At 41.8% G+C, this 144,179-nt stretch overlaps 1 protein-coding gene and 1 long non-coding RNA gene across 2 annotated transcripts; one reads left to right on the plus strand and one right to left on the minus strand.

The window, feature by feature from the left end:
* Nucleotides 1-2,217: 2,217 nt before the first annotated feature.
* On the minus strand, nt 2,218-25,309 carry LOC109698920 (uncharacterized). The gene is made up of 3 exons (XR_002213583.2): nt 24,698-25,309; nt 22,905-23,049; nt 2,218-2,381 (listed from the first exon to the last, which is right to left on the minus strand). It is a non-coding gene; the product is annotated as an uncharacterized lncRNA (long non-coding RNA).
* A 27-nt stretch (nt 25,310-25,336) lies between these two features.
* Nucleotides 25,337-105,892, plus strand: Cacul1 (CDK2 associated cullin domain 1). The gene is made up of 9 exons (XM_020183364.2): nt 25,337-25,921; nt 60,827-60,953; nt 61,848-61,950; nt 80,426-80,521; nt 85,181-85,283; nt 90,320-90,409; nt 93,860-93,998; nt 100,695-100,738; nt 101,165-105,892. The coding sequence occupies exons 1-9, from the start codon at nt 25,564-25,566 to the stop codon at nt 101,203-101,205; spliced, it is 1,101 nt and encodes a 366-aa protein (XP_020038953.1). The 5' UTR covers nt 25,337-25,563; the 3' UTR covers nt 101,206-105,892.
* Nucleotides 105,893-144,179: the final 38,287 nt, after the last annotated feature.

A 144,179-nucleotide genomic window follows, 5' to 3' on the forward strand; every position in this document is an offset into this window, starting at 1 on the left:
CCTGTTAGTGCTGCCTCAGTGGTACAGGCAGACTTGAAGAGGAATTGGCACTTGAACTTTGTACTGGTGGATGATGAGTTTGCTGGGCCATTAATGGGAGAGAGAGGCTCCAGAGGTAAAAAGAGTTGGCCCCGAGGCAGGAGTAAGTTGGATGAGTCCGGAGTGGCTTGAGGTCTAGGTGTCTTAACATACTTGAATGTCATTTATTGCACTATTGAAGGCACACTCTAGTGACATGAAAGCAAGCATGGAATGAGCTTGTTTCTGTTGAGCACAGGATGGGGGGCGGTGGATAACCAAGTTACTAACTGATTATCAAGTTTAGGTGAAATCTAATGACATTTTAATATGCAGGAGAAAGAGCCTTCTTGTGGATTGAGTTTCCTTTTTGTAAGGCAGGCCAGCCTTATCTAGGATACTTACTCCAGGGTAACAGACTTGGAGTCTCTTTTTGGAAGGATGGACTGTTACAAAGGGATCTTCTAGTTGTTGAAATGTTTCTGCATTTGTGGATCGATCCAAGGTTCTAAAGTCGTCCTCAAGGGGTCCCCACATCACTGGGCAGTACATTACAGAGTGAAATGGTGTCATTTTATTTTATAGTCAAGGCAGAACCCTCAAAATCAAATCTCAGAGGCATTTATTGGAGTGAACAGGTTTTAAGGCCATCATTAAAGATTTTTGTTAGGGTTCCTGTCCCAGTGATGAGTCACCTGTGTAAAAACATGGATTTCCTCGTCTGAAGAGGTAACTGAATCAGCTAGGAAGATTGAACTGCAAGGAACAGAAAGGAGTGTAAACAGTGAGGACACAGACCCAGTGGCCCTGAGTTAGGGCAACTCCAAGGCTGGCTAATTGGGCGGTCCTAAAATGGTGGCAGCAGTTCTAATAACCAATTGGCATTTTAAAAAGGAAGCTTTGGGCTGGCAGAGTGGCTCAGGTGGTACAGCACCTGTCTAGCAATCGTGAAGTTCTGAGTTCAAACCCGAGTGCCACCAAAAAAAAAAAAAAATGTTAAGAAGGAGGAAGTTTGGTCTCCTGGAGTTATTTTAAAGAGAAGAAAAACCTTTCCAGAAAGCCCCTCAGCAGACTTCTCATGTCTCATTGGCTGTAATTGCTCTCTCTTCAGCCAGCAAACTGCACTTGTTTTGCATTCACTCTGATTTTTCCCCTCTGGTGGAAGAGGGCACCTTCCCTGAGACCTTGTCCAGGATGGGCAGAGGGTGAACTGCCAGCAGGAAGGAATGCATTTAGGTGTGCAACCAATAAGATCTGTTATTAGTCGCTTATTCATAATAATGAAACATTTCTTGAAATTCTGAAATCAAGGCTATGGAATGGGTCATTCCATTTCATAGCCATGGAGGAGCCATCAAAATCAAATCTCAGAGGCATCCATTTGAGTGAACAGGTTTTAAGGCCATCTTTAAAGATATTTGTTAGAATTCCTGTCCCAATGACGAGTCAACTGTGGGTACAGAAATGCTACATAACAACCACCCATAAAGATTTCAGACAAGTAGCTCATTGGTCCGTAGGCCACCAGCAGGTTATCTAATGGAGACTGTGCTTAGCTGGAGGGGCTCAGTGCCACCTGGCTCCTGTTCTTCCCCTATGATCAGCAGACCAGCTTAGGTGTGTTCTTCTCACAGACATGCTGGAGGAACAAGAGGCCAAGCCCAGTGTGTCACCTGCCTTACCCTCTGGTGCATTGTGTCTTCCAACAGCCCGTTGGCCAGAGCAGGGTTGTGGTCAACATCAGCATCATGGGGCCCATCTTGTGGGAAGCACTGCAGAGCCAATGACTGAGGCGATGGATTACAGGCAAGGATAACAAATTGGGGTCAACAGTGGACTGTACCATAAGGGATGACAAAATATTGAATCAAAAATAAAATGAAGGGTATATTTAACAATATGTCTTAAATTTTTCCCTTTGAATGTTACAAGTCTTTCTTTAGTATATAAAAGATTTGGGGTGTGTTCTGGTGTACACAGACTTTTGTTAAGTGTGCATGCATGTGTGCAGAGTGCAAAGGGTCTCAAAAACAGATTTTTTTCTATCTCTGAATGTCACCACATTTGCTGTTGTATTAAAACCATATTGAGGTGGCAGTTTCCACAGAGTTAACTACTCCCATTGCCCCTTGTCCCCTTCTTAAAAAGCAGTCGGCACTGAGGAAGTGAAAGAAAACCACTCAATGAGAACAAATGCACTGTTTATTTAAAGTAGAACTCAAAGGTGGGCAAGGGTGGGGAGCTTGACAGTGGAAAGAGGAAAGAGGAAGAGAAAGGCATCAGGCGAGCTCTGGCTGGAGGCTGTGAGACCCTGGGAGCTGGAGGTGGGCTCACTGGAAATGGACCATGTCACTTGCTGGGTCCTGAATTGGAAGAAAGGACAAAAATTAGGGCCACTGGCAGTCACTGGCCACAGGCTGACCTCCCTGACAGGTTGCTGTGGTGGATTTCGGTGAGAGATTCGCCATCCCCTTGGGTCTGGCTGGAGTCTGCTTTCCTATTCAGTCTTTTTGTAAGAGCCAGAGAACCATCAAGTCACTCTGGAGTAAAGAACCATTCACACTTGATTCCAACACTGCTTCTGACCCCTCCTCCTGCACCACCATGCAGGACACAGGTAGCTCCTGCCTTACCAGCCCAGCCATGAATGCTAGGCCTAACACTGTTCATTTACAGCTGTCCCCCAAGGGCTTCTGCACCTCAGCTCAAGTTCTTTTCCTCCACCATGACCTGTTCTGTCTGGTACAGAATTAATGGTTCCTTTCTCTGTAAGCTCTGAGGCCATTTATATGGACATTGAAGGGAGTGGGGGGTGTCACATTGTGCTAAAGGCCTGGATTACCAGCTCTCACCTGAGCTGAGTGCCCTGAAGGAAAACATTGCATTTCATTGCACTTAGTGTGGGACTTCCCTGATGGCAGTCTCACAAGAAGGATTTGGGAAGGAAGGGAGGGAAGGAAGGAAGGAAGAAAAGAAAGAAGGAAAGGGGAAAGAACAAAGGAAAGAGGGAAAGGGGAAGGTCATGGGTAGGGTTGACTGATAAAATGCAGGATACCTCATTAAATTTGAATCCCAGATGAGCAAAGTTTTTAGAATAAGTGTGTTCTAAATATTGCATTGTAGATTTAAAAATATTGCATGGGACATAGTTACACTAAAATATCACTGATGGTCTAGCCAAAACGAATTCTTATTAGCTAAACCCAGCAGCTCTAGTCATGGGGAAGACTCCTGACTAAATTGGGAAGTAGTCTGACTCTGATGTCAACAAGAAATCTCCCTGGCCCTGGGCTGGCCTCTGAGCTGCCAGGCTTTGCTGCCATTGTGGTGATGTGACAATACCCCAAATGGCTGTCCCTGTCCCCAAGGTAGAAACCAGGCTGGTCACAGCCTAGAGGATGCTGTGAGAAGTTAGGAGGAAAACATGGAGATGGGGAGGCAGGGAGAAGGAGCACAATGGCCCTTAGTGTGCCCTTTCAGTCACAAGCATTCCCTTTTCCCCCAGGAACATGAGCCACTGAAATACAAGGAGGGGGCGTTTCTCTGTATCAGGAAGTGTTTTGAGGGGAACAGGTGTGCAGAGAAGCCTGCACAGTCAGGAGAGAGACCAGGCTGGTCCCACTCCATGCATGAAAAACTGTGGGGAGAGCACATGCAGTGGGTGGAGAGGTGACCCTCAGTGCCCACAAAGGTGACCGTGGGTGGAAATGGGGCCTTTGCAGACAATATTGAGGATTTTGAGATGAGATCATCATGGTCACCTAGATGAGTCTGAAGTCCAATGACACTTGTCCTGATAAAGGACACACAGAGGAAATTATGGATGCATGGAGGAACAGGCAACATGATGACAGAGAAGAGCATCATAAGCAAGGCACGTGGGCAGTGCTAGAGGCCCGAGAGGCCAAACCCCTGAGGGAGCGCCATCCTGCTGACTGACACTGGACTTCAGACTTCCGGAAGAGAAGAGACTTTTTTCAAGCTGCCCAGTATGTGCAGTTTAACAGCTGAGGAAACTAATGGGTCATAGGAGCGAAGTCCTAAACACCAGTCCGTGGTCTGGGGATGAGGGGTGGAGAGGGAGTGAGAAAGTTCTCCCGAAGGGCCAGCTGATGGAAATAAGAAGCATCTCCTGGTTTCTTGTGAGCAAATAGTCATAATCCCAAGACTTCCAATTTTACAAAAGCCCAAGCTCCACAGAACACACCCTTATAAACAAACCATTTAGTTCTTCCTAACATGGGGCATAGAAGGGATTGGTTTACATTTTAATATGAGCAAAACTGTGTGCTTTTCCTTAACAAAGCAAACCCACAGTCTCCAAGTGGGGTGCTCAACACAACTCACTGGCTAGTGGGGAAAATGTTGGAACTTTAGGGTTAAAAAATCAGAAAGCAATTATGTTCTCCTAATCCTTTAAGATTCTGATTGGCATCAGTAGCTTCTTTCAAGGGGTAGGAGAGAGGGTCCTGTGTCACCCGAAGCACAGGTTTAACTAAGCTAATCCTTACAAAATGGAAAAATGGTTTTAACAGATTCTTACAGAGAAACGGAGGCTTAAAGACAATATCGACAAGACAAGTCTCAGAAAACAACAAGAAATGAGCAGAGCTGAGGGCTTCAGTAGGAACTCTACATCAGCACATACTGAGATAAAAATGAGAACCAACAAGAAGGCAGCTTTCTTGCCCCTCCCCCAAATTAAAATGATCAAGAAGTCCCTTGAGGCTGGGCGAGGTGGTTTATGCCTATAATCCCAAGTACAGTGTTTACAGATGTTATTGAGGATTTTGAGATGCGATTATCCTAGTCACCCAGATGAGTCTGAAGTCCAGTGACCCTTGCCCTGGTAAAGGACACACAGAGGAAATGACAGAATGTGGAGGAACAGGCAGCGTGCAGACAGAGCAGAGCATCATAAGACAAGGTATGTGGGAGGCAGAGATAGGCAGATCCAGGTTCAAAGCCAGCCTGAGTAAAAATTTAGTGAGATTCTTTCTTGTTTAAGAACAAGCCAGGCCTGGTATTTCAGGTCTATAATCCTAGCTACGCTGGAGGCATAAGTAAAAGGATCTTAGTTCTAGGCTGGCCTGGGCAAAAATTGCAAGAGCCTATCTGAAAAGTAATTAAAAACAAAAAGGTCTAAGAGTGTGGCTCAAGTGGTAGAGTGCCAGCCTAGCAAGAGCAAGGTCCTGAGTTCAAACCCCCACACTACCAGAAAAAAAGGTTCCTTGAAAGATGGATTTACACCCATTGTCATTAATGATGAAGCCCCCCCCCAGGTGTATATTGTGCCTTGGGATGTGTTGTTAATAGTAAAAACACATAAATAATACTAAAAGTATATTTTTCTCTAATTCTATTTATATAAACATGTATATACATAAATATATCTGTTTAAGATTTCTATTTAATGCAATGTGTAGGTAAAACATAAATATGCATGTATTAAAGACACGGAATTTTAGAAATTAGGGATTTCTATGGACTGAATTGTGCCCCCCTCAAATTCATATGCCGAGGCCTTAATCCCCAATCTGACGTTTTTGGTGATAGGGCTTTGAGGAGATAATGAAGGTTGAATAAGGACATAAGGGTGGGGCCGTAATCTGATTGGATTGGTGGCTTTATGAAAAGGGAAAGAGATCTTTCTCCATGCACACACACTGGCTGTGTGAGGACACAGTGAGAAGGTGGCCATCTACAAGTCAGGCAGAGGGGCCTCAACAGCCCCCAGTCACACTGGTATCTTGATATTGTTCTTTCAGCCTTAAGAACTGTGAGCAAATAAATTTCCTTTGTTTAAGCCACCTGGGCTGGGTTATTTTGTTATGGCAGCTGGAGCTCACGAATACAGGGCTATATGACCCAATGCTTGGGGACTACTTAGGAATGGGCCAGGGTACAATTTCCTCCCAGAGGACTCTTGCCTTGGTCTTATGACTTGCTTTGGCCAGTGGAACAAAGCTAATGTGACACACAGGTTGAGGCTTGGACAGTGCTTGTGAGTTGGAGCTTGCCTTCTTCCCTTGGGTCTGGTGAACAAGCCCACCACAGCCCTCTGGAGGTAGACATACCATGGAAAAGGTGGCTGCAGATAACCCCACCAGAGCCTAGGACCTGTGTATGAGGTCATCTTCCATCATCTAGTTCTGGCCAGCCTGACCCAGGCACACTGACTACCCAGACCACCCACAGTCATGAGAAAGAAGTAACACCTGTTACTTGAAGCAGTAAGTTTTGGGGTGCTTGCTGCATAAAAAAAGGTATGTAAAACATCAAGGTAGGTACAGCCTAAGATCTGCCCAGTTTAAATGCATTGCAACTACACAGTGGACCGTGATTAGCTGAGAGAACTTTCTCGTGTTTCCAACTTTGTTATTTGTATCTCCAGAGCCTAGAACACCGTCTAGCAGGTAGTAGATAGTTAAAAACATTTGTTGAGTGAGTGAAGAAGATGAGTCATAGCAAACAACATTGACCACTCCCTGAATGCATTTGCATGGATTATTTTACTTAATCTTTTGCACAAAATACGAGCTAAGTACTGTGATTACCAAGCCCATTTTAAGATGGGGCAACCATGGCTTAGGGAAGATAAATCACTTGCTCAAGATCAGACCACCAGAAACAGCTGCGTATGGTTTGACCTCTCCCATACTGTCTGCCTTCAAAGCAGCCACTTGGGTAGGTAGGACATGACATCACCAATTCTAGCCTGTCTATTGTTCCATATGGGACGAAATTCTAGGAATGGAAATAAGACACAGGAAATGGAGTCTCTGCTGCTGAAGTTGTCCTCACCGCTCACAGTGGTGGTTGGGCTTTGCTCTCATAGCCTTGCATCCAGGTTTGTCATGAGGGTGGCAGCTGTGGGCCCTGTTTGATCAAGAAGAGGTCGCCAATGGAGGTTGCTAGAAGTAAAAGACGCCCAGCTAGGAGCTGGCTACTTCCAATGCCAGTAGCCGGGAGGGGAGCCAGGGTGCTGCACCAGCTTGGGCTCAATGAGAACTAACTGATGCCAGTTGCAGTCCCTGGGACCCAGGTGGCACCCATTATACCAGGGAACAAAGCCAACTCAGTACAGACCCTGTGCCAGGCAGGGCCTCTGCATCCAATTGCTTTGCTGGTAGCTATGTGTGTGAGACCTTCTGTCTGTCCATCCTGCTCTCTGCCCATGATCAGATGGACAGAAGCAGCACAGACTGGAGGAGCAGGGTGAGGTTTGTGTACAAGCTGCCTGCTGGACCATGGGGCTTTGGTAATGGCAGGCTCTTATCCAAGGACTCTCCTTGCACCAGTGGGTATGCCCAGGGCTTTACGTGAGGTCATCAAAGGGGTGACATCCCAGTTCCCAGTGACCCCCGCTGTCCTCCATTTCACTATGCTGTTTGCTGTGATGATTTTGCCTGCCTGCCTTCTTCCCTCCCTTCCTTCCTTTCCCTTTTCTGTGCTGGGGACTGAACCCAGGCCCTCACACATGCTAGGCAAATACTCTACCACTAAGCTACAGCCGCAGCACCTCTTGATTTTATTTTTTCTTTTTTGGCAATACTGGGGCTTGAACTCAAGACCTCACACTTGCTAGGCAGGTACTGTATCAGCCCACACAATCCCTCTTTATTCACTTTCTTGACTTTGAGCTCCATGAAGGCTGAAGCCTTCTTCTTTTTTTTTTTCTTTTTCATTGTATCTTCAGCATAATGCCACACAGATAGTAGGTAAATAAAAGTTTGTACAATAATCTGGGTGCCTGTGGCTCACGACTACAGTCCTAGCTACTTGGGAGACTGAGATCAGGAAGATCTCAGTTCAAAGCCAGCAAATAGTACACGAGACTCCATCTTGAAAATTACCAGAGCAAAATGGGCTGGAGGCGTGGCTCAAGAGATAGAGCACCTGCTTTGCAAGTGTGAAGCCCTAAGTTCAAACCCCAATCCAACCAAAAAAAAGTTGTACAATAGAAATCTGTTAGGTGGTCCAGGCCTGTAAACCCAGCACCTGGGAGGCTGAGGCAGAAGGATTGTGAGTTGATGCCATTTTGGACTGCATAGCAAGACCCTGTCTCAAAACAAATATTTTTAGGAGAATTCTTAAAGACAGACATTATCATCATTATGTATTAAAGCGAGAAAATAAAGGTCAGAAATGCTGGCAAACTTGCTCAAGTTTACACTCCCAGTAAATCTTAGAAACCAAATTCTAACCTGGGGTCAGCTGACTTTGAAACCTGTGAGTTACTCCAACGCATGAGTCAGGCACCGTTTGTGGCGGAAGAGAGAACTTAAGCAGTACACAGGCGTAGCTAGAGAATCTTGAATAATAATGCAAGTGTGTTTCTTTTCCATCCTGATTATCTCAAGAAACTAATTTTTCCAAGAAAGAGCAGGTCTCAGGCTCAGAGCCAGACTATCAAGATGAAGTTTGGCTGTGAGAGGCAGAAAGCTCTGAAAGTGGTATATCAAGATAAGATCTGCTTCTCTCATGTAAATGAACCAGAGAGAGGCCGCCCAAGGTTGCACAAGAACCCAGCCTCATACTCTGTTGTTCTGACACCCCTGTCAGGCAGAGTCTACATTATAGCCCAAGATAGTTGCTGCAGTTCCAGCCATCATGCTTACCTTCTCACCACCAGAAAAAGGAAGTTCTTTTCTCTTTCTTTAAGAACCACTTCCTGGAAGTCATATGCAATAATTCAGTTTATATTCCTGTAGCTATTAGAAGACTTGAAGAAGGAAGGAAGGGAAGGAGGAAGTAATAATCTGGTTCCTATCACTGTGTTAGGAGCCTGGCTTTCTTGCAGGCTCATTGCACATGGCGAAGGCTTCAAGATGACAGCTTTGATGATGACAGCTTGATTGTTGGACAGGCTGTCAAGGGGTCTTGCCCTATGACTTGGGTCCCAGGCTGGTGAGGACAGAAATTGTACTGGACTTCATTGGAGAGAGACAATTTTTTTTCCTCCCCAGGGTTTGTATGGGGGAAGGGCTGCTTCCCTCATTGTGTCACCAAGGCCAATGAAAGGGGAAGGTTATAAAAAGATCCCTGGCAGGGATGGGGGATACTTGCAGGAAAGGCCTGGCACTCTGTTCTGATCAGCTGATGCTTGGGCACTGGCCACATTGATCTCAGGGTGAGTCTCACTGAGCTGGGGAGAAGAGGGCAGGCTGGGGCAGGCCACTGGCCATCCACAATCCCAGGCATCTAGGGCACATGGTGGGGGATAGCTGCTTCCAGGTAAAACGACCCTCCAGCACCAAGCGACTGTCGGTGTAACTGCCAGGGTGGGAAGGGAACGCTGGTTTGGGTGGGTGGTAAGTGTAACCAGACTGCTCACATCAAGGGACAAGGTGAGGGAGGCCCTTTGGGTCAGGTGACTTCATGCTGGTACCCCACAAGGCACCAGCGTCTAAAAGGGTCAGCCAGGCAAATAGGAGCTACCCACCCAGGAAGACTACAAAGGCACAGCCCCCACAAGAGACCTCTGACCTTTTCCCATCCCCACTGCTAAGAAGCTGGAGAAGTGGAGGATGGTCCCAGAGGCAGACCAGCCCTCTGTACTCCCTGGTCAGAGAAAAGCAAGGTGAGAGAGAAAGCAGACCACCTGACTCTGTGCAAGTTCCTGAAGCCCCAAGCCCAATTGTGGGGGGCTGGAGGTCCCCTTGGAATCAGATAGAGATGTATTAGTTAACACCAACTACTGTGACAGACAAAACCTGACCTCAGTATGTCCAGTCTGAGGAGAGGGGTCAATAGCTCTGATTTGCCCAAGGCCTGGGTCTTCTATTTATCAGATGTGCTCACTACTGCTATGTGTCAGGCACCAGCAGGTGCACAGGTCTGCATCTCCCTGGGGAGCGACACAAGATGCAAAGCAGACACAGCAGGGTGCAGTGAAAAGTGCTGTGGAGGATGAGGATGAGGAAGGGGGCCAAGGAGACTGTCATCTCTCCAGGGAGGGCACATTGAGCAAGCATTGCACTAGTGGGGAGGAAGTCCTGGAATGGCTTGGGGAGGATCATGTTAGGACAGGATCTGTGGTTTCTCCCTGCTTCCCACTGGAAGTTGCCTGCGCAGTCTGGTGGGGTCCGCTTGATCATCAAATCTCAGATTCTCAAACTCAGATGCCTGGGATTCTGATCCCTTGGGATGGCAGAGGGGCCAGGAACCTTTGCTAAAACATCTATGTGATTCTGACCACCTGAAGGCTTGAGAACCACTGGCTGATTACACCTACTATTCATTGGGCACCTGGCTTATTCAGAACTTCGGTTCTGACCAAGGAAGGGGTCAGAACCATCCTTATCAGAATGCTGAGTGGGTACTGTTGTTCTACCCACTTGAAAGATGAGGAAATGGAGGCTCAGAGATTAAATAACTGGCTTGATATCATGGCGCACCATGTGGTAGAGCCAGGTTCTGAGGAGGAGGTCTGAGCTGAGATAGACAAAAGAGAGCCAGCCAGACAGGACAATGGATTCCAGGTGAGGAATGAGGGTGGACTGTGCCCACCTTAGAATTTCAGAGGAGGGAGAAGTCAGCAAGATCTGGACATTGGGGCACAAGGGTTGGGTGGTGTGCAGTGGGGACGAGCCCAGCAGGAGAAGCCTGCAGAAGGTAACAGTCTAATGGAACAGACATGGAATGGCTGCCTAGAGAGAGAAGCAGAGACCACAGGGGCCTGGCTTTAGGGTGGAGAAAGCACTCTGTTGGCTCCTCATGGCAAGACCTCGGGGACCTCATTCCAGGCAGATTGGGAAACGGAGAGCAGGGACCAGAATTTGCCTGGAAACAAATACCATACATAACAAACTAGAGATGTCCAGTTCAGCATATCTAAAGATAGCAGCTTGATGTAAAGCCAAAATAGTAAAAGTTCTCTGCCTCTGTCTTGGTGGTGTCCCGACTGGCACATGGATGAGTGTCTCCTCTGCCCTCCATCCTTGCTAGGCTTCTGATAGCTTGCAGGAGGCTTGGATGCTCTCCGCTTTCTGTCTCCAAAGTTCAAGAGCTCTTGGTAGCCTTAAAATAAACCCTTCTTGGGCTTCACTTAGTGTGAGCATTTCTGCTTCCTGCAACCTAAAAATCCTGTCTAGAGTAGAACTGATGAACAAGGTTTCTGATACAGGCAAGTTGGGATGTGGGTGTAGACCATATACATTAAACTCTACCAGAAAGCTGGGGGTTGAGAGGGAATGTAAATGATATATTAGTTAACACCAACTACTGTGACAGACAAAACCTGACCTCAGTGACTTGTGTTAATGTCCAAGTTTATTTGATGTGTGGTTCTCTTGGTCAGACAGCCTTCATCCAGGACCTGGGTCCCTCCATCTCATGACTCCTCCCTCCTGTGCATCCTTGGAGTCTGCAGTCAACCATAAGCAGTATGCCCTTAGGAGGAGGCACTCCTGTTCAAATGTGATGAAGATCCTTGCCACTCATTTGTCATTGTGGAAAACCAATCATCAATCACCAAAATGGAAGCGGGCCAATCAGTGTTGTGAGAAACAGTGTGACTATTCCTCAAAAACGTTAAACAGGCCAGGCGGTGATGCATGCCTAAAAATTCCAGCAAGTTAGGAGGTCAAGACAGGAGGGGCTAGAGTTTGAGGCCAGGGTGAGCTACATAGCCAGACCCTGTTTCAAAAGAGGGTAGGAAGCTGGAGGTGTGGTTCAAGCAGCAGAGTGCTTGAAGTTCTGAGGTCAAACTCCAGTATTATAAAAAAAAAAAATCAAACGATTACCATTTGACCCAGCAATTTCACTCCTAGGTTTAAACCCTAAACACTGAAAACAAGTATTGAAGCAAATATTTGGATACAAATATTTATAACAGCACTATCCACAATAGCCCAACAAGTGGAAATGGCTGAAATGTCCATTCATGGATAAATGAATAAACAAATTGTAGTATGTCCATACAATGGAATGAAATATTCATACTATAACATGGATGAACATGGAAGATATGATGAGTAAAATGAAACAAAACAAAACCCAGATGCAAAAGTCACAGATTGAATGATTCCTTCTGTAAGAAATATTCAGAATAGAAACCCATAGGGATGGTCAGCAGGCTCATGGTTGCCAGGAAGGTTGGGGCGATGGAATGAGGAGTAGTTGTGAAACAGGTCTTCTCTTGGTGTGATGAAAGTGTTTGGAATTTGATGGAGGGAGGGAATTCAAACTTGTGAATGTACTCCGTGCCCACAACGGTCTACTTTAAAATGGTTAATTTTGTGTTATGTGTATTTCACCTTAATGTTCTCAAAATCCAAGGGGACTGGGAAAGGTAGTTGCTGGCTGGAGAGCTGCTGCTTGCTTCCTAGTGACAGCCCCACACTCTGGAAAGGGGACCTGTGCCTTTGGTGAGCAGCTCCGTATCCATGTGCATATTTCTATTACCTAACCCAAAAGCATATGTTCATTTCCCTTTCAAAGTGGATGCTCAGTCCAGTCTGAATGTGGCTTCTTGTTCTTTGGTGACAGAACCTACCTACTCATCAAATATATAGAGGTAGTGCAGAAATGGCATGACTACTACACAAATTCTATTCAGAGAGGGAAAGAATGTTCAGGCATGGTGGTACCTGTCTGTAATTCCAGCAGTCAGGAGACAGAGGCAGGAGAATTATGAGTTCCAGGATAGCCTGAGCTGCATAGCCAGATCTTGTCTCAAAAAAACAATAAAAGAAGAGGAAGAACAGCAGACAGAGCAGCCACTGCCCCTCCAATCTGAGATCCTGCTGGGTAGGCAAAGAGGAGGTGTGGCTGCACCCTCTTTTAGACTTCCCTGACTTCTGGGAGGAGCTCCCAGGTCCATTGGTCTTCATGGCTCTGGGTCCATGCTTTGGGAGGTTCCTCCTTGCTCATGACCTCCCAGGCCACATCTAAAGTGAATGTTGGGGAGTTTGCCACAATTAGAGGGTGCTTGCAAAATCCAACTTCCTTTCTGTAGTCTTGGGGCCCCAAGGTCATTTATGGTTCAATAGTCAAAATCTGTCCTAGTTAAGGCTCATCAAATTCTCTGGTCATAAAATGCCCTGAAAAATGTAGTAGGCATCTTATTATACAAAAACAGGCTTACTGCATGTTATATGATGTTCAAGATTGGGCAAAATGATCAGTGACTACACTTTGTATAATGCTATGTACTCTCCCAAAAAAGAATCTCTTTGATTCAGAATCTAACAGTTAGGAAGACTGAAAGAGATTCAGAGGGACTGAGTGACTCTGCCAGTGCCAGCAGAGGTAGGAGTAGAACCTGGGTCTCCAACTTTGCAGCCCAGGAAGCACTCACACTGGCTCCAGGAGGGAGCAAAGACACAGCATTTACCAAGCAGCAGCTTTTCCTTTTGGTGCTTTTAATTAGCATATATGAAATACACTGCCAATCTAATTTAATTATAATTAGGTAACCAGAAGGCTGATTATGTTGTAAATTTAGATTAAAGAGCTGTTGTTTTCAATTAGGCTTGATTGTAAAGTGCTTTGACACTTTTCTGGGCCTCCAGGAGAGTTCCTTGTAGTGACTTCTGGCTTACTCTCTCTCATTTTGCCCACAGGTATAGGGTGGCAGGAACTGGACTCAGATTCCCAGGGCACCTTCAGTCTGGTGGAGCGTATCCCCTTGGTGGCAAAGGCCACCAGCTGCCGCTGGGTTGTTGTATTGGGGTTTTCAACTGTCTGTACTAGAGGATCCAACTGAAATGGCTCACACTCCAAGGGGGCTGAAAGTCACACAACAGGAAGCTCAGAGGTAAGGCAGTTCCGGGGGTTCATTTGGTTTCAAAACATCCTTAAGGCCCAAGATTCACTCTGTCTTCCTGCTCTGCCCACTTAGTTTGCTGGCTCCAGACCTGAGTCAGTCTCAGAGCCCAAGCTTTCCCATCCCCTGATAAGAGAACATTCCTTCCTCATGTCTCTTGTCTTCCCCCAGACCTCTTATGACTCTTTGGCCAGGATCACAGCACAGACTGTTCTTAAGTCAGCTAGTACTCTTAGGGAATCCCCATGATTGACTTCATCCTGTAGGATACTCTTTGGAGACGATGGTTTCCTCATGTCTGCCAGCAAATGAGTATAGGCTATGGGGAAAGGGAGTGGCTGCTGGCTCAGCTACTGACAGTCCCCTCCTGGAAGCACTGTGGCCACAGCCTGGGCAGGTCTGGTTGTCCCCAGCCCTACTGCAATATGATGACCAAAGGAACCCACCTGCAAATGTTACTTACTGGCTCTCCCTTGGACATCTGCCATCTCTGAATTCTTGAGTGTATGACGGTGTCATTGGAAGTCTGAGGCACAGTTATGTATGGAAAAAGGATAGAAAAAGGGGAAAGAGAGAACCTTCTAGATGATGATGGAGATGAACTGACTGGAAGGAAAGTGCATATGCTGTAGGAGTGGCCAAGTCACTCATTGTCCTTGGGGAATATTGGAAGATCTGCCTCTTGGAAAGACTGTCAGAAGGGGACTGGACTTCAGTGACTTGGGTGACCCTCCTAGCGGCCTCTGAGGTCAGTAGTATCTGTCTGACCCAACTATCATTCCAATTGCACATGGCTGCCTTCAGCAATGACCATCTTCTGCTGGTCAGCCACCTGGTGCGCTTCCCCAGGACCTTGTGCCACCCCTGCTGCCAACTGTGGCCCATTACTGGAGTGGAGTATGGTGGACAGGTGAACAGTCCAGGGGGTCAGACTTCCTTGCTTCCATTCCAGCTCCTCTTACCAGAATTCTGGGATTTTCCTTACACTGTCTTAACCTCAGCTTCCTTGTCTGTGCAAACTCTACCCCCTTGGGGTTCTTGGGAAGGTAAGTTAGTCCACAGAACGCATATGCTTAGCACAGGGTCTGGCATGGAGTTAGCATGCACTGGATTATCACTGTTATTAGTAGTCTCGATATGGCTAATGTACTACCCATGGTATTCTGAGCATGGAGAAGGTGGCTAATGCTGTGACCATCATGACCCCATATGTCCTCTCAGCATTGGTTTTAAGGGTAGCTGAGTCCAGAGGAAGGGCAACCCATCCTGGATGGGAAAGGATCCTCGTAGGAGCCTGATGTGCAGCAGGTGCACAGCAACCATTAGTTGCGTTCCCTGATAGAGTGACACAGTCACCTCAATGACCTCTCCAGCTTCTTTCCTGTCAAGCCTCAAGAGTGATGCCTAGGTGTCATCTCAGAGGTACTGTGTCCCTAGGAAGGACACTTTCATTTGAAGCTCTGTGGACTGCATGGCAGGCAGTCCTCTGCTTCCTTGTAACATGGGTTCCTCAAAATGTTGGGACAGCAGAATGCATGGAAAATGAGCAATGAATCCATGTGGTCCTAAGAGGCTGGCCCATTCTCAGAAAACTACAACTATTATAAAATCCTCAATTACAATAGGCCTTTTACACAGTCTTTGGCTGCCTTTGAACTTAATTTTGTTCTTTACAATTAAATACGTGAGTGATCGCCTGAATTCCAGGAAATGACAGAGATTAAAATCCCTGCTGGCCTCACTCCTAATGATTTTGATCTATGTCTAAATGGGATCATCTTTATAGCTTTCAAAACATCACTGGTGTCAGCTCATCCAGCGTTCCATTTTCTATTCAGTTTTACAAAACAATGAGGGAAAACATGCAATCTTTATGAACATATACTAATGAGCAGGTAACAGTATGTAACAGGGTTGCTGTCAAAACCGATCTGTGGGTGGCAGGAGACAGCACTGCCAAAGCTGGAAATGTTGGGGTTAGAGTGCGGGAGGCATTTTAAGGTGCGATGTGTGAAAGTGATGATTATGTGTGTAACAAATAGAAGTTGAGATTCACTCGTATCTGTAGCTTCTTAAGTATGATAAGATATAATCCAACTCCTCAAAGATAACCAGTATGGCTGTGAAAGGCACCCTGGCCTCTACCCAGGGCTAATCCATTGATAGCATTGGTGCCAAGCTCTTGGTCCAACCACCTGTGATACAAATGATAACTGCCTGGAATGACTGGGCATGAAAACCCAGGTGTCTTGTGCTCACTACTGACAACCATGGATACCATGGCACCTGCTGGTGCTGGCTGATGGCGAAAGGTCAGTCCCGCAAGTCAACTCTAGCAGGCCACAGCTGAGCTGTGCTAGGCCCAGGTATCCTCTTTCTCTAAGGCTCCATGAGGACTGGATGCACTGGCTCACTCAATGGTGCTTTATCACTCAAAGTTCAGGGAATGCCTTTTAATAAAACTCTGAGTTCTTATTTCCAAACTTCTCGCGATCCTCACACACTTTCTTTTCTTTTCTCCTGCAGGATCCATGCCTGTTCATGGAGTCTTTTAGAACTCTTGCTCCATTATCAGCACATTTTTTTGGGTATTTTCCTTTAAATACTCCCCCAGGCCCTTGCCTTAACCCAACCTTATCTGTCTTCTGAGCACTATCTCCTCTCATACCCTGTGGGGTGATGGGGGACACTGTGTCCCCACAACTGCTTCCATTCTGTTCCTTCCCTTTGCTCTGGGGAGCACCACTGAGGTTTCCTACCTCACCTCCTTGGAGTGACTGTCTCCTGGCTATTGCCTCCCCTCTTACTTTCACATCTGGGTCACCATTATCTGCATACCATTCTCACATGGACTGCTTTCTGGTCCTCTGGCCTTGTACATCCCTGTTCTCCTCACTGGGTGCAATTCTAGTAATTGTGGCAGGAATCCCTGGGGAGGCTCACTTCTATGTCCAGATATTTAAATGTTACATATCCAGCTAACAAACAAATAGCACATGCCTTGTTCCCCTTCCTTGATAAAAATACTTTTAGATTATAACAAAATTTTAAAAATGTGATTTTTATGGTTAAAATATCAAAGATGACTGGATGTCACTATTATTATGTCTGTGTGCTCTTTTGATGGGCTGGATAAGTAATAAAAAGTCATACATAATTCATAAATTATATTTACTTCATGAAAGTTAATTTTCTTGCCTTCTCTTAAGTAAATTACTAATTATGTTGTTATAATCAAGACTTTCACATAATTTGTGTTCTATTGAGAGTAATGACAAATTAGACAACCTTTCTGGGGACATCATGGATCTTAGGGAGTTTTTTACTAAATTTGAAATGCAGAAACTATATTTTGCTAAGAGCAGAGCCAATGGAATTGTCAATTAAGTTATTAAAACAATACTTAGACTGGAAATGAACCATGATACCATGCTTGTTTTAGTCAATTTCCTGTTGCTATAATAAAATACTTGAGGCTGAGTACTTTATAAAAAAGGTATTTCTTTAACTCATAGTTTTAGAGATCCAAGCATATGACTAGCTGCTGCTCAGCTCTGGTGAAGTCCTGCAGACTACATCAGAACATAGTGGATGGCAACATGGCAGGAGTGAGAGAGAAAGAGAGAGATTATATGGTGAGACAGGAAGTCAGACACCAAGGAAGGGCTAGTCTTTCTCTTTTGATAACAACTCATTCTTGAGAGAACTGGGGTCCTGTGAAAACTACATTAATCCCTTCTGAGGGCTGTGCCCACTGACCTGACCACCTCCCACTATGCCCACTTATTAAAATTTCCAGCACATGAAGCTGTGGGGGGCACACTCAAACCATATCCGAACCATAGCAGTGTTCATACATTTTGATGAGATGAACTTGTACATGACTAATTATTGTCATAGAAAATAGTACAAAGTATTTTGATTTCCTTACATAAATTGCTATCACCAATTTCATGAATTTCACTCTTTTTTGTAATTATCAATTCACATCGATTCTACAGATGGGTTTCTCTGTGACATTCCCATGCATGCATCACTGTCTCTTATGGCAACAGCACGATCCATACAGTGTTTTAAAATATTTCCCTTTTGTATCTTTAATGCTAGGTTCCAACAGGAAATGTGATAGCAATGTGTTATTAAATTTATATCTCTCTGCAGGTTACATCTTGATCTATAGTGGCCAAAATGTCTCTATAGAAATTCAAAAACATTTTGGGAAAATTGTATATGCATCTTCTTCATAATCCTGCAAACCTATTTGTTTCCTTTAAAAATTAATCCTTTAAAAGATGAAAACAGGCAAACTTTTAAACTGCTTGGTTTTCTTTTTATAAGAAACAGTTCACACCAAGTAACTGCAGATAATGCAAATACTAAAGTAATTTCATTTTCCACTGAAGACCACAATTCACTCACATTTGAGGAGCTTCTATTGTTTTCACTTAACTCTTCCAGGGCATCTCATCTCTCTTGTCTAAATTAAATCAAATTGCTTTAACACAGTGAGTAGCTCCAGGACCACGAATGAGACACAAAATTGGACACTTGGCACAACTGGGAAATGATATTTCGTTATGCAAGAATCTATCACATTATTGCCAAGTGGAAAGGATTTGAGAAGTTAATTAATTTGTTTTCTCTCTCAGTTAAGTGCTTCTGTTGCTCAGCTCCTTCCTGCACTCCAAAGAAGTCTCTGTCTCCTGTGTCGGTGGTGGACACCACCCAGAAACCTTCTTGGCATGCAGATGTGCTTGATTTTTGTTTTGAATGTGCAGAGTGAAGAGAAGCACTGACTGGGAGCCAAGTGCTGGCTATGAAGGTGATGTGTAGGGTTGTGATTATGATGTTCCAACTTGGTATTAAATTCCAAGTGGCAAAGGTGCCCATAAGGCTTTTGATGTATTATAGTGCACACGCATGTGATACGCAGCTCTCTAAACTCTGGGGCCCAGGCCAGTGGCCTCACCTTTAGGGACTTTTGCTTCCTTTCCATGCTGGCCAACCCCTCCCATAGTTCTGCTGTATTGGTCTTACTTTTGGTTAAATAGTTAAACACAAACTGTTTAAAGTAGGAGAGGAATTGATTACAAGGGTGTTGAGTAGCTCAGGGAATCAACAAGAAGGCTAGGGAACCTGGCCCGGACACGGGAAGAAACCAAGTAAACCAAGCAGCTAAGCATATCTCTGAGGTCACACCCTGGGCAGTGGGGTGAGTATATGGCCTATAGTGCCCTTGCTCTGTGCCTAGGGCAATCATGTCCAGTGATACTTTCAACTTCGTGTCACTATCTCCAGACTTGAGTCCCCTGGCAAAAGTTTCTGACTGGCCAATCATAGGTTGTGTGCCTTTGCTCTGGTTGATAGTGTATGCTGAGGCAATGTCTGGCATCCTCTGGCTTCCTGCACAGCAGAAGGGGGGAGGGACTTGCCTTTGAAATCATTAATTCAAACATTCTACCTTTGGTTATGACCTATTCTGCTAGCTTCTTGCTTTCTTGCTTAAGGACAGACATCCCTTGTAAGAGCTCTTCACTTTCATGGAGACCTGTCACCCACAACTCTACCTTCTCTCTAGCCATCTGTCCCACCTGTCTTTACTTTCTGGTCCATCTTGGAGTCCATGGCCAACTCATTATTTCTACCACTCTCTGAACTCTTTCTCCACTGCATGCACCTGATGAAATTCCTACCTTGGGAAGAAGATGATCATCTACCTGGGTCCACATCAGAGTGAGTCATCCTTGAATCCTTTCTCTCACCCTCAGTACTTAATACATCAGCAAGACCTGTTCATTCTAATGTCAGAATAAATCTACAGTCTACCACCTCTATGTCCACAATCATCCCCCTAGTCCAAGCAATCATCATCTGTTACCTTTACTATTACCATAGCTCCCTGACTGGCCCCTTTTCACTCTCTCCTTTCCTACAGGCCACTCCATTCAGGACAGTTAGGTGCTCTTATATAGTGTCAGTCACATTATACGCCACTTCTCTACCTTTTTTTCTATTCAGATGGAAACAGGATTCTCAATGAGACTTAAAAGAACATGCATAACCCAGCCACATCCTACCTTTATGCACTATGCCATGCTCACTTCCCTCCCTTCACTCTACTTGGTTCTCCATTGCTTTTCTTCAATGCCTAGACAGTACCAGATGTCTTCTGTCATCTTGTTTCTTCTGCCTTGAATGTTTCCTCCCTAATTTGTTGTACAGCTAACTTCCCTAACACCCTTTAATCTTAACAGAAATAGTCTTTTTCAGAGAGGTTTTCTTGATCTTCTAAAGCAAAATAAATTTCTCTGTGATACCTTCTTGTCATAGCACCTAGCATTTCCCTCTCTAGTGCTTGTTGGTTCCTGTGGTTAATAGCTTAATACTTGACACAGGGCAGAAGTGCTTTTTGTCTTGTTTGCTCTTATAGCCCCAGCACCAAGTCTGAACACAGAAACATTTGTGAACGAATGAGTGAAAGGGATCAGCCTATAATAGGGTGCTGGTGGGAACCCTTTCATTCTCTACAGTCTTATTTAGCCTACAATCATTTCCTTCAGCTTCTAAATTCATCAGGCTTATAACAGAATGTGCATGATTGTCTCCATTTCCCTGGAGTTTAGGAGTCAGATGGTAAGATTTTTGTCAAAGGAAAGAAGAAATCCAACATGGAAAGAAATACAAACAGAGAATACTCCCCCGAGTGGCTACACATCTTCACTGTAAGTAGTAATCTGTGTGCAACTAGACCTGAGTTATTTGCACGTCTCTAATCCTTTTACCAATAGCTTTGCATCTAGACCTCCAACTGCATTGTACATCCACAAGTCATTTCTTTGTCAACACTGTATTGGAGCAATTATAATAAATTATAATTATACTTTAATTATAATAATTAAAGAAGTATTCATTTTTTATCCTAATACAGTTTGTCTCCACCAAACTTACATTTGAATTTTCCATGCTAATTCCTTCACATAATAGTAAACTTGAAATGGCAATGACAAGAAATTACCTAGATGTCTGTATATTGTCTACTGCAGTTCTGTCTGATTCAATTAGTTTTTGCTTCGTTAATTAGAACAGGCTTATGTTGTTTGTGGATTTTTTTCATAATTTTTTTCTTCTCTTCTTTCCTCTTATTGCTCACCTCTAAGCAATTTCATCCTTTACTAACAATGTAAGAATTAGGTTGATAAGACAGATAAAAATGTAAAATTTGCAATAAAAAGCTTTGCTTTCTCTTAGGAAAATATGTACTTCATGTATTAGCTACGTTATAAGAGTTAACTAAGGAAAAATAAAAAAGTCTGTTGATATGAAATAATATTTCAAGTAGATTTAAGTTAGTCATGTATTTACTCGTTGAGAAATACTGAACAACACAATGAAATATTCTGTGGGAAAGGTGGCATTAAAGTTTTTAAAAGCATAAAGACTAATTCTTACTGATAAAGTCTCTGCACCCCTCCCAGGTCTTAACTATTTCAGACAATTAGCTACAAATATATTTTTGTAATTGAACATGAATTATGCCTTTCTGCATGTAATCTTTTTTTTTTGGCAGTATTGGGGTTTAAACTCAGGACCTCACTCTTGCTAGGCAGGTGCTCTACCGCTTGAGCCACTTTGCCAGCCCTAAATAATGTCTTTCTTGTCTTTCTTAACTCTCATCAGTACATACACAATTTTGTATAAACATATTGATTATGGAGGTATTTACAAAGTGGAGGTGATAGAAAGGTTGGGATGAGATGAGGTGATGGATGATGCCAGGAAACTAAGTACTTGGGTTTGTAACGGGCATTGTTGACTACCTGGAATTCATTAAAACCTCCCAAATTGACCTCAGTATTTGCTATTATATCTATATAATAGATATTCTCTGTCAGTCAAAGTACTTAAGGAGAAACCAATCCTGCTCTCAGTTCCAGGGGCTGGCCATATTCTCCAGGAGTAAATCTGTATCTTTTCCTGTGAAAGGCTCTGGAATTCAGGTCTAAGGGCCAGATGGTTGCCTGGTTCAGGAATGAGACAATGAGACACTGAGATGAAGGTGGCTGAGGGTCTCTGGCAAAAATTTGCTCATAACAGAGAGCAAGGAGAAGTCATGGGCCCTCTACATGGTGACACTGTCATCCATGTATAGATGAGGCCTGGGCTGTGGCAGCCATTTTTCTAACACTGGAGAATGAAGCCTGTGAAAGAGGAGGGGAGGACTAAGAACAGCAGAGGGTGGAGCTGGAGGCTCAGCTGAACTCTGCCTCACCTCTGCCATTTCCAGATGTTATTAGCTTGTTAGTCAATGAATATTTTTAAAGCATTTTTTTTACTTGAGATTTCTGTTTCTGGAAGCCAAACTAGAAATTTTAGTTTATGATATCCCGATTTATACTTCCTTAATGTTTTAAAATTTTAAACTTTAAAGTTTGGCAAATTTTTCTGATTATAAACATAATACATGCTCATTGTAGAGACAAAGAAAATATTGAAGAATACAAAGAAGATTAAAACCATTCATTACCCTATTATCCCTAAGTAACTGCTGTGGATGTTTTGAATCAGTGTTCTCTTCCTATACACAAAGTTACAAGTACACTTTACATATTCATTTATCCTTTTTTAAATGCAACTCACAGCCTAGTGGGAAACAGAAACAAACAAAACACTAACAAATAGATGAATATTTGGGACTCTGGAAGGTGTGTATTAATTTTTTTATTCACTTATTCATATGTGCATACATTGTTTGGGCCATTTCTCCCCCCTACTCCTACGGGTATATTAATTAGTAACCTGAGTCCACTGTTGGGATGGTGTTGCCAATAATGTTATAACCCATCTCCAGAACAAAATATAAAAGATTTTTAAGGTAATAATTACTAAAGTGTAATGTAAAGTATAACAATGTATCATTCATTAAGTCAATCAGTTAACAATAGGTCTCCCTTCAATAGGTGGTATATATGTGTTATATATAATATGTTATATATATTATATTAATAGGTGTTATATGTAATAACAAGTTGTATCCTGTTGCTGACTGCTTTGGCCCAACTATTATATTTTTGCCATAATGTTATTTTACCAATGAAAGCAAAAACTGAAGTCTTACATTGATCATCTTGACAGCACATCCACGAAAGGGTTCAGGGTTCACCTCTTGCAGCAGGACCTTATTTGGGTGGAAGTTTTATTACCACGATTGTACCAATTCCTTCAGTTCCAAATGTTTTCTAATTTTCAGACCCATTAGTTGACTGGAAGAAGAGAGACATGGGGGCTTATTAGTTAGTGCTTAGCTACTGGTTTCTAAGTTACTTGCATAGTGGTCAGGGAGTCTAGATGCTGACACCAACCCTTAGATATACAGAAATTTGTTTAGGATCCAGTATGTTCAATTTTTATGTTTCACATATTCTTGGAAGAAAAGTGTATTCTGCAGTTTTTGAGGCAATGTTGTATACCATCAACTTAGATTAAGCTTGGCAATTCATGTCATTCAACCCTTTTAGTCCCTTAAAGATTTTTGTTCCCTTGATTTATGTATTAGTTTGTGCTGTAACAAATTACCACAAATGGATGGCTTAAAGCAACAGAAATATATTTAATTTTGGAAGCTAGAAGTCTGAAATAAGGTGTTTCAGGGTTCACTCTCTCTGGAGTCTCTAGAGAATTCATTCTTTGCTTCTTCTAGTGTTGCATGGATGTCAACATTCCTTAACTTGTTGCCACATCACTCCAATCTGTTTTTGTGGTCACATTATCTCCTTTGCTTCCCTATGTCTTCTCTTCTCTCAAATCTTCCTCTTTTATAAGTACAATTGTCATTGGGTTGATGGTCTACTTGGAAAATCTATGGTGATCTCTACATCTCAAGAGCTTTAACAACAAATGCGAATATTTATTCAAATAAGGTCACATTCACAGATTCCATGGATTAGGACATGGAAGTGCCTTGGAAGGGTGTGGCATATTCAACTCAACTGCAATCTGTTAAAAACAAAACCCACCTACTACTATGGTAGATTTTGTTTTGCACTTCTGTCAAGTTTTTGCTTCCTGTATTTTGTAGCCATGTTTATGATTTTTGTATCTTTTCTGAGTATTGGAACTTTTATGATATAGTGACCTGTCTTTACCTCTAGAAACATCCACACACCTTCTACCTAGAGTCTACTGATTACAAATCATCAATTGTCCGAAAAAGAATTTGTCTTCCTTTTCCCATCTTTTGGCTGGGACTAGAATTCTTAGGTTGTACGTTTTTCCCCTCATTATTTCATGTAGTTCTCTTATATGTAAACAAAGTTTTTGTGTTCCCACGTATCCCTAGGTCAGAGAATTAAAAAATATAACTTAAAAAATGCCATTGATTAATGTGAGACAATATTGTCTGAGTTAAATTATTCCAAGTGACTGGTAAAAACAGCCCATTAAATATAGTACAGGACAAGTATATGTAGAGAAGCTGAAACAAATGGCACTGACGTACATCAGAAGTAACAATGTCCCGGCGTCTGAAACCCTTCTTCCCTTCCGCTTTTACCTATCTTGTGGAAACAAAAATTCATTATCTACTAACTTAAATGTAATTAACGGTTTTTCTAGACAATCTCCTCATCGCCGTTAGCTAGGATGAGCTCCACAAAAAACAATTCTAAAATATATTCTCGTATTATATATTATCACTACTGCTATAACTTGCAAGTTTCGTTTTCAGAACGCTGAAATTAGTTAATTTTCATTTTTGGCCCTCAAGACGCCTATTTCCAATTTGTAGTCAGATTTGTGAGAGTGTAAGAAGCCAGGCGATAAAAAAATTCTGGTCTAAGTGCGTAGCGCAGTTAAAAGGACGTTGAAAACATCCACAGGAGGCTGGAGATGCAGAGCGGAAGAAGTGCTTACTTAGGACGAGCGAGGCCGACTTCAGTCCCCAGCAAGGCCAAAACCCCACCAATATCTCAAATGCATTGATTTTTTTCGCAAGCCGGTTACTCCGTTTTTATTCCCGGTTTTAGGTAAGAGCTGAGGAACCCGTCCACCAGCAGTCGGCTCCATTTATAATCTGCACTCCGGAGACTCTTGTGGCCCCAGCAAAGGTTGGCGCTGCGAGGCTCTCAGAAGTGCGAAGGGCCCGGGGACCGGGCGGACGTGACAAAATCACGACCGAAGGGGAGGCCAGTGCCACTGGGGCCGCCCACCGGCTTGGCGCGCCTCAGGCACCGCCCAACTCCCCGTCGTCCCGGCAACTAGACTGCGAACCCGCGTGCGCAGACCAAATTCCCTTATCACGTGAAGCCGGCCGGGGGCGGGGCCGAAGAGTGCCATCGCCCCGCCCTTCTCAGCGTTCTGCCTGCGCGGGCGGGGCAAACCTGCTTCGGGGTGACTGACAGTTCCCGCCCCCTTTTCACTTTGCTTTCTCTAGGCTCCTCCCCTCGTATCACGTGCCTTCCTGGCCGCTCCCCTGCCGCCCTGTCCAACCGCCTGTTGGAAACTGTTGTAAAATGTCGTGAAGTCCGTCTCGGCTTTACGGCTGCCGCTCCTAGAACGAGAGCCCCGGAGCGCCCACCACAGTCAGCTTTTCCTCCAAAAGAGTCGGCCCGGCGGAGAGCGAGAGGCCCTGCTGCCCTCACTGCCGCGCTCCGTTCCGGCCCCCGGCGATGTGAACTGCAAGAGGTTACCGTGCCGCCCCGCCCCCCCCACCCCCGGGCCCGGGGGTTGAGACGGGCGACAGGTGCCTGTGAGGCGGGCGGGTGCCGGGGGCCAGCAGGATGGAGGAAAGCATGGAGGAGGAGGAGGTGCTCACCTACGAGGCGATGATGGACGACCAGAACCACAACAACTGGGAGGCTGCTGTGGACAGCTTCCGGCAGCCGCCGCCCCCCTTGTCGATCCCAGCCCCTGTCCGAGAGCCTCCGGGGGGCCAGCTGCTGGCCGTGTCCGCAGTCTCGATAGACAGGAAGGGCCCTAAGGAGGGGCTCGCCATGGGGCCGCCACCGCCGCCGCCGGAGGCCAATGGGGTGATCATGATGTTGAAGAGCTGCGACGCGGCCGCCGCCGTGGCCAAGGCGGCCCCCGCCCCCACCCCCAGCTCCACCATCAACATCAACACCTCCACCTCCAAGTTCCGTGAGTCCAGCCTTTCCCTGGCACCCTTGGCTTCTCTCCTCCCCACCCGGACGCCGAACCCACCCCCTGTCGGAGCAGCCCCGCTTTCTTTGTCTCAGACCCGGGTCGCTCTCTCTTCCCCTCCCTCCTTTCCTCCCTCCGGGTCCCCTCCCCCTCGCTGGGTGTCTGCGGCCAGCGCCCGAGCCGCCCTGGCTTCTTGTGTTACCTGGCCTAGGAAGCAGCTTGGTCTGCACGCAGCCCCAGGTTCTGCAAACGCGATCCTTAACGCGACTGGCCATCTCTCAAAGTTAGGCAGCTCTTTTCTCATCTATCCACCCCTTAAAGTTTCACCCTCAAACGCGAATGGAAAGTAAGGCGGCCTGAATTTCTTCGGGGAAGAGGCCTTCTTTCTTTTCTTTTTTGCCTAGCCAGAGAGAAAAAAAAAATTGGTAGCTTGGGGCCTCGTGCTTGCGGTTAGGTCTTCGGGAAACAAGTCGGGAATCTGAAAGTTGACTTGTATCCACATACCTTCTTTTTCTTCTCTACACTTTTTTTGCATGCTGCTGGGATGTTGCTTCCTGGTGCAGTGGGAGCTGAGACAGTCTTTTTGAAACTAATGTGTAAAGTCATTTTTCAGAGAAGAAATTCAGCGTGTGCCCAAACCCAAGATTCTGTTGCACGTTGAACTTTTCTTAGGGATCTGCCTTACCACTCAGTCGCAGGCAAAAGTAATCCGGAATGCCCCCTACCAGGATGTATACTTCCATAGCTAGGAAAAGTGTACTTTTGCTTTGTTTTTTCTCTGTTGGTGGTGGTGTGGTGAAAGTGAATGTGATCATCACAGCCAGGTTTTTCTCCTGTTAGTAACTGCAAGTTTAAAATGGCATCTGGAGATTTCATTTCTAGTTACTAATTTTATCAAGCTGTACCAGTAATTGTCCACTTAGCGGTGGAGAAAGTATTTGCCCTGATGCACATATGTAGTTACAACCTTACACAGAAAGTTTTATGGGAACAGCACACAACTCTATTAACTTGCCTTCAAGATACTGCTTTAGTCAAAGACACAGGTGTGTAGGTGTGATTGGTAAGACTTGTGTATGATTTTCCCTATTGTACATATATGAGGTTAACATTTATATGGTGGTGTTTGTGTGTTAAAGGCTACATTGTGAAACCAGACCTTGTGCAGAGTGGCAGGGTGATTTACCTAGATGCTGAAAGAAGCTTGCATTAGTTCTTAAAGCTCCTCAAAGAGATTTAAAAACAAGCAGAAAGAAGTGAAGTTGAGAACAAGTTTGCCAAACTCAAAATGATTGTTCTTTGAAAAGATTAATAAGCTAGGAAGGCCTCTGATAAGACTGATCAAGGAAGAAAAGAGATGCAAATAAAATAAATGAATGGAAATGCAACTATTAGATTTTAGAAAACATTAATTACTGTGTGCCAATGAATTTTAAAACCTAGGTGAATTAAAACATAATTGTTAGAGCACTTAACTGGGTCGAAAGAAAGCTTGAGTTAGTATTTAATAAACTTAAGTAGTAACCTTAAAGGTCTCCCCTTTCAAAATCTCTGGATCCAGATGCTCTTATAAATGAACTTAAATAACACTTCTTTTTACAAGTCCTAGAAAATGGAAAAAGAATGCCAAGCCCATTTTTGAGGGGTTAGTGAAATCTTGATTCTATAACTAGTTAAAAAGTTTTGTTTCACTTATTAGCATAGAAATGAAAATTGTAGACAAAATTAGTTTCAAATTGAGCCCTGTATAAAAGAATCATGGTTGATAGATTTGTCCTAGGAATGTATGCATGCCCCAACATCTGTAATCTATTAGTGTAATTTCTCATTAGTCTATGAAAGAAAAAATCATGGTTTTCTCAATTGATGCCATAAAACCACTTGAGAAGAGCCAACACCTATTTATGATCAAACTTAGCAAGCTAGGAGTATAATTAGATAAAAGTCATTACCAAAAACCTACAGCAGATAATACTACTAAATGGAGACATTTAAGATACATACTCACTTTAAGATGATAACAAGTTAAGGATGGCCCCATCTCTGTTACTGTTTAACATATAAGACAGGTCCTGGTTAACACTATAAGGGTGGGGAGGAGGAGAGAGAGAAGGTGTTGAGACTGGAGGGGAAGCAGTAAAATTCAGAATTTGCAGAAGTATGATCACTTATCAAGAAGTACTGTTAAAACCAAGAAATAACCTTTTTTTTTTTTTTTTTTTTTTTGATGGTACTCAAGTTTGAACTAAGGGCATCATGCTTGCTAAACAGTCACTCTACAACTTGAGCCACTCCTCCAGCCTCCCTTTTTTTATGTTGAGTATTTTTGAGATAGGGTCTCAAACTATTTGCTCTGACTGGCTTTGAATGAGATCCTTCTGATCTCTGCCTCCTGAGTTGCTAGGATTATAGGTGTGAGCCACTGGCATCTGACTAAGAAAGAAATTTAAACTAGTAAGATTTTACAAGAATTGTTAGATTTAAGAACAACCTATAAAAAATAGTAATATTTACACAACTAGTAAAGGTAGTAAAAAGTAGATGTCATAAACAATAATAGCAACAAAACTATAATAACTCAAGAACACATAGGACCTTTAAAGAGAAACTTTAAAGCTTTAAAAAGGAACTGAGGATGATCTAGATAAGTAGCACATGTGTATATGCTCTTGAATCAAATTACTTAGTATTATAAGAATGTATCATGCTGACCTAGAAATTCAATTTAAATGGCATCCACAGTACATTTGGTTTGTTTGACAAATAATCTAAATCTAAAATTTGTATGGTGGGTGTAATAAAGTTTGTGAATGAGTAAATCACTTTTAAGCATTTGTTTTGGGGGTGACTTGCCTTATCAGAAGTTAAGATAATATTTCAAAGTGGTAATACTACTGGTATAAGTACAAGAACAGAAAGAAAAAAAAAAAGTCCAAGGGAACAAATTAGAGGGCAGAGAATTACCTATGTATATTTGGAGTCTAGGGATGGGCTCATGTGGAGAACAAACTTGACACAATAGCAGGATAACAATGACAGGATAGACAATGAATTCAAAACCTAAATGTATTTTAAAAAAAAAAACCAACTGTACAGTTGGTAGAAAAATGTTGAAGAAGCTCTTTCCCTTGGGATGGGGAAGGACTTATTAAAGATTCAAAAGCCTATACTGTGAAAAATTAGTAAACTTTTTTCTTTTAAACTTTTTTTTTTCACAATTACTTACATGTGTATACATTATTTGGCCACCTCCCCTTCTCCCCAATTAATAGAAAATTTGGTATATAAAAAATAAGAATTTCATTCGGCAAAAGATGAAAGAATAAGATACTTGTAGTGTCTAAAATTGACAGGGAATTTTTGACTAGATAAGAGGCAACATAACAATAAAAGGGCAGCTACTTTTTTTTTTTTTTTTTTTTTTTAGAATGATAGGCTATTAATGAGTAGTTTCCTCTAAAAAAGAACGCATAGGAATAGATGAAGGTATTATTAGAGACATACAGACTAAAACAGGTTGGAATGTCTTTTTGTCTTTAGGTTGACAATAATTAGAAAGCTGAATAGTGCCAGGTGTGGGTGGGAATATTTGGATGTAGGAAAACTTAACTAGCTTGTGGGAATTACAGTGTAGTGAACTTTTGTGCTGTTAGATGCCCAAGGTCTTTGTGGACCAGAAAATGAAAGATAGCTAGTGTGGATGTAGCCCTGAGCCAAGACAGTAAAGGTAGACTGTCAGGTGAAAATGGCGTTTGGTGGTTTCTACCATTGAAATACAGAAAACTTGATGGGTACATGCTAGGTCCCAGTAGTCAAGCCTTGTCTGGATCAGTACTACAGTTCATGCACCACTAGATGTGATTTACCGTAATCCTCATTGTCCAAGACCCATCTCCTCTGCTCTGGCCAATTAGGGTAGTGAAATGGGAATGTCATAACAATCACTGTCAGGTCTTTGAAGTTGGTATCATTCTTTATAATTCCGACTGGCATGTGCTGTTTATTGCTTTGGGTTATTTTGGTAGGTTGGGGCTCCTCTAAGGGGGTTCCATTTGGTCCTCCTACATTATAGCCTTGCCTCCACAGGTCAGGAAAGTATTTTCTGTGTGTTTAGGAACAGGGTAAATTATAGGGTGGGATCATGGATCCACTGGTCCCACTGTGAGATAGATTGAAGCCAAAACATCATTTATTATATGCCCTTCCTGATCTGACTGGTTTACCACAGTGACATTTTGGTCCCTTATGGGTAGTAGATACTATCATCAGCTTAGGAGCCGGTATTGAGTAATCCTTGAAAAAGCTGAGTGATTTCTGTTTTCCAAATATACTGTCTCTTTTTTAAATAGCTGTGTGTTCTGTTGGAAAAGGCTAGAAGGAAGTCTTTTTTTTTTTCCTGTGGTACTTGTTGGTGTTTGAACTCAGGACCTTGGCTTGTTAGGCAGGCACTCAATTGCTTGAGCCATGTCTTCAGCCTAAGGAAGAAGATTTTTAAGTATACTCTTTTTTGTTTTTTTTCAATGGCATTTCAAATTATTTTGCTATTCTACATCGGGTTCCAAAGATGCACTATTGTAGAGTTAACCCACAGTTTTTTGTCCCCAAAGTCTTGTCTTCAGAAGGAAAGATAAATGCATGGGCAATATGACAAATTCTTACCCAGACTTACTGGGACTCATGGGACGTCTACATCCTAGTGATTTAAAAGTATATTGTTATTCTATATCAGAAATAATGGTTCTTGAATAGGCATCTTATATATAAAACACAAACTCAGAGAGGGAAACAAAGCATAAGCATCATTAAGTATGTTCTGGAAGCAAATTTGGAAGCTTTCCTCTCCTGTGTTCTGGGGATCCTGTGTTTGAACAGACTCAGTCTGGGTATTAGCTGAGAACTCTTGGCTTTTCATTGTGGTGGCTCAGTTGTGACCTCTGATATACCTACAGGCTTTTCTTTCCTGCTCCCATTGTATAGATCAATACCTTAGTATTGTGCTTGTCTGTTTTTCCTCAGGACACCATGATTAGCCACCACTAGAGAGCCTAGACATTCCGATAACTGGCCACAGCTGGCCCTGCTTCATATTAAAATAATCATGCTCACTTTATATCTAGGAGTTGTTTCTACTTGTCCTTTGTCACTATGGAATTTTTCCCATTGAAATCATAGAGCCACTTTTAATGGGAATATTAACCATGTTTAACCCAGAAGTGCAAAGGACAACTACTACAGCGTTTTTTTCCCCCCCAAGTATATTAGTGCATCCCTCACTAGTGTACTTCTCAATTCTTTGGTGAAGGGCATTCTCAGCACAGCTTAGGAGTGTGTATAGGGGTTAGATATGCTAAATACACTATATTCCTGTCTGCATAAGTTGATTCATTCCTCCACATACTAAGGAATTTCTTGTGTCACAGCCTCCCTCCCTCCCTCCTCTTTTAATTTTTTCTCATTTTCTTCTCCTTTGTCTTTTTCCTTGCCTTCCTTCTATACCTCTTCTCCCTCTTCCATTTATATTCAATGATATGTACCCATTTTAGGTGTGCATGCAGTTTGATCAGTTTTTTTTACCATGTAACTGGTCTGGGATTTGATTTTATCCTACCTGCAAGCTAAAAGCTAACCTATTACTGTTATTACTGAATGCTGACATTCAGAGACAGAGACAAAGGAATGTATTATTTACAGCACAGCAAGCAGTTTAGGAATCACCATAGTTGCCTAAGTTCCTCTTCCCTTCAAGTTCCACAAGGATGACACACTGTGGCAAGATGGAAGCTTAGTAGGTTTGTGTTACAGCTGAGAACCCAGTGCTTTTACAGAAAACAGTAAGCCATCTTGCTTTGTTTCTGGGGAAGATGTTGCCTCATCTTTCAAGGTTCCTAGGTGCAGAAATAGCCCAGGTGTAAGATGGGTTGTCCAGGGCTTTGTGTTCTTGGCACACTTAGACCTGTAGGAATGTGTGAGGACCAACGAGGAAACATTTCCATCACTCCGGAGTACACCTGTGCTTCTTCACAGCCTGTGGTCCAGGATCTTATAGTGTAGTTCTGTCGCCTTGGATTTATACAACTTTTATTGGTGGAAGTCTTTATTCTACCTTCATTTCCTAAGGATATTTTTATTGGATATAGGATTCTGTATACACAACATTTTTGTTTTGTTTTTCCTATTAACATTCTGAAGATGTCTGTCCATTGTCCAGTGACCCCAGGATCCAGGGTCTGTTTTTTGTCACCAGAGGATTTCATATAGATGGAATCACAATCTATAGTAGTTTGGCTTCTTTCCCTTGCCCTATTTTTTAGGTTTTTCTGTGTTCTTACATGTATTGGATATTTATTTTTATTTTGGCTTTTTATGGCTTTTTTCTCTTTTTGATATACCGTACATTGTTTATCTCTTCCTCATTCAAGTTGTCTTTAGTTTTGGCTTTTATGAATAAAGCTGCCGTGAACAACCATGTATTAGGTTTTGTGTAGGCATAGATTTTCATATAAATACCTACAAGTGGAATTCTTGGGTCACCTATGAATTATATGTTTAACTTTCTGAGAAACTACCAAATTGTTTTCCACAGTGGCTGCCATTGGTAATATATAACAACACCCATTGCTCCAAATATTTTCTGAAACTTGGACTGGCTAGGTTCCTCGTTCTTAGTATTTTGAGTCTTTTTTTCTTTTTTGTGTATGTGTGGTACTGGGCATTGGACTGGACCTTGTGCTTGCTAGGCAAGCATTCTATTATTTGAGGCATGGCATGCCCCAGTCCTTTTTGCTTTTAGGGCATCTTGTGTATTTGGCTGACCACCATCCTATCTCTGCCTTCCAAGTAGCTGGGATTACAGGCATGCTTTGCTGACTATTGTCAGTCTTAACTACTTTTTTTTTTCTTCTTGGTGGGACTGGTGTTTTAATTCAGAGCTTTGACTTCACAAAGCAGGTGCTCACCACTTGAGCTAGACCTCCAGTCCATTGTCAGTCTTAAGTTTTAGCATTTGTAAGAGTGAGGAGTGATATTTCATTGTGCTTTTATTTTGCATTTCCCTTTTACATAGCCTTTGGCTTTTTCATATGATTTCTGATCTTATAATTTTGTGAGAATATGTTCAGATCTTTTGCTCATTTCTGGGGTTGTCTTACTGTGTTTAAAGAATTTATTGCAGCTGGGTGCCCATGGTTTATGCCTGTAATCCAAGCTACCCAGGTGGCAGAGATTAGGAGGATCTCAGTTCCAAGTTAGCTGGAGCAAATGGTTCTTGAGACCCTATCTCGAAATTATGCAACACCACTTGGCAGAGTGGCTCAAGTGGTAGAGTGCCTGTCTAGCAAGCATGAGGCTTTGAGTTCAAACCCCAGTACTGCCAAAAGAATAAAATAAAATGAAGTAAAAGAATTCGTTGCAAAATTTGGCTGTACATTTTGTCAGATAATATATATTTATGAATGTCTTCGCTTTGTAAGTTGTTTTTGCATTAAAAATATCTTCTGAATAGCAGATGTTTTAAATTTTGATGTCAACTAATTTATCAATTTTTTCTTTTATTCCTTGTGCTTTTTGTAATCCTAAGAAACACTTGCCTACCCCAAAGCCAGGAAGATTTTCTCCTGTATTGTGTTTAGATCTATGATCTGAATTATGAGTTGTGTACATGTGTATAGTGTGAGATAAAGATTGAAGGTCCTTTTTCATACAGATGTCTAATTGTGTCAGCACTGTTTGTTGAAAAGATTATTCTTACTGAGTCATTTTGGCAACTTTGTGAGAAAATAACTGACCATATATGTATGGATTTCAATTCTGTCCATAAATCCCTTATTTGGTATATCATGTTTAGGATTGTTGTGTCTTCTTAAAGAATTAGCTGTTTTATCATGATAGAGTGTCTATCCCTGGTAATATTCTTTACCCTGAAGACTGCCTTCCAGGATTTTTACGAATGTTTGTGTGATACATTTTTTTCCAGTTATTTTATTTTTAACCTATTTGTGTAAAGTGCATTTCTTATACACATCCTATGGTTAGATTGTTTTTAGAAAATCTAGTCTGGCAACCTCTGTCTTTTAATTGCAGTAATGAGACAGTTCACGTTTAAGATCAGGTTTAAATCTATTGTCTTGATACTTGTTTTCTCTTAACTCATCTGTTTTTCTCTTTTTAATTTTCCCTTTTCCTTTCTTCTTTTTGGTTATTTTTTATGATTTTGTTGTTTCTGAGTTAGCATGCTCTTTTGCTCTTTGGTGGTTATTCTAGGATTTACAATATGAAAATTTAACTTATAACAGTGTGCCTTCAAATAGTGCTAGACTACTTCACATATGATGTAAAAACCTAATAGCAGTACACTTCCATTTTTTTCTATGCTGTCCTTTGTGCTATTTTTGTCACACATTGCTGTCATATAGTCTGCTTCTATATATATCATAACCAAAGTATGCTTAATAATCTTGATGTGAACAGCCACTTATCTCTTTTTAAATGTGGAGTGGAATTCATATAACATAGAACTAGCCATTTTAGAGCAAGCAGTTCAGTGGCATTCAGTACATCCCAGTGTTGTGCAGCTACTCTCTAGTTCCCAGAACAATGTTCTCGTCCCACGGTGACTTTTCATACCCACTAGGCAGTTGCTCCCCTTTCCTCCCTCCCCTGGCTGCTGCAGCTCCCAATCTGCTTTCTGTCTCAATGGGTTTACCTGTCCTGGGTTTCTTATAGCAATAGAATCATAAGGTGTGGAATTTAATTTTTAAATAATCAAAAACTAGGGAAGAAATCTAAATAGTTACTATTTCTTTTATTGTTCTTTCCTTTGATCCAGGTTTCTGTCTCTTACTTTTCTTTCACTTTAAGACGTTATAGTGTAGTTCTTTTGGCCTTGGATTTATATAGCTTTTGTTTGTGGAAGTCTTTATTTTACCTTCATTTTCTAAGGATATTTTTATTGGATATAGGATTCCATATACATACCTTTTTTGTTTAGTTTTTCCTATTACACTTTCCATTGTCTTCCTGATCTGCATTGTTTCCTATTGACTGTCTGAATAGTCTTTATTCCTTTCTATAAATGTCCTCTTTTTCTGACTGCTTTAAAGATTTTCACTTTATGTTTTCAGCAATATGATTGTGATGCTCTTGGAGTGGCTATGTTTATCTTTTTTGGTGTTTTTGAGTTTCTTGAATTTGTGAGGTTTCAGAAATTTGGAAAATTAGCCCTTTTTTTCACTGCCCCTCCCTCCCATATGTTATAATATGTTAGGTTATTTATTATTATTGTACCATGGGTTACTAAGGCTTGGTTCATTTTCTTTTTGTTTCCTTTCTGTGAATCACTTTGGGTAGTTTTTATTACTGTGTCTTCATGCTCATTGATCCTTTCATTTTCAGTGTCTTATCTGCTCTTAAAGATTCAAGCAGGAAGGGCTGACAGAGTGGCCAAAGTGGTAAAGCACCTGTCTAGCAAGCGTGAGGCTCTGAGTTCAAACCTCAGTACCACCAAAGGAAAAAAAAAATTCAAGCAGGAGTTCCAACTGTTTTTAATGCAGGCTGACATTGAGTCCAGATTTCAGTCATTTCATAGGACAAACTGCTGGGAACCGGACCTAGCTTGTTGAGGTGGTTTGGTGAATAGAGAATCCTTAGCAAGTGCATTCCTTTTGGTAACAAGTGTTACCTAAAGTTGGTTCTTCCTTCCCTGTTTGGCATTCTCACATCAGTTCCCACGTGTATTCCCAGGTTTCTGTCAGTATCAAGTATTGAAGTCTTACAGTTCTTCTGGAATGTAAGCTGTCTGCTGTTCATTTAGGGTTGCTATTTTGTTCCCCGGGAAATCTAATTCTAGAGGACTGGAGGCAGTGAAAGCAGCTCAGAGGTAAGGCATGAGAGAAGCTCCCTTTTGAGGTTTCACATAGTATCATAGTAGGGTCTTCAGTCAAGTGAAGCTAGCTGTATACTGCACAGGAGAGGTGTTTCTTAGACAGAGAAGGCTCAGTGAGCTTTGTGAGGCCAGCTTCTCAGATTGATCAGGTTGTACCATACTGGCTCTATTTTGGGTCTCAGGGTCCTGCTTTTTCACAGTTATTGCCCTGTACTTTCTCGTAAGTTTGTATAGACTGTGCATTAAATTTACATGGTAATTCTACCCTCAGAGCCATTCTCGTCTTGTTTTTTGGTATGTCAGCCTGGTAACTGTAAGAATTAAAAGATCCTTGGATGGGAGCATGACCATCAATTGAGCTAATCTTTTCTTTAACTTTCTGCTGTATCAGACAGCCCACTCTGAAATCCTTGTATTTCTTATTTCCATTATGACTACCATACCAGGATGGCCTGAGTGTTTTTCTGAGAACTTTATTCAAGATGTCCAAGATTATTTAAGTAGATCTTTGCTGCTGCATTCTAAGCACTCCTAGACCATGTTTTCCAGTGGTGCCAGTGTCATCACTGCCTTTAAATCCAAAGAAATGAGAAAACTAAAACTAGCTTCCTAGTTTTTGAGAACCTGTTTCCTGTAAGTACTTTGTCAGTCACAGTTTCCGAGTACTTTGTCAGTCACAGTTCAGTGCAAGAAATCACTCTAGGTGTCCAAAAGCAAGAAGGGGTTTAATACCGGGAATTAGGTGCTTTTCAAATCTTTGGGAAGATTAGAAGGCTGCACGTCAGTGAGGCTGTTCTGCTGAAGCTGCATGCCAGAGAGCAGGCTGCTGCCCTTGTTGCCACTCTCACATCATCACCTGTCCTTCCCTCATCCCCAGAGTTAGTGACCAGACACTGGAACTGCCATGAACTCTCTCATGTCTGTGCTTAGCAGAACCACCAGGAACAATAATGAGTCCTTTGCTTTGATTTGACCCTCTAAATCTCACTCAGATGTGTCTCCCTGGTGGAACCTAATTTTTTACTTTAACTTTCCATTCATGTCAGCTTTCTAAATACCCCGAAATCGCAGGTGCTTACATAATAGCACAGGGTTATTTCTTGCGCTTGCTACATTAGGGGCTGAGAGTTGACTGTGGCTCTTCATGTCTTCTCATTGTGAAGAGCAGACAGCTCTTTTCTGAACTCTGCCATTCTTGGCAGAGATGAAGAGCAGACAGAAAACATTGGCTTTTAGAGCATCTGCTTGGATTAGCACATCTGATGTAGCACATCAGAAGGCCACATCTGCTCATATTCCAAATATATTAGAGTGGAATGGTTCCCTTACTGTGTTGGGGAGGAGAGTATGCAGGACTGGGGTTATGAGGATAAATAAGCATGGAAGGAAGGAAAAAAAGAATGAATGGAGGGATCGTGCATTGACTAATGGTAACGTGCCACAATCTAAGACTTGTTAACCCCGAGCACCACTAATCCCCTCCCACCTGAACACAAACTTCATTCAGAGTATTTTCAGTTGATCTGAAGGAAATTGTTCTGTTTCTAAAATCTTGATTCAAAAGTGTATTAAAAATGGTTTTTGAATTGACTGAAAGGATAACTGATTTTATTAAATCCTAAAGTTCTCCTTTAGTCAACTGGGACCTATTTGCTAGTTTGCAGATGGGTTGAGTCTTTTACAGGAGATCCATTTATGTGCTCAGGTCTTAAAATATGCACCTTTTGCAGCTTCTTTGGTGGTGTTTGGCATCTTGTCTACCAGCTTGCCTGGGGCTATGCTGCAGCACACATCATCCCAATCCTGATCTATTGGCTAAACTACAGGATCTTATTGGGACTTTTGCCTTTCCATTTTCTTACACACATAACTCATGTCATTGGTGAAGTTGTAGGAGAAAGCCATTTTAATGTTTATGTAGGGCTCAGTCCCAAATCCCTAAAGAAAATCAGTGCTGTTTACTTCCTCTGTAAACTGTAAGTGTGAGTTATAGACCATATATAGTCATACTGTAAACTGTTAAGCACTGTGTAAAAATTTATTGTTGTTATCCCATTGCAAGTGACCTACTTTTCTTCCTACTTTTGGCTGTAGATCTGTAATATGTAGTTGTAGGTGTGCTGATTTGGCATCTGAATATTTTATTCAACAAGTGTTTGTTTTGTATTATATGCAGAGGTGAATTTTAGCTTCTGATAATGAATGAGACAGTGTGGGAGATGGTGGAGAGACAGAATGATGGTATATTTTGCTTAAATGCTACCATAATGTTGTGTACATACTTGATAGAATAGAGAACAGAATTCTTATGAAAATGAAGAGAAGTTTGCCAGGAGGATGGAGAGGTAGATAAAAACTGGATTTAGACTTCCTTGCAGAAGGGCAGCCTGTATCAAAGGCCTAGAGTTGAAACTGTTTTTGGAATACAGGGTGTGAGGAGGAAGTGGCACAAATTAAGCCTGGATAGACAGCAATGGCTAGATAGTGAAGGACGCTCCATACTAGAGGAGGGGTTTTCTTTAGTAGAGAAATGGGAGCCAATGAAGGGGATTAGGGAGTCATCTTGGTGAGATTTGCCTTAATGTGAGTGTGGAGAGAATGGAGCTTAGAGGTTGTTTAGGGGTTACAGTGATTGCAGTGTAGGCAAGGCATAGAGGCCTGAGCAAGTAAAGCTTTGGAAGCAAGGAGGTTTCAGATTTTGGAGATACTTAGGAACTAGAGTCTACAAAATTGGAAGGGAGGGAGGGAGGATGAATAGTCAAGATTGATTGTTGGTTTGGATGACTTGGTAGCTGGCCCTGACTTTGACCCAGGTTTAGAGGAAATAAAGGTGTGGGTGTGCATGTCTCTTTTGAAGGGCATTCAGGTAGAAAGGTCCAGAAGCACTGGGTAACTCCTGGGCTTTCTCATTTCCTGTGCTTTAGAATATTAGAAATCTGAAATAAAAATTTAATTTCAATGTATTTCTTTTTCCATTTTTGAGAATTTGAGATTCACTAGACTTGTTGGCTTTAAAACAAACAAACAAACTTTGCTCTAAAATAATACAGGTTTATAATTTAAAAACCCAAATTGTATGAAAAGACAGAAAATCAGTGGCTCCCTGCCACACCCCTACCCATTCTCAAAGAAAGAGAATTTGAGAATTTGCCTTTGATTGATTTAGCTATTCTGGTATTTGTCCACACTCCTATGTGGTAATATGTTGTTGTTGCTTAGTTTATCACCTTTCTACTGTATATTGTTGGTTTCCTCTGGTTTAAGATGAGAATTTAATTCTCCTATACGTTTATTTACCTCAATCTCTCAAATTCTTGTGATACTACAAGTTTTGGTTTAGTCAAAAAGCCGTATTTATAACAATGTAAATATTCACTGAAGGGCCTAAAGCGTACTCAGTTACGTTTTCTCTCACTAGAACTTGCCTTTTAGTTTCCTTGTTTGTGCTTGCGTAAGTTTTGCTGGGCTTATTCTTAAAACTTTCCAACAACTTCATTAGATTCACCATCTAATGAATGGTGTATTTGAAATGCTCAAAACAAATTGGTTTTTGTCTACCTGTGAAGCTGTCATTCCTTTTGCTCTTGTTTATTTCTTACGGCCAATGCGTGGTTGCCAGTCTTCAACTTCCCAGGTAGATGGAACGATTGCTTTTTTTTCTTTTAAACAAACAAACAGGTCTCACTCTGTAGCCCAAGCTGCTGTGCAGTGCTCCTGCCTCAGCCTCCCGAGTGCTGGGATTATGGGTGTGTACTTAGTGGTGATAACACTCAGGATTTAGTACATGCTGAACAAGAGACAAATGCTCTACCACTGAGCTAAACCCCCCAGCCCCTATGATTGCTTATGTGTTCCTTTTTCCATTTGCACCTATGTGTGTAAAACATGTCTTACAGTAGCTTCCTAACACAGAGAATGTGGATGATAAAGTTTCAGGTGTTGCCTATCTGTAAATGCTCCTTTCGGCTCTTTTTTTTTTTTTTTTTTCCTTCAGTACTGGGGTTTGACTCAGGGCCTACAACTTGAGTCATTCCACCAACCCTTTTTTGTGAAGGGTTTTTAAGATAGGGTCTCAAGAACTGTTTGCCTGGGATTGGCCTTGAACCACTAACCTCCTGATCAGCTTGGATTACAGGTGTGAGCGACAGGCACCTGCTGCTTTCATACTTGATCATACTTGATTGATGGTTTGGGTTTAGAATTCTGATAGTTGGCTTGGATTTTTTTTTTCCCCCCTTGTTTTAAGGCTAGGCAAATACTCTTATCAATTGAGCCATACTCTCAGCTCTTTGGTTTGTATTTTGTTTTTGAGATAAGGTATTGTTAACTTTTGTATCCTCCTGCCTCACTGCCTTAAGACTCCCAAGGGATTACAGGTGTGCACCATCATGCCCAATTTGCCTTTTTATTTTTTTTTTTTGTGGTGGTACTGGAATTTGGTTTTGGCAAGTGCTCTACCACTTGAGCCACACCTCCAGTCCTTTTTGCTTTTAGTCATTTTTTAGATAGGGTCTCACAATTTTTGCTCAGGGCTAGCCTTGAACCAAGATCCATCTACTTTTGCCTCCTCAAACTGGGATTATAGGCATGAGTTGCCATACTTGGTGATGCCTGGGAATTTTAAAAATATGGCTTCATTGACTTTAAGCTTGCATGTTACAATGAGTGGAGAAGTCAAGTGCCTTTTCAATTCCTGTTCTTTTTGCATGTAGCACTTTTTCCCCCTTGAGATAGTTTCTGGGATCGTTTCTTACATTAACATTTCAATATTTCCAGTCATTTGTTGAACTTCTTGTTTTGACCATCTAAATCTGCTAACTATATTTTGGTATGTTCTATTTCTGTTAATGCTCTGGGAGAGTTCCTTGATGTTTATTCATCCTTCTGTTGGTTTTTAACACTGGCTGTATTCTCAATTTTAAAGCATCTGGATTGCTTCTTTTTCATGGCAGTGTTTTTATCTTTCTGGCATATATACAGTTTTTACCCATTCCCTCACCACTCTATCATGATTTATCCCTCCCAGTTTAAGTGCCCTTATCAGTTCCCCTCCCCCAACATCTACAAGCTGATACAAAAGCAAGCTGCTAGGGCTAAATGCCTTGCCTTGAAAATGGACCACTATTGACTTTATTTCTAATAGCAATTACAGTGGTTTTTTTTTTTTTTTAAGAATTTTTCTTCTGTTCTCTGACTTTTTTGTTGTTGTTTTGATCTTCCATTGTCTTTTTGCAAATTTCATTAATTCTGAGCTGTCTATTCATATGTAAAATTGAAAATGGTGACTTGGTGTTTCTCTGCTTATGGGGGGCCTTATTATGTCTGAAGTGTTGGGCTTTACATTAGCCCAGTTGGATGCAGAGCTCCTGTTTAGTGGAGGAACTGCCAAATGTTAGTCTGTGAATGTTTTCTGGGTGTTCAGTTTCTGTAGAGAGGCCTGTCCATTCTGAGACAAGGTGGGTGGGGAGGTGGAGCAGGAAATAAAGTGCATTTTCTTGGCTGATGGCCTCTAGAGTTAAAGAGGAGCAGGTAGACATTTGGGCACTTGTGATGTTGACTTTTGACTTTTACTTTATCCATCAGCCCTTGCCTTCACACTCCCCATCCCTTCCCTCCATGTTATCATGTCTCCAAGTCCTAAGACTTTGTCTTTCAGTTTTTCCACAGACCAACTCTTCTTCTCTAGCTTCTTTTTACTTTCTAAGTCTGCACGCTTTTCCAGCCAGTCTCCATCCACCCTCTACCCATTTGCACCTTTGCCGGTAACCACGTTCATTGTATCCTGTCCTCAAGTGCTGCCAGGCCAGATTAGCTGTCTGGTCATTGGAATCTGCCTCAGTACTTGCCTTTTGCTGCTACTTCAAACAAAGTCAAATGTTCTTGGTCTTGGCCAAGGAAAGAGACTGCCCTGTTTTAATTTTTGGAAGACACCAGAGAATTTTAAAACTGTGGCAAATCATAGCATAGTTTATAGAAAGCAAATACTTTCTATTTTTAATTTTGAATATTTTGAATTTTGTGAGATGTGTTTGTTGGAACTGGTATCATAATGTATATATGTTGCGGGAGGTTGCTAGCTGAGATACGGGACACTGAGGCAGTTTAGCAGGAAGCAGTGTTTTATTGTGCCAGCACAGACCCAGCGGACTTGTGTCCAAAGACTGTGCCCTGAGAACAAAAAGGGTCTCACCTTATGTACCCTTGCAAGCAGGTTAGAGAGACAATATAATAAAAAAACACGGTTTAACACACATATGGTTACATGCAATTCTATAGGCTACTTCACCCTAATGCTACATGACCTTCTTTGTTGGAAATGTAGGCCCCAAAATGACCACGTGGAGAGGAGTGATCTGGCCAAGAGATTCTTTATTGCTGGATGGGAGAGGGAGAGAGCCAAGGGGGGGGAGGCAGGGGCTTAAATACTCCTCAGTGAGACTCAGCATGATCTGATTGGTTAGGAGCTTATGGTTCATGCTGATTGGAGGTTGGGGCAGAAGGAGAATTCAAGCTAGACTTGAGGCAGGACCGTGACCCTGGAAAACAGAAGCTTAAGGTTGCAGTAAGAACTGAAACCTATCAGTGCTATTATTGCCAACATTCCTCCCTTTTTTGTTTGTTAAGGAAGGGGAGCTTTGTGTTCGCTCTGGCTTCTTTGAGCTGGCAAGGGGTGGCGTAGGGGAAGGGAGGGTTAGTTGGCAAACAGTGTTGGGGTGGTGAGTCTCATGATGGTATACACCCAGGCTCTGAAAATGAAGATTTCCTCTTCCCTGAAGTTGATGAAGTTCCCTTGTAGCCATAGGTCATAGAGAGTCTCGAGCCAATCCCCCAACCTCTGCATGGTGGGTATCAGCCAACTATCCTCGTGTAGGGAGAGGTTGGTATCCCTGGAGGAGAAGCTGGTTAAATTTTTGATCAGCAAGAGCAGACATGCAGTGTGATACAAGGGAGGAAGCTTAAGAATAGAACAGCAAGAACACAGGCATCAGGATAGGCATTGGCCAGGAGAACCACTGTGAAATGTTCTTCCCTAGACAATTTCAAGAGCCCTCCAACCACAGAGAGAGAAATGGGTGGCCATACATTATCTAAGACCCAAATAGGAATATTAGGAGGAGCATAAAAAGGTGTCTGTTCAGGGACTACAAACCTAGGGATCTAAATTCTGCAAAATCCTATAGCTGCCAGGAAAGCTGTAAGCTGTCTTATGGTATGGGGGTTGGGAGACGGAAGATTGGGTTGATGCATTTATGTCTCAGGGAGTGAGTCTGTCCCTTTAAGGCCACACCTAGGTAGGTGACCTGTGGGAGACAGGGGCTGTCAGGATTTAAATGTAACACTCTTGGATAAAAGAGAGCTCTAGCTCATTATTTTATATAAATTGACACGTTTAACCTTTTAAATGCTTGTACCATATTTAGATAACACTGTTAATTTCTTTGATAAAATCTTTCTCTGTAATGGTTTTTTTGTAGATGTTACTCATAGCAGAACAATATTAAGATAACCTTGTTATTTCATAGACATAGAGGATTTGATTTTAGTTTGATATGACCCTAAAAATCTTTTAGGCAACTCTTAGATTATATTCAACTTCAACTTTATCACACACTGAAGTTTTTTATTATGCACTTTTAAAACTTACTCAGACCTTCATACAACATACTAAACCCTTCGATGGTTTGTCCTTATGTTCCTATTTGAAACAATCTTTAGGATAAACCCTTCTTTACAAAATCCCTTCTCATCCAAAAAACCATTCCTTTTTCCTTTAACTTCTCAAAAAATACATTTATTACCTATCTATATCCTTTGCAGTTGTTTGTAACTTATATTTTAAAATTAACTTTTATAAGAATTTTAAATTTATTATAGGGGCTGGAGCAACTAATTAGTAGCCCTTATTGTTTTTAGGAACAGGCATAAGGCCTCATCGTCCCTCAGGCTTGAGGGGATATTGTTTTGGGTGTGGAAACTGTGAGGGATTTTTGAGTTTTATTTGAATAGGGAGGGCTGTCCTGGCTCACCCTACACTCATCTCATCAGTCCATACTGTGGAATCTCTCTGTTCCTGAAGGAGGGGGCAGCAGAGGTAGCTGCCTGGGGGGAGGAGAATTTGAGCTTTTAATTGAGATAGTAAATCCCGTCCCAGCGAGACACTGGAGTTTTAGGTACTATGAGGAAAGAGTGACAGAAGAGGAGGTCTCCCAAGAGCAGTCCAGAGGCCAGGTAAACTAGTGCTCTAGGGGCTAGTCAGATTTGCCCCGAATGATAACTTTTGTCATTGGACCGGGACCAGGAGAAAAAGGTAAAATAGAGAAACGGGCTCCACCGTCTAGGAGGAAAATGACCTTTTGTTTTCCTGCCATTATGACTCCTCAACATTGATGCCAAGAAGTGGAGTGTGGACAGGAGGCTGAGACCCATCAATCTATAGGAGGTGACACCTCGCCTTCCATCTGGAGGCGGGTGCACTTAGACCTCCAGTGGTTACCCTTGCAGAGGGCCACCCAGTTGGGGGTGGGGCTGTCTCCTGGGCTGTCCCCCCTTAAGCATTTTCTGCAGAAGTGCCCCTCCTGTCCACCACGGTAGCAAGTTCAACAGGCCCCAGTCGGGTGTGGCCCTCTCTGAGAGCAGCAGTGAGGCCATGGTGTCTCTTATCTTTTTCTCTCCTGTTAGTAAGGTCCTGGACATACAGACATAGCCGTAAATACAGACATGGCTAGCTGTATTACGTGGTTCAATGACTTTTCTCCTTCAGCCACAGACTTTGAGTTTTTTACGTATATCTGGGGCTGACTGTTAGAAATTTATCTTTGAGGAGAACCTCTCTCACCTGTGACTCTGAGTCCACTTTGTGATAGGTTGTTGCTGTAAAGTAAAGTTGTTGGAGAGCAAGTCTCTGAACTGTTCTGGGCCTCAGTTTCCTCACTTGAAGAATGAGGGATCTGGTCTAGGTTAAACTATGTTTTTCCACTATAAAATGGCTGAAGTGACATTAATGCCACTTATCTTCTTTACCATTTTTTATTTTTATTTTTATTTTTTAGCAATGCTGGGGAATTGAACCCAGGGCTTTGCACATGCTGGGCAGACATTCTCCTATTGAGCTACTTCCTCAGCCTCAAATATTATTATTATTATTATTATTATTATTATTATTTATTATTTTTTACTTTGGCTGTACTGGGCTTGAACTCAGGACTTTATGCTTGTAAGCGGCACTCTACTCTACTACTATAATCATTTTCAACCTGAGCGGCCTGGGCCAGAACCCATTGCTTTTCTAATGAGATAAGAGTCTGGTCTAGTAGAAGCATAATAATATCTTTTCATGTCAGTTGAAAGGTTTGGATCACAGAGATAAAGGCTTGAATGTATTTGTCTGGGCATCAGTACAGCTGTTTAGATGTTTTTAAATTTCCCTTAGATCTGATAACTGGAAGGGGACATACGATTTGCCCTCTTCCTACCATTGCCTGTTGGAGAGGGAAGCACTGATTAAGAGGTTCTGAGTACTGGGGTGGCTTAGAGGGTAGAAATTTGTATAGGGGACCTCAGTTTACTTTTTTACTTTTATAGAAAAGGTCTAATTGGAGTATGGTATTGTAATTTAAGGAACCCTGTGAAGGCCACTTCTCTTGGTCACCCAAGGCATACTGAGGCCAGGCCTCAGTACAAAGCTTCCAACATCCACCAGCCAGAGGACTGGAAGATGCAGGTCCCATCTAGAAAGAACAAAACGTTAGGATCCTGTCTTTTAGCTAAAAGCAGGCAGCCTCTTTAATAAAGGCTATCTTTTTAACACAGAAATCTTTGTAAAGTTAGAGAAGGGCATTCAGAGGGCATTTCAGGCCAATAACAGTGCCATATGGGACAACTAGGGTTAATATTTGGAGGGGAAAAGTTATGCTGAGGCCAAAGGTATAGAAAATTCTAAATGAGAAATTTAGAGACCACAGTAATGTCTATTTTGTTATTTCTGGTACTATAACTTTGAGCTAACAATTGACTTAGAAGGGTCTGATGCGGAAGGCAGAGCCTGGAGGCATGACACACACTTAAGGGATTAGCCATCACCTGAGTCTGTAGGTTGCTCCCATTGATTGGTACTGGCAGGCTTTCAGCAAAGTGAAACCTCCACTCTCCGGTCACCGAATAAATCCGAGGCTTGGTCTCAGCCCAGAGGAAGGGAGCATGAGCTCTTCCAGAGCTGGAACCGCCTTGAGGCCAGAATTGGCAAGGAGTGGCTTGCTTATCTCCATGACAGGGAAAGTTTTTCAGGAAGATAGGAGGAGATAGGTATGGTAAGCAGTGCACGAAGCCTGTTTACATAGGGAAGGAGGAGGTTTGAGAGAGGAATTGGCTGATTTAGAAACTGGTTTACAGGCTGATAGAATCTGCGCAGGGGAACAGAAAGTACAGAGGGAGGGTTTGAAGTCAGAGAGCCGGATTTAGATGGAGGTATGAAAAGGCTTGGACATAATGGAATCTCTCCCCATCATCCCGATCGCCCACAGTAGTTATATGTCCCGTAAAAGGTTGGGATCTAAAGACCCAAAAAGGGGCCAGTGATTTTGGTTGTCTAAAGGATAAGTGGGCCAGATTTGAGTGCAAAAGTGGATTAAATTTTTTTTTTTGGTTTTATGTCTGGGGTCAAACCCAAGGTATCTAAATTATTGAGGAGGCATCTCAATGGGGAGTCAGATGGCAAAGAGGATGTAGAGGCACCCATTGTGTGGGACCTGGTCCTGTAATGGGGGAAGAGAGTATTATGAATCGCGGGGCATCCCCGTGTGACTCAAATACCCAACAACAGCACAAGACACACGAGAATCAGTCGTCACTGAGTTCTAGTGGCGTGCTGGGCCGAATGGCCGAGGGCTATGGGTCACCTATGTCCAGGCTTTTTGATGAGGGGTCTCTGAGACCCACGACAAAATGGATCCAAGCCCGACAAGGAAGGGAATCCCTCTGCCTCCTGAGTTGTCCAGAGATAGCCAAACGGGAAATGTTTGAAAATCCCGGAGACACCAAAGGAAGAGACCGCAAAGGGAGCCCGAGAAGGGTATGTGGACTCACCAAAGAATGTCCGGTGTTGGATGCAAGCAGGGTGATCAGGAGGATGAGTCCTGGCCAGTCACGTCCTTAGGGTGGTCGTGGGGTAAATTGGAATGGGGGTCCCACCAGGATTGGTGGGGAGCCCCCATCCGAGTCATGGCACCAAAATGTTGAAAATGTGGGCCCCAAAGTAACCATGTGGAGAGGAGTGATCTTGCCAAGAGATTCTTTATTGCCGGGTGGGAGAGGGAGAGAGCCAAGAGGGGGGGTGGGGCAGGGGCTTAAATACCCCTCAGTGAGACTCGGCATGATCTGGTTGGTTAAGATCTTATGGTTCATGTTGATTGGAGGTTGGGGCAGAAGGAGAATTCAAGCTAGACTTGAGGCAGGAACGTGACCCTGGAAAACAGAAGCTTAAAGTTGCAGTAAGACCTGAAACCTATCAGTGCCATTATTGCCAACATTCTTCACCTTTGAATTCTTTAGGTTTTATCTGTCTGCTATGCTATCCCTTCCCCCCTGCTACTTTTTCAGAACTCAGGCCTGTCTATTTTCTTCTGATCCTTCTCCCTGCTACATTACATCTGGATAGCTCTTAACCATTTCATATATATACTATCAAATCATGTTCATGATAGGAATTGTGTCACAGATTCAGGTGTGATGTAACATAGAACAATGTGCATGCAGTAATAGTTCTAAAAGGAACAGAGATAGAGACCTCAGTCTTGCCAGTAGCCATTGCAGCTAGCTTTTTTTTTTTTTTTTTTTTTTGGCTTTACTGGGGCTTGAATTCAGGGCTTCTTACTTGCTAGGTAGGTGCTTTACCACTTTGCCAGCAACTAGGATTTGGTTTTTTAAAGATAGTACTAATGAAGTAAGCTTCCACTGTCCTATTGTATTTCCTCAAGTTATAAAACAAAACCAGAATGTATTTCTCATACAAGTTTCATGTTTTCTGGCCCTTGGTTTGAAACAAGACGGAAGGTAACAGTGTTGGATATTGGTATGTTACAGTTTTATCTGGCCCAAAATGTTTTATTTTTGGGCATTTGGGTAGCACAGAACCCTTAAAGAATATATCATTGAGGACTTAAAATAAGCTTCAGTGGTTATGTATTTATACCTTCATGTGTTCTTAGGAAGGATGACTTAATAGTATCCATAGCAAATTGTCCATAGTATTTAAATTGAAGTCTGCAGATCACAGTCCCTCCCCAGTTTAGAGTCTCCTGAAACACCTAATCTCAGAAGGATTTAGTCTACTTTAGAAACTTAGGACTTAACATTAGCTACCCTCTTCTACAGGCATATCAGAACACAAATGAAAACACACCTGAGTAGGTGGCACAGCTGTCCTTCTCCTCTTGAGGGAGGAAAAGGTCATTTAAAGTATTTGCTTACTTCTTTGACTTTTTTTTAAGCTTGCCAGTTCTCTTAGGAGCAACTAAGTGTCATTGTCTCCTTTGTATCGTTATTTTCCTTTTGGGAAAGCAGCTGGAATTTTCTTTTCAAAATGCTTTTACCCCTCCTGCCTTTTATTTATTAGAATATACTACCTTGTTCTGATGCTGGTTCTCCTGTTCCACTCTGACCATTCCTTACTTTATTCCCAAGGCCTTCCCTCCCATTCTGAAGGCTTTGGTTTTGGTGTTCTTTTCCTCTCTGTCCAGAACTTGAAAGTGGTCAGTCATTCCCTTTGCCGGAGGGAGCAGAACATTCTGCCCGATGGTAATGTTTTGGACAACACAGATTTACTAGATCGTTATTGGTGGATGGGAACAGTGTGCTAACAAGAAGTCATATTTTTTCCTTTAGACAATGTACACACTAGTGTTAGATAACCTGACCTCTTTTCTCCAAGTCTATTCTAATTACCTAGTTGTAATTAATTATAGTTAACCTAAAAAGTTGCATTTCATTTTCGCAGTAGTCATTTTTTAAGAATATGAGCATTATGCATTTGAAATTCAGATAGTTATTAACTTGACAGATTATTTACTTATTGGTAGTATTGGGGTTTGAACTCAAGGCCTTGCACTTGCTAGGCAGGTGCTCTACCACTTGAGCCAGACTTACACTCCTAAAAAAGTTATATTTCAGGCAAGATTTAGCCTGTTAAATTATTTATTTTATAATTGCTGTTACTGTACTCAAACTTTTTTTTTCTCTTTTTTTGTGGTAGTACTGTTTTTGAGTTGCACTTGCTAGGTAGACAGTCTATCACTTGAGCCACTTCAGCAACTCTGTTTGCATTGGTTTTTTTTTGAGATAGGGTCTCACCTTATGCCCAGGCAGGCCTGGATCCAGATCTTCTTACTTATGGTTCTCCCATATAGCTGCAATGATAGATGCATGCCACTGGGCCCAGCCATTGTTTGAAATGAGGTCTTGTGAACTTTTTGCTCAGGTTGTGATCCTCCTAATCTCCACCTCTGAGTAGCTAGGATGCCCAGCCTAAACTTTTTGTTAACATAAATTAATTGTGCAAAGTTTCATTGTGATATTTACATACATGCATATAATGTAGTTTAGTCAAATTCATCCCTTCTTTATTACTTTTTCTTAACACCCCTCCTACCTCCCATTCCTTTTTAAGTTTTTAATGGGTTTCTTTTATCTATTCTTGGTCATATTCAGCCATTATTAGTCTTAAGAGTCAATTCTAACTGAAGGTGGCTCTTTGTAGGGATGTAGAGTAGAACTTTAGTTTTTCTTTGATATGAGAACAGTTCCTGGCTGCTCTTTTACCGTTTTATTTGATATATTTATACTTCTGTTTGACTCTCCAATTTGAGTTGTTCACAACAAACAAACCCCTTGTTGGCAATCCGTAGAAGAATACCAGTGGGACCCCTGGCTGCCCTGAGCTCCTGACCCAGTAATATTAGGCAGTGTTTTTCAAACTCAGCAGCCTTGAGAATCACCTGAAGGAGAGTGTTAAGCTTATTGTAGGGGGTCTGGCTTAGGGCCTGACAGTTTGTCAGGCTAACCTGATTTTTTTTTTAGCCTGTGTGAAATCAAATGCATTTTAGGCTTTAATTCCAAATCAACTAATAAACAGCATGCCTTGGACCTATTAAGCATTTATTTGAACTCACTAAATCAATCCACTTTGCAGACTATTCAATACCAACCAACTGTTTAGAGTTGGAACTTTAGTCATGAATTCCTTCTTCATGATGCATAAATTATGTTTTGATAAGTTATTTGGTTGAACAGAGTGTGAATCTTCCTGCCCCGTATAAATTAAACATCACTAATAAATTCCTATATAGTAGCAACCTTGTAACACTTTCTAAAACTTAGATTCTAACTGCTCCATGTGTTTTAGACTTTGTTTTATTTTATTTCAGTAAAGGACAGTTAAACTACCTTTGTAGTAGGATTTAAGCTGTATGAGGTAAGCTTTGTGGCATGATGACTTACACAAGGATTTTTAAATTTTTTGAACTTGAATGTTTTCTAGATGGTACATGCATTCTACTGTTAGCCCTTTTTTTTTTAATTATTATACTAGACCTTGTTTATTCATTTATGCTACTGGCTTAGCTTTTGTAGGCATTTAAGTTTGAAGTTTGTTGTGTTTTTACCTCTTTTCAAAGATATTTAAAAGCAGGGCATTAAAAAACGAATGAATGAATGAATAAATAAATAAATAAATAAATGCTACTTGAGAAAGATGTATACCCCAAAGGCATATCTCAGCAATCACTGCTTCTAAATGGGTCTTCATTCTGTCCTTACATCTGTAGGATTTGGCATTGTGCTTTCTTTTTCCTCCTCCTTCATCTAATTGCCTTGGTGATCTGCTATGGGGTAAAGCCTTGCTTGAGAAGTGGGAGTACTCCCCAATTACAGCCACAGGGTGTGGTGTGTTGAGTTAAGTAGCCCAGGAGCCCATAGGACTGGTATGTTAATTCTTGGCCTTGTGGTCCTCCCAGTTTTCTTTTTGAGCATACCACTTACCTTCTTCAAGTCCTAGCATTTTGTGCACTGCTGGTGTTGTGATGTATTTGAGGTGGTACACGATAGGGGATTCACTACCAAAATTACATAGTGAAAATATAATTTCTTTTTCAGTTTTTTCCTTTTTTTACTCCTTCTGATCATATAAGCAGAAAGGTAGTATTTTGGAGCTCATGTGTAACTCTTTTCAACATCGTCCTATCACTCTAATTTTTCAGTAGGGAAAGCAAACTTCAGACCCAGAACATTTAGGAAGCAGTAGGACCAAGGAAGAATTTAATAACCTTGTTTTTGTTTCTATGTTGCCTTCTGTTTAATGACAAGTGATGAGGCTTTTCTATTTTTAATGGAGTCTTTTTTTGGATGGCACTGGGGTTTTGATGCACAGATGACACGTGCAGGAATTTCAGATGCTCAGAGTTCTTGAGCCTGCTCTGAGAATGAAAGCACAGACAGACTCTAACAGCAGAGGTCAGAAAGATTTTATTTGCAGAGAATTTAGTTGGAGAAAAGAGAAGAGAAAGACTGCATATTGGAGAATGCAGGGGGACCAGGAAACCGGTGATCCCGTGGGTCAGGGTGGGGAGTGGGGTTTTATAGCCTATTTGCATTGCCTTATGGCGGAGATGACTTTCAGATGCAAACGGGCATTTCCTAGGGAGGAGAAGTGTCTCCTTGACCACTTACCGCCTTTTGGGACCTCCCACAGTCCGTCCTTCAGTCCTTCATTCCCCCCTCTCAGTGGTCGCCCTAACTGCTGTTAGGGATAGGGACAACGAGGTCTATTCAGTAACTGCTTCCTGCTGACAGAGGGCGATGAAGGGGCCTGCAGCGTCAGGGCTGACCAGGAGAGGGGTTGCCAAGGGGACCACGGTACTAGGTCATTTTCATCTCCACCAGAGGCATTTGTAGTTTAATAGATTCTAGGCGAGAAGAAACAAACTTGACAAGTTTAAGATGCAAGGCCCAAACACAAGCAAGAGAATAAGGGCAACTGTAGGTCCCAGAAAGGGTAGGAACCAAGTCCTGGAGGGGAGCCAGGATTTTATTTGTTCCCATACCTGAGTAGAAACCTGAGTTTCAAGAGATTGCTCCCGGAGCCACTTAGCCTGTTGGAGAATGTAATCTGCATGTTCCTCTACAATGCCTGAAGTGTGTATATGTGTGCAACAGGAGGTATTGGCAATGGCACATACCCTGCCCTTGCTTGGCCAAAAGAAAAGGGCCAGGCAGTGGTCCATTACCATACAGGTAAGGGACGACAAAAACCTTTGTATGTCCTTAATAGCAAGGCCCACCTGGTCTGAGGTGTCCTCTACCACTTTGGTTAGGTTTTTTTGCAGTTACATGATTGGCAATTACCCCATAGCTGATTCCAGCAAGGGCTGCAACTAATGCTATTATCCCTAAAACTATTAGAGTAACCTCTCTTATTTCTATGGGAAGCTGTTCCTATTGTAGTTAGCATTTCTCTTTTCTTCCAAATGGCTGCATGAGCATGCAGGATCAGGAAGGCATACTTAGAATCTGTATAGATGTTGACTCTCTGTTCTTTTGACGGTCTTAGGGCTTCTGTTAGGGCCACTAATTCTGCCAATTGAGCACTTGTATTAGGAGGAAGAGGACCTGATGTGAGGGTGCCAAATTCTGTCACAACTGCAAACCCTGCATGTCTAACACCATTCTTGACAAAGGAACTGCCATCAGTGTATAATTCTGTATCTGGGTTTTTTAAGGGCCGATCAGTTAAGTCAGGTCGGGCAGCATAATTTTCCGTAAGTATCTCCTCACACGAGTGCTCAGGATTTCCCTCTGCCTCTGGTAAAAGGGATGCAGGATTTAGGCTCTAACAGGTCCTTAAAGTTATTTCTGTCCCTCCCAGAAGCTGGACCTGATATTTAAGTAAATGGCTGTCAGATAGCCAAAGTTCTCCTTTTGAGTTTAAAATTCCCCCTAGGTTTGTGAGGGGTATAAACCGTTAGGGGGTTTAAAATTCCCCCTAGGTTGTGAGGGGTATAAACCGTTAGGGGGCGGTTTAGGATAAGTTTCTGAGCTTCAGGTAGTAGAAGGCTTACTGCGGCCATTGCTCTGAGGTATCCTGGCCATCCCTTGGCTACCTGATCTAACTCTTTGCTTAAGTAACCTACTGGCTGGGGAGTGATGCCCTGGAGCTGAGTCATCATGCCCAAGGCCAGTCCTCCCTTTTCATAGACATATAATTGAAACTTGTCTTGTACTGGGAGACCCAGGGTGGGAGCTGTCATAAGAGCCTTCTTTAACCTGTGGAATGCAGTTTCTGACTTGTCATCCCACTCAATAAAGGGCTGGGTATCCTTCTGTGCTTCCTTAAGGATTTGATATAAAGGCCTGGCTAGGTCTGCATATCCCAGGATCCAAATTCTGCAGTATCCTGTGACCCCCAAAAAGGCCCTCAATTGTTTTAGAGTTTTAGGTAGAGGAAATGTCAGGATTGGAAGATTCTGTCTTCTCCTAGAGACCTCATTTCTTTCTCCAGGACAAGACCTAAATAGGTAACCCTAGACTGACACAATTGGGCTTTTTCTTTAGAGATTTTATAACCTCTATCTGCTAAGAAGTTTAGTAAGGACTCAGTGGCTTGTGAAATGACAGGCTCATTTGGTCCACAGAGCAGGAGGTCATCTACATATTGTAGCAGAGTAGTTTGTGGATGTTGCCACTTTGCCAAGTCTTGGGTTAGAGCTAACCCAAAGAGGTGGGGGCTGTCTCTGAATCCCTGGGGGAGGACAGTCCAAGTGACCTGTCCAGACTTTCTTGTGGGGTCCTCAAAGGCAAAGATAGGTTGACTTTTAGGGTGTAAGGGAATGCAAAAGAAGGCATCTTTTAAATCCAGGACAGAGTAGTAAGTAGTACCCGGAGGTATTTGGGCTAAAAGTGTATAGGGATTTGGAACTACAGGGTGGAATCACTACTGCTTCATTGATCAGGCGGAGATCCTGGACTAGCCTCCATTTGTTAGGTCCCTTCCTGATGCCAAGAATAGGAGTATTATATGGGCTGGAGCATTCTGTTAGCAGTCCCTGTTTCTTTAAGTCTTTGATTATGGGAATTAGCCCCTCCTTAACTTCTGGCTTTAAAGGATATTGTTTTTGATGGGGAAACCAGGAGGGGTCCTTGAGAATGAATTAGGACTGGGGCAGCTGTTCATGCCCGTCCCCCACACAGTGTGTCAATCCGTCCACACCGTGGGGTCTACTTGTTCCTCTATTAGGGGCAAGCAAAAGTACTCTCCCGGGGGTAAAAGTAGCTGTACCCCCAATTTGGATAGAAGGTCTCACCCTAGCAGAGGAGTAGGGGTTTCTGGAACAATTAAAAAGGAGTGACAGAAATGGAAATCTCCCCAGGAGCAGGCTAAAGGCTGAGTGAAATAACGTTCTAGAGGCTGGCCTGATATGCCTCGAACAGTAATTTTCTTGGAGGACCTGGGTCCGGGAGAGAAAGGAATAGCTGAGATGATGGCTCCAATATCGATAAGGAGGCTGACCTTGTGCTTAATTTGGGACTCTTCTGCTTTTACAGTGGTTTCAGAAGCCTGTATGGGAGGCCCCGGGACCCATCATTGGGTGGGAGGCTCTGACCTCGGTTCCCCTGAGAACCGGGGACAGTGTACCTTCTGATGTTTTCCCCGACAAATGGGGCAGGGTTCCGGAGGTAGCTTTCTCTGGGGGCACTTCCTCCTAAAATGGCTGGCCTGTCCACATTGAAAGCATGTCCTTGGGTTTGGACTTCGCCCCAGGGGAGCCTCTGAGCTCTGTGATCAGGGCCTCCTGCCGCCTATCCTTTCTCTTTTTCCTTTTTCAGGTCCTTCCTTTCTTTTTCTAAGTCCCTGTTATAGTATACAGATGTGGCTACACGGACCAGTTGGTCCAGATCTCTGCTTCCTTCAGCCACCAATTTCTGAAGCTTTTTATGGATATCTGGTGCTGACTGTGTTAGGAATTTATCTTTTAGGACGATTTCCTCTTCCTGTGACTCTGGTATAATGTTGGTATGCTTTTGTAAAGCATCCTTAAGTCTCTGTAGGAAAGCTACTGGAGTTTGTAAGGGTCCTTGCTGTACAGCTGTGACTTGGGAGTAAGTAAGAGGTTTTACCTTGGCTCTCCTTAGTCCCTCAAGAATGCAGTAGATGAAGTGGTTACGACTCCATTCATCCTTGTCATTTTCAGGGTCCCACTTAGGGTCATACCTAGGCACTGCCTGATCTCCTGTTGGAATTGGGAATTGAGGCTCCTTTCTAGGTATCCAATGTCTTTGCCTTTCCTCCCCCACCCCCTCCTCCTCCTGTGAGGGCCCGGTAGGACACAGGCCTGTAGGGCTGCTTTTATCTAAGTGGTAATTGTCTCCAGCTGTGACTGCCTGATCTAGAACCCGCTGTTTCTCCAGAGAAGTGAGGGTCTGAGACAGCAATAGCATTACATCTTTCCAGCTCAGTTCAAAGTTTTGGCTGACTTCTCTAAATGCCTGGATGTACTGATCTGGATTTCTGTGTAATTTCTTTAAATTCACTCACTCTAAAAGGAACATGAGCTCTGTCCCCTCCAGGAATTAACTGGAGAGGGAAGAGTCCTGTGGGACACCGTCTAGTGTGTGAGGTGGCTGGGTCAGGGGGAAGAGGGGGAGCTGATGGAGCATTAGATGGGTTTTTTTTGCTCAAGGGAGTTTGGGGGTTTTTGTAAAGGGTTACCCTGCATTTGTTTAGCCATTCTGGGTGGTCTTTTAGGAAAAAGAACAATTGAATGTATGGAACTTCGGTCCACTTTCCCTCCTTTTTACAGAACATATCTAATTGAAGAATGGTATTATAATTAATACTCTCTCCTTCTGGCCATCTTTCCTCATCTCCCAGAGGATACTGTGGCCAAGCCTGGGTGCAGTAAAACTTGAGTCGCTTTTGCTGAAGACTTTCTGGATCAAGATCTTTCCAGTGTTTTAATTAGCAGGCAAGGGGGGATCCTTCCTGGATCCTTGAGCCTTGATTTCCCATCTAAAAAGGGAAACAAGGGAAAATTGGTCACCTTAACAGGTTTCTCCTTTTGTCTAAGCATCCCCAGATGAAGAGAAACTCTAGTGGGAGAGGGCGTCCTGCTCTCCCTTGCTCCTTTCACTGCCATTGGGTAGAGTCGTGGAGGATTTACAGATAGATATCTCAGTTGCACCCACCCCCCTGAGATGATCTTTGACCAATCTCTCATCTATTTGACTTGCCTGTTTGCCCTGCGACCCAGGTAGGCCTAGTTCTCCTCTATCAGCTGAACGCTTGTAATTAAAAAATAACTCTATCAAAGTAACCAAGAGGGCTTGCATGGCCAGAAGGAGGACCCCTTTAGAGGCATGGATGGGGACTCTTGATGAAATAGACTTTTGTTCCCCCTATATATCCTGTGAGGCCTATATGCTTTCTATGAAAGGAGAGAGAGAGAGAGAGAGAGCATCTGGAGGCTTTTGCTCTGGTAAGGGGCAAAAACGGAGGTTTTTGCTTTTTAACTGTTTTTTTCTTTTCTTTTCCTGAGGGCAGGCTGCGGAACCTGTTTAACCAGCTAATCTGATGCTTGACAAAGACAGTTAAACCTAAATTGGGGACTAGCACTTTCTGATGCCTGTAGGGATTTTTCCCAAACTCCCTGAAGAAAGAAGCTCACTGCTATTTACAGCAAAGACGGGGAGGGGGACACTCATCCTGAACTGCCTGGGAAAGGGGAAGGAGAGGCTGAAGGTTGGGGAAAAAAGAGTTTCCAGGCTCAATGCATGAGGGATTATTGATCATCCCTGCTGTCCAGGTTGATCCTGCCCAAAGGCAGTACTGGAGCACTGAAAGCAAGAGGTGACCTACACTCTCGGGTCACAGAAACCACGAAGAAAGCATGAGAGATCTGATTGTCTGTTTGCCGCGGACATGGCTGGGGAGGTCCAAGACTTAGCCGCCTTTGGGGCCTCAGGGCGGGTCAGAAAGTTTCGTCTCCAGCCTTTGGGTGACACCGGGGAGTGCCCCGGCCAGAACACCTTTTGTGGCTTGAACACAAACTTTCCTTTCCACCGGCTGTTTTTGGACCTCCCCTTAAGCTGGTCAGATCTTGAAAGAGAGTGTTAGTGTTTAAGGAGAGGGAAAAAGAAAAAGCCTCGGTATACTTAAGTCGAGTTCTGCCCACGTAGCATTGGCAGTGCAGTACAAACCCTTGCCCGGCCTCTGAGTTTCCTCAGATTGCTTGCCGTACAGCTGTAGTGGGCTTGAACCTTTTTCTCAGTTTCCCAAGGAAGACAGCGAGAGAGGGAGAAAAGGTCGACCTGAGAGTTCCACCGTAACTAGGCCGTGGTGGGGGGTCTCTCCTGGAAAACAGACTCCACCGGAATGCGGGATGCTCACGGTCACATTCCTAGGCAGTCTTTCCCAGTTTGGCAAAACCTATACCGACCTCAGGTGAAGGCTGGTCCTTTCGTGGTCGCCAAATATTATGCACGGATGACACGCGCAGGAATTTCAGATGCTCAGGGTTCTTGAGCCTGCTCTGAGAATGAAAGCACAGGCAGACTCTAACAGCAGAGGTCAGAAAGATTTTATTTGCAGAGAATTTAGTTGGAGAAAAGAGAAGAGAAAGACTGCATATTGAAGAATGCAGGGGGACCCAGAAACCGGTGATCCCATGGGACAGGGTGGGGAGTGGGGTTTTATAGCCAATTTCATTGCCTGATGGCAGAGATGACTTTCAGATGCAAATGGGCATTTCCTAGGGAGGAGAAGTGTCTCCTTGATCACTTATCGCCTTTTGGGACCTCCCGCAGTCCATCCTTCAGTCCTTCAGTTTGAACCAGGGTCTCATGCTTGTTCGGCAGGTGCTCTACCACTTGAGCCAATCCACCAACCCTTATTTTTTGTGATGGTTTTTCTTGAGATACAATCTCGTGTACTATTTGCCTGGAGCTGGCTTCCAACCGAGATCTTCCTGATTTTGGCCTCCTGAGTTGCTAGGATTACAGGTGTGAACCACCTGTGCCTGGCTTTTTATTTAAAAGCACAGTAGTTTAAAGCACAACTAAGTTTAAGCATAACTAAGTTGGGGAAGTGAGACAAGAGGTAAGGAAGCAGATCAGTCACCACTGTGAACAACTGGAGCTCAGTCACTGTGGTAAATCTAGTTGTCAGTATAGTAGCATACATTCTTCATTTATCTCATTGGGAGTCCAGGGAGCTACTGGTGGTAATGACTCCAAATGTTCAGCAGTAGTCACTGGTTTAGGAAGCTCTGGGAGTGTCAGTTCTTCTACAGTTCCGTCTCTTCTGCTGACAGACCAAGCTTTGGCAACCAGACAGAATACTGAGGCAGTAAATGGATGGGAACACCAACAGTAGCTTCTGCTTCCCCTCCCCATATCACCCAAAAGCTCAATGTCTTGTGCAGTCCTTATCTTAGTAAGCAGCAACCCCTCCTTTAACATCTCTCATCCAATCCATTAGTTAGCCTTGTTGGGTCTACCTTAGCTCATAACCAGAATCTGACCTCTTTTATCATTCTCAAGGCTACCTTCTTCCTCCAACTCATAGCTTCCTCAATTAGTTAATTCTCAGCAGAGGAGCTGTAATGATCCATATCAAACCTAAGTCAGTCACATCAGTGCTGTGCTCCAAGTCTGTGAGACATCCCATCATACAGTAAAAGGCCATCTTTTCAGCAGCATATGGAAGGCCCTTGGTGATCTGTGCTCCTCTTATTCAGTGAGTTTACACACATGTATATATGTACATGCACAGTTCTTTTTGACTTTAGCTTTATGTCTAGTCAAAACACTTTTCTTGACCATTCTCTTCATTGTAGGTTCTTTGATTCATTTGTAAATTAGATTCCTTTGTCACAGTTTACATTTCATCTGTACCACTATAGCCTTATTATTTTTTTTAGGTTGACATACAGTAAGTATGGCACACAGTTCCATTGGTTTTGACAAATGAATAGAGCGAGGTATCTCGTTGCCCAGCCCCATTCTCTCCCACCCCCCCAAAAAAATCCCTTTCCTTACTGTTCAGCCCCTGGCAACCACTGACATGTTTTCTTTCCTATAGTTTTGGCCTTTATTAGTGTTATATAAGTAGGGCTTTTACAAAGATGAAGCCTTTTGGGTCTGCCTTCTTTCACTTCATTTAACAAAAAAGTTTTTTTGTTTGTTTTTTAAGTTTTTCCTGTGCTGAGGATGGAACCCAGGCCTCTGGTATGCTAGGCAAGCTTGTCTACCACTGAGCTATATCCTCAGCCCCACCAAAATCTATTTCAGATTTTGCCATGTTGTTGGGTGAATCAGTAGATCATTTCTCAGCTGTCCTTTACAATAGATTTAAGTAAAGGTAGAGGTAAATTGATGTAAAGAGAACATTGAATAAAATGCTGGAGGTGGCATATAGATAGAAAAAACTCTCCAACTTGAGTGGCTAAGGGAGCTACTGGGGGTAATGACCCCAAATCTTTAGTTGTTGCTGGTTGTTGGCAGCTCTGGGAGTGCCATTTCTTCTAGAGCTCTGTGTTAGTAAGGCATTTCTTTATGTGATACCTCTGCCAGGATTTAGTCATGCATTCTGGGGGAAGCCACTTAAGCCCTCTCTCCCCAGTTTTTGATAAACAGTAAAATACCTGATCTGGTAGTTGTTAGCTCCTATCTCCCAAAGTAGTGATAAATTCTTTGGGTAACTCTTTTTGTCTCTTAACATTCGCATTTCATTGTTGTGAAGCAGCTGTCACCTCTTTTCAAGGTTGTTAGTCAAACTGCAGTTTTGGACCCCAGAACCCAACTCCTGGCCTCCCACATGTCAGGTTCAGCCACTCACCCCTATATGCCAAATAAAGAGATATGATGTGGGAGGAGGCAAAGTAAGCACTCAGCCTATCTGCAGCCATCTTTGGGGTACATACCTGAGCTTTAGCTTTCAATAAACAAATAATTAGGTCAGGGAACAAGGTATGCAATGGTCCCAATCACAGGTGTGGCCTGGTGATCATTATCTCAGTCCTTGTTCTGGAAGAGGTTCAGGAGTTGTTATGTAGAATCATTGTTGCCTGGCAGGTGGTCTATCCTTAGGGACTCTGTTATTCATAGGGGCCCCTTGTCATGAAGATGTTATCAGTTCTGTCTTCCCTGGAATCCAAGATGATTGCAAAATGGCAACAAAGAGAATGACTTAGAAGCAAAGACATACAAAATGAAGGCCAAGGTTCCAAGGTTTTGTTTTATTTTATTTTATTTTTTTGCTTTTAGTTAATTGTAAGGAAAACACTAAGTACTTCTTACATTAGGACCAAATGCTTTATAAGAGTCACAGTGAAGATATGAGACTCTCTGTAGGAATGCGGTAAACCTTTAGTACCAGGCTTCAGATCATTGACTTGTATTTGGCTAAGCTTGTCAAGCTCCAGATAGTTGGAGCCTGACTTAGAGCTGATGTCTGAAAAGTACTGGTACAGATCTCAGCAAGTTTTCTAGCAACCTCTTTTGAAACTATAACATTTATACTTAAGTCCTGAAGTCCTGTCATTAGGTAGATTTCCCTGGGGTTGTCTGTAAAGATTGACTGTTGTGTCCACAGTTTCCTACGGCCTTCTTGTGATTTGCTGATAGACCATTTTGTCACCTAGTTGACAGTGTGTATTTGAGGGTCATGCATGTTTGAGAATGCTTCACTGGTGACAGAAGCTAACAGAAAATTGGGAAGGAAGCCAGTGATATTTGAGCTTTTTAAAAGATGGACAAATTCGTGATAATTCCTTTTAAATTCACAATTAATGGCTGCTTAACATCCCTGATCAGATTCACCCTTCCTTCCTTCCTTCTTCCTTCCCTCCCTTCCCTTCCTCTTTTCCTCCCTTTAGGATAGGCAGGTAATGAAAGGAAGAATTTGATTGAGAGTACACAATTGCTGTGGTTTGTGTTTACATGTGGCATATAGTAATGTTTATTTTACTTTTTACTTGTAGTAATGAATGTTATAACTATTGAAGATTATAAGAGCACATACTGGCCAAAATTGGACGGTGCCATAGATCAACTTTTAACCCAGAGTCCTGGTGACTATATCCCCATATCCTATGAACAGATATACAGGTAAGTCAAGATTTAATTTGCCTGGGTTTGAGAGGATATATTGAGATTTAGGGCAATTTGAGTTATGGTAGCTCACATGCATGTAACATATAAAATACATAAAGTGAAGCTCTTAAGAATCTACATTCTACATTTGTGGATGGGAGGCTCGAGTTATACTTTCTGATTCTAAAGTGGTTTTCAAATCAAGATAGAAGTCTACCTAATAGATTTCCTCCATCTCAGGCTGCCATCTCCCCTATACTTCGTGAAGAAACTGGAGGTCGGTAAAAAAGGCAGGAACGACTGAAGTATCTGATGGAAAAATACATGTTTTTTAGTTTCACAGAGAAACCCTACTTTAATCTGTTAATGTTTACTGACACAAAATTCTAATTCTTTTTGGTTATTTTATTTCCCAGCTCCTGGTAAATGGAAGCAACAAATTAGGCATTGGGGTGGGATATGAGATCAGCACAGTGACAGGAAGAAGAAGTGACAACTGTGTTGTTCCACACAACAAAGAGATTGTATTGCAAACATTTTTGTGAGTTAGAAACTTTCTATGGTTATCACTCTCTCTTCCTTATTTGACATTCATTAAAAAAAGAGAGAGTGAGAGAGAACCTGGTTTATAAGGAGTTGTCTTATTCAGGTCCTAGATTATCACTGAGCATTAGATTATCTAGTGCTGACTAATGTGTACTACTCAGATTATTTGCAATTAATGTATTATCTTTCCAAGCGTTGACTGGGGGGAGGGTGAACTTTTATTGTAAGTTATGATCAGTTACTTGTTTCGGGGCTAAATGAGTTGATCAGTGGTTATATATTGAAAGTGTGCTTTAACCTTAGACTGAGGTAAGTGCTTCTTCATTAACTTGGTTGCTGTGGCTTTTTGTTTTTTTCCTGCAGTTGTGTGTATAAGTGTGTATGCCAGCAGCATTCGGAGCAGATGTATAGTGACCTGATTAAAAAGATAACTCATCACTTAGAGAGAGTCTCAAAGGAGCTGCAGGTAAAGAACTGATTGTATTGGTTTTTTGCCTCTTTGGGTTTTTCTGGCTAGTTGGAATTAGGCTGTCTAATATATACTTGGAAGCTTGTTAATTTGATTATGATACTGACCAAATCATCTAATTTTGAGAATAGATTACTAGTTTGAAAATTTGACACATTATGCAAATTTTTGGATTGAATATATTTCAGATCTTAACTGAATCTGCTTAACCATGTCAGCATTTCTTTTGTTTAAAGCCATTTTTTTCTCTGTTAATTTCAGTATTTAGTGGGTTTTATAATATAAAAACTTAACTATAATTAAGTTCTTTCTGGAACTTTTAGTATGAACTTTGAAGAGTGGTTTGCTTACTAGTTTGTAATACTTGCCGATATGAACAATTGAAGTGAACTCTTGGTAAAGCTCCTATAGTAGCATCATCTCAGCTCTTAAAATCTGGGCAAATGACAGAAAATCTTTTGCTTAAAGGGCACTTGGCTCCTGATCCCCACCTTCCCTTTATAGGCCTGCCTCAGTAAAGCTTCCAGTGCTTGAAGGTGAGGTACTAACTTTATGCCAGGCCAGATCCCACCTGAGTTCTGCTGTAGAAGTAATGTGTTGGACAAAAGTCACTCAGCAGTACAGTACCAGGGTTACCCACCATTAGGAAGTACTCCAACAGTTATGAAAGGACCACACTTTTCTAGCAAGCGTTAGGCAGCTTGTTCTTGGCTGTTCCTCACTTGCCTTGTGGCCTGAGGTATCTTAGTTCTTGTTCACACAAACAGTTGTTGTTGCACTAACTTGTTTTTTTTTTTTTTTTTTTATAGTCAGAGCTAAATTTTACCATATTACTATATGTGCCTTTTGTTAGTGTAGATTGTTTTCATCCTTTTGCCACCAAATACAAAATAATGGACTTAACAGATATATTTAGTGCCTAGGCTTTGTGTATAAATCATAGTTGAAATCTAAGAACTGTGCATTACAACTTTGAATGATTTGCTTTCTAATTCTCCATGCTCTTCCTGAATTCTCACCTGAATACAACTTATTGCCAAATCCTATTTACTTCCTGTCTCTCTCTAATTCAGTCTGTTCTGTTCACTTGCTAATCCTCTGGTTTCTGTCACTGTCATCTTTCAAGTATCATACTAAAATGCTCATTTCAGCTGGTTGCTCTACTTATTGTATTGATGTAGTTAAGCAGTTTTTGATTGGTGGATATTTAGATTGCTTTTAATCTTTGGCATTATTAATACTGCAGTGAACAATCAGTCTTGTAAGTAATGCTACTTACTAAGTCCATCTTCCAAGTCACAAAAGTTGTACCAAGCAGTAGTGTACCTCTTGATTAAATAAGCTGACATCACCTTGTAAATTTTCTCAACATCAGTGAGAATTGGCTTTACTAAAATATCTGTGGTCCCCTTACACTAATTGTAGGATAGTTTTTCTTCTGTTTCCTGCCCGGCAAAAGTCTCTTCCTTCTCTTCTTGTTTCAGTGTTAAACACATTTCTGTCCACCTGTGGGAAGCCTTCCCAGAACTCCTGCACTCCGTTCAGAACAGAACAGAACAGACCAGAACACACTGTTAGTGTTTCTTTGTTTATGGACCCATAACTTCTTGGCAATAACAACTTTATTAGGACAATGATTATATTACTGTTTTTGCATTCATGTCTGACTACTTCACTGGCCCTCCTTTGAGGCAGGGACTCACTCTCTTGCTTGTCTTTTTGTCTTTAGTGTCGTGTGCGAATACAACTAAGCAAATGTTTGTTGGGTGTATGCTCAGCAACTAAATGTGACGTGTACCAGTGGAAAGAGTAGCATCATTAGCGTCACATGGTCACTCATCTTCACATTTTTTAGATGCTTAGGCATTTTATTCGTGTAATCTTTATAGAGATCTCAAGGCAGTTTTCATGGGGGACAGAACAAGAGTGTATGCCAGGTCTCATGAGCTAGAAGCATTATATTTGGGTGGAACATTTTGTTTGCAGCCTGGTTTTTGTAAGGAAATTTTTGAGCCAAAACAAGAGCATGGAATGAATTGCATTTGGCATATGAGCAGAGATTGAGTGTTGGAGTTGATTAACCAATAAATTGGACCTACAGGGCAACAGCCTCTGTCAAGGGGTTCCTAAAATAGCTGCTGGTTTGTACAGTTTATTCATTAGAATGACTTACTTATCATATCCAAAGGCATATCCTGTTAGGGACACTGAAAACTTCTGTGTGAAATAATGTTCCATATTCCACAGTTAATTTTGGTATTGACTTAAAAACTAGAGAATTCTGTTTTCAGATACTTTAATAGATTAATTTATTAAACCTAAATATTTTTATATGATCATGTAATATACCGTGTGTATCTCTTATAAAAAACACATTTCTTTCATTTTGCAAACAGTGACTTTCTACCCCTTCAATAACTTTAAAAAGGTTTTGGTTGTTTAATTAATAAAACTCCTTAACAAATAGTCATGGTTTTCTCCTTACTATTGTATTTCACTGGATGCATATCTGAACTTTTTTAATTCATTGCTAGATTATTTGAAATTGCAACAGTGGATTCAACCTTCATTTTTAAAACTATTCTGACTTAACTTCTTTCTTTAAATGTTATAATGAAATGCTGTGCCTATTTTACTTTTTTCTGTATTTCCAAAGCCTCTTAAGTTTCCATTTATGATGTCTTGATAAACAAATGAATGGAAATAAATAACTGTAAAGAGAAAAATAGTTTACTGATTTGGTATATAATATTCTGATTAGTTCTGGAAAGTTCTGTTGAAACTGTATTCCCTTAATTGTTTGCCTCTATAGTCTCTTCTTTTTTGGCTGAATAGTCTCCTGAAAATCCTAATTTTATGGGTGTACAATCTTGTTCAGAAACCTAAAGTTCCTGTTATTGCCCATTTCAATCAATCACAGTTAGTTTGATCATTATTTAAAACAAAAAACCCCACAAAAACCAGAGCCGGGTACTTGGTTGCAGGTATTCCTAGTGGGAAATCTGATGTAGCTGGCGCTTTCCTACCCAAATATACAAGATACTCTATAGGTATACAGTAGTGGTATGTAATTGATAAGACTAAGGTAATTTGAATCATATGTCTTGCAGAGAACAATTTTTAAAACTAGACTAGAGAGATCAAGTAATAAGCAATTATAGGACGAAGATCTGGGAGAAGAAAACTCCTAGAAGGGAGCCTAGCATTTGAGCCATCTCTGTTATGGTCACTGATTTATTCTGAAAGAGGAGGCTAGTAGACTATGAAACCCCCCAACCTTGTTGGGTGTGCAGTGATAAAATTGAAGGTTAAGGCCAGTCAAGCTGAAGGATCACATCCCACGTCTAGTAAAAATAGCAAGCTATAGACTTCCTTCTTACTAACTGAAACCTTATCCCTGCTTTGATTAGGTTGGTGTGGGTTTGCTGGCACCTCTAGTCACTTACCAGAAGCAAAAGTTGTTTCTCTCTGAAGAAAGATAGCATTGTCCTAGACATGTAATTGTTCTGATCATGTCATAAACAGTGTCTGGCGCTCAATCAGAAATAACAACCCATAAGAAGAGGTTTAGGTGATCATAAAGCCAGGAGCAACGGCAAGACATATTTTTAACAAGCATTGAAAAAATTCATCACTAGCAGTCTCTCACTTTAAAGAAATAATAGTGTTCTCCATATAGAAAGGTGATGTTTCTTGGTAAAAACTTGAGAGGTTAAGGTAGGAATGAAGAACAATAATAAAAAGGATAAAACGTGAATGTAGATCAGTAATGGTGATTTCTTGTAGGATCTTAAATGTACATGTAATCAGAGCTCATGAGAGTAGTGTGTGGAAGGTAGGAAGCAAATTGATGTTAAAAGTTTGAAGGCCCTTGCATTACTTGAAAAGTAGAAAAGTACTTATTTTAGACTGTGAGAAGGCAAGAGTGCAGTCTGTAGTCTTAGGGTAACCTCTAAAGGAATAGGAAAAATGTAATAAGATAATAGAAGGAGAAAATGGAGTAACTTAAAAATAAGTCAAAGTCGGGCACCAGTAGTTCACACCTGTAATCCTAGCTACTCAGGAGGTAGAGATCAAAAGGATTGTGGTTCAGTGCCAGCCCAGACAAACAGTTCTTGAGACCCTACCTCAAAAATACCCAAGACAAAAAAAGGGCTGATATGATAGAGTACCTGCCTAGCAAGTGTGAGACCCTGAGTTCAAACCCCAGTACTGCAAAAAAATAAAATAAAATAAAAATCAGTCAAGAAAGGATAGAAAAAGGCAGAGAGTAAAAATGGGACAAGTAGAAAATAAGAGGATAATGGGATAGTTAAATTTAAATTTCAACACACCTAAGATATGAAATAGCAAAAGCCAAGCACTGCATAAAAAAGGAAAACAATAACCAGACTGGATGGTTATTGAGTGTTACTATGTGTTACTGACAAGAGGCATGTCTAAAGGATGCAGAAAAATGAAAAGTTACAACAGCAGTAGCTAACAAAAAGAATATAACTGCGCAGATAGCAGAAGTAGATTCAGAGCAAGAGTACCATTAGACATGAAGAGAACTTTTTCTTATGACTAAAGGTTCAGCACTAGAAAGATGACATTCTAAATTTGTATGCATCTAATAACATAGTCCCAGAGGAGAAAATGATAAACCAAATCCTAGTGAGAAATTAATGTATCTTTCTCCATAACTAACTAAATAAGCAGATGAAACAAAGAACCATAGGAATTCAGAATATTTGAACAATATGACAATAAACTTGACCTGTTTAGAACTTTGTGGTCTTTAATTGTAGAACACATAGATCATGTATAGAAATGGACTGTCTGTGCTGCTTATGAGTAAGTCCTAACATACTTCAGAGAACTTTAATCATACAAAGTATGTTCTCTGACTTACAATAGAATTAAATTAGAAATGAATAGCAAAGAGAAAAGTTAAAAAAAACCTGTATACTATTGAAAATATAAAATTGTACTTTCAAGAACAATTGAACTGAATGGTAACATTAATACTATCGTGCTTTTTTTGGATTAAGCCACAGTCTTTTTCAGGGAAATTTAAAGCTCCCAAATGATTTTATTAGAAAGTACCAGAGTTTGAAAGTTTAGCATTTTTCTCAGGGAAAAAAGAATAACAAAACTCAAAGACAAAAATTATATCATGTAGTCTCTGCTAGTAGACCTTTGACAGGATAAAGAACTGTTTAGGGGAGCTAGAGGCATGGCTCAAGGGGTAGAGCACCTGCTTAGCAAGCATGAAGCCCTAAGTTCAAACCCAAGTGCTACAAACAAACAAACCAACAAACAAAAACTGTTCTGGGAACTGTGGTACAGAGAAGGGCAAGGAAAGTCTGGAGTTAAAGCAAAGGTGAATGATGACAGCCAGGTAGAGCAGTGTAGAGGAGGGTTGGCACTAGTAGTGGCATGTGAGAGGAAGGGACTGAGAACTTCAGGAGCAAATGCTACTCTGTGGAGAGGAGTAGGCATCTCTATTTGAGTTTGCTCAGCTTTTAATTTCACCATTCTTGCAGCCTTAATTAATCATGCTCTCTTCTTTGCTTCTGTGGCACTTTATGCTGATGCTATAGTGCTTAGTTTAGCACTTTGGCCTATATTTAATTACCAAGCAGGATGACACCTTTGCAGCAGTGAGAGCTCCTTGAGGGCAAGGATGCTGGTAACTAATGTTGGTTTCTTTTTGCCTATCATAGTCTTGAATTATGTTTAAGTACTTACTAGGTAAATGTGCTTGTCATAGTGCTGGAGACTAGATGTTTCCAGTTCTCTCATTCCCTCCCTCCCTTCCTTCCTGTATTTGAATTGACATTTAGAATACCTTTAAAAGATGTTTTAATTGACACTTCCACATTTTGACTTTGTGTGTGCACGTGTGTATATACATCTGAATGCAGGAAACAACTGTGAGGCATTTTACCCTCAAGTAATGTTGACAAATTTATTATACATGTTAATATGCTTTGTTGGATTGAGATTGTATTTTCACTTACAAATATTCTGACTTGATATAGTAGTTTCCTAGTCAGTGACTTACAACATGGCATTTTTTCAGTGGTCTAGAAGTTACGTTATGCACTGTTTAGACAGAGACTTGGTCCCCGGGCCAGGACAGTGCTGTGAAAGCAGGGAGAAACAGCATAGTGATACCTGAGTCCTGAGGTCAGGTCTTGATGAGTAGAGACCAAAGAGATGGAGGAGGAGGAAGAAAAATGTTGCTGGTTTTAAAATTCTTAAATAGGCTGCATACAAGTGTGAGGCACTGAGTTTAAACCCCAGTACTTCCTCCCATCCCCCAAAAAATTCTTAAATAGGACTGAATTTATAATACCTAAAGAAATGTGTCAACTGTTATCTTTTTGGTTTTTTTGAGATAATGTCTCAAGGCCCAGACTGGCCTCAAGCTCAACCCTCCTGCCTCTGCCTCTTGAGTGCCATCAACTGTCTTAGTTAAAAGGATTTAACATTTCAACTAGTTTTTAAAATTTAGAGTTATTCTGAAGTCTTTTAATCCAAATATGTCTTGGTTTTAAGCCAAATATATGATTTGACTCTTAAACCAATTAACAGTGGAAATTAGTAGAAATGAGACAAGAATTAGTTAACATTACTTAACTTTGGTTCAGACTTTATAGACACCAGGTTGGAACACTTTCTTGTCAAACTGCCAATAACCTGAGCCAGTTTAAATTCTTGGTGCTAAAATTCAGCATAAGGATTCCTTTGGTATTTGCTTTTTGTCCAGTGGGTGGCAGCATAACTCAACCTGTTGTCTTATATGTGGTCTTTGAAATTTTGTATTTTTAAAGGCTTTAAGTTTTCTATCTGTTGAACTTCAGTCTGTTTAAAAAAATAAAAACACTTTCCTTCTCTCGAACATGCTATTTTCTCCTTACTAGAATAGAGAAGATTTTAGATAATAAGGAAGTTGCTTGATACCCCTTCATAGATTTCAAATAAAATAAAAACCATTATCAAATTGTAAGAAACTTTGCGTGTGTGTATTCTACCGAAGGTTTTTCTTTATAAGTTATTTAGATATCTAAGTACAAACAAGAACTTTAAGCAGTTGTTATAACAAAGTAATTCTTATGTAAGAGAATTTGCCAGGGAACCCCCTTGCCTTCAGTCCTTCCATAGGTTCTCATTCAGATCATAGTCTTCACATGTTCACTAACAGCCTTTGAAGGCAAGGACTGGGTTCACAGTGACATATACCATCCTAGTGGGTTCCAGATAGAGAGTCCATGATCACTTACTGTGAGTTGGGAGAAAGCCTGTGCTACTTTACAGCTGATGTTGCTAGAAGCATCTGCTGTTCCAGTTGAAACAATCTCCTGAACTTGGAATTTGTGATAAGCAGGTGAGTAAAATCACTTCAGTAATGAAAAGTTGTTTATATTTGGTTATTTTTAGAGTGTACAGAATACAGTTATGAATTGTAGTTTTTAAAAATACATTTGTTTTGAGATAGCTATGAACTTAAGTTGCAAAAGATAAGGAAAAAAATTCTTTAAAAAATAAGCCCGTGGGGATAAAGTAGTACTGTTTACTCTACACATTGAGGTGTGTAGAAAAGTGAGAAGTCATCTACCTTCTCTGGCTTTTTTGGGTATGTTCTTGGTTAAGTAAATCTTGAACTTTTGAAACTGCTCAGTGTTGCCTCTCAGTTTAAAAGCTAGGATCAGAACCTAGGTTACCTCATTCATGGTTATATAGATAAGGTAAGAATCAATGTCACAGAAGCCAGATTGTCTAAGCCCAAATAGTATTTGGAAAATAAGAAAAGTCTTATTCTAGATAGAAGCCCAAACCATTTTTCCATAGGTGGTAGTGATTAATAATAGTAGTTGATTTTGAATACCAAGATCAAAATGAAAAGAAAAATGTCTTCTACTATCTTATGTTAGACTCAATTGGACTTCTTACAGTTTTTAATTGAAAACTATTCTTTTGATTAATTTTAGGAGTATCTAATATGTATATTATTGGCCTGTGACAGCTCCTCAAATTCACTTCTATGTAACTTTTTTTTGGCATATTAGTCTATGGAAATAATATCTGCACAGCAAAAAATGGAAATGCAGTGAGAGTGTAATATTGGATGTACCTGTCTATTTGAGAAGAAGTTCCATTTTTATGTAGCAATTTTGTCAGTCTTAGTTATTACAGCGTTGCTTTTGGAGCCTTAATGGGTCTGCACATGGTAGTATATTATTGTTCTGGAAATTCATGGAATATGTTGGTATTTTATACCAGTTGTTTTTTCCAAAGCTAGTCAAGTAGAGGCAGATTTTATTTTATTTTGGCGGTACTAGATTTATGCCTTGGACAGCCTGGACTGTGCCGCCTATTTATGCTTCCCACGTAGCTGGGATGACGTGTACTCCACCATGCCGTTTGCTGCTCATTGAGATGGGGTCTTGCTAAATGCTTGCCAGGGCTGGCCTTGAACCTCAAGCTTCCTGATCTCTGCCTTCCGAGTAGCTGGGATTACACACAGGAGCCACTTTGTCAGGCTAAGACAGATTTTTTTTTGTTTTTAAAAAGGAATTCCTAGATTGATTGAGAAAATAATAATAAGGTCTTGATGATTGCATCCAGATCTATTTGTATGGTATACAAAATACCAAAGTTGGTACTTGGTAATGCAGATCAAAACATTATGAAGACACAATTTGAGGATGTTTAACATTTTCACTTGACTCTTTAAAAAATAGTTTCTATTTCTTTGCTGGAATCACTAACATTTTGTGATGCTGCCAACTAAGTCATTTTGTATGTATATCAGTCATAGTTATTTCAAAGGCTCTGTATGATAGTTTCAACAAATGTGCTGTATTTGCATCTGGGCTTCTCGAATGTTTAATTCTCGACAGTGGATTATATTTTCTTGCTTTCTTGATGCTTCTTAGGTTTTGATTGGGTATTAGATGTTGGATATAAAAAGAACAATAGAAATTGTCACGATTGATATTTATGCCTAGAAAGGAGTAAGCCAGGCTTGTTAAGGTGAGGAGTTGAATCAATCCTGTCTGTAGTGGAATTGGGTTTCATTGTTGTTGTGCCTTCGGAATCTTTCAGTGGGCTTTGGCTACCTTGTTCTTAAGTAAAACTTCCTTTATAAGAACAGGTGGTAAACTGGGTTTGACCTGCAGGCTCTTACTTCTAGTCTTAGTACAGGTGAGTCCTTCCTCCCCCTGTAAGTATATGCACCCTGTGGTGGCCGAATTTTGTCTTGTGTCTTTGGGAGAGTTTCCTGCCTCCCCTGGCAGCAGTATGGTTTTGCTTTGTAATAATAGTGCAAATACCTGGGCACTTGTGGTTCTTCTACCATGCTGGACCTCTCCTGGAGTATAGACAGTTTTTGCCTCAGGTCAAAGAAAGGTCAACAGGTGCAGGCAGGTTTCTTAGCCTTCCCTTCAGCAAATGGCTTATGGCTTTTGGTTTTTGAGTATGAGCAGGGTCATGTCTCTCATTATCTGCTGGGTGCCACCTGTTTGCTCCTGGAGGACCCAAATGAAGTACACCTGTGTTTCTTCAGGCACCTCCCCCCCCCTTGCCCTGCCTCACACCCTGGCAGGCCCAGCACTTCTGTGGGATGGTACGCTCAGATGACTGTCACTGCCCTCAGGCCTTTTCTGGACCATCAGTGGAAGCTCATGGAGAAGAATTGGAGAGGAGGTGTGGGCTGCCCTTGTGGAAGCTCCCAGAGAGTCTGTGCTGTTAGGTTACACTTGACCTTCAGTGACTCATCACAACTTTCATTGCTTGCCTGCTTTGTAATGGCTCCCATTACCAAAGAAGAAACAGTTCATGTGTCCTTTCATTCATGGACCTTGTCACTCTTTGGAATTTATTTTACCTGTTGAACATGGCAAATATAAGATAAAGAAACTTTATATGTCTTATGAGCTAAAAAAATATGATTATTTAGGTTAATCAGCTTTTTCTATCAAAAAACAAATGATAGGAGTGATGGAACTTAACAGTTACACTTTAGTAATGTTGGGTCTGGGAACCTGAAGGACAGATGAGTGACTCAATATCCCATCCCCCAGGAAGAGCACTATGAGCCCTGCACCCTGAGAAGGAGATACACGGTCTCATAAATTTGCATTCCTGCACCCTGAGGAAGAGATACAGGGTCTCATAAATCTGCCTTGGGGCTGATAGATAGGATGTTCTCAAGGTTGTTCTCCCACCCCCCAAAAGGGGCAAACAGACCAGCTCATGGAAGAGAGCCTGCATGTGCGAATCCACTACCAATGGAAAGAACCCCTTAACCCTTACCCTAACTTAAAGTGTCCATAAAAAGCCCCAGTCTTTACCTCAGCTGGGACTGGTTTCCAGGTTCTGCTGCACTGCTCTAGCTGCAGCCTTTTGTTTTTCTAATAAATCTACCTGTGTGTGCACTGTCTGTGTCTCGTGAGCTTATTCCTAAATCCAGCGAAGATGAGTCCCACCCTCGCCGTACCCCACAATAGTGACTTTGTAATTCCTGCATTTGATACTGATCAAGAAGCTGTTAAATTTAAAAGAAGATTGACTTCTACTCTGACACTAATGTTGAAGCATTAGTGTGCCATGTTTTTACTAATTTTTTATTTGTAAGTACAGTAGATGCCTTGCGTTGGATGGGTGGTCACTGCTTAATACTTCCCTTGAATCTCCAAGCTTCTGTCCTATATATCCTGCCATTCCTTTAAAGAGGCCTGAGAAAGAGGTTTCTAAGTGCTTACCAGCTGCTTGCCCAGCTGTTTACAGAATCCCCTGAAGTTCTCATTAAAAATAAGCATCTCTGGGAAGTTTCTGAGTCAGGACCTAGAGCCTGGAAAAGAATCAGCATTATTAAATAAACCCTTCAGGAGATGTGGAGAGCAGCATTCCACTGGCCTGTGGTGTACCTTTGTTCCTGAACCTGGTCTTCTCTTTTGAGAAGGAAATACAAAGTACCTTATGTTGAAGTATAGGTTTTGTTGTTGCTGAGGTTGCTAATACCTTTTGGCCATTAGTGTTGGTCTATATGTAGAAGAATGCACCAAGCCTGGATAACGTAAGCAGCAAAGCATAGCGTAGGTGTCCAGTGGCAAGGGACTGATAAAGTAGATGATGACATGACAGACAGCTCTTAAGATTATGCTGCAGAAAGAAATTTGACCTGGGACAAAGCTGAGCGATGAAAGCAGGCTACAAAATAATCTGTTTCTTGAAGCAGACAAGACAGACAAACAGAGGGTAAAAAATAGAAGATAGAAAAACGTTAGTGAGTTATCTTGGTGTGGGTACTGATTATTTTTCTATAGTTGCATTTTTTTAGTATTTAAAGAAGTTTCAGATAATACATATTCGTCTTTTAGAGATTTTAGGTTAGTAACTTTGCTGTGTCTGTTGGGTCCTGCTCTACTACTCTTTCTTCCTTCATATGTTTATTTTTATATGCAAAAGTCATTTATTTATTTGAGGACAACAAGAATGTTTTTGCGAAGATAAAAGATACAGCATTTAATTTTTTTATGTTTCATTTTGGTGAAACGGTGATGGGGTAGATATATTAGATATATAAACATGAAATTATAGAAACTTGTTTGTATTTTATAACCACAGTATTCAGTTAACCACTATTAAAATTAAAATGTCTTAAAATGAAGTAAAAGTTTGATCCCTTAGTTTCATTAAACACATTTCAAGTGCTTAATAGCTACACATGGCTAGTATCTACCACACTGAAAGTGAAGATAAGAGAGTTAAGTGGGCAGTGCCGGCTTAGATTGTATTTAAATCTGTTGGCTAGTAACATTGTTTAAATAAATTATGCTCTTCTAAAATTAATGTAAATCTAATTAGCTTTGAATATTAAAGACAACAAGCTTTAATATTTACCTTCCAGTGAAGGTACAATATATCAGATCTTGCTTTAAGGCATTTCTTACACTTTACTGTTACACTGTAAAAGTTTCTATTTTTAGTGGTATTGTTAGGTTGATTTATTTAAAACTAGACACCAAAATTGTTTTCTTTTCATATAATGAGGGATAAGATTATCAGCTAGTTTTACCTTTGTTTAATTTAAAATTTTTTCTTTGAAATTACTATTTACAAAATGACAGTTGTATAAATGATTCATTGTACTGTTACCTATAGTAGCAGTAGATTAACAAACTGTCAGTTGTGGGATCTAATACAATAAATAGTACATTCAAACACTATTTACAGATAGATGTTCTTAAAGTGTTGTCCTTTGAGAACCTTTAGGATCCCTGAAACCTTTTCAGGCCTGCAAAATCAAGATTTTTTTTTCCCACTTTTATTCAGATATTATTTGCCCCTTTCACTATACTGGCATTTGCTCTGCAGTGCAAAAGCGATGGCGGTATGCTAGGCTTAGCGAAGCTTTACTTAAACATACATGCATTAAAGAAGAGAGAGAATATCCTTCATGGAGCAATGAACATAGTTAGTTTTATTGAACTCTGACTGAGAGATACTTTTTAGTGTTCTGTAAAGAAATGGGAAGCTGTATACCAAAAGTTTAAGAAAATCAGCTCCTGCTCCTCCTCCCCTGTAAAACACCATTTTTATTTGAAATGAGTAACTTACAGACAATAGTTATTTAGACTTAGGTATGTGACCAGCATGTTCTCAAAAACGAGTGAAGTGAATCTGTCCAAGGAAAACAACTGATAGTGCTTATTGCTATTATTATAACTTCAGGAACCCTGTCTACCACTGTGACCCTAAGAGCTTCCCAGTATTTTAAAACTTTCACTGATGAGATTGGTGGTGATACTAAAAGTGTATTTTCTTTTATGTGCTATGAGTGTTTGTGTGAGTATGAATGGACTTTTAGAAGATGTCCATGACTTAGGGAATCATTATTTTCCAAATGACCAATGGGTGATGGTAGAAATACGTGCATTAAAGACCCATTTAAAGTGGAAGGTAAACCAAAGAGTTTTAATACAGTAGAGTCTAAAAACTCATTTCAGGAATCATTGCTACTAATCTCTAAGAAACTGCTACTTGTCAGGTTTCAGGGGAGAATATCTACAGTTGTCTAAAAAGGCATTAAAAACCTTTTAATCTGCGGTCTATGTGGAACTAGTTTCTTCGTTTACCTATAAGCAGTTGATTACTGTTGATTCAGTACTGAAGTAGATTCAGTTGTCTTCTGGTGAGCCGGGCTCTAAAGAGATCTACAGAAATGCTGAAATAATGGCAGTCTTAATGAATTTTTCTTTTGTTTTGGAAAATATAGTTTTATCATGAGAATCTGTTGAGATGTGAAGAATATTTTATTGTTGTTAGAGATGCATTAATAAACACTTTTAAGGTCTAGGTTTTTTTTTTTTTTTAAGGTTTTGGGGAGACAGAGTCTCGCTGTGTTGCTCAGGCTGGTCTCAAACTCCTGGGGTCGAGTGATCCTCCTTTCTTTATCCTCCAGGTACTTGGGACTTCAGCTGTTGCCACTGCACCCAGCTTAAGTCCTACTCAGGAAATTGTCATTGGGGTAGCTAACATTCATATGCAAGCTCTTTCAGAATATTCACTTATTTTTTAAGAGCGCAAAAGGTTTCAGAAACCAAAATGTTTGAGAATCATTAGAAGAAAACTGACTCCAAGATACATTGTTGGGAAAAGTGCAGATTATTGTGACTGATAGCTATAAATGATACTTATTTTCTTGTATGGACATAAAATTTTCTGGAAGAATATAAAAGAAGTGAAAGTTGCTTCAGGGAGAAAGGAGTAAAAGTAAAACTCTAAACTTTTGAACTTGAATTTTAAACCAAAGAGTTCATTACTCATCACATACACACAAACAGTAAGAAAGAAAGAGATGGGGGGTGTGAAAGAGAGGAAAGAGAAAAGCAGCAAAGGGAAAGGGAAGAGATGAGAGCGAAAGGGTGTTTGAATGGCAGGGTGCTTGCCTAGCATGGGTGAGGCCCTGGGTTCTCTCCTAGCACCATCAAAAAAAAAAAAAAAAAAAGGATGCAAGTTTATAGTAAAAATGGTTATTATTTTTATGGCAGCGGGCTTTCTCTTGTTTTGTTTGAAGGGGAGAAAAAAAAAAACTTCATTTAATGTCCAAGTCAAATACTGTTGTGTTGAAATAATGTAATTCAACGAGGTAGCATTTTCCCAATGGGACCAAAGTCTACTGAATATAAGTTTTAAGGAGGAGCAATTTGATTGGGTTTTCAAAATGGCATTTATTTCTAGGTTCCTAGAAAAAATTGGGTTTATTTTAGAACACTTATAATTTATAGTCTTGTCATTTAAAAGGTTTTGAGTAAGTGGAAGTAAAAAAGTTAAGTGTTCTGACATTTGATTCAGTACAAAAAGTGCTTTTTAATACTCACAACCTTTGAGGCTTTGGGTATTCTTGAAAAGAATAACTAAGGATTTCAATTTTATTTAGTCTTTCTGCTGTTAAATACCTTTTGACCACTGTTCATTATTTTAACTTTTAGATAAAGTGTCCTCTTATGAAAAGGGAAAATTATTTTAATGCAACAGCTTTTAAGATTTTCTCTTCTCATATACCTGTAGAATATATTTCTTTGAATGCTGAAATATCATTTCCAGAGTTCTTTGAAGCAGTTTAGAGGAAGATGCTGCATGTGTTTCTGTTCATTAATGATAGTTAAGAGTTTGCCCATAATATGGAGCCATTTCCCCCAAGTTCTTTAGTTAACAAAGAATGCTTTTAAAAATGTTAATGGATTTTTCTAAAGTGTTAGACAAATTCAGAAAGCAATTTTGTTTACTTACTAGTTGCATAGACAAGTGCAGTGCTTGACATTTTTCATAGCACTTCTACATTATTTTTTTGATTCTCAGCAGCACATCTAGGATGTAGCACAATTGGTATTTTTCTTATTTAGTATGGAAATTGAAATCCAGAGGGCTAAATGAATTGCCCAGTGTTAGATAGCCTTATTAAATAGTAAAATAGAAATTTAGATTTAAATAAGACTAGATTAGATTTAGATTGAAAATTTAGATTTCAGTAAGACTCTGTCCTTAAAAAATACATTTCTGTGTACTGTGTTGCAGGCCCTCTGGTCAGATTGGAGATGTGCAGATGAGACACGGGAGCTTGCAGTCAGTGGCAGAGACCACTCAGTGGGAGCAGTGAGTGAGTTGCCCCATTGAAGGGCTGCGGAGCTCAGATAGAATGTGTAGGAGTGATCTGGGGTGAGTGGTTAGGGGTGGAGCAAGGTGTTGAGGGGAGAAGCGTCATCTAGAAACCCTGAAACTGCACACTGATGTTGTGGGATCTGCTAGGAGGCCCACATCAGTGCTAAGCTGGGCTCCATTGTGAGAGGGAGCAGGCTATGAAACTGGAGAGGCAGACATTGGGCCCTGATTGAGAAGTTTGAACTTTAAACAAAAGAGTTTACAGTGCCCAGAGGGGAATTTTGAATAGATACCAAAGGACTCAGATTGATCAAGGTTTGAGTCTTAGTTCTTGGGCTATAATTAGTCACCTGCCTATTTGTGAGGCCTGTTTGCCTCTTATGTGAAATAGAAAAGACATTCACTTTGCAGGCAGTTAGGAGGACTGAAAAAGAGAAATGTAAATAAAGCACCTATCTTGCACCAAGCCTGTAAATACTCAATAATGGAAGATGAATTAGGAGTCGTGGAGCCAGTTCCCCATACATATTCTAAGCTGAGTAGAACTGAAAATTATATGAGGTGAATCTTACTTTAAAATAGTACTGGAACATTTATTTCTAAAAGAGCTTAGGCAGAGCTTCATAAGTTCACAGTTCTGAACCTAATATTTAAGAATCTTTCATTTTTGCATTTCTTAATGTCCTTCTTGGAAAGCAATATGATATATGTAAGATACGGTTGTCAGGTTCTGATGGTTCCACAAGTTAGACATAGTGTAGAATCTGTTTTGCTTACATGATGTCTTGTATCATGCCCCACTCTCCAGTACCCTGAGCCAGGAGCGAATTCTTAGTTGAATACATATATCTGTAAGCTGCTAATTCTCTTTTTTTTGTTGTTTTTTGGTGGGACTGGGGTTTCAACTCAGGGCTTTGTGCTTATAATTCAGGCACTCTACTGTTTGAGTCACACCTTTAGTCCATTTTGGAGATGGGGGTCTCATGAACTATATGCCTGGGCTGGCCTTGAACTACAGTCCTCATGATCTTAGCCTCCCAAGTAGCTAGGGTAGTAGGCGCAAGCCACCTGCGTCAGGTTTATCATTTGCTAATTCTTCAATCTTAGGCATATTACTGTCCTATTTACATTTCTTCAATATTAAAATTAATTTAGAGAATATAATGAAACAGCATGTGGATGTTATATAACAGTGTCTTAGCTTGGGCTGCCACAACAAAATTCCACAGTTTGGGTGACTTAAACAACAGAAGTTTGTTTTTTTTACAGCTGTGGAGACTGAGAAGTCCAAGATCAAGGTGCAGGCTGTTTCAATTCCTTGTGAGGGCTCTCCTCCTGGCTTGTAGATGGCTGCCTTCTGACTGAAGTCCTCACATAATCTTCCCTTGAGCCACATTTTGGGGGAAGTAAGCTCTTTGATGTCTTTTTTTTTAATAAGTACACTGTCCTATGGGATCAGGTCCCACCTTTTTGACATCACAGAGCCTTAATTACTTCCTTACTTAATTACTTCCTTCCTCCATAGATGCACTGGAAGACTAGGGCTTGAACATACGCGTTTTGGAGGGACAGACACATTCAATAAAGTTGGAAGTGTTCTCTTGATGGCTTTGTGTCTTGGTATTTGTAACAGTGAGTTAACTAGGAGGTGTGCATTATTCTTTATTACTGTATAGAGTTGCAGATATGTATGGACATTTAAGTTCCTAGTTTCTAACTAATGTTGTTTATAGTTGGTTAGCTACAAAGCTGTTTACAACCAAGCTAACATAGAATTCTGAATGTTACTTACTGAGCCTAAGGTGACTATAAAAATTCATTAGCCATTCTAATACTGTATTGGACCTGTACCACTTTTAATTCCCATTCTAGGCCTGAATATAGTTTGATACCTATAGAAAATGTCTGCGTAATTCAGTGATGGTTTTAAATTGTACTTCATTTTTTTGGGGGGTAGGGTATGGTGTTTGAACTCAGGGCCTTGCTAGTCAGGCACTCTACCACTTGAGCCACTCTGCCAGTCCCTTACCTTCACTTTCAGTGTACCTTTTTACTCATTAAGAGAGCAAGCCTCTTTTTTTTTTTTTGGGGGACTGTGTTTTTTATTTTATATCACTAGTCTCTTATAAAGGCTTGTACAATTAGTTCCCAAATATATGATTAACAAACTATATAAAGTATACATAGAATTCAAAAAGCAATTTACCCACGTAGAAGCCCTCAGAGATTTTTTCACAGTAATTAAAAATATATACTTCTTATTTGAAAACATTTAAAAATGTTTAACATTAAATGTTTGACATTAAAGATTGTATATACTGAAGGTATTTTGTGATGGCTTGATATCACATACATTGTGTAAGGATTGCAACAATTAAGTTAATAAATTCACCACTAACCATGCTCCATATTGTACTTAAGATCTCACAAACTTAGTTTGTACTTTAGTCTAACATCTCATCATTTCTCTCATCCTTCAGCTCTTACTTATTTATTTTTTATATTTTCCTTTTCAAAGAAACCTCAGGGTTTAGTATATGAGTTCGTGAATGAATGTCAAAATAAAACTGATAATGATTTTCCCATGCTTGTCACATATCACTTAGAAGCCATTATTGGCAGGTATGTTATTAAGAACACTTGGATTAGGACAATATGGCTCTAATTAGTGATAACAAAAAGCAATGATCATAATTTGAGTCACTCTATGTGCCAGGCACTGTAGTAAACATTTGACATTCATCATCTCATTTAATCTTTATAATAATCATATAAAGTAGGTTTTACTATTGCCTCGATTTTACAAACATAGGGACTTAGCCTTAGGACAAGTAATTTTCCCAAATGACAAAAAAGTGAGGAGTCAGAAAGTGGGTCCAGGTCCAAATCCAAAATCCATGTTCTTCACAACTACGTTTTTCTTGATGCTGCAACGAGGGTTCCCAGTTGACCAGTGAACGGATAACAGCACAACCTCGCCAAACACCAAGTATTTCCATTCGACAGTAAAGCCCAGAAGTACATTTACATCTCAGGCCCAGAAGGCAGTACCGCAACAACTTCACTTCAATCAAGAGCAAGCCTTTTAATGTGTTGAGGTTATACAGGTTTTAAAGATGGCTAGACGAAAGCTTAGCTTTACATCGCAATCTTGGGAACAAAAATAGAGTCTTAACTGAACTTCAGTGTATAAGCTCTTCTATATTGTGTATTGTGTGAACTTTGGATTCCTTCTTAGTCTGTTTGCATTTTAGTCTGTAGTAGCAGGATTCCTTTCTGGCTCCCAGATTGACCACATTTATGTTCTCTCTCACAGGCCAGCCCTCCAGACCTCTATATTGAAAGATTTAATATAGCTCTTGGGCAGTACATGGGAGCATTGCAGAGCATTGTGCCTCTTTTCATATATATGGTAAGTTGGAGCAGTTTCTTCTTGTTCTTAGAATGTAGAGAGGTGGGGATGTATCTAAGAACATGATATGTAGAAATGTTACATCGTTCCATAAAAAATAGAGCGATAGAACGTGCCTTCCATTTGCTGATCTCTTTTATGTGGAGTATCACGCCATAGTGTAGTTTGTAAACTGTGGTGTGTGGATTAGCCCTCTCACCCTTTTAAGTGTACCAAGTAGTAGAGCCTTATTATTAGTTTTCCTATTCAAGAGAGGGGCCCCTAGAGTCCATTATTCCATCAGTTTATTAGATTAGTGCTTGGTCGCAATGTATACATTATTATAATGGGCATACCAGTTTTTAAAATGACCTTTTCTTCATAAAATGAACTTTATTAAAACAAAAACAATACCCCAAAAACAAAACAATAAAACAAAACTGCCTCCAGCTACCTCAGATTTAAACAGCTGGGTTGGTGGCTCATGCCTGTAATCCTAGCTACTCAGGAGCAGAGATCAGGAGGATCATGGTTCAAAGCGAGCCAAGGAAATAGTTTGTGAGACCCTATCTCGAAAAAAACCCTTTGCAAAAAAGGACTGATGGAGTGACTCAAGGTGAAGGCCCTGAGTTCAAGCCCCAGTACTGGGGGGGAAAAAAGACTCTTTCCAAAAGATTATGTAACACTGTGGTTTACATAAAACCTCAGTTATTTTACAGTTAGCGTAATGCAGAAGAAACTTGGTTTTGCCATGTTTTTACCAAAGTTTATCTTGGAAAAAATGGGTAATAAGGCTTTGCTTTTGGTTTAAGTGCCAGAACTCCTTTATGAATCCTGAAACTGGTTGGAAATGTTGCCCATCATATTAGAGTTAATGTGCACCTGGCTTGAGGGGTCTGAATTACTTCTTGGCAAGGGTCAGGAAGCCTGAGAGGTAACCATATTGTATCATTTTGGTGAAATCCTTTCATCAGGAGAGTAAATATCTCAACAGATATTTTCATTTTCATTCTAGAAAACTCATTCTCACTGTTTTGGTTTTGTTGTTTGTTGTTTTGTTTTTTGTAGTATTGGGATTTAATACTGGGGCTTTGGGCTTGCTAGTCAGGTGCTCTATAATTGAACCACACCCCGACCCATTTTGCTCATTTGATTTTTCAGGTAGGGCCTCACTTTTTGTCTGGAATGGTGATCCTCCTACTTAAAACTCCCTCATAGCTGGTATTATAAGCATGCATCAGTATCCTGGCTTGATGAGATCTCACTAACTTTTTGCCTGGGCTGGCTTCAAAACTTATCCTTCCAACCTTCTTCTTCTTCTTTTTTTTTTTTTTTGAGATTGAACAGATAGTGATTTTATTTATTTAGTGCTGAGAACCAGCCCTAATGGTTAGGTAATGACCTAACAACCTAAGGTATTCTTTGGGATCCTTAGATATTTGGGAACACTGTCAAGGTTTCCCATGCCTTTGCTTGTGTTTTCTTGTCTAGAAAGCCTTTCCTTTCTGTGCCTGATAAACCGACTCTTCTTTTCTGTTTCTTCATTCTTTTTTTTTTTAATTTTTTTATTCATTTATTCACATGTACATACATTGTTTGGGCCATTTCTCCCACCTAACCCTCTCCCTCTCCTTCCCACCCCCCTCGCTTCCAGGCAGAATCTATTCTACCCTTATCTCTAATTTTGTTGAAGACAAGACATAAGCAATAATAAGAAAGACAAAGCGTTTCTGCTAGTTAAGATAAGGATACCTATACAGAGAGATTCCTAGCATTGCTTCCATGTACAAATGTGTTGCAACTCAAGTTGATTGATTTCTGCCTGACCTTTTCACTAGTTCCTGATCCATTTCCCATATTGACCTCTGTTGCTTTAAGCTTTCTGTATTAGTTCCGCTGCCGTGGGGACATCAAACACTTTCCTGTTTTGGGTTTCCTCCCTATCCCCATTCCTCCCGAATGTGCTCGCCTCTTAGCATGTGACCCAAATCCAACAACATTGCTGCATTTGCCCTAGATCTCCCTCCGCATATGAGGGAGAACATACGGTTTTTAGTCTTCTGAGCCTGGCTAACCTCGCTCAGGGTGATGTTCTCCAGTTCCATCCATTTACTTGAGAATGATAAGATTTTATTCTTCTTCATGGCTGAGTAAAACTCCATTGTGTATAAATACCACATTTTCTTAATCCATTCGTCAGTAGTGGGACATCTTGGCTGTTTCCACAACTTGGCTATTGTGAATAGTGCTGCAATAAACATGGGTATGCAGGTGCCTCTGGAGTAACCTGTGTCACATTCCTTTGGGTATATCCCCAAGAGTGGGATTGCTGGATCTATGTTTAGATTTTTAAGAAGCCTCCATATTGTTTTCCAGAGTGGTTGCACTAGCTTGCATTCCCACCACAGTGTACAAGGGTTCCTTTTCCCCCACATCCTCACCAACACCTGTTGGTGGTGGTGTTGCTAATGATGGCTATTCTAACAGGGGTGAGGTGGAATCTTTGTGTGGTTTTGATTTGCATTTCCTTTATGGCTAGAGATGGTGAGCATTTTTTCATGTGTTTTTTGGTCATTTGAATTTCTTCTTTTGAGAGAATTCTGTTTAGTTCAGTTGCCCATTTCTTTATTGGTTCATTAATTTTGGGAGAGTTTTGTTTTTTAAGTTCCCTGTATATTCTGGTTATCAGTCCTTTGTCTGATGTGTAGCTGGCAAATATTTTCTCCCACTCTGTGGGTGGTCTCTTCAGTTTAGAGACCAATGATCCTCCCAATCTTTGCCTCCCAAGTAGCTGGGATTACAGATCTGAGCCACTGTGTGCAGCCTGTTTTAGTTTTCAGTGGAGACAATGAATGTAAGTGGAGCTTAAGGATAGGGCCTATTTTGGATAAGGGAGTAAAGGGTAGGTGACTAGGTTGATTTAATTCCACGTCTGTCATTTTAATGGCATTTTCCAGTAAGTATTTTGGCTAGTTGGGTTAGGAAAACAAACAAAAAACAAAATTAAATTATCATAGCTTGGATTTTGGGTCAAAACATGAACAGCTAATTTGTAACAAATTTTATACTTTTCTGTAATGCCATTGGCTGGTTTCGTAAATTTTATGGTGAGATCCTGGGGTTTAACAAATCTGTATTATAGAAGAAAAAGTGAACTTCACCTAGAAAAATTCACATAAGGGAGGTTGGGTTGCAAAGTGAAATTTAACTACAACTTTTCACATAGCTTAAGAACTTGAATTTGTTTTATATTTATTTATGAAAGTTTGTCATGTAAATTGTTTTTATTGTCTAGTAGATAGAAATTTCTAAAACTTTGGCACTGCTTTTTTGAAGTATATTATTCGAAGAATAGTTTGAAATGTTGACCTGTTAGGGGCATAATCAGCAGACTGTCCTTTGTAGTCACAGAAATAGTATTACTTGCAAAATTAGTCTTTGTTAGAAGTCTGTCTGTGACTCTCTTAAGAGATGAAGTCATTAAACTAGAAAATAGACAACTTACCAGAAAAAAATCTTGTTGGAAGATCAGAAGTCAAATAAAGATGTTACATATTTTTGTTCAGAGTATTGCAACTTAACATTATTTTACCTAAGAAGTAGTTGAATGTTCTGTTATTTGAAGAGGTGAAATAACAGTTTCTGAGTGCCTCTGAAGTTTTCATGCTATTTCTGTTTAATGGGCTGTTGTTACTTACTGAAGAATAGAAGGAGCACATTAAGATGATGTGTATTAAACCAGGCATGGGAACACACACATCTGTAATCCCTGCACTTGGGAGACTGAGGCAGGAGGATCTCAAGTTTGAGACTAGTCTGGGCTACCTAGCAAGACCCTGTCTCCAAAAAAGCAAAAACAAGAAAATCCAAAATAAAAAGCTGTACATTGAGGTCTTAAATGTTAATAGTATAGTATACCAGCAGGCCAGAACACTATAAATGCAGAAAATTTATCTGTGGGATTTAAACAATTATTGTATTCTTTGATCCTGTAAATAAAGTACAGAAGTCTCAAAGATGGGTAATTTACTTAAAGTATATTGCCAAAGCAACTTTGCTCTAAATTTTTATTTTAAAAATGTCAATTGTAAAAGTAGCTTGATAGTTGAAATGTTTATTAGTTTAATTCAAAATTAAACTTGCTTTAGATATTTACTTCCAATGGGGAAAAGAAATTTTGGGAATGTAGAATGAAAATAAAAATTGCTTAGAAAAACTGCTATAAAGATGAACAAGAAGAGGTGATTGCTCAACTGCTGTACCTGGCATCAAAATGAATGGAGAGGCTGCAGTAATTTAAGTGTTTGTCATTGAACCAGGGATAGACACACCAAGGGGACCAGAGTCCAGAGAGAGACTGCGGTAAATGTGGCAGTTTAATAAAGATAAAAGGTGACATTTCAGATCTGTAAGGAAGGCATAGATTGTTTCATAGCTGGAGTAAGGACAATTGATAGTCATTTTGGAGGTAATATGGTTCATAGTATTTTATATTGTTATTCTTTCAAACTCATGCCTGAAAGGCATGTGACTAATAGTGGCTTTTGTTGTTTGATGGTTAGGCTTTTTCTTTTTGTTTTAATTGATGTCTTTATGCATTGTTTACTTAAAATAATATTTAGTGCTTCAGTTCATTTGCCCCAATCGATACACCAAAAATAATTTATTTTCTTTTCTCAGAATAAATTTTACATTGAAACCAAGCTCAACAGAGACTTAAAAGATGACCTTATTAAGCTGTTTACGGAACATGTTGCAGAAAAGCACATTTACAGCCTAATGCGTAAGTAATTCAACTTCTTATGGGGGTGAGAGACCACTGGTACTGATCGTTGTTTTTCCCTCTTCCTCCTTCCTCCTGAGTTGTCATATAACTCCGAATTTAACATTTTCTGAGCCAGGTAGCAGGAAGCCCACATTATTTTAAGGAAGAGAAACTGAGGAATTGAAAATGTGACTTGAAGGTCACCCAGTATGCTGGGAGCTACTTAGCCAGGTCATTGGGCAGTGTCTTGTGCTTAGCCTGATACTTATTTCCTTTCTCTACCCCCCATCCTCACCCCCGCATTGGGGAGAACTGTTAGGAGGTTCACTCCTAACTTTACTACCAGTGACTCTCGAAGGAGTGCAGTGTTAGATCTGAAATGGTAGCACAGAGTCCTTTCTAGTTTTTACTCATTAGTGCAGAAACCCTTCTGTAATGTGGCTGTCATTTACTAACTGTATTAAGCAAGCTTTGTAGTTTCTTGTGGCCTGCATTTTTTTCCTCTGTGAATTAGGATTTGTAAAATATTTCACATGGCTATATAGCTGGTTAGATAAGCATATTGAAGTGCCAAACTTAATCGATTACTCCTCTCTCCCCATTTCCAGGTTGCCTGGCCCTCACAGTAGATGGCATTCCATCTACCTTCACTAGAAAAACATACCTCTCCAGGTGGAGTTCAGGGCCCCTGTCACCTAGTGTCTCAGGAAGCCTTTAAAAGTGCATATTTTATGCAGTACCCAGCAAGACATTTTAAAAGAATTTGGCATAAATTTGGATTTGCAATATGTATTTTCCTGCATTCCTGTTAGTCATAATTAGTTGCTACAACAATGAGCTTTTACCAGAATTTATAAGAGAATTGTTCTAACCTTGACCATAAACTCTGTTTTCATTGTTAATTTTAAAATTGAGAGAAGGAATTGCTAAACTTTGGGCTAGTTTTTTAGAAAGGCAGGGTGAAGATAATACATACTTTATTATTGTGTTCCCAAGAGCTTCCAGAATCTTGGGTATATAACATAACATTTTTTTTTAAAAGCTGGACAGATGTTTACAAATATTTTTTAACATTATCTCATGAGATATAACCATTTAAATATTTCCTCTCATGTTGACATTGCTTTTTTTTTTGCTTTCATTTTTGTTGTACAATATAGCACATTTTCTTCTCTGTTAACTATGTAGAGAAATGCTAGCATCTGGTAGAAATGCCTGTTTCCTTTATGAATACGTTTTTAATACTTAGTTATAATTTGAAAGTCAGCTTTATAGGGCATATGGAAAGAGGATATTCATATATTCACAAGATAATATCATAACCCATTCTGATGCGAGAAAAAAACATAAGCAGATTACTTCTTTCTTTTGTGTATTACATAGCCTGCTTTTCCATAAAAATTACACTTAAAGGTAGGTATGTTCCATGTAAGCTAAAAAGACCCTTAAGCTTCATATATTGGATAAAAGTCAATTTGTCAGGTATTCATTGAGCAGTTACTAGGCTTTGTACTTACAGTGAGGGATACAGAAAGTTACTAATAGTTATATTGGCTCTAGAACAAGGGAGCCAAAATAAACTCTACAAATGTTTTCACAGTGCTATGTTGGGTGATCATCACAAAGATTTTTACACACACACACACACAGTTTATATATGGTAGTAGGACCTGTTTAAGATACCTTACAAATGTTAACTTACGTAATTCTCATAACCCTATAGTGTAGGTGGTCATTACCATAGAAACTGAAGCAGAGAGATTAAAGTTAATTTAAACCAGAATAATGTAGTGATCATAGATTGATGTGATGTCTTTAGCTGTACATTTTCCTTTCGCCCCTTTACTGCCACAAAACAAGTAAAGGTATACCCAATGTCTGTGATTTTTCTAAAATCTGATTAGCAATTTTCTTTGGGCTTCACATACATTTGAAAATGCTAGTATTCCATTTATTGTTGCTGTATAACAAATCATATAGGATTTGGGTCTGTAATTTGGAAAGGGCTTGGTGAGGCAGTTTATCTCTAGTCTGCTCAACATTGGCTGATGTAGCTCAAATGGAACTTTCAATATGACTGACTCACAGATTCACATGACTGTTAAGTTGGTATGGCTTTTGGTTTCTATTGTGTTTCCTCCTAAGAGTGAATGTCCCAAGATAGAAACAATAGAAACTCTCAGTTTATTAAGTCCTGGGTCCAGAAGCTGTGATTGTGTCACTTGCTATATTTTATTGGGTGGGCAGTCAGAGCCTAGGCTCCTAGGGAGAGGACATGGACTCCATCTCTTCATGAGAGGTGTGTCAAAAGAATATGGAGGCCATGTCTTAAACTGATACACCAGACAAAAAAAGACACCCTCCGTTACTCATGAGTAGGATATTCCATGAGGACACTGACTTCTTGCTAGTTTCCTATAGGCTTCATGATGTGATCATTTTCATACATACATACTTAGAAAGTAAAGTAGCTTATGCTTTTGAATGGTAGTAAAGTTGTTTTCCTTAGAAATTAATTTTTTACTTTGAATTGAACTGAAAAAAGCAGAACTGGTAGGATCTGTGTTAATTGAGGTATCTGTGCATGGTGTTGTGTTGGTAATTCTGAGCAAATGTGATAGTAAATATGTAGCAGTGGGATCAGTTAATGGCAGGAAATTGCAGTGAAAATGTATGTTGAATTTTGCAGTAAAAGATTTATAGTTCATTTTTCAGAGAGTTTTAAATAATTACATTTTAGTTAATTTCCTTAGGAAATCCTGCCTTTTTGTTTAGACTTTTGTTGTTTGAAATTTTTTGAAGTCATGTATTTTGAGTTTTAGAGTGAGTAATAAAAGAAACCCCTGGGTGAGACTGTAGGACTGGGGAATGAAAGAGACTCTGGACCCAGCAAAGCACTGAAGACTTTAACGTCATAACCTGGAGAGAAAGAGATTAAGACTTAAAAGTTCCTAAAGTCCTCCTCTGGCTTTAAAACTATATGATTTATTGATGTCTGGGATTACTGGGATTGTTGGAGGATGCTTGTTTCTTTAATAAACAAGGTGTTTTTAGAAGAACACCTGCCAGAGGTTAATACTTTATTAGTACCAGTTGCACATAAGGTCAGCATTTCAATGGTGATGTTTCTGGTGAAGTAGAGAGAGGACAGAATTCAAAGTGAAACACAAGTTCTTGAATCTTTTCTGCTACCAGCTTGCTCTGTGATTTTGGATAAATACTTCTGGGAGGTTGTTTTGGATTATTTTTAGCCTCAATTTCCTTGTCTTGTTTTTGGTAAGTAAGCAATGACAAAGCTTATGGGAAATTAGATCCTAAGTTCAAAGGTTTGTAAGAACTAAGCTAATTAGTACCTGCTAGGTAACTCAGCAAAAAATTCCTTTCTTCTTCCCCAATTCCAAGTTCTTTTTCCTTAAAAAGGGAGATTTAAGTGGAAAATCTTTTAAATTTTAAATACTTTCTCTAATGAGTTAGTTAGGCAGAGAGAATGCTAGTGAGATGTTATAACGCCATCTGAACTCTGATAATCTTACATTATTGAATGTAATTATTTTCAGTTAATTCATCTTAAACTAATTTTGTATGTCATCCAATCTTTGTTTTTAATTTATCATTTCTTCACAATTATCATGATTGACAGATGTCTATGATAGAGGTTGGTCACAAAGATATATACTTGGCCATATGAGTATTTGGTTGAACGTGAAGAGTCTGGGGAACAAGGCTAATGGAAAGCCCCAAGGATTGGTTAAAAACTAGGAAGATGGATTTGTAAAGAGAGAACATCAAATTTGGGTACATGATGAAATTAAAAGATCCTCGAGTACCAGAGATGTTCAGAATTTAATGTTTAGAATTTCAGTTTTAAACTGCACTTAAAAGCAAAGTGATTTTCTGTCCTATTTAACATTGGTCATCCTTAAAAATCTATCTGTGCCCATCCAAAATTGTAACTAGCTACCAAAGAGATCATAAGGATAAACTTGAACAGTACACCTCTGAAGGCCTTCATCATATAAATTCAAATCAAATTCATGGCGTGTGTTTGAAACTAGGAGTATCTTGTCGGCCAAGTAAGATGGTATTTCCATTCTTAGAAAGACAAGGATTGAGGAAAATTAGTTCATTACAAACCTGGCTTAGAGTAAAGTTGTGCCATATTTTTAATTTTTTGCTTTGTTAGTAAATCTTTGAGAGATAAAAATGAACTGTTTTTTGGTCAGTAGCATCTGTTCTATCCACTAAATCATAGAAGTTATTATCTAGAAAAATTATTCTGACTCCTTTAAAAAATTAGTAAGATGTATAGGAATAGAAAACCTAAAGGAAAACTTAACTCTTGTCATGTTCCAAGTCAGGGTTATGTTGTTCCCAAAGTGGTGAAAATAAAAAGGGGAGTCACCATGGAAGAAAAAGTAGATGAGCTGTGGAATATGGGACAATAGTTTTCTGTCTCTGATCACATCTTGAGCATTCCTAATCCAGAAGATGAGAATCCACTGTGCCCTGAAATCTGGCACTTTTTTGAGCATGATAGATTTTGGAGCATTTCAGATTTTCACATTGGGATGCTCAACCCCTATGCAAATACTCTGAAATCTGAACTGCTTCCCATCCCAAGCATTTTAGATAAGGGGTGCCCAACCTATAAAGTGCAAAGAGCCTCAAATGTGGTGATTTAAAGGAGAAATGATTGAGGACATTTATTTTTTGTTGTCTTATTCCACACACATAACAGGAGCACTTTCAGGCCACTAGGTTCATGAACACTGTTGCTGTTAGAAAGCATAACTTCTTTTCATCTGCATGCACTGACCTAGTCTGTTCTTGCTTCTGCACATCTTCACACTTTACCCATTCCATTGAGCTGCTGCACTGGATGTGTTCTAATCCTTAGTATATAAACTTGATTTGTCCTCTTGGACTGTTCTTTGTACTTGTTTACCCTTGGGTCTTAGAAATAGTAATACAAAAAGAAACTTTGATGATTAGCTCCCCTCCCTCTTTTCTTTCCTCCCTCCCTCTCTATTAAATGTTTTCTCTTTTTATTCCAGCTTTACTTTTAGAAGCCCAGTCAACACCATTTCAGGTCACACCTTCAACTATGGCAAATATTGTGAAAGGCCTGTATACTCTCAGACCAGGTAAACATCTGTCATTTCTGTTGGGATTGGACCTGTTTATTTTTTACAGCCTTATCCAAGAGGGTATTGGTTCTTTATATGTCGTATGAGGCCTAATGGTATTTGGGTTTGCTATAGCAAAAAAGATACTCATCAGTGTGAAATGTAAACCCAGAACTCTTTCTCCACTAGTGAAAACCAACTAATTTTCTTTTGTAGCACCTGTGAGGGAAATACAAGAAACATTTTGTAAGATACACTTTGGATAAAATTGATTCTAAGTGGGCGTGGTGGTATATACCTATCATCTCAGCACTCAGGAGGCTGAGGCAGGAGAATTGTTAGTTCGAGTTTAGCCTGAGCTATATAGTGAGACACTGTCTCAAAAAAATAAAAAGAATCTCATGTTTGGTGTTTTTTTTTTTTTTTGGTGGTGCTGGGGTTTGAACTCAGGGCCTTACACTTGCTAGACAGGCACTCTAGCACTTCAGCCACTCCACCAGCCCTTATTTTCTGTCTTCATTGTTAGGGTGTTTTTCCTGTACTTCTGCTCCACACTGCAAATATGCACAGGCATATGCATTTGTAATTCCACCTTCTTAGGCCTGTTGTGTAACTGGTAAGGAATCTAGAAATGATGGTAAAGTCATAGTTATTTCATGAGGATAAAAAAATGAAAGATCACTGTATTCAAAGGCATGGTTTGTAAATTATCTTAATGTACCTATCTTAGAATAAAAACGTTGTAGATTAAAAAAAAAATCCTAAGGTGCCTGTGTAAGTGTCTTCATATGCCTAATCTTATCATAGAGTTGCTTAGTCAATTAAAAGATGCTCATGAGAGATTGTAGAACTTCAAATTGCATTGTTTAATCTTTTAAGCACAAAGGATATTTTTTATAGTAATTGTCTTTTTGTAAAATTCTCTTTTTTGTTTGAAGATTAAATGAAATTAAGCATGATATAAAGAGTGTAACCTAATAAAGCATGTAAACATTAGCTGTTGTTATTTTAATTAATTGATGGTTCGGTTGGTTAATTTAAAAGACATGTAGAATTTAGCTTGCTAAAATGGAAATTAGGTGTGGGTGCTGTGGTAGACTGATTGCCACCTTTATTGGCTACTTTGAACAGCCTTCTGGAGTGTTCAGGTTTATGGTTCCTTCAGTTGCATCAGGTCTAGAGTTCTGTTTATCATTTTTAACAGGAGTTATTTGTATAATTTGTAATTTGTATAGTTATTTATACAGTTATTTGTATAATTGTATAAAGTTGCAGAAACATTTTTATGTTTCTGTCCAGTAAACTGGTATTTTTCTTTTTTTAATTTTTTCAGACTTTCATTTTGTGTCTCATGAAATTTTTTGTGTACTGGATTATGAATGATGTTTTTCTTCTTTCATGTTGGAAGGCTTCCAAGTGCAGTGTGACAAATTCTGCTTCCTAAATAGACAGCTTTCTCATAAGTAACAATAACAGAATAAAATTAATCAGTTTGGGTAGAAAAAATTTGTAGGGACATGTTTATCTAAATGCTGTTTTATCCAGTTTGAGCTCTTGTAATAGCATTTATACCACTTGTGAGGAGAATTCTATAGTTGAGAATTGTCCTTTTCAAAAGGTGAATTTTATCACAGACTAACCTTTTCCTGCCTTAGGCATTTTCAGACATACTTTTAAACATATTTTGACATTTATACATCTACTCATTATGTTCCTGGTTTATTAAAGCAATTTATTCACCTGACAGATTAAGGCTAGAATATTTTAAAAGCTGAATTTTAAGCATAAGAGCTTCTTCCCTTGAGGGGGGTTCTCAGGTGCTGGTTCTTATGCAGCTGCGTCTGACTCATTTCAGATTCCTACCCCTGATCATTGGAGATGTGGGGACCTGTCACTATTGCTTTGTCCATTCAGACTCTAGAAGCTAAATTTTGAGATAGTCACAGCAATGTTATTTTTACATGTGTTGTGTCTTCATCTTTATTTTGCTGACTGCCTGAAGTTCCACAAAGTGGCAAAAAGAGTTGACTTCCAGCACCTTTGCCTGGGTGGTTAGTGGTTCTCTATTGCACTGTAGCAATTTTTTCTAAAATTCAAGCCCTGCTTGAACTGGGCTAGTAGGAGGAACACTATGAGAGCATTTTGCCATGAGGCAGTACAAGAGGTATAAGAGGTCAGTAGGCTCTTCCTGGCATCATTTGCTTATTTGCTGTCTCGACTTAGCTGTTCTGTTGGACATTGTTTTACTTCTTTTTTTTTACTCACCATCGACCTAGTATTAGCATCAGATGTGGCCTTTTCAAACTTAGACTGACTTACATAGATGGCAGATTTTAAAGTGTAATTAAAGAGGATTGAGGACATTTTTATGGTTTCTGTATAAATAGCTAAAATGTTTTACAAAAGGGAAAATTTTAATGTTTTACATTAAAACAGTTGAAAAAGGAATAGCAATGTTGACTGAGGCCTACCAAAGAGAATACTGGTTTCTTCTGTGGACATATTGTATTTAATGTTCACTGATAGGAAGAAGAGGGAATATTGATTTTTCTTTCTTTTAATATTAACGTTTACTTAAATATGCTTATTTTTTTTCTGTTGAATTATTTGTCTCAGCTTATTTGGTCTTACTGATTTGTACAAGTGCTTTGTAATAAAGATACAAAGTCATTTTTGTCATGTCTTGTAGAAATACTTTTCTGCAACTTCTCTATTTTCTGTAGATTATCTTCTCGATCTTTTTTTGATAACCATTAATTCTCTTTTTTTAATGTTTTGTATATTTCATTCAACATGGTCACAAAAGGTTTTTGTTTCCAAAGTACTAACCAGTTATTGCTAGTCCACTTACTACATTTTCAGTCTCTCCTACCCCCGTTTTTATATGTCTATTTACTGTTTACTTCTATGGTATTCTAGTCTTGGACCAGTATATTGTTTTAATTAATGGGTAATAGGGCTGATATTTCCACCAAGCCCTTCTCTCCAGGTTCTTCCCACTCAGAATTCTTTGATAATCTCATTGATATTTTCCTCCATGTTTGAATTTTCAACAAATTCCATTAAAAAGTTCCCCTAGAGGGCTAAAGGCATAAATCAAGCAGTAGAGTGCCTGACTAGCAAGCTCAAAGCCCTGAGTTCAAGACCCAGTACTGAAAAAAAAAAAAAAAGTTAAAAATTCCCCTTAGAGGTTTTCATTAAAAATTGTTAAGTCAGTAAGATGTAAAGAGGTCTTCTTTCCTATACTATGGAGTTTTTTTTAGAAAGGAAATTTAACTTCCTTGTATTTTCCATGTATGTCCTTTACCAAAATAGGTTGTATAGTTTTTCACCCCATTTTAAATTTGGCTTTACACACACACACACACACACACACACACACACACACACACACCCCTTTAAACAAAACTTGCCCTTTTCCATTTATCTGTATGATTTCCTTAAATGAGTCTTTTCTTTTCCTCACAGAGTGGGTTCAGATGGCTCCAACTCTATTTTCTAAATTTATTCCAAACATTCTCCCTCCGGCAATGGAATCCGAACTTTCTGAATATGCTGCTCAAGATCAGAAACTTCAGAGAGAACTTATACAGAATGGTTTTACCAGGCAAGTTGGCTTTTCCTTTGGTGACAAAATATGGTCATTTCCTTAGTCCTCTTTTGCTGTGGGCAGGGCAAGCAGGCCAAGGATCTTAGAAGAGAAAACTATTGCCCACAAACCAAGGTGTTTTGTGGGTAAGACAGTCACTTCCTCGTCTGCAGGGACATTGAGGATGAATTTTGAGCTTGTGGAAGCTGCTCTTCACTAAGTGGTGGGCAGTGAGGTAAGGCACCATTTAGGGTCCTTCCAGTTTTTCTCTGTCTTACTAGTTCTGAACATTTGGAGAGAACATTGTAGAAATTCTGTTATGATTTATAATGCACTTTGATGGCTAAACTAGCAAAGAAGCTTTGAATTCTCTTTCATATTTTCGTTTCTCTCTCTAAATTCTAGCTATTTATTCTTAACAAAAAGTAGAGTATCTCTTCATACATGTCCAGAAAATGTACCTTTTGCTTTTGGTATGTTACTTTGCTTACTTTTCTAAGATGTTTGCAATTTATCATGGCCATACCCCAGAAAATCTTGCCAAGTATATTTTTTCAACTAGAATAAATTAATACAGTTTTTGTGATTTTCTGTGGGAAAATACCTGGTTAATGTCACTAAGTCATTTAAAGGGCACAGTAATACTTTACATGTTTATAGTCTTTTCTCTTAGCACTTTTACCTGTCTTCTGGTATTTGTATCCCAGGCATGAAAGAAATTGTGAAAAGACACTTGGGCTGGCACAGTCATTATTTGTCTACAAATATTAGGTTGTGTGTTGACTCAACTTACCTGGCAAGGGCTAGGGGTAGACATTACTCCTTCAAAGTTTGGAGGCCAAGCTGAATTTCAGAGAACCAGCCTTGACCAGGCTCACTTACTCAGTCTTGACACAGGTTAGGAAAGAAAGCAGATCATTTGTTGTTGCTCCATTTGGTGCCTTTTTTGGTCCTGGTGGCATCTGTAGTCATGTGGTGAGGATGGGGGGAGGACTGAGCTGTCTACTGGTCATGTCCCTCTCTCCCTGGCAGCTCACACTAGAAAGGCTCAGAGAAACTGTAGACAGGCCAGGCAGACGCCGCTTGCGTCTCACTGGAGGAAGATGACCAGTGGGAAATGCAGGGATGTAAATAGCTTGACTCCTGAGGGTCAGGGGACTAGGTATTTCTGATATTAATCATAGTATTTTGAGCAGAAGTAGTGATACTATTTTCATGCACAGAATAAGGCCATTTAATACCATGTTAATTTTACTTATTCATTTTTGAAAACTAGTATATGACTCAAAAAATAAAAATTATTTAAAAAGTGTACTATAAGAGCTTTTACTCACAGTTGTCTCCCTGTCAGCTTTCACTCCATTAAGTAAAACCATTATTTTTAGTTTTTGAAGCATATAGGTACAAACATAAAACATGTCCTTATCCATTCCATCATGTGAATACATTACATACACTGTAACTTATTTAACCAATGCCCAGTAGTTGGCCACTTGGATTATTTTCTAGTCTATTGATACTACAGTCAGTGATGCATCGAAGAACCAAAAACGTTTCTGTGTCTTTCGCATGTATACCTAGAGGGTGAATTCTCAGAATTGGGGTAGCTGGTCAAGGGTAAATTCAGTTGCAAGTTTAGTTAGTATTATGAAATCACCCTCCATAGGGGATGTGCTACTTTGCATATCCACAAGCAAAGTTTGAAAGTACTTGTTCTTTGTGGCCTTGATTGTACACTGTTGGGAAGTGTAAAAGATCTACTTAGAATTGGTTTAGTTTTCATTTCTCTTGTGAGTAAAGGTGAGCATAGTTTTCTAGTTGCATTTCTTTTTCTGCAAACCATTTATGTCCTTTGTTCATTTTTCTATTTGTTAGTCTTTTTTTTTTCTTGATTTCTGCGAGCTCTTTCTATATTGAAGATGATTGATTCTTTGTCCAAGAAGGACATAGATAAGATACAGTCCTTAGTTCATTTTTGACTTTCCTTTTTAATGCTTTGCTTAAGTAATATGGAAGTTGTTTCTTTTGAGACGGGGGTAATATTGATGTTGGAATTCAGTGCCTCACACTTTATAGGCAAGTGGTCTACCATTTGAATCATATCCTCAGCCCTTTTTGTTTTAGTTATTTTTCAGATAGGGTCTTAGCACTTTTTTGCCCAGGTCAGATTTAGACTATAATCCTCCATGCCTACCAAGTAGCTGGAATTACAGGTGTATACCACACCCAGCTTATTCTTTGAAATAGTGTCTCGCTAACTTTTTTGCCTGGAGCTTGCCTTGAGCCACAGTCTTCCCATTCCGCCTCCCAAATAGTTAGGATTATAGGTGTAAGTGCTGCATATATACTTTACTACTTTTTTGTGTTTGTTTATTGGCAGTACTGAGACTTGAACCCGGGGCTTTGCACTTACTGGCAAATGCTCTTCCAGTTGAGCCACATTTCCACTAGTTATGTATTTTTGTGTAACTATATCAGGTTTTTGGGGTAGGGAGGGGGTTTGGTGGCTTATGTAGTTTGAATTATGGTTAAAAGTTTTCCTTCTGTATTTTTAAGTAAATGCAAAATATTCCTAGGTATGTTTTTTATGTTACTTTCTATGCCTACCATAATTTTGAAGTTAATGCATTTATTCATACTTTGAGTGTTTTCTTTTAATTTTAGAAATGAGCTTATTAATATCCTTTAAATATCAGCCATCTGGAAACTAGTATTTCTTTTTTGTTTTTGGTTTTTGTTTTGTTTTGTTTTTTTTTTTTTTTTGGTGGCACTAGGGTTTGAACCCAGGGCCTTGTGCTTGCTAGGCAGAAAATCTACCATTTGAACCATGCTTCCAGCCCTTTGTGCTTTGGTTATTTTTTGAATAGGGTCTCGTGTTTTTGCCCAGTCTGGCCTGTACTGTGATCCTCCTATTTATGCCTCCTGTAGCTGGGATGACAGGTGTGTGCAATCCTGCACAGCTTTATTGATTGACATGGGTGGGCGGGGGTCACACTAACTTTGCCCCAGCTGGCCTTGAGTGGCCATTTGTAGTTGAGCTTGTAGGCGTGAGCCACTGCTCCTGGCTTTGAAAACTTGTATTTCTGTGAAGCAGATGGCCCTGAGCACCTTAAGCTCATATTCTGGAATAGGGTGCAGGACTATTTAAACATATCCAAAGACATTTCCTAATCCTAATTTTGGAACTAGAACGAGAGAGCGAGGTGCAGACTGCTTGGTGTATAGTAGTAGCTCTTACATAAGGTTTGCTTGGGATGAAATGAGTAACTGACTCTGGAGACACCATGGCACTGTTCAGCCAAGGCCAAGTGGGTCAGGGAAATGCCTTGAAGTTTTGGTGTATATTGGAGTTTATGCTTTTCTTAGTGGAGTTCTTTAATACAACTTCTGACTGAGATTTAAGTATTAGACCATATTGCAAGAGGTGATAAAATCGAAATGTTTTATTTTGCAAACTTAATTGGGCCATTTTGGTAGTTACCAACTTATCGTCTATTTACTATGGGTATTAAACTCTGCCTCATAAATTATTCTGATAGGTGCTATGTGCAGAGTTGGCCCTGCTGAAGCTGACATTCTGGTACTTACTTTTGAGCTCACTCATACAGGAAGGACCACCATGCTCAGTGGCAGCTGGAAGCCTTCCTTTGCTCTTGGGCCATTCCACGCTCTGCTTCATGCTTTCTTCAGTCATTATTTGGCTAAGATTGTTTTGGAAGAAATGGTGTCCACTGGTGCCAAAAAAAGAGGGTTTTGAGACTATAGTACAGGCTATTTAGTCCTAATTCTGTTACCGACTCTTCCAATACAAGCAGTCATTTTGTGGTTTTTGCCTAACTGAGCACATGCTTTCTGTTCAATGTTGCAAACTCTTACTTTTTTATTTAAGATAATGTGCCACTTATGTGATTATGGTTCCCAAATAGGCTGCATACTGCTTTCATGTGAATGGCACAGAGGAAGTCTTTGAAATGTTTTGAAATAATATGTGTCATCAAATATGTCCTCCTTTGCAGTTAGTGGGCAGATTTTCCTCTGAGCTACTTTTTTGTGAGACACAATCTTTATGTGCATAGGAATACTTGTTTGAAAGCCAGAATTAACATAGAAGCTCAAAGCAACATTTTCTCTTCTGAATAATGAATTGATTGAAGAAGGGCAGCAGTTTGGTATCTGCAGTTAAAATTCACATTATGGAAGATAAACTTATATAACCTCAGCTGGAGCATCCTCATCAGACTTTCCTATGGTCCCCTACAAAGACTGTTCCAAAAAGCTGGTAAAGGAAAACAAAATATTCTTCCAGAACAAAATAGGACCTGTAGAGGTATTGCTTATCTTTTAGTTGAGAGTAGTAACTCCAGAGTTGGACTTTTTTATTTAGTAGCAGGGGCCTTCTTTCTTAGGACCGCTTGCAGCATTTTAGATGTATGGATTAGGAGTATCTTTGGTATGCACCATATTTGTGTTCTTTCTTCCTGCATGCTGTTGCTTTCATATTTGTATCTTCTTCCTGCTGGTTGTGCATATTCAGTTTTTTAACTGTTGAGGGGAATGAATATTGTGTACTGAAGGTGAGGTATAAAAAGTGGCACGAAGGCAGATCTGTTCAGAGCTCTTTAGGCTGTTGTTGAAGAAAACATTGTGCAGGGTTTTCTGTAAATATTCAATCTGGAGAAGGAGCCTCCAGAAGTCATGAGGAACCGTCTCTTTGCTAGTCATGAAGAAAACTCCTCCCTCCACCTGACAGGAATGTCTGCGTGGTCTGTAGCCCAGCTGGAGAAAGAACAGGGGAAGCTTTGGATATCTGGAAGATTCTTCAAAATCTTTAGCATTCCAATCTTTAAGAATAAGTATTGGCTCTGGTGGTCAGAATATTGTGTTTTATTTTGGATAATTGAAGTGTTGGAATAGAAAATAATTACTTGGGTTAGCATATTACTAATCCATCTGTGAGACTATGAATTATTGACTAATTTGTTAATTCAACAAATATTTATTAAGTGTCTGCTGTTGCCAGACACTGTTCTAGGCACTGAGGTAGACAGCTTCTTGCTTTTATGAGACATGCTTTCTAATGTTGGCAGACAAATAGCAAATAAGTAAAAATATATATGATTTCAAGTGAAAATAAGTGCTGTGAAGAAATTAAACAATGAGATAGTGTGAAAGGCTATTGTAGCTGACATGGTCATACCTTCTTAGGTGTGGTGGAGCACCAGGAAGAGGATAAGGAACAGCCCTGTGGGTATCTGGAGGGAGGGGAGTGTTGCAGGCAGAGAAAACCCTTATTATGGAAGTGCTGACGCACCCAAAAGAACACAGAGCCAGGGAGGCTGAAGCATTGTGAACAGAGGTAGAAGTGGAAAAAATGAGATTGGAAAGGTAGGCAGGAGCCATGTCACCAGGCTAGGAAAATGAATTGGAATTGATTTTTCATTGTAAAGGAAATGAGGGCTTTAATTGTAGGCAAGAACTAATCATTTATGCACTTACATAAGATCACCCTGGCTCTTGTCTAGACATAATAAAGCTCATTCAGTTGTAGGAAAAATTGGTAGTGACTTAGATTGAGTAGTGACTTAGTAGAGTTGGTTGGGAGAGGTTGGCTTGAAATTCTATTTGGGACAGAATGCTCCAGAGTGATGTTAGGAGAGGAATGGTAGAGGGCCTATGATGTTGGAGTAGAGTCAGCACTGTATTCTCTCCATGGTAAATTTGCAATGTACACATGGTGTGATGGGGCAGTTGGAGGACCTACAAATTGGAGGGCATAGAAACTAGAGCTGTGCATATAAATCTGGGAGCCACTGGCAAGCAGAGAGTATTTAAAGCCACAGGACTATTGTCATTACTATCCTAGACGAAGGAAGAATGTATGTGAACAAGAAAAGGTGACCAAGGCCTAAGTTAGGCAGAGCCATAAAAGGAGACTAGCAAGGAACACCAAATGGATAGGAGAAAGGTCAGAAGAGGCTAAAGAAAAGGAAGTGCTTGAGGAAGGAAGAGGTTAGCTGTATAAAGGCTAAGAGACTGAGGAGAAGTAGCTAGTGAATTGGCCACTTTTACTTGTTAGGTACTGAAGCTTTGGACTCTGGATATGGAAAAGCTGTTTCCCTATCAACCCTGTTTGATGGTGAAGCATAGGGCCTAACCAGAGCCTCTGTTTTCTTAACTCCAGAGAGGAACTATAACTTCCTCTGCAAGTATCTGAGAATGAGCTGAGTAATGCACATAAAGAGTCTACAAAAAGGGTCTAAAAGTACACTAATGTTCTGAGAGGGTTCAAAGGCTTTAAGAGGTTTTGGTTTCAGTAGGGCTTTAGTGGGAGATTTTTAACTCCTCTCTGTTTCCTATTTGAAATTTGCCATTGTAAATGCAGGTCACTGGGGATAGTAATAGCACAATCCGGGATTGTCTTCAAAGACATCTGAAGATGTCTGAACCTATTTCTAGAACTCAGTGTAAACCATTGTTATAGGTGTTCCTTCCTTTAATAATTTTCTATATTTAAAAGATTAGACCCCTTAGCTAAGAATACTCCGATTACAAATGACTCAGTTTGTATTTAACCTATTTTAAAATAGGTTGTTCGGTTAGAACTGAAATATTTGCTATATTTCCCCTATCAGTTACATTGGTTCATTTCTGCTTTTTTTGTGTATGAAGAAACCAGTCAGTTCTGTTGACTGCCTCTCCTTTTCTTATCCCTAGAGGTGACCAGTCCCGGAAGAGAGCTGGGGATGAGTTGGCTTATAGTAAGTAATGATGTTTTTCCCATCTGTGATGTAAGGCAGCCACTGGCAGTAAGCAGGGGTATGTGTAGGGATAATCTAGTATTCTAGATGGTGTGCACATACAGCAGTATGTGATCAGGGACAGGCTATTCCACAAGGTATGGCAACTCGAAAGCCAGTTGTTGTTGGTTTTCAGAGCAGCTGCAAAGGCCACCAGATACTTTAATATTTGTGAGGATGGGATAGCAACCCAAGGTCGTTTCCTGGTGATCTTAGCCTGTTTTCAAAAACTACTGAGAACCACATGATTTTTAAAGATTTTTTTAAAAATGAATCCTCTTTTTGGGTGATTGGGTTAAGGGTGAGAATGTATTGAATAAACGGATTTCTACCATTCTTAAATGCTGTCTGTTCTTCACTCTCATTCCTGTTATGACTTTTTTTCAGACGGTTCATCTGCATGTGCAAGTTCCAGGGGCTACAGATAGTGAATGTGTTGAATGTACTTTCCTCCCGGAGAGAGGACACACTGGAGCTGCAGAGACTGTGTTCTGAGCACAGCAGCCTGCACCACTCAGGAGCTCTGTCACAAGGCTGTTCTTGGGAGAGGATGCCAGACTCTTACTTGGTTTGTAATTTTAAAAAACAAAGAACTAACAAAACATAAAAACAGTTGCTGCTAGACTTGGGGGTGATTTTGAAATGGGACAATCTTTTAATGAGTTTATCTACAGATTCTATGAGGAACAAGCATCTTGGAAAGTGACCATTGCTAAGTGAAATCCAACAGCCAAAATCAGCAGATTTCTCCAAAAATATAAGAACAGAAGAATTTTTTTTTTTTTAAGCACTTGTTTTGTTCATTTGTGGACTTGGTACTTCGGCATATTGGTTTCACATGTCAATGTCAAGGTATCTTTTGCTTTAAAACCAAGCAGATGGTTACAATACAGTATTTTCACCCATAACCCAAACAACTCATTTTAAAATAAGAGTTATTTAGCATTAGAAAGTCATTAAAGGAAAATGACTAACTGTGCTTTCACTACAGGACCCCCCCCACCTTCAAAAATTTGACAACTTTTTTCTACTCTGTGCCTTGAGTTTTGTGCACTTTGCAACTGTATGACAGCATTGTCAAATTCACAGATGCTTACTGGAGAAGTTGATGGTATCCTAGGCCAACCCACCAAGAATTCAGGTGTTACTTTGTAGCAGGATGCTAAATTAAGTGGGAATATAGAAAGGTATTACACATTGGTCACATTTCCCCTGCTGTACCAGGGCAGTATAGGACATGTTCGTCTTAATGTGGGGACCAACTCTTGTAGAGCACTTCCATTCCTGCCATCGCCTCACCTGATCTCACCAGCCTCCGGAGTTAGGGGTGGGCAGCCCTGTAGCACCAAAGCCCACTTCACTTGTAAGTTGTAAAGAGTGCCCAACAGTAGATGCTTCTGTGACACTCTAGAGAGCAGTATAGCTATTAAAACCAAATATAATCCATGGTGTGGGGTTCCTTATCCGTTTCATTTTAATGGATGAGATGAGTACTTTAAAAAGGTAGAGTCAGCTCAGCATCTTTTAACATCATAATTGCTATTTGAGTACAGTTGAGGAGCAGTCACTCTGGTGTTTGAAGGCTCCCTTCCAGCCATAGCAAATCCGTGTCTTGTTTCCCCACATCCCCAATGCTATTTAATTCTTCATAAAAGTCTCTGGAACTTAGTCCAGTTGTTTTTGAAAGGCAAAGGAGGATAGAAAGATATGGCAAGGGAAAAGTATTTTTGTCAGTTTTGTCTCTAAATGTAAAGTGAGCATAGGCTTCAGCCTGTCAAGGTTACTTCAGAGTAGTAATATTTACCTCTTCAGAGAACTTAGGGGGAAAGAAGACTCATTGTCAAAGAGCTGCCTCTGCCAATTCAATGTGTCCTATGTTAGTAGTGTGATGGGTGGGACAGAAGTGGGATATTGGGAGCAAGTCAGTTATCAAATAGAAGCCCTTCGTTTGTGAAATTATTGTGCAGAGGAGTAAAAGTAAATTTTGTCAGATTTATTTTTTTAAGTACATATCAACCAGAGTGGATTTTAGAGAGGGCTTTAATTAGATTCATTTTACTCTGTGAGCATTTTGGATTGTACTGATGAACACTGGATTACTCTTAAGAACATATACAGGCTCTCACTATGACATGTACAACTTAATTTGCTATACCAGTAACATTCTAGTATCAAGGAAGAATTTCATTTTATCATGAAGCCCACATTTTACTTTTGTCACTGAAATGCTTGCTGCAGGCTTATAAGTAACACCTGGGAACCAAAGTCTCTCTTGAGGGGTTTAATTGACATTTCTGAGAGAGACAGAAATTGGAACTTTTCTTTAAACATGGGTGAATTCTTCAGTATCCTAATAATTTACCCAAATGCTTTTCTGGGAGAGAACCTTCTTATTTGGCCAACAACAGAATTTTCCTCATAAAAGCATTATGTTAGTTTGTGAATTGGCATTAAAATCTTTGGATTCTTTTGCATTATTATGTTAATGGAGAAATAGTTTTTGTATATGTGTTAACAAAAGTAGGCAAAAGAAAGTCTATACAATTTAGTTTCTCTTAAGTTTTTCGGCAGCCAGCTGTGGGTCAAGACTGGGTACCACAAAGCCGTTACTGGAAGGCATTCCAAAAAGATGTATAACCTGTATGCTGTCACTGCATGTGTCCTACTTGTTAAGCATCTTGGCCCCTTGACATACATTGCAGTTTGAAAAACTTACTTAAGTTGAAATTGGTCTTGTGTATTATTACTAACAATAACAGTTATTATTGACAGAATTCTTAGTTTGCAACATGAGAGGAAATCAAATTTGATCCTCCCATTTTGCATGGCCTAAGTACTGTTGGCCAGGAAGTATTTTTTCAGTTACTTGTATTCTTCTTGCCAGTGCAGTATACACTTTTTCCACCCAAATCATTGAAGACAGAACATTGTTCATGCAGGTTAATTACTTAGTCAGCACATGCACCTTATTTGACTAAACTGTAGGACATATGTACAGCCTAAAACTAGACCCTTAAAAGGAAACCAGGTCAGTCAACTTGAAATAATGACAGTTGTTTTGAGTGATGGTATGTATTTTAAAAGTAGGCCTTAAGCTTCAGTAGCTGTCAGATCTCATGACCTTTGTTGGCACAGCTGTACCCTAATCTGGTTCATTTTCTTTGGGTTGGAAAGCAAAACCTGGTATTCTGATTCTTAGCCTAAGCTGGGCTGGTGAGAAGAAACACCAGTTTGGAAACATGACTGACTGCATTATTAAATTTTGTGGAAAGGTTACGTTTTTCCTATCCCTTTTACAGACTTGCAACAGTTGCCCTTTCATTAGGGTGAAGCTAATTTGTAGGTCAGGAACAATGCCACACTTATCTCCAGTGCTCATGCCTGTCCATCTGCCACTCCTCTTGCTGTATGCCATGCTTTCTGTCAGGTTGCAAATTTGCACACATGAAAATTCCTCAGGAAGAGTTTGCACATGCATTACCTTGCAATATTTTATACTGACCGACCATCCAAGGAATTTAAAGGTCTTAGCACAAAAGAGTAACTTCAGAGTGGTCTATACCTTCTAGCAAAGGTAATGATGATCCCAGCAAACAGAATTGGTTTCTGCAGTTATAAAGTGATCAGGAGCTCTTGTATCATAGTATTTAAATAACCTGTCAAATCGCCCTATAAACAGTAAATAACCTTCCAGATTTTGTCTTATTGAGGTTGCCTGTGTTTTGGTTTTTTCCCCCTGTCTTATTTCTATGATTTATGCAAGAGGCATTGCCCTTGAGCTAAAGTTCAATTATTAAGCAGCTATTATTAAACTAACTGAGCACTGTTTTATGAATATACACTAATCTGAGCTATTAAAAAACTTATATCTAAAAAGCAAAACAAAAAAACTGCATTAGCTATCCAACCACTGTTTGGATATTTTGAGTTGATTTTGTATGGTGTGTCCTTGAACTTTTAGCTTGGAATATTATGTTTACTTTTATCTAAGTCTAGGCCTCTTACGTAGACTTTAAAATTCAAGGTCAAATTGTGAATGCCTTGACTGACGCCTATAAGAAGCCTAGAGGACCCTTTTGGTTGTGATTACTATTTTCAATAAGATTGTGTAAAACGAAGTTCATTTTATCAGAAGTTAAAGTGGAGGTTGTAGGAGTTCATTACTTTCATTACCCTGTTGAAATTTACCTCAGTTTTAGGTCACCAGAGTATATGAAAGGAGCCCTGTTCTTTTCCAAGGGAAGTGATTCCTCTTTGGTCTCCTCTATTGATTAACTATAGTCACTGACACCTACCTTCCTCCCCTGTCTTAAGACCCAAATTTGAACCACCTTCCAGAGCCGAGTGGCACGAGTCCATACAGTTTCTGCTTATGTTGATGGAGTGGCTGTGGGAGAACTGAAGAAAATGTTACTCAGAGACCCAGATAGGACCCTGGTATATTTCACACCCTGCTGGGTAGAAGTCGGCTTTATTTCAGGCTGAACTGCATTGTTTAGAAAAATGTTAATGGGTTACAATTCTGGGACATTTATAGCACGACTCTAGGGTTAAGAATTCTGTGGTTTGGAAAAAATAAATATTTTGTATTGATTCTCACATGTCATTTCAATGTTGTGACTATGTACTAAATGCAATAAGACTGGATATTCTCTTAGAATCGTGTGTTTTGTTTAACAGATGGCAGTTTACTTGGCTGTCATTAGTCCTGTTTGTCATATTACAGTCATACATTGAGGAAAAAAGATACAAGTGTGAATCTATGGCTAGAAACAGGACTGCTTATATATAATTTGGAGATCAGATGCAGGCAAGAGGGTTTTGCCAACCACCAGCACACCCAGAACAAGGATGAAGTGATAAAGCCCAGTCTCTGGTGGTGCTTTTTATCAGAGGGTGTAGAGAGTTCAGAACAGGTGCTCTGCACATCAACTCATTCATCCACTCCAAGGAAAACAGGATGGTGGATGAAACACTTACTGACCTGGGATACAAAGCCACTGACTTTGGCTCTTTCCTTTAACCCCTGGTGAATTTTGAATCACTCCTTCTGTATTAGGGTGTATACTATCACTCTAAAACATTGTGGTTAATGAAATAAATCTTGTACAAATATCCTTGATTTTGTTATGTTATAAATCTTGTACAGAGGTACCTGTTCTCAGTAACTGGTTCACTGGAACTTCGTTATGATGTAGACATTTGATTTTGCTTACAGGGTATTCTAATGCCTCCTGTGTGGTAAACTCACTTAGCACCGATCTGTCACCACAGTTAATCAGCTGGCAAGATGGGTGTCAAGCTTGACCTCTGTACCAGTGATAAGAAACTGGAGTTTTGTATGTGTGTGCATTCTGTAGGCATATATAGCTCCTGTGTAGGCTTATGTGTAGTTTCTTAACACAGACAATTTCTTCTGTGCACCTATAATCAAAACTGTGGCTTGGGAGTTTTTTTGTGGGGATTATACCATGCTTTCTCTAGTACTTTTTATATTTTCTTAATATGAAATTAGTAATAATCATCTGATTACTTAGCATTACTTTACAATTGTAATTTCTTTTACTAGCTCACCTAGGGTACTTTTTGTTTTTTAAATTTTGAGACAGGGTGTCCCAATGTAGCGTAGGCTGGCCTCGAACTGAAGATCCTCCTGCCTCGGCCTCCCAAGTACTGAGATTACAAGTGTGAACCAACATACCCAGCTCCTGCTGACTCTTTAGAAGTGTTTTTTACTGCCCCTCTTTTAGTTAATGGGCTGTATTGTGATGGCATATTACCTTTTTGTTACCACATATATATAGCATGACTTAGTGAATTTATTTAATTTATTTTTGGGGGTGTTTGAATCACCTGACAGTTTCCTTCAGGTAGGGTACTATCTAAACACTCCCGTCTTTTAGCACATTCATTCCCTCTCACCCCTGTGCAGAACTTTTCTACCAGAATCAGATGTGAGGGCTGATAGAGTAGCTCAAGTGGCAGAGTGGCCTGCCTAGCAAGCAGGAGCCCTTGAGTTCAAACCCCAGTACCACAAAAAAAGAAAAAAAAAAAATCCAGAATCAGATGTGTATGTATGCTTGTTACTTCCTCTATTGGTCTTCTTTTGTCAACAATCCAACATTGTAAGAACATAATAGAATATCATGTACAGAATCTGAGAGCAAAGGTTTACTCAGCTTAAGTAGTCCGTGTGTTCTTGGGCAGGTTGTTGTTCTGAACCTTTGTTCTCCCACATTATTGTTAAGCCCTCCTTTCTCCCATATTAGTGGTGGTAGAAAGCCAGGAGAGCCATTAGAAACTTCCAATCACCAAAGTATACAAATAATATACCCCAAAATATGTAAAGAAAAAAATGACTAAATCACTACGATTTCTAAGAGAATAGAAGTGCTGATAAATTTGAATTGTCAAGCGTGAAGAACATATTGTATCCTTCAGTAGGAAAATAAGCATGTTTACAAACCAAGTCTAATTATATTTAAAGTATATAAATGATGACCAAATTGGATTTGTGTCTCAGAAATGCAAGATCAATTTAATATTGAAAAATCAATTAATATGACTAATGGATCAAAGTTGTATTAAATTGTGAAAAAATCATCAAATTATTTTATGAAAAACTAAAGAATCTACAAGGCAATAGAAGAATTATGAGTTTATCAGGGTTTTGGAACAAAAAAATCAGCATGCAAATGTCAGTTTCATTTTCATATAGTAGTGGATTTTAATTATTATTTTTAGATAGGGTCTCTCTATATAGCCCAGGCTGGCCTCAAACTTGAGATCCTCCTATTTCAGTCTCCCAAATTCTGGATTTCAGGTATGCACTGCCATCCCTGCCTAAATTTTTTAAATGTAACTAAGTACAAGCCCTACAAGGAACAAAAATTACAAAAAGTGCCTAAGAATAATTTTTTTTTCTTTTTTGGTGTTACTGGGGTTTGAACCGGCACTTTCTGGGCAGGTTCCTTTTTTAGATATTTTTCAGTTTTATTGCCTACCCCAACCTGGACTGCTGTCTTCCTGTTTACACTCTCCACGTAGCTTAGGTGAGAAGTTTGCCCCACGATGCCCGGCGTTACTGGTTGACATAGGGTCTAAGTTTGTCTGGTCTGGCCTTGAACTGTGATCCTCCTTATCTCCCCCTCCTAAGTAGCTGGGATTACAGGTGTAAGCTATCTCACCCAGCCTCTAAGAACAGATCTTAATTAAAGAGAAGCACTTAATGAGAAAATGATTTACAAAACCCTGAAGTCTTTGTGAGCCTAAATAAATAGAGTATGTGTGATGGACAAGACTAATTGTCAAGATTTCAACTCCAAATTGCTAATAGATTCAGTTCAGTTCCCATAAGAATCCTAGTGGTTTTCATTGTGGAACTTATCATGCCAATCCTAAAATATAAAAGAAAAGGGCCAACAACATGCAAGACTCCTAAAAAGGAATGGAATGTAAGATCATACAGTTTACTGTAAAATGCATTGATTGAAACAGTGGCTTTGGGGTAGGGAAGAATTCGTGAACAAGACAGTGTAATTTGGCTGTATGATAGTAAATCCTTTTGTTTACCAAACATGCCTTTAGACTTGGTAACTCAGCCCAGTCAGCTGTGAAATACAGATGCTCTTTACAGTGTGTACACTGCTGTTAAAGAGCAGCTGAATGCAAGTCTGTAGTGACGACAACTCAGCAGGCATTTCACAGAAGAGGCCAAGTGATGCATATCGTTGAAAAGATGGTCAGCATTATTTTAGTAATCAGCTGATCGGTTGAAACCATGAATACTAGTTTCTGGCCACCATATTGGCAGAATCTATACCAACAGTCAGAAAATACTGGCGATTGGAGAGATCATGACAATGATAGCCTTCTGTTACTGTGGGCATCACCAGGTGTGGAACAGTGTTTCATGGGGACACTAGATGCAGACACGTGATAGTTCACTCTGTGTGCTTAGAAGAACTCATGTGTGCCAGGAGACCAGGAGACATGCAGGAAAGTTCTTGTATGTGAACAGCTTTATCAGCAGTAACTACAAAGAAGAAAGGGAGGTTAGGGGTGTATGTAGCTCTTTGGTAGAGTGCTTGCCTAGTATGTGCAGGGTCTCGGGTTGAAAAAAAAAAAAGGTGATCTGCAGTGCACTGGGTAAATGTGCCATGGATCTAGGACTGAGATCAGTAGGGCATCAGACAGCTGTGGGCATGAAAGTGGGAAAACCTCAGGAAACCATACTGAGTGAAAGAAGCAAAGCAGAAGAATAGAGTACATGTGGGTATCCTTAAACTTTGAAAACAGGCAAATCAATATTTGGGAATTCACACACAAGTAGTAAAACTTTTGGAAAGAATTACAGCATTCAGGATCACAATTGCCTTGGTGGAGGGAATGAGAGCAGAGCGGGGAGACCTGAAGCTTACAAGTACTTGATGATAACACTTCAATGATTGTAAAAGTGTCCATTCCCTCTGGGTTAATGTCTGAATTTAGTAAGAAGCCAGTGCAAAGACTAAAAGACTTTAACTTAAAACCTTATGTGAAAAACACATAGAAGGAACTTGCTGTACCAGAAGGATACATTTTTTTTAAAGAGCAGTAAAACCAGTTATACTGGTGCACATAAATGGGAAATAATGTATTAAACAGGAATTAACTCCAATGCTTTTAAGAATTTAGAGTACATGAACATTGGCAGCAGCTTTTAAAAACTTTCTGGTCACAGTGAATTATTCAATGAAAAGTGATAGTATTGCTGGAGAAAATTAAATTGATTCCTGTCATACCATTCACCAGAGAAATCCCAGGCGGATTAAAAATTAAATTTAAAGGCATTCTGTTAAAAAAAAAAAAAAAAACCCAAAAAAATGTTTTTCTTGGAACTGGAGATACTTCTTCAAAAGTTCTGCAGTAGCAGGACACAGAACCCTGTGTGAGGGTCTCCACCTGCTTTGTCCTCCACAGAGTGCTCCCCCAGCATGTGTATGTGCATATGTGGATATGTTTTAAGATGATTACTTAAATTTGAATGTGTGCTCCTTTGCTAGTTCACATATGACATAAGAAATAGAAAAAACGATAAGGTAAAAATGTTGGTGTGTATGTGTTTTTAAAACTCTTCATTAATTTTTTTCTTTTTGGTGAGAACCTTATGATTTAAAATGCTGTTATTTTCAAAACTCCTAGTTTTAACACAGTGAAAAAAACTCATCATAAGGTAAGCTTATTTTAATGCTTGGTTTTAGTGGCTATTTTATAACTGCAATGGCTGCTTCATTAACATCTGTGGATCCAAATGGCTATGCTTACTGAAAGAATTTTTTAGTTCCACCAGTTTTGCAAAGGTGTTTGTTGAAATCTTTATATTAAATTTCCATCTTTCTTGATGTCAGTAATGTGCACTTACTGAATAATTAGGAGTACTGCATTTTTACAATTACTAAGAAATAGGTTCAAAACTTATTTTTGGATTTTATTTCTGAAGTGTTTATTTCTTCCATTGCATTTTCATAAAACTGGAAATGTGTAACAATTTCAGAACACTCTAGGCATGGATTTCTGTTGGGGAAGTCATTCCGTAGTCATTGCTAGTGTGTCGTCTCTCCCTTGAAGGGTCAGATGAAGCCTACTGGTTGTTTGGAAATACCTTCTGGATTATGTATTACTTACAAGCACTCTCAGCACAGGAGAGGTTAGCAAAATCAAACATTTGGGTTTCTTAACCAGCAAAAAAATATATGACATCTTTAAGTTTGATAATTTTGTAAAGAATGTTGCTATGAGATAATCCAAAGACCTCTTTCGGAGTTTAAGTTCTCTATTATAAACTGGTGCCAGCATACTCTCACTTTTTTTTTTTTTTTTCGGTGGTACTGGGGTTTGAGTTCAGGGTTTTACACTTGCTAGGTAGGTTCTCCACCATTTGAGCTGCTCCACCAGCCCCAGCATGTGCTTTTGTAAGATGATCAAGTCTGTATGTCCAGTTGGCATACAAACTGCAATATTTCAGACAACAGTTTCCTGTCCATGCCTTCTCACTGGAACTGTTGTGGTCCTTCAAGGATTCCTGATTCATGTGCTGCCTGACCCCTTCATGTAGGGACTGTGTGTTAAGTATTGGTGAGGCTTCTGTACTCATAAAAACATACAACTTGTTATGTTTCTTCTGTACCTCAGGTGGACATTCTAGTTCATTGCGGAGACCACTGGATTAACTGATGAGGGCAGTTTTTTATCCCACAGAAGTCCCAAGGTCAGGCAATTCCATGGTTGATATAGATAGCAGTAATTGTCATCTTCAAGGATTGACTTCTTCCCAGCTTTCTGCAAGCCAGCTTGCTGTGATGGTTAATATTGTCACCTTGATTGGATTGAGAGGTACCTAGGACACCATTGAAGCCCACCTCTGGGGTTGTCTGTGAGGGTATTTCCAGAGAAGGTTTAAGTTTGTGGCGGGGGAAGCCTGCCCTGAAGGTGGGCTGGAGGCCCAGATGGAATGAAGAGGAAATAGTAGAGAGCCCTGGTGCACAGTCCTCCCTCTACTTCCTGTCTGCCAAGATGGGAGCTTCTCTGCCCTCACACCTCCCCACCATGATGGAATGAAACCCTGAAGTTATTTTTCTCAGGTAATTTTTCACAGTGATGGAAAGTCTGACTGACAGAGTGTTAGCTGTGTCCTCATATTGCTTCCGAGGGTCTTCAGTTTGTCGTGGCAGTTGTCAGATGTGACACTACCCAGTTAAGAAGAGGCCTCTGTTCCCAGCATATCTGTTGAAGAGCAGTGAAACTTCCCAGAAGTCTGCTAGCTTAGTTCCTTCATTTTCCATTTGGAAATGTTGGGATATATGAACATCCCCAAATCTACAACTGGAGAGAAGAATGGACCATTTGCTTTGAAATGATATGTTTGTCTTAAAAGGTGTGAAGTTACCCAGCTGACACTGAGTTCAGCTGTGTTTTGTTCACAACATTACTTGCTGCCTTTGACAGAACATTGTTGGCTTCTAGTCAGGGATTGGAGAGTTAAGGTGATGTTAGTGTAACTAGCCAAAATGTCCTTGCAGCTGGTCAGGAGAAGCTTGCCAGACAGGAATTGGAAGTCCTTGGCAGCTGACTTCCTGTGGTCAGGGGAATTCCCTGGACACCAAGGGTCCTGCTGTTCCAGGCTTCTCACATTGTCTGCTCTTGGGCTTTTCTTTTTTTTTTTTTTTTCCTTTTATTATTATATGTGCATACAAGGCTTGGTTTATTTCTCCCCCCTGCCCCCACCCCCTCCCTTACCACCCACTCTGCCCCCTCCCTCTCCCCCCCCTCAATACCCAGCAGAAATTATTTTGCCCTTATTTCTAATTTTGTTGTAGAGAGAGTATAAGCAATAATAGGAAGGAACAAGGGTTTTTGCTGGTTGAGATAAGGCTAGCTATACAGGGCATTGACTCACATTGATTTCCTGTGCGTGGGTGTTACCTTCTAGGTTAATTCTTCTTGATCTAACCTTTTCTCTAGTACCTGTTCCCCTTTTCCTATTGGCCTCAGTTGCTTTTAAGGTATCTGCTTTAGTTTCTCTGCGTTGAGGGCAACAAATGCTAGCTAGTTTTTTAGGTGTCTTACCTATCCTCACCCCTCCCTTGTGTGCTCTTGCTTTTATCACGTGCTCATAGTCCAATCCCCTTGTTGTGTTTGCCCTTGACCTAATGTCCACATATAAGGGAGAACATACGATTTTTGGTCTTTTGGGCCAGGCTAACCTCACTCAGAATGATGTTCTCCAATTCCATCCATTTACCAGCAAATGATAACATTTCATTCTTGACTTCATGACTGCATAGAATTCCATTGTGTATAGATACCACATTTTCTTAATCCATTCGTCAGTGGTGGGGCATCTTGGCTGTTTCCATAACTTGGCTATTGTGAATAGTGCCGCAATAAACATGGGTGTGCAGGTGCCTCTGGAGTAACAGTCTTTTGGGTATATCCCCAATGCTCTTGGGCTTTTCAACAATGACTTGGTGACAGTCACTCTCCCCTTAGGCCTGGAGTTCACATCTGCTAAAAATCATGCTAAGTCAGGCTAGTTCCTGGTGCAGTGTAGAATGGGGAATTGGTTCCAGACTACAGGTGCAGCAATGGGAAGATGAAAGGCACCAGCAACATCTGCTAATACAGGAAAAGACATCAAAAGCTGGAAAACAGTGAAAGAAAGGGGTGTGTCTCCAAAGGTGCCAACTTTATCAGTGTACAGGGAGCTTTGGGAAAGAAAACCAGAAGTTCAACGGAGAGGCAGGTACTCTGGAAAGATTGAATGTAAATGCATTTCAAGAGATCAGACTGCCAGTCATGTCAAGCTGTGGCTATATTTAACTGGTCAGGCCCTGGGCCCAGGATTAGGCACACTGTGAATGGGAAACAGACAACTTGGAGACTAGTGGAAGGAGTGAGCCACTGGCAGGGCCTGAACATCAAATTCCGGTAGGCACCATGCTGCAAGGGATGAATGCCAGCTTGACTCAGGTGCATTTGGCATCAGCTAGCTCTTGGGCCCACCATGTATGTCCTGTGCAGATTGCTTAAGCTCTCTGAACCTGTTTTCTCTGTAGATCCGAAGTCCTGGTGCATTCCCTTTCTCCTGGGTTTTCAGCCTTCCAGACTCAGAATCACTGTTATTACTGTTGTTACCACCACCAATTACTTAGGGCATGCACAGCTGACAACCTGACTATTGTCTCAGAGAAGCTGACGTTGCCCAGGTGTAACACAACAGCTGCCTTAGTGATCATACGCACTCCAAGATTGATAGAAGGCTTCAAAATGGACCCAGCACACAGTGGGCACCCAGGAAGTGCCCACTCCCTTGGGGCAGCAGATAGATGGCAGAGACGCCCCAGTCTTGTTCTCAGTCTCCTTATGGGCAAAGTCAGCAGTGACTGAGCCCCAGTCTATGGGCCATCTCCTGGTTGCAGCACTCTTTGTTGGTCAGTGACTCAACAGAGAGAGAGTTAGTCTTCAAATCTGGATCAGACTGGGGAGTTTTGGTTCCATTAATTCACTGAGCCACTCTGACCTCCATTCTCATGGAGGTTTTTTGTTTTGCGGTGCTGGGAATACACCTGGAGCTTTGTGTGTGTTGGGCAAGCTCTCTAAGGCAAACTGTCCCCACTTCTCGTGTTCTAATAAAAGAAATTGGCCTGTAGTTGTGGACTTTTGTTTGGGTCTGCTTAGCCTCCATTTGCCCTTCATGTCATTTGAAAGCTTTTCCTTCTCATTCAACATTGTCTTGGGGGCACTGATAGTGAGGGGCCCTGCCTCCTTCAGCCAGTGGATGGGCATGCAAGCCAAGCCAGCTAGGCCTCTCTCCTGCAGCTGGAGTTGTGTAGGGCAGTCTGAAATCTGCAGAAGGCAGGAACCAGCTCTTCCCAAGCTGGTCTGTTCTTCCCAAGAACAGACCAGGAGACTGCTGGGCCCCTGCTGCCGAGATCCTGGTGCTGTCTGGTATTTTTCTTCCTTGAGGCTTCAGCTTTGCTTTGGCCTTGGTGGCCAACCCTTGTCCACCCTCCAAGGCCTTTCCTTCCTCACCTTTAGGGGTGAGGGCCCAGTATTTTTTGCTTGCAGGCCACGTGCCCCCAGACTCTTAGAGAATCTGCTGGGAGCTTTTTTTTTTTTTCCATGTAATCCCTTCTCCATATATAGGGTCTTTGTCACCCACTCTGGAGCATTTTTGATATGAGGTGAACAAATAAAGGAATACATTTAAAAGATGGTGACTTGCCTGTCTCTTCCTTCTCTGCTTTTGTCCTCTGCAAAGAAAGGGATACCGTTCAGGTTGGTCCCTGTCTTAGACCATTTTGTATTATGATAAAATACCTCAGGGTTGGTAAGTTATAAAGAAGAGATTTAATTAACTCAGAGTTACGAAGGCAGGGGAGTTCAAGATCATGGTGCCAGCATTGGCTTGGTTTCTGGTGAGGGCCCCCTGTCTCTGTCAGTTTATGAAGAAGGCAAGGGAAATGGCCAGGTACAGAAGGGGCCAAACGTGGGGTGGCCTCCCTTTATAGCAATCTACTCATACAAGAACTAATCAGTCCTTCTTAATGACTTAATTACCTCTTAAAGATATCCTCTCCTGCAGAGGGATTGAGCATCAACACAAGTTTTGATGGGAACCAACCATATTCAAACCATAGTAATCTGGGGTTGGGGAGCCCAGAGATAGAGTCCCTAGGAACCCCCTGATCCTTGAAGACCTCCTGCAGAGAAATCCAAGTGTGCCCTGCCCACTCCAAGCACACACTCGGTGAATGTACGCTGCTGCGCAATTGTGGGCCCGCCTCCCAAGGCTCAGGTGCGCACTGTTCAGTGAGCAGCATCTCGCCTCTGGCTGACCATTTGTAAATTGCTTTTTCCCTGGTGACTGATGAGGTGAAAAATGCATTTCCAATCTCTAGGCAGCAGTATTCCTGCCACCGCCAGCGCAGCAGGTGCCCACAGGGCTAGCCTGCAGCCTAGTCCTGGCCACTGCACTGGGCCTCCTGGATCTCGAGAGGACTAGCCAAGTTGTAGAGGTGGGAGGCAGGTCAGGCTGGTGAGAGAGGGAAAGGGTGGGTGCCAGGCTCCATATGGGACCCCCTGCCCTACCAAGAGGGCTGTACTGATGACCAGAGGTGGCCTGCTCACTACTGCCAGTTCCTCCACTGGGAGGAACCCCCTAAGAGGCTGGCCACCCCTGGCTCTGGATCATGAGCAGGACACTGAAGCACAGGCCATTGTTCTGCCTGCTGAGTGAGCCCTTATCTGGTGCTGAGCTCTGTGCCAGGCTCTTCTCAAGCTGTATTCCACATGACCCCACATGGTACTGGGTGGTGAGTGCTAATGTCCCTTGTTCCACTTTTGTGTGAGGTCCCAACCAGGACTTCTGATCCCAGGGGACAGCTGGTGTGCTGGTGACCCTAGGAGACCAGCTAGTGATGTGTTTAGGCCTCTTGCTCTTCCTAGGGTTATCACCTTCTGACATGTCCTGACACAGTGGCAGGAAGGCAGGGAGGGGAAAGAGATTAGTGCTACCGGAGTTGAAGAATGTTACATGGAGACCAGAGGAGGGTCACCTCGCTCCAGAGGCTAAAACAGCCCGTGAAATAACGTGATTAGGTATGGGTCAAGCTATACCCACCCCATTTCTGTAACCTGCTCTAAATGTTATATAAGAAAAGCCCCCTTTGTTCTCAGTGCTCAGCCTTTGGACATGAGTCTGCTGAGTTGCTGCCAGCTTGCTTAATAAACTTGCTTCCCGAAAGCTTTGGTGTCCTTCCTCTCAGTCTCTGAGCCCCCCCGTAGCATTTCTGGAGGCTCATCTGGGATTTGGAAGATGGTGTTTTCACCTTGTCACCGGCTCAACATCCTCAACCCTCTAGGAGGGCTGCCCCTGCCAGGTGCCACTGGACCTTGTTGATTGAGGGGAGGGAGCCTCTCTCCCAGGGAGCTGAGGAAGTAAATTCTGGTTGCATGAAGGAACTTGGAAAGGCTCAGGAATCAACCTGGGAACCCTGCTCATCAGACTGGTAAGAATCTGGGTTCAAATTCAGGCCTGCCTCAGGAGGCAGAAGGGAAGTCTGATCAACTCTCAAAAGGCACCTGAGTAATGCCCTTTTTGGGGGTGAAACTCTGTTTTTCAGGTTCACAGAGGGGGGTGGAAGTTCTGTGCTGGGTGAGTGTGTGAAAGTGTGAACCTGAGACATACATAGCCTGGGTACAAAGCGTGTGTGGAATCCTAATCCACAGGTCTGGGTCTGTGGCAAATTCATAAGGTCTAGGGTGAGCCCTAATAGGGCCTCTGGTCCAGGGCTTATACAGACTCACTGTGGCTAAGAGATGCCATACCTGAGTCACTGGCTCCCACATTTGTTAAACAGTTCCATGAAGGAACTCACTCAGGACAAATAGCTCTTGAGACCTTGGCCCAGCATTTTTATGTCCCCAAGCTCTCTAAGTAAGACAGTATGTGAAAGGTATAGTCTTTGTGCCAAAAACTCCTCAATATTTGCTGGTGTTTGTCTACAGCTTCTCAGGATGGATAAAAGCCTTCCCCACTCAGACTAAGAAAGCCAAGAAGTGGCCAGGTGCCTGTTAAAGAAAATCATCCCTTGATTTGGAATACATGTGTCTGTTGGGTCAGACAATGGGCTGGATTTTGTGGCTGAGGTGGTACAGTTAATAGCTAAGAAATTGAAAATAAAACTTACACGTGGTCTTCTACCCCCTGAGTTCAGGAAAAATAAAATGTATAAGCATGACTTAAAAATTACAATTAAAAAACTATGCCAGGAGACCCACCTACTATGGGATCAATTACTGCCCATAGCCTTGCTCAGGATTAAGTCAAGCCCCACTTTTGAAATGCTTTTTTGGTGTCCACTGCTTTAGTCCAGGGCCTGCGAGGGAAAATAGATGGTCTCACCCTGAGACAACAGATACAGGCCCTTGATTTGACTCTCAAAGAGAGAGTCAAAGAGAGACTCCCTGCTAGCCTGACAACTCCCATGCACCCGTATAAACCAGGGGATACTAGTTGGGTAAAGCCCCATTGGAGGGGTCCTTTTGTTGTTTTGTTTACCTCCACAGCAGTTAAGGTGGCAGAGATCGTTCCCTGGATCCACCACAGCCAAGTGAAGCCAGCTTCCCTCAGGGAGTGCATCCCTGACCCAGTCTCACCATACAAGATCACCTTCAAAACACTAGCGCCTTTCCCCACAGGACCCTGCTTCCCAGAGGACAACAGGAAAGCACGGATAATGAGACATCAGCCCTGCTCTAGTCACTCTGGAAGCTGACTAGTCTACGCACAGTGGAAGCTTGAGGAGTAGCCCACCTCACCTTTGAGGATAAGTCCATTTTGTGTATTCTTCTTGTTAATCTTGGTCAGCTCTACCTGGGGATTCCCAGGCTTTGGACTGTGACTCATGTATGCACACTACCCAAGCAGGGAGTGCTGTTACCAAAATTTTGGTTTTCCATACTTACTATTCTTGTGCAGGCACCATTGTTGGGTCATGCACCCACACCCATACCACCTACTCAGTGTGCTTTCATAATGGTCAGTGTATCTGTTTTAACTTCATGTATCGCCCTCAGGAGCAATGGCTCGAGGTCCAACCCCAACAAACTTGTGTTTACAATAGCTAAAAACCCTGGGCCTTAGGGCAAGTGGGGGGTGGGCGGGGCTAGCCTGGGAAAGGACCTACAGGTTAAATGACAAGTATATACGCCCAAAAGATAACAGTGGGACATCCAGTTGTACGTTCTACGAACAACTCTACTGCCCTTATTGGGGTTGTGAAAGGTAGACAACTTGGCTAAAAGGGGAGGTCCATACCGCTCATGGAACTGCTGCTCTTTTACAAAAAGGAAAGCAACCCCCGACTGCACTCTTAGTGCCTGTAACCCTGTAAATTTCACTATTTTCAACCTCAATGAAACAGGCTGGGAAATTGGGAAAAAGTTTGACATTTTAATCTATAAAAAGGAAACAGACCCCAGCACTTTGCTGCACTCATGAAAGCTCCTCATACCAGGTCTTTCATTCCTTTTTCAAGGAGATACAAAGTGAGTTTCCCATCTCAGTTAACAACCAAAAACCTGTTCCTCTCAATAGCTGAGCCCATAGCACAAACTCTGAATGTGACTCTGTGTTATGTTTGTGGAGGAATGAATATGAGAGAGCATTGACTATGGAAGGCAAAAGAGCTAAACCCACAAGAGCTCTTTAATGAAACCACTCCCTCAGCCACGGAGAGAGTGTCTGGTTCCTAAAACCTCTGTTTTTGGTCATTTTTGGTTTGGGAGTTACTGTATCTCCACCCTGGTAGGGGACTTGATCTGCTTGGGACAAAGTGTTACAATGATGCTACTCAGGAGACTCAGTGGTGGGGAGGTGGGGCTCCCAATCACACAGAGCCCCAACCTCACCCGCTGGCTACAATAACCTGGAATGATCTCAATCTGATAACTGCTGTTTACAGACTGATGATGAGGAAAAGGTAATTAAAGAGATTACTGACAAGATAAAAAAAGCTTGCCCATGTCCCTGTGCAGACCTGAAGGAATAAAGTCCCAATGACCTGGGGACTGGTTCTCAACCATAGGTGGGTTCAAGACCTTGATAGGGACAATGTTCCTTATTTTAAGAGCATGGCTGATATCACCCTGCCTAATCCCCTGGTACTACAGTCTTTATCAAGATGATGCTCTTTGACCCAGAAGTGGGTCCGAGCATCAAAGGGGGGAATAAGGCAGGAAGGCAGGGAGGGAGAAGGGAGATTAATGAGTGCTACAGTGAAACAAAGGAAAACCGGAGTTGGGGAATGTTACCTGGAGACCAGAAGAGCGTCACCTCACCCCAGAGGTTAAAGCAGCCAATGAAATAATGTGATTATGTATGGAACAAGCTGTACCCTCCCCCCATTTCTGTAACCTGCTCTAAATGGTATATAAGAAAAGCCCCTTTGTTCTCAGTGCTCAGCCTTTGGGTACGAGTCCACTGAGTTGCTGCAGGCTTGCTTAATAAACTTGCTTTCTAAAAGCTTTGGTGTCCTTTCAGTCTCTATCTGAGCCCCCTGCAACAACACCTCTCCACACACCTGTGGGTGTACCATGGGGGCCACTTTTTTTGGAGGGCAGCATGGAGCCTCCTGTCCATTCCATCCGTGACACAGAGGAGCGAGAACTAGAGGCTATTGGGTCATTTTCCTGACATTCCACACAATGTGCTCTCCAGGGGCTCAGGCCTCCACACTCTGCCCCTGCAGCATTGTGACTCTGACCTTAGTCCCCTCCAGAACAGGAGGACACAGTCTGCCAGGAACAGGGCTATATTAGCACTGTGGAAAATGACAGTAGCTACAACCACAGTGAGCTTAGATGACTTTTTCTTTACAGAAAAGCAGTTATCAGTAAGTGTTGAAAAACCAGCAGCAATTATTATGCTGCCTAGCCAAAACCCATTATTCAAGTGACTTTTTACTTTGTCTTTTTGGGGCTAAAATTAGATTGTTGTTTTCTTTTAACTCAATAAACAGTCACTGAGCAACCTCCATGTATTAGATGAGGTGATCTCCATGGTAATCCAAAGCGCCCACATCTTATTTATGACATCTGTACCTAGGCTTCATCCAAGGCCACAGTCCCTGAAAGGATGTCCTTAGGTAAAGATTACTGAGTGCTTCTACTGTCAGCTGCACAAAGCACCTTGCACGCAGTGGCCTTTTAATTGCCAGAGCAATCTTAGGAGAACTGTTTACATCTACAGCCCCAGTTTACAGATGGAATAAGTGGAGTTAAGAGAAATTCAATAATATCCAGAGTCCCCCAGTACTATGGGGTAGGACTGAGCCCAAGTTGGGTCTGACCCCAAAGTCTGTGCCATGGCCCTGGTCCACACTGCACACGTAGGGAGTGTTGCAGGAAGAAGGAAATGGCATTTCAGGACCCTTATCTAGAAGTGGACTGATCCATCAGGATGCTATCTCTGACTGCAGCGAGATGTGGTTCATTCCAGGCATCAACCCTGGGGGTCTCATTCTGGACCTGGTCCTGATGGGCAGTTGAAGATGTGACCAATAAAGCAGAGAGCCAGTGAACACCTGGTCTCCATGTGGGCAGGTGGCCTCTTCCCCAGCAAAGAGTCCAGTGGAGGTGGGGAGCAAAGAGATGGAAGAACCCCATCCCCGGGCTTAGGTCTGGGAACAGAATCAGAGCTCATGGCTCATCCTCCTCTATTTTGTCTGCTCAGACACGAAGGAGTGATGAAGGTGGGATCCATCAATATGGCCCTGGGAATCCAGAAAGACCTGAGGACAAACACTGAGCAGCCTTCTCTTCTAGTCCCTGTCCTGGGGGAAGCAATACAGTGGATGAGTGGTTTCCCAAGGCCACCTGTGAGGCACAAACAGAACTGAAGGCAAGAATGACTCCCTACCCCCAGCTGCCTTGTGAATGAGGTGCCACCAGCGTTGGGAAAGCCCAGAAGAGCTGGTATCACCTCTATGGCGGAGTGACCCTGTCTGAGGCTCAGACAGCTTCAGTTCAATTCTACCTGGAGAACTGGAGAAACATCGAGGGGCAGAAGTACAGGGAAGTGTTGGATCAGAAGGCTCCAGAGCTGTGCCACACTTGGTGTGAAGATGGGACTGCCCAGTGTGGTAGCCCTGGCAATGTGGTTAATGCTGAGAGCCACATGTGGTTTCTGGCTGCTGCTTCAGGCAGCTCGGCTCCAGAGGAAAAAACTCCAGGATACTCTGAGCCACTCAAGACTCCAAGAACCTGCCCGACACACCTGCTTGTAGCTCAGTGAGGCTGAGGTCATCTTACTTCCGTAGCTGCAAACGGAATGGTAGGGAGGTAATTAAGGCCCCAGTCAGGGTTTGAATCCAGATTGCGTCTGCTGTGTAACAGCAGATACCTTTCTGATCAGGTTTCCCCCATCTTTAAAATGGGACTGACAGTACTAACATCTGCTTCAAGGTGTCAGTTTGAAGGTTAAAAGATAATTTGGTAAAATGTCCTTGAACCCTAGAAGGGGGTCAAACCCTCAGACTGACCCTCCAGGCTAGTGCCAATCACCCTGCAGTTCCTGAGCACTGGGGGCCCTACCAGTGCTCCCCTTCTCTCACTTGTTCCACACCACACTCCCAGGCATACCTGCTGTCCTTAGCCCCACATGCCAGATGAGAGACATTAGCACACAGAGAGGTTAAAGAACTTGCCCTAGTTCACACGTCTGGGCTTTAGATCATTATACTAAACGAACACTAGCCATTACATCATGCAGTTTCTGGTTGAGTGTATTCTCGAAGGCAGTGAGTCTCTAGAGTGTAGTCCCCAAACCAGCAGCATGGGATCTATACAGAACTGATTAGCAATGCAAATCCTTGGGCTCCACCCCAGAACAACTGCATCAGAATCTCAAGCATGGAGCCAGCAGCCTACAAACTAACAAGTTCTCCAAGTGATTCTGATAAGGCCAGAGCTGGAGAAGTACGGCTCCAAGGACTGCCAGAACCTTAGCTTCAAGCTCTGGCTCTCTCCCCAGCACCAGTAGCCTCCCTCTTGCCCTGGCTGTCTGGACAGGGCCCTCCCATTCAGACCTGGCCATCGACACAGGGTTGGAGGTGGGAAGGGTAGGCCATAAGCCAGTGGCCACTGAGGGCTGCCCACACCTCTGTTCCCCTGCTTCTGAGATTGCCAGCCTCCTAGCAACCAGCCCCACAGGAAACTGTGTGGTTGGGGACACCTCCTTAGCTGATGGCTTATTGTGACTCTCAGCCTCAGACGGCAGCAATCAGGCCTGGAGGAGAGCATCTGCCTGAACTTGGAGTGCCACGTCCCAGAGAGACTGAGAGGGAAGGAGAAGATGCAACAGTGAATGATGAGTTGGCGCGGGGGCTACCCAGGTGAACATTCAGGGTCCTGGCAACACATTTGTGTCACCTGGGAGCTTTAAACAGCTGGGCAGCTGGCCCTCACCCAGGCCAAGGACACTAGGCCCAGGGGGTGGCACTGGGTGCTGACCATTTTTTAAAAGCTCCTCAGGCGATGCTGAGTGACCAGTGCTGAAAACCATTTCCCTGCATTAGCACTTCTCAGCTAGAAGGGCAGTAGGAGCCCCAGGATCTTGTGAAAATACAAGTTGTACTTCAGGGGGTTTGCATCCTAATCAAATTCACCAATTACTTTGCCAATTGACCAATTTGTTGGTATAACGAGACTTCCTGTTGGATTTGCTAAACACAAATTTAGTAGCTTATTAAAGGAAAATATCACTCTTTAGATATTTTATCTGTAGAAAGCCAATTACCAGCATTTCATTTAAGAGTATGAGCTAATTCCTCACATAAGATACATGAAAATTATTCATAGTTTAGTTTTTAACTCATTTGGGTAATTTGACACTTGGCAGAGTGATCCTTGGTGAGCCTGCTGCTTTGGGTGTCTATCTCAGCCTGGGTGTGGGGTCAGTAGGACAACCTGGGGAGGCCTTCAGTGAGCCACCCAAGTGTCTCAGAGTCCCTCAAATTCATCAGACTCAGCCTTCACCTCTTTTACATGTTAGGGACCTACTGTTAAAAGTGTATGAAAACTGGATCTTTTTATCTAAAGGAGTTCAAAAAAGTTAGCAACTTGCTGGAGGTTTCACCACCCAGGCTGTCAGCCCAGATGTCTGCTGTAAGTCCTGCAGGGCTAACTCACCATGGGCAGAGCTGGGCTCTGAGCCTCTGATACAGAAGGCTGGGAACCTTCTCTGGGTGCTCTGTCTTGGTAGACAAGTGTGTGTGCTGCTGCTGCTGTGCCCCCAGGAGATGGATGACAAGTGTGGGGACTCCCCTTCTGCCCTGACCACTGACAATCTAAAAGTCAGATGCTGGTGAGGTCGGAGCAGCGTGTAACGGGATGCTTACAGTCCTGTCCCCAGGAGTGCCCCTCCATCTGCCATGAGACACAGAGCCTCAAGCATCAGAGCAGGTGCCCCAGATCTGAAGGCCACCTGCCTGCATGCTTTCTAGATGGGTGATTTCTTTCCCTAACTGTGGTTAACTTAGCACATCAGTGTGTGTCCCTTCCACACTGATGTGCTAAGCCTTCAGGGAGGTGGTCAATGGAAGGCCTGGAAGAGAGGGCCTGCAACACAATAGCTACTCAGTGAGACTTTGTCATTGTCACAGTCTTTAGGAAAGAAGAGGAAGGAGAGATGTTAGAGGTAGCCTCCATCCTGGGGAGGGAAGGGGCTGCAACAGCTGAGTGGAGGTGATCCCACAACCCCACTCCCAACCAGATGTGCATAGAGGAAGAAACAGAGGCAGGGAGCAAGTCCCTCAGCCCCTACCACCCCAAGAGGTGGTGGTGGTGGTGGTGAGGGCAGCTACCCCATCAACACGACAAGGACTAAGGGACTCTGCCAGGCCAGAGGGTGCCTGGGTGGCAAGTGGCTGTCATGATTTTCAGAGCCTGCAGGGTCCCTCTACTTAGTGGGGACAGACACTGGTTACAGGACTTTGGAAGCACATGGCCTGGGGAGCTTGCCACCGAGCCACAGCATCCACAGGTGGTGTTTGTTACCAGCAAGGAGCCCTGCCTCTCTCACCCGCTAATTGAAAGTAGGACTTTTCTGAGAAGATGGCTAGAAAGGTGGCAGCATGGATGGCAAGCAGCCAGTCAGGAGGGTGGAGGAAATGTTTTCTCCGCCCTAATTTGAAAAGCAGCTGAAAAATAGGCCTCCTGTCTGACTCAGTGCCATTATCTCTAATCACATCAGTACGGCCTGATCTCTGCCTGCCAAAGTCCCCGTAGCAGCCACTGGAGCAAGAGCTGCACGCTAAGCAGGAGAAAAGCTGTCTCACATCCCTGCTCCCTGCTGGAGACATGGGAGGCTTCCTGAGAGGGGATACAGGCACAGCAGAAAAGCACTGTCCCAGCGTGGAGTGGAAGGAGGGAGTTTCTGTTCTAAGGCAGAACACGTCACTTCGTGTATATATACAAAAAGCCTCTGTTTCAGAACATTTTGTATAAGCTGAAGATGGGCAGTAAGTATGATAAGGTAGCCAGGTGCAGTGGCAGACACCTGTGATCTCAGCTACTTAGGATACAGAGATCAGATCTCAGTTCAAGGCCAGTCCCAGGCAAATATTTAGCAAGACCCCATTTCAGCCAATAGCCAGGTGTAATGGTATGCACTTGTCATCCCAGCTATTCAAGAGACTGGAGGTAGGAGGGTCTGAAGCTGGCACTGGGTGAAAAAAAAAAAAAAAGACATTCGAGCTCTTGTAGGAAAGGACCCCCAAAGGAGGTCTACTATATACTATTAAGTGAAAAAACCTTATACAACAGTGTGTATTACCCAGCTTGGGCCGCTATAACAGAGCACCACTGCTAAGTGTATCAACAACAGACTTTGATTTTCTCATAATTTTGGAGGCTGGGAGTCCAAGTTCAAGGTGTGGGTGGAGGTGGTTTCTGGTGAGGCCTCTAGCTTTCAGATAGCTGTCTTCTTACTGTGTCTTTACATGGCGTTTTCTCTGTGCATACAGAGTGAGCGCTCTGGTGTCTCTTCCTCTTCTTAAAGATACCAGTCCTGCTTGTTGGATTAAGACTGTATTCAATGGCCTATGACCTCATTAAATCCTAATTACCTCCCTCAAGGCCTGCCTTCCAAGATGGCCACATTGGGACTTCAGCCTATGGATGCAGGGAAGGGTACCCAATTCAGTCCCATAGCAGAATGTGATTGTGTTTGGGTAAAAAAGTATGTATGTGTGTAACAGATTTGTTGTCACTTTTGCTTTTTATGGCAACTGTGTTCCCAGGGAGGGTGGATCTGGTCAGATGTGCTGATCTTTGAAGGAACTCCAGGTTGGGCAGAGTTGGGGAATACCAACTCTCTGTTCTGGATGGAGCTGGATAGACTTGGAGCTCCCAGGAATAGTCTAGGAGCCGGGGATGGGAGGGAGGCCATCACACGGGTAGTGGGACCCCTACATACTTAGGAAAGCTGAAGTACACAAGAGGATTCCCATGAAAACTGGTGAAGCCACTGGGGTCTGTGTCTGGACCAGTGGGGGCAGAAGCGGAGGCCTCACATAAGGTGAGGGCCAGTGTCCAGGGGACCAGAAGTAGCGGAGGCCCTGGGAACTGGAAGAGCTGGGGACAGGGGCTAAGAGGCTATGAATTGACAGAGCGCTACCAAGTGTACTTGGATCTCTGAGTGGCAAGGGCCCCCAACACATATTAAATATTTTAATAGTAGGAAAAGATCTAAAAGAAGAAAGCACGTAAATATTCTAATAAGTGCTTTGATGTGAGTGGGGGTCAGTGAAGAGGCCCCCCAGATCAGGGAGATAGGAGGCAGACTCATTTCTCTCTCTGTAAGTTGATATGTTATCTGATTTTTTAATGGTGAGCATGCATTTCTTACGTAGTCATGAAAACAAAAGCTCAGTTTCTTCTAATAAATACATCATGTACATAAGGAGGTGTGAATTCAATTTGCCACTGCTGTGGTCTGAATGGTTGTGGACTCCCATCCCCCAACCCTGCATTCGTATGTTGAAGTCATAACCCCCAAACTGAGAGGAAGTGAGGCCTTGGGAAAGGGATTGGGTCATGCAGTGGAACATTCTGAATAGGATTAGTGCCCTTATGAAAGAGGCCCAGGGGTTTACCTGCCTCTTCTGTCATGGAAGGATGTGTGGGAATCAGGAAGCAGCTCTCACCAGATACTGACTCTTCAAGATCCTTGATGTTGGACTTCCTCATCGCCAGAACTGTGAGAAGTAAATTTCTGATGCCTATCCTATTTTGGTATTGCAGCCCAAGGATACTAGCTCAACTATTAAGCCCCCACTATCTGCTAGACAGAAAACTTTGCTTAAGAGTTCACATTCCAATGAGTGAGGAAAACAGCAAACAAGTACATTTATTATCTAGTGCAATGTAGAGAACAGTCCTACAGGGCAGAGAAAACCAGGCAACGGGGTGGGAGAGAAAAGCCAGGGCAGAGGTGCAAGGTGGCAGGCCAGGTATAAGCGAGTGCCCAGCAGTTCAGAAGCCTTGTGCTGCTGCTCAGCCCTGGGGACACTGCCCTCAGGGTCCCTGCAAGGATAAAAGTGGCCCTGTGTTGAGGGATGTTTTGTGCAGCTGCCTATGACAGCAGGACAGCTTAAACAAGACATTTTTCTCTTATCTGGTGGCTGGAAGTCATGATCAAGGTTTTTGGAGAGGGCTCTCGCCCTGACTTGCAGATGGCTTCTTTTTCACTGTGTTCATGTTACCAGAAGTCAGGCCTCTGACCTCAGTGCCAGTCCACAAATAATGAGAGCAGGGTTTTTGAGGAAAAGGAAATAAGGTTTATTATTCACCAGACAAAGAGGAGGACAAGAGAGTCAAACTCTCAAAGATCTGTCATCCTACTTCTGAAAGAAAATGTGTGCTTTTTAAAGGGGAGTTCGGGGGCTCAGTCTGAGTGAGTGTATGATGAGGTGCATGTCCTAGAGTGGGTGCTGCTTTTGGTTCTTCAGGTATCTGGTGCCATCTCAGAAGTGTGTTAGTTGATGGGTTTACCTTTCTGGTGGTCAGAGAGACATAAGGGGTAAAGACCGTCTAGTTTAATTGAAGAGTAGAGGGCGTTGACCTTGGCATCTCCAGATGTAGATATAGAGGGAAAAGTGTCAGTTTCATTAACAAGCAGTAAACTGGCCAGTACTTGAGCCAGCTACACCAGAAGTTTTTCCCTTTTGTAGTCCTGATTACATTCACATGACTTTTCCTCTGGGTGTGCACATGCGTGTGTGTGTGTGTGTGTGTGTGTGTGTGTGTGTGTGTGTGTTGTGTGTGTGTGTGTGGAAGGGGGACAGAGAGATAGAGGGAGAGAGGGAGAGATAAAGAGAGGGAGAGAGAGAGAAAGAGAGAGAGAGAGAGAGAGAGGGATGGTCTTAAAAGGACACTAATTCTACTGTACCCAGGCCCCACCCTTATGCCCTCATTTACTTTAATTACTTCCTTAGAGGCCCCAATCCCAAATATGGCCATAGTAGGGGTTAGAGCTTCAACATATGAATTTACACCATAACAAAGCAAACCCTGGACCAGGACCTTGGTCTCCAACCAGCATCTCAATTTATAAATTGGTTCAAGTGACTTGACATCTTTGAGGTCTTCAGTTTCCCTTCTTGTACCATTAGAGGAGATGGCACCTCCACCATCCTCCTTCTGGGACTGTATAAAAATGATGAGGGTGCTGGTGGGGTGGCTCAAGTGGTACAGCCCCTGTCTAGCAAGCATGAGGTCCTGAGTTCAAACTCCAGTACTGCCAAAAAAAGATGAAGAGGGTGACCATGAAAGAACCTTATAAGATAGGAAGTGGCCTGCCAAAGCGATCCCATATGAGCAAGGAGAGTTGGGACAATACCATAGAACCTCTAAATGCCCCTGGCTCACCTCTGGTCTGGAAGGAGAGTGTCCAGAGTTTCAGGCCCAGCATTGACACAGACCCGGACATGGCACAGATGCTTAGAAAGCGGGCTGGTCCATCAGCCAAGGGAGTGGGTGTGAGGAAGATGAGAAGTTACTATGACAACCAGGTACCAAGAGTTGGGAGGCTCCAACCCATCTCAGCAGCTCAGTTTCATCCAAGATTCTGAGCTGTCAGATGAGATGGGAATTGAACTTGTTCTGCCAGCTGCTAATTAGAGAATCAGAAACACTAGCAAACAAACTAAAGAAGCCTGATGTGGTCCATAGTCCAGCAGTTTGAGACCTAAGCTGTTGGGGGTTCTGGCAGGATGGGTGGCCTATAGCTTGGAAAGCAGAGATGGGGTGGGATGGGGTGGGGTGGGCCGGTGCTCCTGATATCTAGTGGGTGGAGGCCCGGGATCGTGAACACCCACTGTCACACAGGACACCCCTGAAAGAATCGATCAGCTGCCGACAGTGGTGCTGAGGGTAGGAAATGCTGATGCATGCGGTGCTGGGTGGTTCTGGCTTGTTTGGGGTGACTGTATGGTTCTATGCATATACACACATGCATGCACACATGCATTCTTAACTCAGAGCAATTCTGTATAAGATTGTCCCTTAGCAGTCAGTGCCACCTGTTCATCTGAGACACATTCTCGTCAGTTCCATGCTGCCTCCTCCTTGCTCAGAAGGTAATTCTCAAATTGAAGATGTTTCTACAAGTGTTGCCCCCTCCCTGCCCTCCTTCCTGCTTGTTCCCAGCCTCTCTGGGAGAAAAGTGCACCCTAAATATCAGTTATTATCATGCTGACAAGATTACCAGGATTGTATCTAAAATGTTTTATTCCAAGTATGATCAATTGGGCTCTTCAGGAGAGAAACAAACAAGCTTGTTCCATTTACACTGAATGCTCCCCATTTAGAGTTAAATTTCCTACCCGCCCTCCCATGTCACCTCCCCCACATTCTCTCTCTGGGAAGGGAGGGCATGAAGGCAAGTGCACATGGCCTTTCTATCCAAGACTCAGGGTCCTTAACAGTATGCAGGGCCACTTCTCCATGAACTAGCGCTCAAGGGAGTGTGTCTGCCATTTATTATTTAATTAGTCTCTCCAGGGGCATCTTAATTTGTCCTTCCCAGACACGTCTCCAGCCAGCCAGTTTGAGGAATTGCGTCTCTGGGCCTGCCGTAATAAGACAATTACTCCAGCAGCATCCCATAGCACGGCAGCAGTTCCTGAGCTTGGTCATGGCCTTAATTTCCATCTGGGGCAAGAAAACATGGAGATTTTGAGAAGCTGCAGCTTTCAGATGACCATATACAGAGGCAAAATTCAGCCAGAGACTTAACCCTGGGTTGAGGTTGGGACTGTTCCCTTTGTCCTACTCATGGACCATGGACACTTGGGAATGGTTAATAGGATAAGCTTTGGGGCCCAAAAAATAGAGCTGGAATCTCAGTTGTGTGGTCTTGGCAAGACTATTTAACCTCTCTGGGTTTCAGATTCCTTATTCTGTAAAATGTGTGTGCTAAGACCATCCTATGTGTTTGGTAGGCGTTAGCTGTTTGTCAGATTTTCTACATTTCTTCCCCCTCTTTTGGGTCAGCTTCTTGAGTTCCTTCTGGGGAATTACTTCTTCCACTGTGTACATCCTCACAGAGGTAGAAAAGAAGGCGTTCTGCTTTCATGTGACTAGGGTGGACATGTAACCAAACCAGACCAGAGTGAATCCGGGGTGACCAGGATTCCTCATTCTGACAGCCACACCCTGACCAGACTGAAGAGATGCCATTCCTTAGTGCCCAGGATCTGCTCAGGTTCCAGGACCTCCCTTGGTCCTGTTTCTCCAGCCATCTTGTCACTTCTGTGAGCTAACCAGTCTCCTCCAAATAGACTCATTTTTTGTTTATGTTTTCCAGGGTTGTTTCTCTTGTTTGCAACCAAAGACCTAAGTCACCTATAGGTTTGTCAGGAGTCAGGAGAAAGTGAATCTCATTCATAGGTAAATGGCTGCCCCAGACATGGGTACTGAGTTGACGGCTACCCTCTCAGTCTCTACCCAGGAGAGCAGCACTTACTACCATGGAGGAGAAAGCCTGGGATAAGCAGCCAAAGTTAGGTGGGCACGGCCTTTCTCTCTGGGGTCCTTTCTTACTTCCTCTGACTCCTTAGTGGGGAGGAAGTCTCAGGGAGTGACTGGAGGGGGCCTAAGCCAGAGCCTGTCCCTTCTTCCTGCTTAGGCAGGGCAGCCCAGCCCCAGGGGCCAAGGTTGCCTTTCCACCTGTCCTCCACTGCTGAGATGCCCCCCTGGCCTCCTCCAGAGCAGCAGCAGAAGCCGTGATGATTTTAAATTGTATCTCTGTATGTACCGATGAGGCACCTGAAACCCCATCAATTTGCCTGGAGTGGAGAGCAGGGTTCTCTGGGCCAGGCCCCACTAGGCAGCAAATCCAAACGTGTCAGGAAGAAACAAATGTTCATTGAGCTGCATTAAATGTGTAAAACCACTTCAGAGTCAACCACCTTCTTTTCTTAAAAAAGAAAATAAAACAAATTGCATAGAAAGGTGCAAAACGGATATAACCAACAATCATATTGTCACCACTTAACAATAGCTGTTAACATCTTATCCTGTGTTCTACACAGTTAAAATAAATCAGCACTAGCAATGAAGATAAAGTCATCTTAAGTGAGGTTGCTTAATTCCATTTTGCTCCCTCAGATCCCTGAGAGAATTAACCTGGAACAAGAGGTTGCCATGGATACTTCCAGTGTGCAATGAACACACACACACACACACTCTTATGTATCCACCAGCAGGATCATGTTTGTGTGCATTTTAAAAATAACATGAATGGTATTGTCTGTCCCTGTTGTTTGTCATCTGCTTTTCTCATCTGACATTGTTTTTTAAGCCTATGTCAGTATCTATGATCTAGATACACACACATGCAGACGAGACTCCTAGTCCACATATTCAAAATGCTCAAAAGGTTTGGAGCACTGACATGACCTGACAAATGGAAAATTCCACATCTGACCTCATGTGATAATTTGCAGTCAGAAAGCAGGCACATCCTGGTGTTGTTCTGTCCTGCATGTCTGCTCTCAGGAGTCATAACCCATTACCTCCATCCAAGTCCTCTCCTGCCTAAAGTGAAAGATTTGATGGACATGGACACGAGCCCCCTGGAGGCTCCAGAACTATCTTTCCAGTTGTGAACTAAAGGCTGACAAAGATGATCACTTTAAGGTGAAGAATGATGCAAATGAGCACTAGTTATTACTAAGAAAGGTCAGATTATGGACTCGTGTGAAGGATGGGTTGCATATTGTGGAAGCAGAGGCAGTGGATTACAAAGGCAGTCTAACTATAGAATCACTGGCAACTTCGAAAATGTCTGCATAAATGCGAGTCAACTCCCTGTGTAGCTATCCTTATCTCAACTAGCAAAAACCCTTGTTCCTTCCTATTATTGCTTATACTCTCTCTACAACAAAATTAGAAATAAGGGCAAAATAGTTTCTGCTGGGTATTGAGGGGGTGGGGGGGAGAGGGAGGGGGTGGGGGGGTAAGGGAGGTAGTGGGGGAAGGGGGGAGAAATGACCCAAACATTGTATGCACATATGAATAAAAGAAAAAAAAAAGAAAATGTCTGCATTAGTTCAGGGTCTGTGCATATTAGTGGACAGGACTTGGTAGCTGTGGAGGAAGACGAAGTCAGAAAATGGAGAGGAGGAAGACATCAAACTCTTAATATATCTGGAAAGTGATGTGCTCCTGGAAGTAATAGCCAGGTTTTACAGAAAAAAGTGAAACCTGGTAAAGAAGAAGGAGAAGAAGAGGAAGAGGAAGAGGAGGAGGAGGAGGGGAGGGAGGAGGAGGAGGAGAAAGGTGATTTTAATGAGGAGGAAATTGAAGAAAAACCTGCAGATATAGGAGAGATCTCAGCCCAAAATACACAAAAATCAAACCAGAATGGAGAAGACTCAAAACCATCAACACCAAGGTCAAAAGATCAAGAATCCTTAAAAAGACAAAACAAGAAAAAACTCCTAAAACACCAAAAGGACCTAGTTCTATAGAAGACATTAGAGCAAAAATGCAAGCAGTTATAGAAAAGGTACATTGAACAGTCCTGGGAACTACTGACACATTAAGCCCAAACATGGGGAAAGAGGAAAAGGACACCAGTCCAGACTGAAGTCTTCCATTTGATCCGAACACCCTTTCCTGATTTCCACCCCCGCCTTCCAGGCTGGAAGAACTTCTCTTGGTTTCCAAAAGCACTTTGTTTTTAACTACTGTGATTCAGTGAAACTTACGTATTGCTTTCTGTGACTTGGGCAAATGCATCGTCTCTTTGACCATGTTTTAATCACCTTCGATTCAATAAATATTTGAGTGAACCAACTTCCTGCTCCCACAGGAATAAAAGACCTTACCAGCCTCTTCAGCATCTATAGGCAACATTTTTAAGCACAAAATTATTTAAAGTATTGTATAAAATTACTTTCAGACTATATATATATTTTGTGTGTATATTTAGATTCCATCCCTAAGTATGCTAGTCAGATTTCCATTGCTGTGACAAAATACCTGACATAAACAAATAAAAAAATGGAAAGGTTTTGCCTCACGGTTTCATTCTATGGTCACTTGGCCTGTTGCTTTGAGCTTTGATAAGGCAGTACATCATGGTGGGGAGCATGGTGGAGGAGGCCTGTTCGTCTCACATCAGCCAGGAAGTAAAGAGAGATACAGGAATGGGCCATGTCCTCAATGACTCAACTTCGTTCTACTAGGTCCCACCTCCTGCAGGTCCCGTCACTTTCCAATAGTGCCACCATGGGGGCCAAAGCCTTCAACACATGGCCCTGGGGCACATTCAAGAAGCAACCTGAGGCATGGATCCTGCCAAGTGGTTGCCCCTGTTTTACTCTCTGTGTTCCAGCTTCCCTGTTTCTCCTCCAGTCTCACAGGGACCCTGCTCTCCACTGCTGACCAGCCTCAGCTTCTCCGAAGATGGGCACCACATTCCTGGTTTCCCTCCCTGCATACACGCGTTCGCCTTTGCCTTTCCTGATTCCTTTCCAGGCTTCTCTTCCTCCCCTCCTTCTCTGTGGGTGCTCGCCCAAGCCTCTGTCCCAGCCTCTCTAGTTTTTGTTTAGACAGAAGCCTCACACTCACAGTGACACAGATTTGGCTGACATTTGTCTCATCTGGCCAGCATGATGTTCCCAACCACCCCCTCCCCAGGCACCATCCCGCTCTCTTACACCAGGTAGGTGGATGATACTCACTTAGCAACTGGAGTGGGTGTGATGGGTTGGCTCACTCAGCATCTGTCCCAGCTTCTTTCTTTCTTTTTCAGAAGTGGCTGGAAAGCAGAGCCCTGCATGTCCCAAACTCCCTTCAGGGGTGGCTCTGGATGGGATCAGATCACCGATCAGAGGCACTTGCTTGGGACTGGAATTCAGAATGGATTAAGTGGGGACAGTCACAATGTCTGTTTCCTGTGGTGAGTTCTAGCAGACCCAGTGTGGCCGCAGCTCTTGGGCAGCCTCCTGCCCCCTCTGCTTCCTCATTATTGCAGGGGAGCAATTCCGTCCCTCCCCACCACTGTGGGCCAGTTTCGTGATGTCTTTAGGAATCGCTTCTGAGAAACTATCGGGTTCCTTGACTTCAATTCACTTCTGTATAAGCTAGCTAGAGTAAATTCCCTAGGGAGTGGAGTTTTTGACCATCTATCCACCCCCTTCCTTTCTCTGACAGCACATTCTGGCTGCAGTGTCAGTCAGTTGTTTGTTGTATCACACAAACCATACATTAAGCATCTAAGTGCTCCCCACTGTGCTGAATGCGAGAGATGCTTTTGACCCCCGAGTCTCCACAGCCTCTCTGGGGGTTCTGCCATCATAGTGAGCCGTGCTGTGCTAATGACTTGATTCCACATGTTCGAGAACCCAGAGTCCTCACTAATCAGGCATGTCCACGTGAAGACAAAATGACAGATGAACTGGGAGGAAGGAGTGAGTTACGTGAGAAGGTCACTTGTGTACCTGAAGTTTCCAAAGGGCAGCATTAGCATCTGTCTCACCCATGCTATTTGAGAGAGCAGCGATTTGGGCTCAGAGAGCTGATAAATTGTCATTTCCTCCCAAGACTAAGTGCCCTGTCAGCCCAGCAGACAGAAACAGCTGCTTCCCCTGTGGCCGAGTTGGATCACATCTGGGAGGGTTTTAATCAAGCAGATGATTTGTTCTGTATAAATGATGCTCTGAGCCTTGTGATCCATCACACAGCGAGAGGAGTGAAAACACACAAGTATCTCTGACTCTGAATGAGTTGGGGCAATTTTAGGGACAAACATAATTTTTTTCTTTTTTCCTTTCAGAGTCATAAAGGAGCTTATGAATTGTTCAACCTCAACTTCAAAATAAGGGACACTGCTAGAGATGAAGAGGGGCCTTTTGTAATGGATTTTAGAAACAGCCAGTCCATCAGAAGCAGTCACATTCATAAATGTGCCTGTAACTACTAACAGAGCGTCAAGACACAGGAAGCAGAAGTGACAGCATTAAAGGGAGAAACAGACAAAGCCAGAATCCTAGCAGAAAATGTTATTACTGTTCTCTTGAACACTGACAGAGCAAAAGATCTTTGATACACAAAGGCTGGGGAAGAGAAGAGCTCAACACTAGCAACCAACTTGACCTAGATGAATGACTCTTAGAGAACCCACCAGCCATCAACAGCAGGACACAGTCTTTTTTTCTTGCAAGATAGACTGAGGGCTGGACCACAAAACAAGCTGAAAACCCTACAGGGTAATTCTCTTACCCAGATGGAATTACACTTGAAATAAAAAGCAAGACATCTAGAAAATCTCTATATCTTTAGAAATGAAGCACCACTTTTATTTTCTATTCTGCTAAGGATTGAACCCAGGGCCTTGTGAGTTACTCCATCTCTCTGGGCCCAGGTTGTAGCATCTTTTGAATGGGACTCAGGTTATTCACCTTACAAGGTTTTTTTTAATGAGAACTCAATGGGATGATGAGCAAGGATCCTAGCAAACAGTGTCGATGATATAGGACGTTGACTTGTTAAAAATAGATGTTTTGCTCAGATATAAGACAAGAAAAGGCCTTGAAAATAGGTGGGTCCAAATGCCCTAATTAGCATTGTAATAGTTTCATCATCAAAACAGTCACTACTCATGGAGGTACTTGTCATGAACCTCTGACCGTGGTAAATGCCTTTGAAGCACATTGTGAGGAATGTAAGATCCAGAGAAGGGCAGTGATTTCCCCAGAGTCACACAGCAAGTCAGAGGTAGATGTAATGAAATAAACTTTATGGTCTCATTAGTTCAGAGATTTTTCCACAGTGTCTTGGGAAGGGCATTTCCTAGCTTCAGGGGGCATCAGAAGCACAGGACTGGCTGAGTGTGGTGGCTCACACCTGTAATACCAGCTACTTGAAATGTGGAGATCAGGAGGATCATGTTTTGAGCCCTGCCCAGGCCCAAGAGATGGGCTTGGTGGTTCCATTCTGTGATCCCACCTATACAGGAGACTGTAGGTAGGAGAATCATAGTTGAAGGCACATCCTGGGCAAAAACATGAGACCCTACCTGAAAAATAACTAAAGCAAAAAAGGACTGGTGGCATGGTTCAAGTGGTAGAGCGTCTGCCTAGCAAGTGCGGGGCCTTGAGTTCAAATCTCAGTACCATAAAAAACAAACAAAAAACATGAACAAAAAGAAAAAGAAAAGTAGCAGAGGATCGAATGGGTTGGGCATTCGCAGAGCCCTTACCAGGACCCCACCCTTTCCTGAGTTGTCCCACTACATGTTCAGAGACTACCATGGGACAAATCCTCTGTGACAAAGCCTGGCAAGGCTAAAGGGTGGGACTACACTCGGTATAGGGTTGCCATCACTGGCAGGGAACTCCTGATTCAGTGCAGCAGGGTTTTGAGCAGGCACAGAGCACAGGCTCCTCTCTGGGCTATCTCAGAGCTTCCTTCTCGCTGCAGTGAAGGTGGAGGGTGCAGAGCTTCAGCAACCAACAACTGGGACTCAACCTCCCTATTTCTTCCTATCTGGGACTTGGCACAAGGTTTCCATTCAGGTGACCTGGCCAAGGCCCAGTGCCAACTGTGTTAAGACAATGCTATTTGCAGCAGGGGGCCAGTGGCGCAATGGATAACGCGTCTGACTACGGATCAGAAGACAATGCTATTTGCAAGGGAGTCCTCATTGTAATGGTGAAAAAAGAAATGAGGTGTGAGGCTACCTTGACTTTGTAGAGAGGTTGACTCTGGAAGCAGGGTCTCTGATATTCTGTTGTGTTTCCTCCCTGCAAGGGCAGAGTGCAAGACACAGAGCTTGCTTTCCTGGTTAAAAAAAAAAAAAAAAGACTGTCCTCACACTTTTCTGCAGAATGCTTCAGTAGTTCAGCCCATGTCTTGTCTGCTCTAATGACTCCAGGGTACAGAGTCCCTGTGACCACACATTTGCCAGATAGTCTATTAACGGTGTTGTCTTCCATCTACACAAGAAAGCATCTTTAGAATCTGGTTCTGGACCATTTTGCCCTCAGCCAGCTTCTCTTCCACCACCTAGGCCCAAGCCCCTGGACCACGCCTTTTGTCTTTTTCCTTCATTCCTGACCACAACCTATCTTCTCAACACGATTGAGGACTATGAAGGATCAACAGGACATCCATGACAGAGGAAGGCAAGGGGTCCACATGAGCTGACAGAGATCCCGGGAAGTTCTGTTGATAAATTCAAGAGAAACACAATGGTCCAGCTGACTGTGAAGAGGCAATGAACTGGGGGTGGGGGGGAAGGGAACCAAAAAAAAAAAAAAGAGGAAACAAGAAACTAGCAGAACTGGATGTTCACCCCAAAATGCATTTGAATTAGATGTGTTTCCATCTTGCGGATTGATGTGGGAGCTATTGGGAGATGTCCAGCAGTCAAGAGCCAAATGTCCAGCCATCAGCTATTGAAGGGGTCACTTAGGACAAAGAGCCAAACTGAAAGTGACACTCCGGCCACATACTATGACAGTGCAAGCCAGAAGCCCAGACAGACAGACAGAGGGAAAGGGATGGGCCCCCCTGTGATGGGCACTGGGTGAGGGTTGGGTGTCATGTGGTATACACAGGGAAAATTGCCTTCCTGCTGCTGAGGGGCCCCTAACAAAAGGCTTTCATGGACCGGGGGACTGGGGAAGACCAAGGAGTAGGAAAGCACTGAGTCAGAGTGGAGACAATGACTTAGCTAATGTTGCCTAACACAGAGGCCTCGGAACCGTAGTGCATCATGGGTGAGGACCTGGCATGTGTTTGTCCAGGTCAAAATGTTAGGTATCTGTACCAAACTTCCTTTTTTGCCACACTGAATCTTCTTTTATTGTATTTTTTAAAGTGTGACTATCAGGTGGGCACAGATGGCTCTCACCTGTAATCTTAGTTACTTTGGAGGCTGAGATTCAGAGGATCATGGTTCAAGGCCAGCCCAGGCAACTAGTTCATGAGATCCCCCCCACTTCCAAAATAACCAGAGCAAAGTGGACTGGAGGTGTGGCTCAAGCAGTAGAGTACCTGCTTTACAAGCAGGAAACCCTGAGTTCAAACCTCAGTCCCACCTAAATAAGTTAATAAATAAAAAGTGTGGCTGCTGAAACTCCTGGGGATGGGATAAAAATATGGTCATTATTTGTAATAATACTGGAAAGTATCTAAATGTAAGGTGAGTATGGAACTGCAACTACAATGTCAATATTGGGTTGTATCTTTGTTTTATGAGGGTTGATTTTTAAAGAATTTGGGGCACCCAATATAGCAGACAATGTACCAGCTGTCGAGGTTGTTCTGCATATAATTTCTGGGTGAAGGATTTAAGATTATTTTACTTGGAATGTGTATAAGTTGGGGCAGACTAATCGATAAAAACAAAATTCCCTAAGTCTCATGGCTTAGTACAGTAAAATTTTATTTCTTGCTCATGTCACAGGCCAATGTAGGTTAGCGATTGTCACTGGGAGGTGGGAGCTGAGGGTTGTTGGTTCTGTTCTGTTCATTTAGGGACCCAATTTTCTTCGAAGATGTGGGTCTTTCATCTTCTGCATATTTGTCCTCTTTGCATTCTGCCTGCAGAAAGGAAAAGAAAGATCATGAAGGAGGAATTTTGGGGGCTAGACCTGGAAGTAGTGTTCAACAGTTCTGTCCACAAAGACTTAATCACACAGAGGACTGGGAAGTGCAGTCCAGCGTGTGTGCAGGGAAAGAAAAAATGGAATTTGGTGAATGCAGCAGTCATTTCTTAGATGACTTCTGATATTCATTTGATTCTCTTTTTTTGAGTCTTGGCTAATGAAGGGATTATGGGACACTAACACGAAAGTAGCATGGGTGTTTCCATATTCTTGGAGAATCTAGGGCTCAGCACTAAAGTGTCTGGGATGGGGAGAGAAATTCAAAAAAGTGAAGAACAAACTTACAGGAGAACAGAAAACAGATTCCAATATGGAGCAAGTAGGGAAAATTGGAAGAGGGTTTGAGCAAGACTGCAAGAGCTAATTTTGTCTGAGGTGCTATACTGTTCCTTTGAACCTTTTGTCGGATGTATGATCTTTTTCTCATGGACTCTGGGGGGTCTTTACTTTAGGGCTCTTTGATGTTCCTCTAGAAAGAGATTTGGGGGTTCTCTTTTCAGATGCTCATTTGAGTGTCACCTTGGCATGTAACATCTACATCTATACACTTTGAAGTCAGTCCCATGAAGCTGATCCAAGAGTCAAAAACAGGCAGGGACACAGGAATTTGTAAACTGAGGAAAACAGATATTCAAACTCAGGTTCTGTGTGCTAATCTAGGAAGTTGACAGGCACTATTTCTGGGGAAGGTGAACTATTTTTAACAGGATGGGACAATTAGACAGAACCTGTAAAGGGAAGAGAGTCATTGAGTAACAAGTGTGGTGCTTGCTGTGAGCTCATTGGCAGGCTGTGCTGACATCAGCTGTGGGATGCCCTCAGGTCACAGGAGTCCCCACCAATTATCTGAGACTGTTATGGGAGAGCTGGGCTAGGCGGGTGTGAGGCTGGACCCATCCAGTTCTGTACATGGCAGTGAGGGAAGTAAGGCTGTGCCTCAAGATGGAAGCCCACCTTGCTTTTCAGCTGGGAGTTGAAGCAACTCAGGGCCCTATGGGAAGACACAGTGTGTCCCAAGATGCTGCAGGAAAGCTCCTTGCTGCATGAACCTTGGCAACTGGCCCTGTCAAATGCATGTGCCCCACCCGTGCTCCCTCCTGGGGATACTGGCATGACCCCATGAATGAACATCAGGGATGGGGCATCCGAGGAGCTTCCCTGTGGAGAGTTCTGTCCAGAGCTGCCTCTAGTCACAGTGTTCCCGATGCAGTTGTAGCTGTCCCTGCTTGGAGGAACAGGAGTTCTTAAGCACATCACTCTTGACATCCCAGAGGGCCCTGAAATGCAGGGGAAGGAAGGCACTCACCACCTCCTATTCAGAGCAGACTGCCTTTACCATGGACGGCACAGTCCTTCAAACACCATTGTGACAAATAGTAGGGCTCTGAGCACAGAACATGGGAAAAAGGGATGAAGAAGCAAGCCAAAGCAGTGGGAAGAATCTTCTGCATGTAACAGCCGGGCTGGCAAGGTGGCGTTGGTCCATATTAGAGTCCAGAGTTAATTACACAGCATAAGAAGGAATTGCGTTGGCAGAGACACCACTGTGTCATTGGTATTGTATTTTAGTACAGGGCAATATAAGACAATAGATCGGATTCCTTCCTGGACAGATAAAAACTTTCTAATGCCTCCTGTTCACAAAGAGGGTGAGTCAGGCAGATGATTTATGTCAGAGGGGACAAGGCTCCAGGTTAGGAGGGGAGTGCAATGAGTTAACAGAAGCTACATGAACTAAATGAATGGATATGGGGAGAAATGTGCTGATCTGGGAGACTTTGAGGGGAAGGAGAGCAGGGACGTGAAGGAGGGGGAGAAGCAGGAGGAGGCAGCCCAGGCTGGTTGGTGGACATGGTGTGCATCCTGTTGGTGGCCAAGAGTATGGGCTGAAGTCAGTCCAAGTCCAAGGCTAGTGGTCCTGACAAGACCGCCACTCTCCACTGTCCAGGCAATAGTCCCTCATTTTCCCACCCTGGCCCTGAAAGGAAAATAAACCAAGGTCAAGGAAGTGAATTGTGATGGGGGGCAGGGTCCCGTGCCTGTGGGTGGCTCCACTTTGGGGGATCTGTCTGGGCACAGGAAACTGGGGTCTGATTTGCTTCCTGGAGGGATTCAGAGGTCATGAGCCCAGATGTCCTGAAGAGGAGCCCCTCCTGGGACCTGCTTCTCCCCTTGCTCTGACGGAGGCCTGGGAACCCGTCTCCAGGTCTCTGGCCAGGCCTGCTACTGTGTGTGTCTGGAATGAACCCATATTGCCGGAGCCTGGGCTGAGCAGAGGAGTGGATGCTCTCCAGGAGCTCTGGGAGGCATGCAGAACAATCCAGAATGGGCTGCTTTCTCTTCTCTTTGATCTTGACTCCTACCTGCAGAAGTTTGGCCCATATAGAGATGGCGAAGGGGTGGGCGGGTGGTGTAGGGCCTTGGTGTGTTCCTCTGTCAATTCTCCCTGCCCGTTTGGTCTCCTCCCCTCTCCTGGACCTCCACAGCAGCCTCTCCATGGTGCCCCAGCTCTTGCCTTTCCACACTTCCATTCACCCTCAATCTCCCAAGTCCAGTTGTGGGTTCCTTCCTGGTCTGACCCTGCATCTGCAGCCACCATCTCTGTGCCTCTGACTGTCTTCTCGGCCACCTCTGCTCAGCCTCCTGCCCCACCAGCGCTTCTGACTGGGTGCTTACACCTCCCAGGTCTTTGCATTCCCTTTATGTCCGTTTCACTCATCTTTTAGGACTCATTCCAAATATGGCATGATTCAGCCCCTCAGGCCAGAACTAGGAAGCTATTTCTTCCTTTGGGCAGATCAGGGATGCAGCTGGACTTCAGGATGGGCAGGATCCAGGTACTTGGACAGACTCTTCTGTTGCTCCACGTTCTCTGCTACTTTCTGCCAGTTAGCTCCATTCTTTTCCTGCAGGTGGGGACTTACTTCACCAGGCGAGGAACAAGCCTGCCCACTCCTCCAGTCTTACTTCCCAAGGCTTCTATCTTAAGAAAGACTCACTCTGTCTCCCAACTTCAATGTGAAAAGTGTTAAGGAAGAACTGATCAGCCTTGCTTGGGTCACCTCTCAGTCAACCATGGTCAAGGGCAAGAGTCCTTATTGCTCATAGCATTGTCTGGATGAGTTAGCTTCCTTTTTAACCACCCCTCATAGTGAGTTCATGTTGGTCTAGTTGCCAAAAACACCTCTCAGGCCTTTCTACCTTTTACCACTAACTTGTTGCCAGATCAATTCATAGAAAATCAAGTTGGCTGAGGGCTCAATTGTTATCTCAACACATTTGCTAAGAGGGTAAAAATAAAATCAAACTGGGTGGGTTTCATTTACTCTTTCCCTTAATCGTCACAGAATTATTTTAAGGGATGTTCAATTTGCTTCTGCCCTGGCTCCTTGTTGCCAAAGCCAGAGGCTGAACCACAGAGACAACGAGTAAGCAGCAGAGAGAAGGAGTCCCAGGGGAGAACGGGCAAGGGAGACTCATGCATATATTCATAAGAACATATCCTAAGACTACAGCCTTAAGATGCTGGAGTCATTGGATATAATTAATTCATTCAAAATATACTGAAGAAAAATATATTCATAAAGAATGTTCCAGAGTATAAATAATTCTTTGGGCTATATTCTTCTTATGAATAACTAATAAGTTAATAAAGAATATATTTGCAGGGATCTTCATATTTAGGATAATCTTACTAATATGTTTTCTTTTTGCTCCTCTGACCTGAGTCTGATTAAAATTTTTCCCCCTCTGCCTCAAAGTCTTATTAATTTTGTTTTGTTTTATTTTTTTATTTTAAACAGCCTTGGTGCCTTCAAGATTCCCTCATAGATGCAGTTTGCAGGTCTCTTACCAATTTGCACATCTTTTTGTCATTTATAGGTGAGTTTGCTTCTATTGTCCATTCTAGATGGCGCCCAGGTCAGGCTGAGTCCTACATAAATAAGTGGGCTAATGGAACCCCATCTTAAACTCACATCCTACACTTCTGCTACCCAGTGACATCCTCATTGTTTTCATGTGTCTAAGCACTTGTTAGTTTCCTTGATAACTACACTGCCCCTCACAGTGAGTTCATGCTGGGTGTGTAGCCAGATCAAACCCCTCGGACTATGTCCACATGTTTTGTCACTAGCCTGAGAAAAGATTCTCTGTCTTCTACCTGGGACTCTTTACAAATGACACTCCATCTTGGTATGCTAAGCCCTTATCTTTGAGTGGAAAATGCCTTCATCCATTTCTATAATAAATACTTGAGGCTGGATAATTTATAAAGAAAACAAGTTCATTTGGCTCAAGTTTTGGAGTCTAAAAGTCCAAACAGATGGTCCTGACGCTGCTGAGAGCTTTTGTGACAGACAGCGGCATGGTGGGAGCAGGTGCAAGAAGGAGAGTTCACATGGTGAGACAGGAAGTGGGTGTGTGTGTGGGGGGGCACACAGCTCTTTTATGACCGCCCCTTCCTGAAGACCGAACTTCTAACACATGGACCTTTGAGAGACAGCCTTGAATGATATCAGGAGGTAAGGACTCGCCATCTGCCATCATTTGAAACAAGACTTTGTAGTCCTGACGTTGTAAAGCTCTTCTGGAAACGCTGGGTACTTGTAGATGGTTTGGCAGGGGTTCTAATACCTGTAAAGGGTTTGATACTCAGTTTCTGTGAATCCCAGCAGCCCACCTCTCGGTGGCGTGAATCTGTGCGTGATCACTGCACTTCTGCATGTCTCCTGCTTATTAATCACACCATACTTCAACGGAGCCCTCCATGGCACATTCTGCGACTTAATTAGATTTTTATTTAGCCATAGAAATGGAAAGCATATTATATTTCCGGACAGCATTTCACTTGAACTTGGAAGCGTTTCTCATCAGAGCAGAGAGCTGCAGCGAGCCTTCGCCCAGCTTTCAGCCTGTTTAACACGGTGCTCCAGGCACCTGTCAGAAATTAGCCTTTAAATGCTGATTTAATCGCCGGCAGCTCTGAGACTTTTAATTCTCCATTGTGTGCTAAACAGTGTCAAAGCTTCAGGAAATAAAAAAAAAATACATCTATCTTTTATTTTCAGAAGAGGCCTCTTGGTCGTGGGAGAAATCGTGCGTGGATTGAGTGGCATGCTGGTGGAGGATCCTTTGGGCAGTGGCTGACACAGGAACTGAGAGGTGGAAAGTGGCTCTGGCATCCCCAGCTCCCTCCCAGTTTCTGCTCTCAAGCACAGGGGCTGGGATCCTGACGGGAGGATGGGAAGAATTCTAGAAACCTAACTTCGAGTCTGTGCCCTTCCAACATGTTTATCTGGAAACGTGAATAATAGCAGTGAATATTTACTGAGCACTTACTCTGCAGCTCATTCAGTCGTAGTGTAAGAAAGACGATCTTCTCTATCGAAGTATACGTCACCCTCTTAGATTACTTACAATTCCTCAGGTCACCATCTTAGGTGACTTGCATTGTTTAAAGGGTTCCCGTTTATTCTTCCAGATTCTTGTACAGCCCTGTTGCCTGTGACAATTGCCCTCCAAATTACATACCGCAACCCATCCCCCAAGCCTTTTAGCCGATCAAGGAAGATTGTGAACCAGGGATTTAAGGAGGAGCTACTGTCAGCCATTTGGTGCTCACATGTCTGCTCAGCTGGAGTGAGCACATGCTTGCACCCTTTTGATCAAAAGACATTGCCTTGTCAAGATTTTCTCTGTCTCTCCTGTGTCTGTGTTTTGGCACTGGTGGGTCTTTAATTCCAACATTATGAGGTAGGTATGAAAATTACGATGCCCATTTTAGAGCTGGGAAAACTGAGGCTAGCTGTGGTCTAAGACATTTGGTAAGTGGTGGAGCCTGGATTTGAACCCAGCCATCTGGCTTCATAAACTATAGTCTAAACCCCCAGGGGTATAGCGTGAGTGCAGCTTACCCTAGTCCATCTTAGGAAGGATTCAAAAGTGTGACTGTTCTTGCTGTTGTGAAAACTGCTGGGCAGAGGGTTGGGAAGGGTAGGCTAGGGCACTAAAGCCAGAGGCTAGGCCCACTTCCAGTCACGGTGTCTTCAGGAATTCATTCAACCTCTCTGAGCCTCACTTCTCTGTCCATCTGTAGTATGGGCATAGCAACCTCACCTATTTCCCTGAGCAGCTAAGAGGAAGGAACAAGGCCACAAATGTTGGGAGCACCA

The sequence above is a fragment of the Castor canadensis genome, chromosome 7 (genome assembly GCF_047511655.1).
Source record: "Castor canadensis chromosome 7, mCasCan1.hap1v2, whole genome shotgun sequence".
NCBI classification, from domain to species: Eukaryota; Metazoa; Chordata; class Mammalia; order Rodentia; family Castoridae; genus Castor; species Castor canadensis.

Bases quoted from the DNA above. Each gene is read 5' to 3' on its own strand.
- Cacul1 (XM_020183364.2), top strand. From the start codon at position 25,564: ATGGAGGAAAGCATGGAGGAGGAGGAGGTGCTCACCTACGAGGCGATG. The intron at 25,922-60,826 runs GTGAGTCCAGCC...TTTTACTTGTAG, and splicing joins CACCTCCACCTCCAAGTTCC to TAATGAATGTTATAACTATT. The intron at 90,410-93,859 runs GTAAACATCTGT...TTTTCCTCACAG, and splicing joins CCTGTATACTCTCAGACCAG to AGTGGGTTCAGATGGCTCCA.